At 36.8% G+C, this 121,896-nt stretch overlaps 6 protein-coding genes, 4 long non-coding RNA genes and 2 pseudogenes across 11 annotated transcripts; all 12 read right to left on the bottom strand.

Moving 5' to 3' along the window:
- Window positions 1-417: 417 nt before the first annotated feature.
- On the bottom strand, window positions 418-38,870 carry LOC125245629 (scavenger receptor cysteine-rich type 1 protein M130-like). The gene is made up of 17 exons (XM_048156296.1): window positions 38,759-38,870; window positions 37,806-38,120; window positions 37,346-37,660; window positions 36,930-37,244; window positions 36,737-36,820; window positions 36,343-36,660; window positions 6,878-7,180; window positions 5,439-5,510; window positions 4,248-4,562; window positions 3,926-4,123; window positions 3,738-3,833; window positions 3,466-3,525; window positions 1,514-1,579; window positions 1,344-1,412; window positions 1,165-1,227; window positions 980-1,042; window positions 418-790 (listed from the first exon to the last, which is right to left on the bottom strand). Exons 1-17 carry the CDS (start codon window positions 38,868-38,870, stop codon window positions 741-743), a joined length of 2,814 nt encoding a protein of 937 aa, XP_048012253.1. The 3' UTR covers window positions 418-740.
- Window positions 38,871-40,707: 1,837 nt separating this feature from the next.
- LOC125245457 (scavenger receptor cysteine-rich type 1 protein M130-like) lies at window positions 40,708-42,197 on the bottom strand. Its single transcript, XM_048156056.1, has 2 exons — window positions 41,853-42,197; window positions 40,708-41,708 (listed from the first exon to the last, which is right to left on the bottom strand). Exons 1-2 carry the CDS (start codon window positions 41,968-41,970, stop codon window positions 41,329-41,331), a joined length of 498 nt encoding a protein of 165 aa, XP_048012013.1. The 5' UTR covers window positions 41,971-42,197; the 3' UTR covers window positions 40,708-41,328.
- Window positions 42,114-44,047, bottom strand: LOC125245628 (scavenger receptor cysteine-rich type 1 protein M130-like). Its single transcript, XM_048156295.1, has 4 exons — window positions 43,655-44,047; window positions 43,056-43,358; window positions 42,816-42,967; window positions 42,114-42,155 (listed from the first exon to the last, which is right to left on the bottom strand). The coding sequence occupies exons 1-4, from the start codon at window positions 43,764-43,766 to the stop codon at window positions 42,114-42,116; spliced, it is 609 nt and encodes a 202-aa protein (XP_048012252.1). The 5' UTR covers window positions 43,767-44,047.
- Window positions 44,048-46,652: 2,605 nt separating this feature from the next.
- On the bottom strand, window positions 46,653-46,764 carry LOC125246489 (annotated as a pseudogene).
- A 2,346-nt stretch (window positions 46,765-49,110) lies between these two features.
- LOC125245471 lies at window positions 49,111-49,908 on the bottom strand. The gene is made up of 4 exons (XR_007179545.1): window positions 49,838-49,908; window positions 49,706-49,748; window positions 49,459-49,520; window positions 49,111-49,331 (listed from the first exon to the last, which is right to left on the bottom strand). It is a non-coding gene; the product is annotated as an uncharacterized LOC125245471 (long non-coding RNA).
- A 91-nt stretch (window positions 49,909-49,999) lies between these two features.
- Window positions 50,000-57,561, bottom strand: LOC125245627 (scavenger receptor cysteine-rich type 1 protein M130-like). The gene is made up of 6 exons (XM_048156294.1): window positions 57,525-57,561; window positions 56,228-56,297; window positions 51,067-51,170; window positions 50,776-50,973; window positions 50,600-50,677; window positions 50,000-50,070 (listed from the first exon to the last, which is right to left on the bottom strand). Exons 1-6 carry the CDS (start codon window positions 57,559-57,561, stop codon window positions 50,000-50,002), a joined length of 558 nt encoding a protein of 185 aa, XP_048012251.1.
- A 432-nt stretch (window positions 57,562-57,993) lies between these two features.
- LOC125245475 lies at window positions 57,994-58,829 on the bottom strand. 2 transcript variants are annotated; one of them, XR_007179549.1, is made up of 3 exons: window positions 58,765-58,829; window positions 58,589-58,666; window positions 57,994-58,400 (listed from the first exon to the last, which is right to left on the bottom strand). It is a non-coding gene; the product is annotated as an uncharacterized LOC125245475 (long non-coding RNA). The 2 variants fall into 2 exon arrangements; XR_007179550.1 differs by having other exon boundaries at window positions 58,589-58,651.
- A 74-nt stretch (window positions 58,830-58,903) lies between these two features.
- Window positions 58,904-74,897, bottom strand: LOC125245626 (scavenger receptor cysteine-rich type 1 protein M130-like). The gene is made up of 19 exons (XM_048156293.1): window positions 74,883-74,897; window positions 72,961-73,019; window positions 72,591-72,742; window positions 71,173-71,487; window positions 70,601-70,903; window positions 70,198-70,512; window positions 69,661-69,697; window positions 65,647-65,912; window positions 65,231-65,545; window positions 65,038-65,121; window positions 64,644-64,961; window positions 64,103-64,405; window positions 62,673-62,744; window positions 60,184-60,498; window positions 59,866-60,060; window positions 59,671-59,766; window positions 59,399-59,458; window positions 59,087-59,152; window positions 58,904-58,986 (listed from the first exon to the last, which is right to left on the bottom strand). Exons 1-19 carry the CDS (start codon window positions 74,895-74,897, stop codon window positions 58,904-58,906), a joined length of 3,369 nt encoding a protein of 1,122 aa, XP_048012250.1.
- Window positions 74,898-82,395: 7,498 nt separating this feature from the next.
- On the bottom strand, window positions 82,396-85,688 carry LOC125245469. The gene is made up of 7 exons (XR_007179542.1): window positions 85,493-85,688; window positions 85,209-85,268; window positions 84,644-84,697; window positions 83,733-83,801; window positions 83,532-83,582; window positions 83,365-83,427; window positions 82,396-83,175 (listed from the first exon to the last, which is right to left on the bottom strand). It is a non-coding gene; the product is annotated as an uncharacterized LOC125245469 (long non-coding RNA).
- Window positions 85,689-85,996: 308 nt separating this feature from the next.
- Window positions 85,997-102,859, bottom strand: LOC125245625 (annotated as a pseudogene).
- Window positions 95,967-96,620, bottom strand: LOC125245467. The gene is made up of 3 exons (XR_007179540.1): window positions 96,547-96,620; window positions 96,347-96,397; window positions 95,967-95,992 (listed from the first exon to the last, which is right to left on the bottom strand). It is a non-coding gene; the product is annotated as an uncharacterized LOC125245467 (long non-coding RNA).
- Window positions 102,860-104,982: 2,123 nt separating the features above from the next.
- Window positions 104,983-110,366, bottom strand: LOC125245624 (scavenger receptor cysteine-rich domain-containing group B protein-like). The gene is made up of 5 exons (XM_048156292.1): window positions 109,707-110,366; window positions 108,102-108,160; window positions 107,744-107,883; window positions 105,789-106,103; window positions 104,983-105,299 (listed from the first exon to the last, which is right to left on the bottom strand). The coding sequence occupies exons 1-5, from the start codon at window positions 110,364-110,366 to the stop codon at window positions 104,986-104,988; spliced, it is 1,488 nt and encodes a 495-aa protein (XP_048012249.1). The 3' UTR covers window positions 104,983-104,985.
- Between the last annotated feature and the right edge of the window lie 11,530 nt (window positions 110,367-121,896).

Below are 121,896 nucleotides of genomic sequence, written 5' to 3'. Positions count from 1 at the left end.
GTTCAGCAAACAAATTTGTGCAAGACATTGTAACTATCATGTTGGAAGACTCTCCTACATTTCTCAGAAAGACGAAATAAATGGTTAAGTGTAGAAACATTTAACCCTGACTCTGATTCATAACACTGAATTGTGGAAATCATGACAATAAACAATGTTTAGAAATAATAATGTTAGCAGTATTTCATTTATCAAGATTGTGTTAATGACCATATTTAAGTAGATTATCAAAAAATATTGAATAGAGAAAGGCAACTCTACAAGTATTGTGTCAAAATGTTGCCAAGTATTTAATTTTTGTTATGTATTCATGTATTAAGTATTTATGTTTTTTTTTTTTTTTTTTTAGAAAATGAGCGGTGGTTAGATAAGACCCTTATTTCTTGTCTGGGATCGCTGTAAACTGTAATTTTGACTTTCAACTCTTTGGGCTCAATTAAATTAAATTTTCATTTTGGGAACTAGTGAACTAATCCTTTAATATTTTATAATTTTATGATTTAAATTCCAACAATTTTTAAAATATAAAAGTCCACCAGTGGGTTTACATTCAAAAGGAACGCAAGTATATTTTTGTTAGCATGATCTACAAAAACATATGGAAAAATTAAAAGATTTCAATGCAAAGTGCAACATAAAACATTGCTGGACTGCAGGTAAAACAGTATGGGATCATAAATACTTTTCAGACCACTTATAAACTTTGATTTGAGGCGGTGTGTGTGTGTGTGTGGTTTGAGTTATACAGCGCTTCCATGTTTTTCTGGATCTTCCTCCACATCATCATAGTCTGTTATTAGAAAACAAGAGCAAATTCATATATCAACATGCTTTAAATGTATTATAATGAACACAATATTTTCAGTCCATTTAAATAATCTATTGTAACAACAGAACTTGATGATAAGATAAAGTGATAATATAAAGCTATTAAAAAGGCTAAACCAAAATTATTCATTAAAAGGTGTCAATAACATACCAAACATGTCACTCATATATTCCCTGACGTTCTTCACATCATCATACCCCTCCTGATCGTCCTCTGATATAAATGTGTCTAGTATTAATTACATGAAAAAAGTCTTCATAATTTATCTTACTATAATTTAATGAAAAATAAGAAAAAAAAAAAAAAAAAAACCCTGTTCTAATGTACAGGTGTACCTTTTTTATCATTGGAAATCTGCCGTACGATGACGACATCATCATAGTTTTCTGCTGAGTCATCTACAATAAAATAATGAAAATATAAAAGCATCAATTAATGGACAAAAGTTTAGATTTAGAAACTGTATATATATATATATATATATATATATATATATATATTTAAAGAAATAAACCTGTATCATGAGGTCTCCGTTCAGCAATGATTACATCATCATAATTCTCTGGTGTCTTTTGTTGCTCTACTAAATTATTTAACAGAAAAAGAGAATAAACAGAAACTAATTCACAGGCCAAATAGATATTTAGTTTAAGTGAATTTCTGTGATCAGTTAAAGTCACTGACCTGCTGGTCCTTCAGTGGTGATGACATCATCATAGTAATCAGTTTTCACTCCTACTGCAGAATTTGCTTTGAAAAAGAAAATACATGCATACATTTTATTAATAATAATAATAATAATAATAATAATAATAATAATAGTAATAATAATAATAAAACCGTATCTGAATTATGTGCTGAATGATTTATATAATTTATACTCTTCTAAGACAGCGGTTCCCAAACTTTTTTTCCTGCGCACCCCCTTCTATGTCCCAACCGGGTTGGCGCACCCCCTATCCCCACTTCAAAAAAAAAAAAAAAAAAAAAAACCGCAACAAAGCTTTGTTTTATCGCCATATAAAGACTCATGTTTAATCATGCGCAAATAACCAGAACACGCATGACAATAACAACATCAACAAAGTTTCAATATAATGCAACAAAGCTACGCACAAGCTTCCACTTTTAAGAGGACGAGTGACAGACACAGGCTCAGTAACAGAAAGGACGGTTATTTTCAGCCGCGTAAAAGAAACATTGCAGCAATAGGCTAGCCTGCAGTGCATAAAAGAAGAGCAGTGCGTAGAACAGTGGTTCTCAACCTTTTTCCCAGTGGGCCACACAATGGTCCAAGTGCAAGTCTCACGGGCCGCATATAATTTACATATGACGTCCCCAATGCAAACCAATCAGATTGAATGTTATGGTATTAGCAGATAATACTATTATTATACCTAGATGTTGCACACAATAAATAACAAATAAAAACTAACTTACTGACATTAGCTTTACAATAATAATCAGATAGTACTGCTCAATGAACACACAAACTGTGTATACAATCACTTTAAGTTGCTATTTAATTCTGTATGACTGTATGACTCTCTTCAACAGCATCGCAATAGCCACCAAACAATCACATAAACGCCTTAATAAGCAAATGTTACTCAGCTCTTTTTACAAATAACACTGAGCGCACTGTAATTACAATCTTTGACGATATCAAGCATTCTGTCACGTCCCCTCGCGCAGCATCGGATCCGCGAGCGCGCGGCGAGTTGGGCTCATTCCAGCCGCGGTGCGCTGATGCGGTTATTTTTACTGATTTAAAATACATCAGACAAACACATCGAATTCACAGTTCAGTCTTTTGAAATTGTAGGTTTTGCTTGTCAAGTTAGTACTTTACTACAGAGCAAACAGGAAGGCTGCCCATCTCGCTCATTAACAACTGATTCTTCCATTCTTCTTACCTTTACTGCTGATGCTGCGACTCTTCTTGTTTGCATGTGTTCCTTGTTTGTATGTTCCACATTTAGTTTTTCTCATCTAATAACAAATTTGAGCATTTTGAGGCTTAAATTTACAATAATAATGGCAACTGTTTGAATTCTTCCAAAGCGCGCACTTGTAAGTGTTCGTTTCGTTGAGTGATTTCGTCATTGCCTTATGTCTGAAAATAATAAATGCTCACCAAAATGATTTTATATGACAAATAAAGCATTATAGCTCATTTATATTTATTTAATTTACTTCAATTTAAATTTAAAAACAAAAATAAATTGTAATGCTATAATTTAATTTTTTTAATTGTGGTCGGCATATCGCGGGCCGCATTTACATTCGTGATGGACCGCAGGTTGAGAACCACTGGCGTAGAAGAAGACAGCAGCTGTCTTCTTCTACGTTTCTATCAAAAACTAATAAATTATAGTTTTTTATTTAAAATAAAAGCGATTACAAAGGAAATGTTTACTGTTCATGTTTTTTTTTTTCCCACTTAAAAAAACAGACCGCCATTACATTTTTCCTCTCGCGCACCCCCTGGCGGCAGCTCGCGTACCCCTGGGGGTGCGCGCACCACACTTTGGGAATCCCTGTTCTAAGATAACTTAAGTGAATGTTTTTAATTATTTAACACACATACTTTTCTGTATGTAGTACATAACATCATTCTATTTCAGTCCTCTAACCTGAAAGAAGCTTATCAGCATCTTCATACCCAGAATGCTGTTCGGTAGAAAGGACACTTCCTGTTATGGAGTAAAACCATCAGACATGTTCACAATCACAAACCAGCAAAAATCCCATATCATTTGGATCATATAGTACATACTAACCCAATATCATTACAAGTGACACAAACAAGCTACAAATTAATCTATGTGATTTACTCCACTCACCCTCTGAATGAACTGATTACCCTGTTGATCTTCATAAATCAGACACTATGACACTTACTCACCCCTCTGAGTGAAGAGACTGTGTCTGTTAGTGGGTCTGTGATGAATCTCCTCATAAACGGCCTCAGTCGTGCTCCTGTGTCTCCTCTTAGAGAGAGCTGTAGAGAGACAAACCTGCTGTCAGTTCACAACACATGACTGATCACACACTGAATAAGACACAATATGACAGTCTCTGGATCTCTCCTACCTCTCCTCATCACTCTGTTCTGCTGAATCAGTATAAGCAGTGGCACTAAGAGCAGTAAGAGCACAACTCCCAGTACAATCACAAGCACAGAGAGAGACGGAGGAGTTTGTGGATGAGAGACTGATGTTGAGCTCACTGTCTGAGAAACTGGAGGAGAAGATGATGTTGTTGTGGCAGGAGTAGTGGACACTGACAAATCTGGCAAAAAAAAAAAAACACATTCAGAATCATGATTGTCTTGATTCAAGGCTCTTGAATACACAAATATTATTAGCACTAAAATGATCTAAAATGAACGATATTGGTCAGTGTTTTCTGTGACCTGCACAGGTGAGTCCAGCGTGATCTTTGTTGGAGCAGTCAGTGTGGTTCTTCAGGGAGAGAGGACAGTCCCACAGGTGAATCTCATTCCCTCTGCACTCGACTCCGTTCAGCCACACAACACCTTCACCAGCACCAAAGCCTGAATTCTCATCAGCCCTCAGTGCTGCTCCACAACCCAGCTGCCTGCAGACCACCTGAGCATCGCTGATGTCCCACAGATCATCACAGACTGAGCCCCACACAGCGTTATGATACACCTCCAGCCTCCCAGAGCACCGGCCCTCCCCTCCACTCAGTCTGAGAGGAACATGATCTAAAATCCACCACAGACAAGACAACTTTATTACTGGCCAACAGAGTTCTGTCAGAACAGTGCCATCTACAGTGTGTGGTGTGATATAGAGTACCTCAGGGATGATGTGTTTTTGTAGGCAAAACCCAGAAGCGAGTTAGCATTTTAGGACTTCCGGGTTCCATTGCCCCAAAGTCAATGTTTTTTTTTGAATGGGTTTTTGCTAAATTGCCTGAAATAAGGTCTGTGGTTAACAAAGCCTCTAAATATTTTCATGTTTTGATCTATGACATAAAACACCAGTTATAACCCTCTTGTGAATTGTTTAAACCTTTATTGTGTCTTAAAAACGGCGGGGACTTTAGACGTCATCATGACGAACAGGACATTTGGACAGCATTTCTCATGAAAAAGTGGATAAGTATTCATACACAACGCAGATCATAATCAGCGAGCATGTTTTTAAATAAAGTTTGAGGAAGCTTGGTGGTGGTGACGTTGATCTGCGACCATGGTGTGCTGTAGTCCATTTATAGCCTATGTTAGCTTTTTATATCTGATGACTTTATTTAGGCTTAATATATATATATATATATATATATATATATATATATATATATATATATATGTTGTGTTAACGTGTTAACCCTTTCTTAAACACAGAGCTTATTTTTTGCGATTTTCCAAAAGTCTATGGGAAAAATGCATAGGCTTTCGATCGAGGGAACCTGTGACCCGCTAACTTCCGGGTTGGCCTACAATAACAAGTCATCCCTGAGATACTCTATTAAATCCTCTTGGTTCCCCCAAACAAAATTACATGCATTATTCACACATGGCTGTTATGTTTTTTTTTATTTGTTTTTTTTTGTGTTCTTCTATATCATATGAACTTACCTGAACACTGTCTCTGATGTGGAGATGTGGAGCATGACAAAGAGCTTCTAGGAGACTCATGACTCTCCTGTTCTGTAATCAGTTCATTCAATATTATATTTGGTGCTGTCAATCAATGATTAATTGCATCTAACTTTACAGTTTTTAATATATTTTTATAATGTAATAATTTCACATTTCATCTCAAAATAGTGTAGCAACATCATAAAGACAGTATATTTTACACATTTGATCTAACAGGAAGGAAATATACAGAAACTGAATAAAGTTTTCAAACACGTCACAGTTTTCACTGCATAAATTATAAATGAAATATATGTCCTGTCCAAATACCCACATTGCGGTCTTTGCATTTTGCACTTGACCACTTTTCTACGTATATGCTGTATTTGGCCCAAGTGTTTAAGTATGTGTGAAGACTGCAAGTGTGTATAGAACTTTTGATTACCCGATAGGACACACTTATAGTCTTGCAAAAAAAAAGTTTACAGTGATTTTCATCACTTTGCATTTTAAAATAAACTGTCTATTCAGTAGTCATGTAACTAACAGAAGTAACTAACAATTTTAAAATTGTGGTGCTTCTAATTAAGTGATAAAAAGCAGTTGAAAATGTTGTACAAAGACATACCCTACCCATATTTCCACCAATAAAATGTGCAACACTTTTGTGTTTTACTACCAAATTATATGTAATATATAATTAATTTTACTTACAGTGGAATGTTTTCCTCGGCATGTGAGTTCCCGAAAATAATGCATGATGGGATATGCTTAGCATTGAAAATCGCTATTCGAGATAGTGTGGGTTTAGTGTGCATTAAGGGCACTGGACTTTGGCATTTTTCAGACACTTACTTCCTGTCGTGTGCACAAGCTCTCAAGTGACCAAGATTGCAAGTATGAGTATTTGGACAGGGCACTAGATTAATCCTTAAAGCTATAAAAGTTATTCAGTCAAGAGTAGTGAGTGATTTTCTCTTTTTCTTTTGTTCTTTGATTAACATTAATGACAGACAGTAGAAGGTTTATTAGGCATTCTGGCATCATTTTGTGAGAAAGATAACTCAATGTGGCCGGCACGCTGTCTAAAGCAATTTCTGTGCGTGAGTTGTGTGTGTGACACACAGACAGGAGATTCACAGACAGTGTGCTAGTATTGCACTGAATTCTCTTTTGTCACATTAGAATGGTTTCAAAGCATTTGCATGAATAACAGCGCAATCATATAATGTAACACTAGCTAAAGGATGATGGTAAAAAAAATGGATGCTGTGTTAAATATTTTTAACATGTTAAACTGAATAAAATTACTTGCATGGGTTAACATGTTAAATTTGACAGCCCTAATTATATTATATATATATTTTGTTTATATGCTCAGAAATGTTAGTGGATTACTGTTGTATTTATAGAGATGGAAAATACATCAGTCTTACCCAAGCAGGTGATTTTGGCCACTTCATCTTCACCACAGTCATTCTGTCCCCAGGGTGAAGATGGACACTGCCACAGATTTGAATCATGTGGCCGACATTTCACTTTATCCAGCCAGTTACAAGCTGATTCAACTCTTGGTGTAGAAGCAGACAAAACACCAGATCTTCCACAGTTCAGCTCTTGACAGATCAGACTCGCTGTGTCTCTGTCCATCTTATTGTAACACACATTACCCCAGGATCCATTGTAGAAAACCTCCACATTCCCTTCACAGCCCTCAGTTAACCTGATCTCTTTAAACTCTAGATAGAAACATGAATGCTATATCAGCTCTCATCCAACCCCATTCATTTCAACCACTGGATGTTACATACATACAAATGACTAAAATAACCAAAAAAAGATTAGGTTAAAAATATTTTAAAAATAGATACAATTTAGATTTTAAAATGTAAAATCTAAATTGTATCTATTTTTTTTAAATATTTTTATTTTGTTTTGATGTTAATGATTAACAATTTTTTCACAGTCCTAATTTACCTGAACACACGACTCCTACATCCTCCTTGTGTTGACAGTCATGTTTTCCCCAGCCTGGTGAAGAGCAGCTCCACAGGGACGTCTCATTCCCCTCACACTCCACCTCATCCAGCCATATGGGTCCAGAACCAGGACCAAACCAGGCTGGTACCTGCTGGTTACTGAGGGCCACTCCACACTGCAGCTGTCTGCACACCACATGGGCATCTTTAATATCCCAGGAGTCATCACACACTGTCCCCCATGAGCCACTGTGAAAAACCTCCAGCCTCCCTGCACAGTCTCCCCCAGAACCCACCAGCCTGATGGACCCACGACCTGATATTCAGAGAAAGAGAAACACATTAGTGATCACTAACATCTGAAGAATCTGCCCAGATGTTGATTTTCTTACCAAAGTTTGTGATTGACAGCTGTTTTGTGGAGCTGCAGTTGAGAGTTTGTGGAGAGCTGCAGTTCCCCAGATGAGCTTCACTCTCTGTAGAGAGTATTTATTTGTCATTCAGTATCTAAAATATGCTACATTTATTAAAATGTGTAGTTTTAATCTGAAACCCATGACTTCATTACAGTATGATTTTGCTCACCAGAGCAGATGACTCCAATATCTCGTCTATGAGAACGTTCAGCTCGACTCCATGAAGAGATGGAACATTCTGAGAGTTTTGTTTCATTCCCGTCACAATCAAACACATCAGCCCAGATTTCACCACTTCCTTCACCAAACCAGTCTGATCCCACAACAGACACAGCAATCCCACAATTCAGCTGTCTACAGAGGACACTGGCAGCTCTCATATCCCAGCATGCATCACACACTGTGCCCCACTTATTGATGAACCGAAGCTCCACTCTTCCAGAACAAGAGTCTGAACCGTTCATCAGTTTGGCCTCTGTGTAACCTGGATAGGGCAAAGAAGTTAAAATTAAGTAAAATGCAACTGACAGAGAAGACATACTGTATCAAATACAAATTAAGAGACACTGAATATTTATAATTTACCAGAACAGATCAGGCCCACATTATTGTCACTGGTGCAGTTGTGTTTCTGTGATGATGATATTGAACAGAATGAAATCTGAGATTCATTTCCTCTGCACTGAATCTCTTGTGTCCACATCTGAGCGTCTCCTTTTCCAAAAGCATCTTCTCCCAGCACCTGTACAGGAGCCCCACAGTCCAGCTCTCTACACACAACCTCTGCATCCTGCTGGTCAAAGGCAGCAGCACACACTGAAACCCACGTCTGATCATCAAGTATCTCTAACCTCCCAGAGCAGAGATGAGATCCATTAATGAGTCTGGAAGCTTTATGACCTGTTCATATTACATGAATGACAGAGCACAGTAGACAAAAACAATTGCTTGATAGTTACATAGAATAACCATATAAACATTTACAGTTTTACAAACAATATTCTTTATGTCAACACAAATTCTTGGGCAATCAGTTAAATTACTCACCCGAACAGATGACACCGGCATCACGATTGTGAGTACATGAATGTATGCTCCATCCTGATGACCCACAGTTCTTCAGTGTAGACTCTGATCCAGTACAAAATGTACCACCTATCCAGATTGGTCCTGATCCTGATCCAAAATGAGCATCACCCAGAGCATCTACAGGTTCTCCACAGTCCAGCTCTCTACACACCACTGCAGCATCAGCCAAATCCCAACCATCATGACACACTGTTCCCCACTGACCTCTATGAAGAACCTCCACTGTACCAGCACAGCGACTGTGACCACCAACCAACCTCACATTCTTTTTATCTAAGTGACAGAAAAATACAGATAGAGACTATGCATGGATCTCCATAAGCACATTAGTTCACGTATCAGTATATTGTGTACACAAATTTGGGCATAGGTAAAGCACACTGGCTCACTACACATTAGGACACTGAATGCTCAATTTCTGGTGACATGACTTGGTGCTTGTGTTGTCACCACTGGTGTTTATTAACACCACACAGGACCAATATCTTTATTTTTTTTTATCCTGTTTAAAGTATGTCATGAAATATACTTTGATGTTTGTTATATATATGCAACATTATAGCCATTTTATAATACCTATCTACTGATGTTTATGCTGACTTTTCATTAAATAATGGTTTGACTTTTCAAATCTTCTATTGCATGTCATGATAATATTTTGTTGATATTGTGTTAGTTCATGTGATTTGTTTTGTGCTTAAGAATTTCCATTTAGGGAACATAGTGAGCATCAGGTTTTCAGAGTGCATTGTGGGATTTCTAGGGAGTTAACATTCAAAGGATTTTGTGACTGAAACAGCCCTTAAAATGACTGGCTTCCTGGTCAGTGTTCTGACTACTGAACTAGGGAGCTGACTGAGACACACCCTATGAGTAAAAGGTATATTACTCTCATATTCTTTTAACTCACCAGCACAGAACAGCCTCTGGTACTTATCATGTGAACAGCTGTTTTTGTGTGAGGATGTTGGACAGAGGTGAATCTGAGACTCGTTTCCTCTGCATTGAATCTCTTGTGTCCACATCTGAGCGTCTCCTTTTCCAAAAGCATCTTCTCCCAGCACCTGTACAGGAGCCCCACAGTCCAGCTCTCTACACACAACCTCTGCATCCTGCTGGTCAAAGGCAGCAGCACACACTGAAATCCATGTCTGATCATCAAGAACTTCAATTCTCCCAGAGCAAGTGGAGTTTCCAATAAGCCTGACACCTGAAGTAGCAAGAGATAAGAAACTTTCCAGTTCTGTTTGCTATCTATGTGTAATTCTTGTCATTAATGGTCAACCACAAAGCACAACTTATTAATGTGAAAGGAGTAAAATAATCAAATTACTCAATCTCATGTCAATCCAAACTCATTTTACATTCTTTCATGGAACATAAAAGGGAAATTTTCAAGATTCACCAACCAATAACCAAAACTATATAGGTCATTTGTCACTTCCCTGAAATACGACCCATAGGAGCGTTTACTAAAGTGGCGCCCCTATCGACAACAGGACACTTTCATTTTAATGCATTGTTCCCTTTTATCTGCGTCACATTTTGGATTTTGCGTAGCTCAACTGGTAGAGCATTGCAATATATAACAATATGCGATCATGCGATCCTGGGTTCGATCCCAAGGAGTGAATGTGCTCATTAAGTGTATATGCACTATAAATCACTAAGGGTAGGGGGTGGGTTTAGTCGTTAATAAAAAAAATGAGTTTTGCTAAATGGAAATAGGAAAAATGGTGTAAAAAGTCCACACATTGCATTTAAATGAACTCACATTTTGATAGGTAACGACATACAGGTGCTGGTCATATAATTAGAATATCGTGAAAAAGTTTCATTTTTTTATTGTAAATTATTTTTAAAAATGAAACTTTCATATATTCTAGATTCCTACATGTAAAGTAAAACATTTCAAAAGTTTTTTTTTTTTAATTTTGATGATTAGAGCGTACAGCTCATGAAAGTCCGAAATCCAGTATCTCAAAATATTAGAATATTTCCTAAGATCAATCAAAAAATGGATTTGCAAAACAGAAAAGTTCAAGTTCTTTAAAGTATGTTCATTTGTGCACTCAATACTTGGTCGGCAGCACATATTACAGCAAATGACTTGCTCCTAGCACAAATTACAGCATCAGTGAAGTGTGGCATGGAAGTGATCAGCCTGTGGCACTGCTGAGGCACTACTGAGCCTTCAGATTATCTGTATATTGTTGGATCGACTGTTTCTCATCTTTCTCTTGAAAATATCCCATAGATTCAGGGGTCAGGCATGTTGGCTGGCCAATAAAACACAGTAATATCATGGTCAGCAATCCACTTGGAAGTGGTTTTTGCACTGTGGGCAGGTGCTAAAGTCCTGCTGGAAAAGGAAATCAGCATCTCCATAAAGCTTGTCAGCAGATGGAAGCATAAAGTGCTCCAAAATCTCCTGGAAGATGGCTGCATTGACTTTGCACTTGATAAAACACAATGGACCAACACCAGCAGATGTCACGGCCCCCCAAATCATTACTAACTTCAGAAACTTCCCACTAGACTTCAAGCAGCTTGGATTCTGTGCCTCTCCAGTCTTCCTTCAGACTCTGGGACCATGATTTCAACATGAAATGCAAAATTTACTTTTATCTGAAAAGAGGACTTTCGACCACTGTTCACTGTCCAGTTCTTTTTCTCCTTAGCCCAGGTAAGATGCTTCTGACATTGTTTCTGTTTCAGAAGTGGCTTGGTAGTCCTTTTCCTGAAGATGTCTGAGTGTGGTGACTCTTGATGCACTGACTCCGGCTTCATTTGACTCATTGTGAAGCTCTCCCAAGTGTTTGAATCGGCTTTATTTGACAGTATTCTCAAGCTTGTGGTCATCCCTGTTGCTTGTGCACCTTTGCCTACCCAATTTCTTCCTTCTAGTCAACTTTGCATTTAATGTGCTTTGATACATCACTCTGTAAACAGCCACCACATTCAGTAATGACCATCTGTGACTTACTTTGTGGAGGGTGTCAATGATTGTCTCCTGGACCATTGCCAAGTCAGCAGTCTTCCCCATTAGTGTGGTTTCAAAGAACAAGAGATACCCGGAATTTATACTGTAGGGATGGTCATTTAATGAAACTCAAATGTAAATATTCTAATATTTTGAGATACTGGATTTTGGACTTTCATTAGCTGTACACTCTAATCAACAAATTTTCAAAAAAAAAAAAAAAAAAAAAAAAAAACTTTTGAAATGTTTTACTTTACATGTAGGGAATCTAGTATAAATGAAAGTTTCATTTTTTAAAATAATTTACAATAAAAAATATGAACTTTTTCACGATATTCTAATTATATGACCAGCACCTGTATACATACATCATTCCATGATGACAGACGTAACACGACTGTCATTATTTTTACACCAGCTAGAGGGCGCATGACTTTAAAACGTAAATATAGGTCGTAATAAAGTCTTTGAAAAATGACCTATAGGCAGGTATGGGCAGTATTTCTGATACATGTATTTCAAATACGTATTTCAAATACAAAATAGTATTTTGTATTTGTATTTGATAGGGTTGATGAAAATGGCTTAGAATTTTGTATCAAAATACTTTAGTGTTTTGTATTTTTGTATTTTTAAAATACTGTAAAATGTAAGAAGTCTACATGATGACATAAAAATGCGGCCTCTGACTGGTGCCTACTCAGGAGTTTTCCCAGATTTGTTGAGATCAGAACAGAAAATTGATCCATATGGAAGAAGGTGGTGAAGAAATGTGCAGGCTGTCAGCTTTCCATACATTTTTTGCTTAAATTGCTATCATTTTTAACAGTTCATGTTAAGTTTTGGTGTTCGTTTTGGTAGCCTAGGCTAGTTTACCAATTTACATAATGTTCTTGAAAACTATTATACCGAGCAGCATCCCCCTATATTTATGTTTAACAATCAATTGATTAATTAGTTAGAAACTTGCTATGAATACAGGTGCCATCAGTTATCTTCTTATGAATGACTTGTTTGTCATTCAAAACAAAGGCATAGCTTGATGACACCTTGATTTCATGGAATCATGGGAGGTGTTGTCTTCAAGTCTACAGCTGGTGGAAAAGAATTGGGATTGGACTCAGGCAGAAATCAAGTTCATGGATGAGATTATTAACGTTACTGTAGTATGAAGCAGAGCTGGCTGAATGCTGTGAGAGCTGTAACAAGGCCGCTGGAGCGATTGCTAATGAGAGACGAGTGTGACACACAGCTCAAGAGCAGTGGAACTTTTATTATGCCGCAGTCGCTGCTTCCACTTCTTCCGGTCATGTGCACGTAGGGTAAAGCAGTGTTGTTTATCGTATTAGATACATTTGTGTGTTGAAAGTTGTTATAGTGCTACTCTGCTTTCGCTCGGCGGCTATTATGAGACTCTTGTTGCACACTGCAGTAAGCTAGATCGATATTAGTCATGGAAAAACATGGTACTCATGGTAAATCAAGAAAACAAGAATTAAACAATAAGATGTACTGTGCTGAGCTACATAACAATGATTAGTTTTCTGTTGATGAATGTATTCAAACAGTTGCTCACCTGTCTAATGAAACACATAATATACTAAAGTGTCTTTGATGTTTCCACGGTTTCTACTAAATAAAACTGGAAATTGAGGGTATGATATCATTGATAGGCAACGCACAGACACATGCTTATTTATTAGAAACTGAATATTTCTCTGCATTTAAAAATTCTTGGGAACATTTGGGATAATGTAAGTACACAAGTCAACAAAATATATAACATTGTTCTAGTGGTTTCCGGATATTTTAATCCAAAAATCCTACATATTGTGATTTAACTGGTTACATATGCAAATGACCTGGGCAGAGAATAGCTGTTGCTATCAAACATTGTTTACTTAATCAACTGAGTCAGAGTAATGGTGAAGAGATAGATCAAATAGGCCAAATGATGGAAGGCTTGCGAAGAAATTTCATGCTCCCTTTTAAAATACAAAAATAGAGTAGTTTATTTTGATATATGCTGTATTTTGTAGTTTATTTTGATATACTTAAAATTAAGGCATTTTGTATTTTATTTTAAAATACATTTTGATGTATTTTTGCCAAAACCTGCCTATAGGGTCGTTTTTTTCTTCTTCTTTTTTTGGAGGATAGTCTCATATCTTTATAGTAGGTGGTTTATCAGTGACATAAAAATAGGTCAGGGTTTGGAGGAGTTTACCTGAGCAGATGACTCCTGCATCTTTTGTATGATCACAGTCATAAAAACCCCAATTTACTGATCCACAGTTCTTCAGTGTAGACTCTGATCCAGAACAGAACTTGCGATTTGTCCAGATTGGTCCTGATCCTGGTCCAAAGTGAGCACCGCCTACAGCATCTACAGGATCTCCACAGTCCAGCTCTCTACACACCACTGCAGCATCAGCCATATCCCACCCAAGATCACACACTGTTCCCCACTGACCTCTATGATGAACCTCCACTCTACCAGCACAGCTGAGACCACCAACCAACCTCACTCTCATAATGTCTATAAAATGAATAAAAAGGGAGTAAAAACATATGGACAAAGGGAAAGAATTAGGGAAAAGTATCACGCATAGAAAATGAAATTAATGAATATTTAGTGTAGTTTTTGGGAACATTAAATTTAAAAAAAATAAATAAAAATAGCTCAAACCTGCACACATCAAGCCAACATCACTTTCATATGAACAGGTGTCTTTGTTTGATGGTGATGTTGGACAGAGGTGAATCTGAGACTCATTTCCTCTGCACTGAATCTCTTGTGTCCACATCTGAGCGTCTCCTTTTCCAAAAGCATCTTCTCCCAGCACCTGTACAGGAGCCCCACAGTCCAGCTCTCGACACACAACCTCTGCATCCTGCTGGTCAAAGGCAGCAGCACACACTGAAACCCACGTCTGATCATCAAGTATCTCTAACCTCCCAGAGCAGCGAGAACCTCCAACCAGCCTGACTTCTAAATAAGACAACATGGATCAACAAAAGCATGACTTATTTATGGGGCTTCAAGGTGATGATTTGTATATATATATAAACATTTTATTGTTAGTATTTTAATCAATAAACATGCAAAAAAAACAAACAAAAGAAAAAAAAAAACACAAAAAAATAATATAAACATGAAATCTGTCATTGAAGTCAACATTTTCTTTAAAAATTAGAAGCCAATATGGAAGCACAAAAATATCTTACAAAGATATGAATTTGAATATGTAAAATACTCTACCTGAGCAGATGACTCCAGCATCTTTAGTATGATCACAGTTGCTTATACCCCATCCTCCTGACCCACAGTTCTTCAGTGTAGACTCTGATCCAGCACATATAACAAAACTCATCCAGATTGGTCCTGATCCTGGTCCAAAACGAGCATCAGCCAGAGCATCTACAGGTTCTCCACAGTCCAGCTCTCTACACACCACTGCAGCAGCAGCCAAATCCCAGTCATCATCACACACTGTTCCCCACTGACCTCTATGAAGAACCTCCACTCTACCAGCACAGCGACTGTGACCACCAACCAGCCTCACATTCACACCTCCTAAATATTAAGCAGTAACAATGAGAGAGGTGAAGGGATGAGAGTTTAATTCATAGCATTACAAAGTGGAACAACTGGCAAAATGGGACACATACATTTGAATATTTAAAAAAACATTCAGACTTCAATACTCTTTTTTATTAAAAACTTTTATTAAAACTTATAATTTTATAATAGCACTTAAATCAATTATCCTAAATTTTTTAAAACATTATTACAGGGTTTATACTATTACTTTGTCATGGAAACAAAGTTGTAAAACTGGATATAAATTTACACAGAAAAGGTTAGTAATTTTTTCCACACTAAAATCATGTTAACACACATATTGTTTACGTCTTGTGTCTAAATTATTGAGACGGTGAGTATTTTAAAGTTTACAGATTGGCCCCAAACTTCTTCTGCAGCTGAGCTCGGTATTGTGTAAGATTTAACATAGTAAGACCTTTAGGTTTTAGGTCTTGTTTCTCATGATGTTCTTTTTATTGAGATCTTGACATAATATAGCATTTAGGTTGCTGGATAGTGAATTAGCAAATAATTTTGGGGGGTTAATGTTTATGGGACTCACTCAAGCTAACATGTCTCAAGCTAATATTTCCAAATGAATGTCTATAAAATCAGAACTCCAAATGTGTGATCAAATTTACTTAACCGAGATGCCTGCATGATGTTTGAAACATGACGATTAAATCATTTGCAACCTGAGAAAAGGTGGGCAATGTATGGTTATTTTTTTTCTTTCTTCTATTTTGAGAAAACAGAACATTGAGACAAAATTTCCGATGTTTATATCACGTGAAAAATTAAATTGTGATCACAAAACAAGGCAAAAAATCTGTAAATATCAAATAATAACATTATTTTGATAATGATATTATAATGAATAAAAAAAGACCATCACGTAAAACTTATTTATAAATCTTTATAAATGGGAGAAACAGAAAGAGAAAGACAGAGAGCAAAAGAGAAAGAAAGAAAAAATTGCCTGTTAAACACAGGAGCACATTTAAAATATTGTGACAATGTGATTACACATTACAGTTTAATTTAAAGTGATTCAATAACAGTCTGACCCATTCATTCCTAAAAATAACTTAATCTCTTTACCTTCTTGTGTACTTACCAGCTGTGATGAGTTTTACAACTGTAGTCAGTAAAATGAGTGTCAGGCATCTCTCCATCTCTCTCTGCTTGATTAATTCAACATCCAGTTCAAGCTTCTCCGCACTGATGATACTAAAGTACAGACATCCTCTCACACCCCTTAATGAGAGAGAAAGAGGTCCAACACCCTCCAATCACACTCGCTGTTACCTTATTAGACACAACAGAGGAAATCATCAAACAACTTCAGTGACAAATCAAAGGAGGCTTTTATGACTTTCTCCATATATATATATCTAACTGTCAGTGCTGATGAACTCCTCCTTCCCACCCATCAAGATGCCTCACTGAGGGGATGCAGAAACACAAACACACACACGACACTTACAGGAGACAGGAAACTCTCCAGTTTATTTACAGCATCAAAGCCCAACACCTGCAGAGAAGAGATAAAAGCACTGATAACTAACTGTGAATGTCCTAAACACTGTCTGTTAGTGTATACATATGTTATGTTAGCATGATATTAACATGTAATAAACTCAACTTTGTAAAATAATTACTCATTTTAAAAAGCATTTAAGTAAATGTTTACCAAAAGCACAGCACACAGCACAAGTAAGCCCTTATTACACTAATTAGAGTTTTTTTTTCCAGTTTCCAGTTTTTTTTTTTTTTTTTAATAATTCCTAATTCCTAACTAATGTGAAATTTATTTAATTGCACAAAAGTGTTTTCTTTCAGGTGGCCCACAAAAAAAAAAAAAAAAAAAAAAAAAAAAAATCACTGAAGATGAGCATGTTGTTCACCCTGTCACCAGCAGAGGGAGCCAGTGAACTACATCTCTGCTAAATCACTGTTGTATTTCACATTCATACTTCAAGAGCAGAGACAAACTAACATTATATATTTGAAGAAATAAATAATAAATGACCCTCTGTAAATTTTAATATTAAAGAAACTTTTATTTTTTTTATAGCATTAGTTATATTTCACACATCGAAAACAGTGAGCAGTGAATAAAGATGAAGGAAGAAAATAACTTAACATAATGTTACATACAAAAAACAAACCTACCTGTTGTTGGTTTACATGTCAGTCATACAGTCTCTTCCTTCTACATTTTAGTGGTTCTTGTCCAGAATATTTGACAATGTGGACCAGATGCCATTTAACCTATCCACATGAGAGAATAAAGTACAAATACAATGTTTGCCAAACTTACATTATGAATGAGTGAAGCAATGTGGCCAAGTATGGTGACCCATACTCGGAATTTGTGCTAACCGATCCAAGTGCACACACACACCGTGAACACAGACCCGGATCAGTGGGCAGCCATTGCTGCGGCGCCCGGGGAGCACTCAGGGGTACGGTGCCTTGCTCAAGGGTCTCACCTCAGTCGTGGTATTGAGAGTGGGGAGAGCGCTGGACATTCACTCCCCTCACAATCCCTGCCAGACCTGAGACTCGAACCCAAGACCTTTGGGTTACAAGTCCAACTCTCTATTAATTAGGCCATGACTGCCCCTATTGAAACTATACTTGCTTCATTATTGGAATACCCATAAAGCTTTTGGTTCATCTTTGAAACAATATTTTTAATGAAACCTGAGAGGTGTCTGTCCCTCAGTTTAAAGTACAAGTAAATAAATCAATCAAAAAGGTCATAAACGCAACGTAAAATGAATCTAATTAATCAATTTGAGAGGTTTAATCTAAGTGTTTTGAGGGGAAAAAAGAAAGACAGAAAAAATAATATTAAAAAGTTTGGTTGGTGAAATAAAATGGTGACAAATCATAGCACCTAAAAAGTTACTCATAACAATAAGTAATAAAAATAAAATAATAAAAATAAAAAAATAAAAATATCAGTAGAAAAAAAAGATGGAAAAAAATAAAATAATATAAATATAAAGTCACTGATGGCACACACACAGGAATCTCCTTTTGTTAAATATTTAACTACTAATATTAAATATTTTGGTAACACTTGCCATTAGTTAACATTAGTTAATGCATTAACTATACTGTATTTAAGCGTTTTTGTTAATGTTAGTTCATAACAATACAACTGTTGTTAGTACATAGCTCAGGTCCATAATAATATTCTATTATACTAAATAATTACATACATTTTTTTATTTTAAAGATGTATTAATAAATGTCAAAATGAACATTAACTAAGACTGATAATGCTTTAGAGGTTTGAAACCTTATTGTAAAAGGTTACCAATATTTTAAAAGGAACTGTTTGAACCTTTAACTGAAGGTGCACTAACCTGCATTGGTGACATCTTTTCATCTTCCTCTGCTCTACACACAGTCCAAACTTCTCATCATCTCTCTCAGCAATTCAAAAGAAAAAGAGTCTTGTTTCCTCTCGTGAGAGAGAAAAGGAAAGAAGGAAGAGAGTGTGCTCAGCGTTAACTTTAATAGAGAAAATCACCAAACAGCTTCATTTACATCAGACAAGGTTTTTTCGGCTTTTCCACACACGCGCATGCACACACAAGCACACAAAAACACGCACACACACTCTCGCGCGCACGTAAACTATTTATATTATGAATTAAACCATTATGTATTTTTTTTATTTATGCATTTCAAATACAAATTAATTAAATAAGAATCAAGAAAAAAAATGTCTTGGTACATTATTGTCTAAATAAAAGATTTGAATAGTGTATGCAGATGATGTTAGAGTTTTATATTTTGCTATAATTTAGTTTTAGAAACACCTGAGTATGTGTGCAATATGTGTGCTTTCATTTTAACCCTCAGAAACTCACAGTATGCATATACTAAACTAAAAACTACAATGCTGATATAACAGAGCCATTTATAAGAGAGAAATGTGAGTATACAATAATATGTAAATGTGAGTTTTATTTATTCGTTATTTGTTTCCAATTTCTTTGGCATTTTGAAATTATGTCCATGTTTTGCACATACATATATAGTAATTAATTGTTCAAGTCAAAGGCCAGTGTTGGGAGTAACACGTTACAAATAATGCAAGTTAAGTAATCACATTACTTTTTTCAAGTAACTAGTAAAGTAACATTGCTTTTAAATTTACAACAAAATATCTGAGTTAGTACTTTTTCAAATAAGTAAAGCAATTTACTTGTTTTCCCATTTATTGACTGACAGCTCTCTTATCTCAGTGTTGAGAGAAATCAGGAGCAAGAGACAGAGGTGTTGTGTGTGCTGTGTGAACATGATCGTTATTGTAGTTAGACTAATGAGCAGGCATTTACTCATCTCACTTGCACAAAAAACTGATTCAGATATTAGACAAACATTCAATAATTAAATGTTAAATTAAATATATGTAAATATATTTATATGTATTTGATCTCTCTCTATTTACCAATGTATTTGCTGCTGTATCAGACACACAAAATTATATATCTCAAAACTTCAAGAGGAGTTTAATGAACGTTATACCAGGAAAAAAAAAAAAAAAAAAAAAAAAAATCACAACATGATGAAAAGAATCACAAAAAAACAAAACAAACAAACAAACAAACAAACAAAAAAAAAAAACAGAAATAATTTTTTAAAACATGAAATCATTTTTTAGGAAGCTACCCATACATAACTGTTGTCTAAATAAAATTTAGACAACAGTTTAGACAACAGGCTTCTGACCCTCAAAATCTTGATGCATGTGCAGAGCTTGAAACATTACTGATGATGATATGAGCGTTTTTTTTTTTTTAATAATCAGAAATGTGAGAATAATACAAGAACATGAAATACCCTGTCTGTTTTATTTATCTGTTCTATATATATATATTTCCAGTTTGTTTGCTGCATGTTTTGAATTGAAGTCCATGTTATCTATTAATGCTTCAACTGTAACAATAGTGGACTGAAACTAAAACTTAATAGTATGTATCATTTAAACTCATTGTTGAGACAATTAAAAGCTGTATAAGACTGTGGTGGTGGTGGGTGTGGTCACAAACTGAACATAGCCCCTCCCTGTTTTCTTGGCTCCTCCTTCAAATAATCATAGCCTGCTGTTTGAAAACAAGAACAAATTCTTGTATCAGTACATGCTTAATGTGCAAATCAACATTTGCATTGCAATTTCTACACTGATAAAAATTATATGCTTAATTTACTTAAAAAATATAATGAATTCTTTTGCATCATTTTATTACGTAGATTTAACAAGACTAGTCTTTGTACAAACTACTTAATTTTTCTGTTTGTTGAAATAAAATTTGCACATATAGTTAACTTAATTTCATGTCAGCATTCAAGACACATTGGACACATTCAAGAACCATTTTCACAACTTTTACAAAATCTTCACTCTGCAAAGTCTCTTTTTGTTAGGCGTTAGCCAGAAGATGGGTATATTCCCTTTATGGCATGCCCAAAACAGTTGTTTTTATTATTAAAACAACTTTAATTGTTGTTAGCAGGTTCTCAACCCAAGCACATGTTCTACACTTCACCACGATGGTAACCCCAAAACTATTAACATAACAGAAACTTTTAAATACCAACATAATAGAACAGTAAACATTAAAAAGTCTCTCCATTTTCTCATGTTGCTAAAAACTGCTTAAAATAACACTTTATTTCAACATTTACACTCCTAGATCAGCCCCTTTGCAAAGCATGATGGGTTGTGAAAGTCTTGTTTGATTGAGTCCTGGTTGAGTTTACTTGATTGAAACATGTTATTTTAATATGAAAACATCAAGTTAAGTCAAAAAGTAATTGTTTTAAGTCAAATTAACATGAAGCAATTAAATTTGAACCAGAAACCTAATACAACGGTGTTGAATCAAAATAAGTTGTTTACATAAAGTGAACAGCATCAAAAAATAATTTTTTTGAGTGTAGTTATAAAATCTAAACATATTGTGTGAGATAAACAGGTCACAATAACTTACCTAACAAGTCTCTCGCATCTTCACTGATATTTCTCTCATCATCTACTCCTTCAGACTGCATTCTGATATAAATGTATCAATCATTAAATACATGAACACAATCTCACACTGCACTTGAAAACACACTACAATATATAAAAAATATAATAAAAGTAGTATGAAGTATAATTTATATAATAATATAATTTGGAAAGAAAATTCACTGTATCAGACTATCTAAATCTAAAAGAGTAAAATGAAACCCACCGTCTTATGACGACAACATCATCATAGCTTTCTGATATGTCATCTGCAATAAAATAATGAAAAATGAAATGTTATAGGCCTAATCAAAGGACCATGCATATTCAAATAATATTAATAATTAAAGAAATAAACCTGTATCACGATGTCTCAATCCAACAGTGATTACATCATCATAATTCTCTGTTTTAAATTGTTGTTCTTCTAAATAAGTTAAAAGAAAGAGGGAAAAAAAAAATATTTCACTGTTTCCAGGCCCAATAAGTTTAACTTGAAGTGAAATTTTGTGATCAGTCACTGACCTGTTGGACCTATAATGGTGGTGACATCATTATAGTAGTCAGGTGTGACTCCTACTGCAGATTCTGATATTAAAAAAGTGCAATAAACATTTTCATAAAAACATAATTAACACTGTGCTCCATTCTGTTTTACAGTGAATTTTAAAAATAATTACTTTGCGTAAAAATTAAATGTGGATTATGTTATATTGGATTTTTATTTATTTAAGATATTTAACATTCAGTAATGTTAACTTGGTAAGTGGAAGATTTTGATTCATTTCACATGTTTCTATGTAGCATGTAATATTATTATATTTCAGTCCTCTAACCTGAAAGAAAATTATCAGCATCTCCATACCCAGAATACTGTTCTTCAGAAAGGACACTTCCTGTTATAAAGAAGTAGAACCATAAAAATATGTTTACAATCACAAACCAGCTAAAATCCCAACTTATTTTGGGTCATTCAGCACTAACCACACATCATTTGACATCAAATGACATAAAAAAGGTCCTACAAATAAATATATGCAATTTACTCCACTCACTCCCCTGAGTACAGTGATTACCCTGTTGATCTCCTAAATCAGACAACCTGACACTTACTCACCCCTGTGAGTGAAGAGATGGTGTCTATTAGTGGGTCTGTGAAGCTCCTCATAAACGGCCTCAGTCTTCTTAGAGAGAGCTGTGAGTGTAGAGAGACAAACCTGCTGTCAGTTCACAACACATGACTGATCACACACTGAATAAGACACAATATGACAGTCTCTGGATCTCTCCTACCTCTCCTCATCACTCTGTTCTGCTGAATCAGTATAAGCAGTGGCACTAAGAGCAGTAAGAGCACAACTCCCAGTACAATCACAAGCACAGAGAGAGACGGAGGAGTTTGTGGACGAGAGACTGATGTTGAGCTCACTGTCTGAGAAACTGGAGGAGAAGATGATGTTGTTGTGGCCGGAGTAGAGGACACTGACAAATCTGGCAAAACAGACACAACCACATTCAAAATCAGGCAAATACACAAATAATATCAGCAATGAATGAATCATTTTCATCAGTGTTTTGCTGTGACCTGCACAGGTGAGTCCAGCATGATCTTTGTTGGAGCAGTCAGTGTGGTTCTTCAGGGAGAGAGGACAGTCCCACAGGTGAATCTCATTCTCTCTGCACTCGACTCTGTTCAGCCACACAACATATGATGATTAAATCATTCGCAACCAGAGAAAAGATGAGCAATGTATGAACAGAATATTGAGACAAAATGTGCGATGTTGGTATCATGTGCAAAATTAAATTGCAATCACAAGACAACAAGGAAAAAACACAATAATAATAAATGGCCTTTTAGGGTTTCTCTAAATAACAAATAATAACATTATTTTGATAATGATATTATAAAGAATAAAAGAAGACAGCATGTAAAACTTATAGCTCTTTATAAATGGGAGAAACAGACAGAGAGCGAAAGAGAAAAAAAGGAAAAATTGCCTGTTAAACACAGGAGCACATTTAAAATATTGTGACAAAGCGATTACACAGACATAAAAAAAACACATTTCAGTATAATTTAAATTTAAGTGATTAAATCTGACACCTTCATTCCTAAAAATAACTTAATCTCTTTAATTTCATGTGTACTTACCAGCTGTGATGAGTTTTACAGTCAGTAAAATGAGTGTCAGGCAACTCTCCATCTCTCTCTGCTTGATAAACTCAACATCAAACTCTCCAGTTTATTTACAGCATCAAAGCCCAACACCTGCAGAGAAGAGATAAAAGCACTGATAACTAACTGTAAATGTCCTAAACACTGTCTATTAGTGTATACATATGTTAGCATGACATTAACATGTAATAAACTCAACTCTGTAAAATGACTCTTTTACAAAACCATTTAAGTAAATGTTTACCAAGAGCACAACGCACAAGTAAGCCCTCATTACTAATGACAGACAGAAAAAAATTATAATTTTGTGAAACATTTGATCTATATCTCAAAATAACTAATTTAAAATTTACTTAGTGGTATTTCTCACATTAAAATAGTGAACAGTGAAACAGATACTAAATAAAGATGAAGATGAAGAAGGCATAACATATGAGAAATGGCATAACATATTTCAAATAAACCCTCTCCTAAACATTATATATAAGTTCTTTCCTGAGAGTCTCAGTCCTGCAGAGTTTAGCTTCAACCCTGATAAAAACTCACCTGCCTGTAGCTTTCTAGCAACCTTCAGACCTTGAATATCTTGATCAGGTGTGTTTGAATGAAGCTGAACTCTGCAGGACTGTGGCTCTCCAGGACCAACGTCACCCACCACTGGTATAAACTAACTGTGGTTGGTTTTAAATAGCAGTCATGTGGTCTCTTCCTGTCTACACTTTAGTGGTTCTTGTCCAGAATGTGACACTATCCCCCAGTTTCACAGACAAGGTTTAAGCTAGTCCTAGACTAAAATGCATGTTTGAGCTGTTTTAACTGAAAGCAACTTAAACTGACATATCTCAAAATATGTCAGTGCCATTGTTTTGTCTGAAGATGCACACCAGGAATGTTTTTTTTCTAGTGTACATTTCTAAAAGCTACTGAAATATCTTATTCGAACTAAGGCTTAATTCTGGCTTAGGCTAAGTCTGTGAAACCAGGCCTATGTTGTCTAAACCTAATAAGAAGAACAATTACAATGTTTACCACACTTACATAAGTGATTTTTCTTCTAAAATCACAGATCACTTAAATGATTTAATGTAAAAAAAAAAAAAAAAAAAATATATATATATATATATATATATATATATATATATATAAATGAAAATATACTTATGTATATGTCTCTTTAACATATTTGCTTCTGTTTTTTCCTCAATCTTTCTCACTTTAAAATTATATATATATATATATATATAATTTTAAAGTGAGAAAGATTGAGGAAAAAACAGAAGCAAATATGTTAAAGAGACATATACATAAGTATATTTTCATTTATTTATTTAGCATACACGTTTAAGTGAGATACAGAGAAACAACAGTGAATGGGTGGTTTAAAGTTGAACAGTCATGATTTGAGACTTTATTTGAAACAACATTTATTTTACTCAAGAAGGACGCATTGTTTAAAATGACAGTAAAGTCATTTATAATGTTACAAAATATTTTGTTTCAAATAAACACTTTAAACTTTCTTTTCAAAGAATCCTGAAAAAAATACTTCATATTTAATTCATTATTCTGTTTGCTTCCAATTCCTCTCTCTCTCTCTCTCACACACACACACACACACACACACACACACACACCACTCGAACCTTCCATAAAATAATCTTTCAAAAAGTTTGGGAAGGTTGAAGCGATCGATGAGTGTGAGGTCTCATCCGCTGGTATTTTCCTTAAAAATGCTCTATTAATTTCAAATGCTCACCTGCTGTTTGTGAAGAGGACTCGTGCATGCGGCTGTTTGTGACTCTGTTTAAATGGTTAAATGTACTTGCATCTCAAAATGCTTTTATGATGTGAAATTAATGCAATCAGTCAATTATGTTTTAGATAATTGGGGATTAGACATGGCAAAACATCTTATATTTCAAAAGAGATCTGTGCATTAGTGTGAAAGCAGCCCATTGTCTGATGTCATCAGTAATAATCAAACAACAGTAAAGCTATAGAAACATCACTCACAGCTCTTGAATGGAAAACATTCAGATAAGCTACTCTTGAATATCGAAATCAGTCTTTGTTTATTGCTTGTAATATATTTCTTTATTAATCATTATTTATTATATGCACGATTTTATGTTTTGAAGCTATAGCCTATTAGTTTAGCATATATTTAAAATTCTTAACATGTTTTAATTTGTAAATCTTTTAAAAAGTACTTATAATTACATATGAACTAAACATTTTTTTTTTTAAACTTTCAAATCGGTAAACGAGTTAATTTAAAAAAATTGGATCGTGAGGTGCTTAAAGATTCCCACCCCTATGAGAGAGAGAAAGACAGAGGAGATCACAGGAATCAGGATGGAAACTCATCTGAAACAGATCTCAAACACAGCAGGCCAGAAGCTCACAGGTTGAACAGTCGAAGATCAAATAAGCAGAACAAGCAGCCACAAACACAGAGACGCTAAAGAAAAGAGAGCAAGAGTGGATGATGAAGGAGGACCTCTCCTGCTTCACTGTGGGATGTTTCTTTAAGTTTTAAATTACGTAAATTGTACATTGTTGGTGTATCGAGGCTTCAAGACTGACAAGATGAAAATTCTGTCATTAATTACTTACCCTCATGTCGTTCTACACCCGTAAGACCTTCATTCATCTTCAGAACACAAATGAAGATATTTTTGATAAAATCCAATGGCTCATTGAGGCCTCCATTGACAGTAAGCCATGATTTCAAATGCCCAAAAAGGTACTAAGACATATTTAAAACGGTTCATGTGACTGCAGTGATTCAACCTTAATGTTATGAAGTGACGAGAATACTTTTTGTGCGCCAAAAAAAAACAAAATAACTTTATTCAACAATATCTAGTGATGGGCGATTTCAAAACACTACTTCATGAAGCTTCGAAGCTTTACAGATCTTTTGTTTTCGAATCAGTGGTTCAGAGCATGTAGCATCCTGTGTTCCATTCGGAAGGGCTCATCCCTATGCCCTAATCCCTTTCAAAGGGTTTACCCTCCGGAGTGAACGCTGCGAAGGGATGAAGGGTGTAGGGTTAAAAAAAAAAACTCTTTTTTTGGAAAGCACTTAACGAGTCATCTTAACAAGACAATCAAGGATTTACCTTCGTTGCACATTTTGTACACTGGTTGACCCCTAACAAACACACTCTGAATGATGAGTAGATTGTGCAAGCTGCGCCTTTTGTTTAACATTAGTTTATTTTTAGTTTATTTTTATTTTACATTAGTTTATTTTTATTATTATTTATTATTGGTTTATCACACCATATTGTATATTGTGTCTATGTATTTGAAACATTTGAATAAAGTATTTTTGTTAAAGTACAATGTCATTTTGACCATAATAATGTACCAAATCTAACTCTATAATACAGAAAAATTATATACATATATTTATCGAACTCCGAGCCTCCTGTACCCATTTTGTCAAACAACTTCCCTGCAAAGGATCATGGGGGCCCGAAGTGTCCGGTTTTGAGCACTTTGGTTTGGAACGACCCTTCAATATGGCTGATTGTTTTCACTCCGAAGTGCCCTTTGGAGGGCGATATATCCTGTTTGAAATGCACCAATGAACTGCCAAAGTCACGTGATTTAGGTCAATGAGGCTTTGCTACGTCATAAGTGTTTTGAAAAGTTTCGAGATTTCAATGGTTCACCACTGGGGGGTGTGACTTTGGCAGTTTGATACAAGCTCATACACATTTTTTGTAATTTTAGTCATCTTTTTTGGGTGAGACAAGTAATTATTGCATCCTAAAATATAATGCAATTAAGTTTTTATTAGCACATTTCTTTTCTATTGGTGTAAATGTAGAACTTCACAGCCACTGAATAACATTTATGCAAACATCCTTCAACAATGTTTTCTAACATATATTTAACAAATGTTCAGCAAACAAGTTTGTGCAAGACATTGTAACTATCATGTTGGAAGACTCTCCTACATTTCTCAGAAAGACGAAATAAATGGTTAAGTGTAGAAACATTTAACCCTGACTCTGATTCATAACACTGAACTGTGGAAATCACGGCAATAAACAATGTTTAGAAATGATAATGTTAGCAGTATTTCATTTATCAAGATTGTGTTAATGACCATATTTAAGTAGATTATCAAAAAATATTGAATAGAGAAAGGCAACTCTACAAGTATTGTGTCAAAATGTTGCCAAGTATTTAATTTTTGTTATGTATTTATGTATTAAGTATTTATGTTTTTTTTTTTTGTTTTTTTTAGAAAATGAGCGGTGGTTAGATAAGACCCTTATTTCTCGTCTGGGATCGCTGTAAACTGTAATTTTGACTTTCAACTCTTTGGGCTCAATTAAATTAAATTTTCATTTTGGGAACTAGTGAACTAATCCTTTAATATTTTATAATTTTATGATTTAAATTCCAACAATTTTTAAAATATAAAAGTCCACCAGTGGGTTTACATTCAAAAGGAACGCAAGTACATTTTTGTTAGCATGATCTACAAAAACATATGGAAAAAAAATTAAAAATATAATAAAAAAAATATTCAAAAAAATGTTTGTTTTTTTTTCTCTCAGAAATTGTAGCTGAATTAAAAGATTTCAATGCAAAGTGCAACATAAAACATTGCTGGACTGCAGGTAAAACAGTATGGGATCATAAATACTTTTCAGACCACTTATAAACTTTGATTTGAGGCGGTGTGTGTGTGTGTGTGGTTTGAGTTATACAGCGCTTCCATGTTTTCCTGGATCTTCCTCCACATCATCATAGTCTGTTATTAGAAAACAAGAGCAAATTCATATATCAACATGCTTTAAAAAGTATTATAATGAACACAATATTTTCAGTCCATTTAAATAATCTATTGTAACAACAGAAGTTGATGATAAGATAAAGTGATAATATAAAGCTATTAAAAAGGCTAAACCAAAATTATTCATTAAAAGGTGTCAATAACATACCAAACATGTCACTCATATATTCCCTGACGTTCTTCACATCATCATACTCCTCCTGATCGTCCTCTGATATAAATGTGTCTAGTATTAATTACATGAAAAAAGTCTTCATAATTTATCTTACTATAATTTAATGAAAAATAAGAAAAAAAAAAAAAAAAAACCCTGTTCTAATGTACAAGTGTACCTTTTTTATCATTGGAAATCTGCCGTACGATGACGACATCATCATAGTTTTCTGCTGAGTCATCTACAATAAAATAATGAAAATATAAATGCATCAATTAATGGACAAAAGTTTAGATTTAGAAACTGTATATATATATATATATATATATATATATATATATATATATATATATATATTTAAAGAAATAAACCTGTATCATGAGGTCTCCGTTCAGCAATGATTACATCATCATAATTCTCTGGTGTCTTTTGTTGCTCTACTAAATTATTTAACAGAAAAAGAGAATAAACAGAAACTTATTCACTATCCCCACTTCAAAAAAAAAAAAAAAAACCCGCAACAAAGCTTTGTTTTATCGCCATATAAAGACTCATGTTTAATCATGCGCAAATAACCAGAACACGCATGACAATAACAACATCAACAAAGTTTCAATATAATGCAACAAAGCTACGCACAAGCTTCCACTTTTAAGAGGACGAGTGACAGACACAGGCTCAGTAACAGAAAGGACGGTTATTTTCAGCCGCGTAAAAGAAACATTGCAGCAATAGGCTAGCCTGCAGTGCATAAAAGAAGAGCAGTGCGTAGAACAGTGGTTCTCAACCTTTTTCCCAGTGGGCCACACAATGGTCCAAGTGCAAGTCTCACGGGCCGCATATAATTTACATATGACGTCCCCAATGCAAACCAATCAGATTGAATGTTATGGTATTAGCAGATAATACTATTATTATACCTAGATGTTGCACACAATAAATAACAAATAAAAACTAACTTACTGACATTAGCTTTACAATAATAATCAGTACTGCTCAATGAACACACAAACTGTGTATACAATCACTTTAAGTTGCTATTTAATTCTGTATGACTGTATGACTCTCTTCAACAGCATCGCAATAGCCACCAAACAATCACATAAACGCCTTAATAAGCAAATGTTACTCAGCTCTTTTTACAAATAACACTGAGCGCACTGTAATTACAATCTTTGACGATATCAAGCATTCTGTCACGTCCCCTCGCGCAGCATCGGATCCGCGAGCGCGCGGCGAGTTGGGCTCATTCCAGCCGCGGTGCGCTGATGCGGTTATTTTTACTGATTTAAAATACATCAAACAAACACATCGAATTCACAGTTCAGTCTTTTGAAATTGTAGGTTTTGCTTGTCAAGTTAGTACTTTACTACAGAGCAAACAGGAAGGCTGCCCATCTCGCTCATTAACAACTGATTCTTCCATTCTTCTTACCTTTACTGCTGATGCTGCGACTCTTCTTGTTTGCATGTGTTCCTTGTTTGTATGTTCCACATTTAGTTTTTCTCATCTAATAACAAATTTGAGCATTTTGAGGCTTAAATTTACAATAATAATGGCAACTGTTTGAATTCTTCCAAAGCGCGCACTTGTAAGTGTTCGTTTCGTTGAGTGATTTCGTCATTGCCTGATGTCTGAAAATAATAAATGCTCACCAAAATGATTTTATATGACAAATAAAGCATTATAGCTCATTTATATTTATTTAATTTACTTCAATTTAAATTTAAAAACAAAAATAAATTGTAATGCTATAATTTATTTTTTTAAATTGTGGTCGGCATATCGCGGGCCGCATTTACATTCGTGATGGACCGCAGGTTGAGAACCACTGGCGTAGAAGAAGACAGCAGCTGTCTTCTTCTACGTTTCTATCAAAAACTAATAAATTATAGTTTTTTATTTAAAATAAAAGCGATTACAAAGGAAATGTTTACTGTTCATGTTTTTTTTTTTTATTGTATGGAAAAATCCCACTTAAAAAAACAGACCGCCATTATATTTTTCCTCTCGCGCACCCCCTGGCGGCAGCTCGCGTACCCCTGGGGGTGCGCGCACCACACTTTGGGAATCCCTGTTCTAAGATAACTTAAGTGAATGTTTTTAATTATTTAACACACATACTTTTCTGTATGTAGTACATAACATCATTCTATTTCAGTCCTCTAACCTGAAAGAAGCTTATCAGCATCTTCATACCCAGAATGCTGTTCGGTAGAAAGGACACTTCCTGTTATGGAGTAAAACCATCAGACATGTTCACAATCACAAACCAGCAAAAATCCCATATCATTTGGATCATATAGTACAGGGGTACTCAACAGGCGGCCCGTCATCATTAAATTTGTGGCCCGCATCATGCTACATATAAATGTATTTTTATTATAATTTGTGTCCAAAATTAGCATGAATATTACTTCGTTTTTTTACACGTACACTAGGGCAGGCGTACAGTGCGCGTGACGCTGTAATCAGGGACGGATTATGGGTTGTGTGGGCCCCTGGGCAAAACGTTCGCGAGGGAGAAGCCAGGGGCCCCATGGTAGGGGCCCTTGTAATCAGATGGCCCTCTAAAGGTACACTACACCCTCCTCCCTAGCCTAGGGCCTCCTAGTAGGGCCCTCATAATCAGAGGGCCCTCTAAAAGCCCCCAAAGCCCCCATCCTCCCTATGGCCCCCTGGTAGCCAGAAGCCAGGACCATAATAGGAGGGCCTAAGAGGGCCTTCTAAAAGTAGGCTCCCATGCACCCATTTCCCTTTAAAGTTCCTATAGCAGGGCCGGGGGCCCCCTGAAAGCACCGAGCCCCCCCCACCCCACAAACACAAGCCGACCGTGTTGAAGAGCGCTCGTTTGAGGGGATTAAAAGATACCAGCAACTCTAATTTTAAACAAGTACAAATACATTTTATTGTAACTATTTGAGCGAAAAAGACTAGACAAGCATGAATCTCTCTAGTGCGCATGTGTCGAGCACTTGTGTTCGTGAACGCCATCAAAGGCTCGAGACTGCGCGCAAGTAAAAAACAAAGTAACCTTATTTTTCCATGATGAAATGCAGTTAACATTCCTCAAACTTTACAGTGTGCAAGTTGCCGAGCAGCATGAAAAACAAACCTTTAATTCTTAATGTCAATGTGTTATAAACAGAAAGCAAGCAGCGCTCCCATTACAGATCTGTCATCACATCATTGAGCTCACGGAGAATATCTTATTTATCATGTTTACAACGTTGGTTATAGTTAGATAATTCATGAGATTGTGATTGAACATTAAAAAAAAAAAAAAAAAGATTTGTATTTTGGATTCTGACCAAATTAAAAGGTAGGTAATAATAATAATACAAATAATAAAACGTTTATTCTCTGAGTATAAATAGGTTCCATAAAAAAGTGTTAAAAAGGTGCAATGGAGTATAGAAAGACTATAAAAAAAGTGCAATGTTTTCGTCTTATGGACAAACTCTCATCAGCCAGTAAACAACAGCCAGACCTTAAATTTCTTGTGAAAACAATGCAGACATTTCAAATGAATAAGGATTTCTTTTCATCAGTTCTTGTTTTTCTTTATACATTTGTACATTAAGAATACAGCAAGACAAGCTATTAATCATTTTTTTTAAATGCCATTTATCATGTTAAGTGACACTTTAAAAAGGACACCATACTATTAAGACTTAGCTAGATAATAAACTGCACTTTTAGTAAATAAACAGTAAAACTACAAATATTGTCTTAAGTAGGCCTAAAATAAAAGTCTTACGATCTAAGTTATAATTTGTGGCCCTTCGCGTTTCATTTGGTTAAAATGCGGCCCTCTTGGCCTCTGAACTTGAGTACCCCTGATATAGTACATATAGTACTAACCCAATATCATTACAAGTGACACAAACAAGCTACAAATTAATCTATGTGAGTTACTCCACTCACCCTCTGAATGAACTGATTACCCTGTTGATCTTCATAAATCAGACACTATGACACTTACTCACCCCTCTGAGTGAAGAGACTGTGTCTGTTAGTGGGTCTGTGATGAATCTCCTCATAAACAGCCTCAGTTGTGCTCCTGTGTCTCCTCTTAGAGAGAGCTGTAGAGAGACAAACCTGCTGTCAGTTCACAACACATGACTGATCACACACTGAATAAGACACAATATGACAGTCTCTGGATCTCTCCTACCTCTCCTCATCACTCTGTTCTGCTGAATCAGTATAAGCAGTGGCACTAAGAGCAGGAAGAGCACAACTCCCAGTACAATCACAAGCACAGAGAGAGATGGAGGAGTTTGTGAACGAGAGACTGATGTTGAGCTCACTGTCTGAGAAACTGGAGGAGAAGATGATGTTGTTGTGGCAGGAGTAGTGGACACTGACAAATCTGGCAAAAAAAAAACACATTCAGAATCATGATTGTCTTGATTCAAGGCTCTTGAATACACAAATATTATTAGCACTAAAATGATCTAAAATGAACGATATTGGTCAGTGTTTTCTGTGACCTGCACAGGTGAGTCCAGCGTGATCTTTGTTGGAGCAGTCAGTGTGGTTCTTCAGGGAGAGAGGACAGTCCCACAGGTGAATCTCATTCCCTCTGCACTCGACTCCGTTCAGCCACACAACACCTTCACCAGCACCAAAGACTGAATTCTCATCAGCCCTCAGTGCTGCTCCACAACCCAGCTGCCTACAGACCACCTGAGCATCGCTGATGTCCCACAGATCATCACAGACTGAGCCCCACACAGTGTTATGATACACCTCCAGCCTCCCAGAGCACCGGCCCTCCCCTCCACTCAGTCTGAGAGGAACATGATCTAAAATCCACCACAGACAAGACAACTTTATTACTGGCCAACAGAGTTCTGTCAGAACAGTGCCATCTACAGTGTGTGGTGTGATATAAAGTACCTCAGGGATGATGTGTTTTTGTAGGCAAAACCCAGAAGCGAGTTAGCATTTTAGGACTTCCGGTTCCATTGCCCCAAAGTCAATGGGTTTTTTTGAATGGGTTTTTGCTAAATTGCCTGAAATAAGGTCTGTGGTTAACAAAGCCTCTAAATATTTTCATGTTTTGATCTATGACATAAAACACCAGTTATAACCCTCTTGTGAATTGTTTAAACCTTTATTGTGTCTTAAAAACGGCGGGGACTTTAGACGTCATCATGACGAACAGGACATTTGGACAGCATTTCTCATGAAAAAGTGGATAAGTATTCATACACAACACAGATCATAATCAGCGAGCATGTTTTTAAATAAAGTTTGAGGAAGCTTGGTGGTGGTGACGTTGATCTGCGACCATGGTGTGCTGTAGTCCATTTATAGCCTATGTTAGCTTTTTATATCTGATGACTTTATTTAGGCTTAATATATATATATATATATATATATATATATATATATATATATATATATATATGTTGTGTTAACGTGTTAACCCTTTCTTAAACACAGAGCTTATTTTTTGCGATTTTCCAAAAGTCTATGGGAAAAATGCATAGGCTTTCGATCGAAGGAACCTGTGACCCGCTAACTTCCGGGTTGGCCTACAATAACAAGTCATCCCTGAGATACTCTATTAAATCCTCTTGGTTCCCCCAAACAAAATTACATGCATTATTCACACATGGCTGTTATGTTTTTTTTTATTTGTTTTTTTTTGTGTTCTTCTATATCATATGAACTTACCTGAACACTGTCTCTGATGTGGAGATGTGGAGCATGACAAAGAGCTTCTAGGAGACTCATGACTCTCCTGTTCTGTAATCAGTTCATTCAATATTATATTTGGTGCTGTCAATCAATGATTAATTGCATCTAACTTTACAGTTTTTAATATATTTTTATAATGTAATAATTTCACATTTCATCTCAAAATAGTGTAGCAACATCATAAAGACAGTATATTTTACACATTTGATCTAACAGGAAGGAAATATACAGAAACTGAATAAAGTTTTCAAACACGTCACAGTTTTCACTGCATAAATTATAAATGAAATATATGTCCTGTCCAAATACCCACATTGCGGTCTTTGCATTTTGCACTTGACCACTTTTCTACGTATATGCTGTATTTGGCCCAAGTGTTTAAGTATGTGTGAAGTATAGAACTTTTGATTACCCGATAGGACACACTTATAGTCTTGCAAAAAAAAAAGTTTACAGTGATTTTCATCACTTTGCATTTTAAAATAAACTGTCTATTCAGTAGTCATATAACTAACAGAAGTAACTAACAATTTTAAAATTGTGGTGCCTCTAATTAAGTGATAAAAAGCAGTTGAAAATGTTGTACAAAGACATACCCTACCCATATTTCCACCAATAAAATGTGCAACACTTTTGTGTTTTACTACCAAATTATATGTAATATATAATTAATTTTACTTACAGTGGAATGTTTTCCTCGGCATGTGAGTTCCCGAAAATAATGCATGATGGGATATGCTTAGCCTTGAAAATCGCTATTCGAGATAGTGTGGGTTTAGTGTGCATTAAGGGCACTGCACTTTGGCATTTTTCAGACACTTACTTCCTGTCGTGTGCACAAGCTCTCAAGTGACCAAGATTGCAAGTATGAGTATTTGGACAGGGCACAAGAATAATCCTTAAAGCTATAAAAGTTATTCAGTCAAGAGTAGTGAGTGATTTTCTCTTTTTCTTTTGTTCTTTGATTAACATTAATGACAGACAGTAGAAGGTTTATTAGGCATTCTGGCATCATTTTGTGAGAAAGATAACTCAATGTGGCCGGCACGCTGTCTAAAGCAATTTCTGTGCGTGAGTTGTGTGTGTGTCACACAGACAGGAGATCCACAGACAGTGTGCTAGTATTGCACTGAGTTCTCTTTTGTCACATTAGAATGGTTTAAAAGCATTTGCATGAATAACAGCACAATCATATAATGTAACACTAGCTAAAGGATGATGGTAAAAAAATGGATGCTGTGTTAAATATTTTTAACATGTTAAACTGAATAAAATTACTTGCATGGGTTAACATGTTAAATTTGACAGCCCTAATTATATTATATATATATTTTGTTTATATGCTCAGAAATGTTAGTGGATTACTGTTGTATTTATAGAGATGGAAAATACATCAGTCTTACCCAAGCAGGTGATTTTGGCCACTTCATCTTCACCACAGTCATTCTGTCCCCAGGGTGAAGATGGACACTGCCACAGATTTGAATCATGTGGGCGACATTTCACTTTATCCAGCCAGTTACAAGCTGATTCAACTCTTGGTGTAGAAGCAGACAAAACACCAGATCTTCCACAGTTCAGCTCTTGACAGATCAGACTCGCTGTGTCTCTGTCCATCTTATTGTAACACACATTACCCCAGGATCCATTGTAGAAAACCTCCACATTCCCTTCACAGCCCTCAGTTAACCTGATCTCTTTAAACTCTAGATAGAAACATGAATCCTATATCAGCTCTCATCCAACCCCATTCATTCCAACCACTGGATGTTACATACATACAAATGACTAAAATAACCAAAAAAAGATTAGGTTAAAAATATTTTAAAAATAGATACAATTTAGATTTTAAAATTTAAAATCTAAATTGTATCTATTTTTTTTTTAAATATTTTTATTTTGTTTTGATGTTAATGATTAACAATTTTTTCACAGTCCTAATTTACCTGAGCACACGACTCCTACATCCTCCTTGTGTTGACAGTCATGTTTTCCCCAGCCTGGAGAAGAGCAGCTCCACAGGGACGTCTCATTCCCCTCACACTCCACCTCATCCAGCCATATGGGTCCAGAACCAGGACCAAACCAGGCTGGTACCTGCTGGTTACTGAGGGCCACTCCACACTGCAGCTGTCTGCACACCACATGGGCATCTTTAATATCCCAGGAGTCATCACACACTGTCCCCCATGAGCCGCTGTGAAAAACCTCCAGCCTCCCTGCACAGTCTCCCCCAGAACCCACCAGCCTGATGGACCCACGACCTGATATTCAGAGAAAGAGAAACACATTAGTGATCACTAACATCTGAAGAATCTGCCCAGATGTTGATTTTCTTACCAAAGTTTGTGATTGACAGCTGTTTTGTGGAGCTGCATTTGAGAGTTTGTGGAGAGCTGCAGTTCCCCAGATGAGCTTCACTCTCTGTAGAGAGTATTTATTTGTCATTCAGTATCTAAAATATGCTACATTTATTAAAATGTGTAGTTTCAATCTGAAACCCATGACTTCATTACAGTATGATTTTGCTCACCAGAGCAGATGACTCCAACATCTCGTCTATGAGAACATTCAGCTCGACTCCATGAAGAGATGGAACATTCTGAGAGTTTTGATTCATTCCCGTCACAATCAAACACATCAGCCCAGATTTCACCACTTCCTTCGCCAAACCAGTCTGATCCCACAACAGACATAGCAATCCCACAATTCAGCTGTCTACAGAGGACACTGGCAGCTCTCATATCCCAGCATGCATCACACACTGTGCCCCACTTATTGATGAACCGAAGCTCCACTCTTCCAGAACAAGAGTCTGAACCATTCATCAGTTTGGCCTCTGTGTAACCTGGATAGAGCAAAGAAGTTAAAATTAAGTATAATGCAACTGACAGAGAAGACATACTGTATCAAATACAAATTAAGAGACACTGAATATTTATAATTTACCAGAACAGATCAGGCCCACATTATTGTCACTGGTGCAGTTGTGTTTCTGTGGCAATGATATTGAACAGAATGAAATCTGAGACTCATTTCCTCTGCACTGAATCTCTTGTGTCCACATCTGAGCATCTCCTTTTCCAAAAGCATCTTCTCCCAGCACCTGTACAGGAGCCCCACAGTCCAGCTCTCTACACACAACCTCTGCATCCTGCTGGTCAAAGGCAGCAGCACACACTGAAACCCACGACTGATCATCAAGTATCTCTAACCTCCCAGAGCAGAGGTGAGATCCATTAACAAGTCTGGAAGCTTTATGACCTGTTCATATTACATGAATGACAGAGCACAGTAGACAAAAACAATTGCTTGATAGTTACATAGAATAACCATATAAACATTTACAGTTTTATAAACAATATTCTTTGTCAACACAAATTCTTGGGCAATCAGTTAAATTACTCACCCGAACAGATGACACTGGCATCATAATTGTTAGTACATGTATGTATGCTCCATCCTCCTGACCCACAATTCTTCAGGGTAGACTCTGATCCAGCACATAATGTACCACCCATCCAGATTGGTCCTGATCCTGGTCCAAAATGAGCATCACCCAGAGCATCTACAGGTTCTCCACAGTCCAGCTCTCTACACACCACTGCAGCAGCAACCAAATCCCAGGCATAATGACATACTGTTCCCCACTGACCTCTATGATGAACCTCCACTCTACCAGCACAGCGACTGGGACCACCAACCAGCCTCACATTCTTTTTATCTAAGTGACAGAAAAATACAGATAGAGACTATGCATGGATCTCCATAAGCACACTAGTTCACGTATCAGTATATTGTGTACACAAATTTGGGCATAGGTAAAGCACACTGGCTCACTACACATTCGGACAATGAATGCTCAATTTCTGGTGACATGACTTGGTGCTTGTATTGTCACCACTGGTGTTTATTAACAACACAAAGGAAAAAAATCTTTCTTTTTTTATGCTGTTTAAAGTATGTCATGAAATATACTTTGATGTTATATATATGCAACATTATAGCCAAATTTTAATTTTATAATACCTATCTACTGATGTTTATGCTGACTTTTCATTAAATAATGGTTTGACTTTTCAAATCTTCTATTGCATGTCATGATAATATTTTGTTGATATTGTGTTGGTTCATGTGATTTGTTTTGTGCTTAAGAATTTCCATTTAGGGAACACAGTGAGCATCAGGTTTTCAGAGTGCATTGTGGGATTTCTAGGGAGTTAACATTCAAAGGATTTTGTGACTGAGACAGCCCTTAAAATGTCTGGCTTCCTGGTCAGTGTTCTGACTACTGAACTAGGGAGCTGACTGAGGCAGACCTATGAGTAAAAGGTATATTATTATCATATTCTTTTAACTCACCAGCACAGAACAGCCTCTGGTACTTATCATGTGAACAGCTTTCGTGTGAGGACGTTGGACAGAGGTGAATCTGAGACTCGTTTCCTCTGCATTGAATCTCTTGTGTCCACATCTGAGCGTCTCCTTTTCCAAAAGCATCTTCTCCCAGCACCTGTACAGGAGCCCCACAGTCCAGCTCTCTACACACAACCTCTGCATCCTGCTGGTCAAAGGCAGCAGCACACATTGTGTACCATGTTTTTCCATGAACCATCTCTAATCTCCCAGAGCAAGTGGAGTTTCCAATAAGTCTGACACCTGAAGTAGCAAGAGATAATAAACTTTTCAGTTCTGTTTGCTATCTATGTGTAATTCTTGTCATTAATGGTCAACCACGAAGCACAACTTATTAATGTGAAAGGAGTAAAATAATCAAATGACTCAATCTCATGTCAATCCAAACTCATCTTACATTCTTTCATGGAACATAAAAGGGAAATTTTCAACATTCACCAACCAATAACCAAAACTATATAGGTCATTTGTCACTTCCCTGAAATACGACCCATAGGAGCGTTTACTAAAGTGGCGCCCCTATCGACAACAAGACACTTTCATTTTAATGCATTTCGTATTTTGCGTAGCTCAACTGGTAGAGCATTGCAATATATAACAATATGCGATCATGCGATCCTGGGTTCGATCCCAAGGAGTGAATGTGCTCATTAAGTGTATATGCACTATAAATCACTAAGGGTAGGGGGTGGGTGTAGTCGTTAATAAAAAAAAAAAGAGTTTTGCTAAATGGAAATAGGAAAAATTGTGTAAAAAGTCCACACATTGCTTTTAAATGAACTCACATTTTAATAAGTAACGACATATACATACATCATTCCATGATGACAGACGTAACACGACTGTCATTTTTACACCAGCTAGAGGGCGCATGACTTTAAAACGTAAATACAGGTCGTAATAAAGTCTTTGAAAAATGACCTATAGGCAGGTATGGGCAGTATTTCTGATACATGTATTTCAAATAAGTATTTCAAATACAAAATAGTATTTTGTATTTGTATTTGATAGGGTTGATGAAAATGGCTTAGAATTTTGTATCAAAATATTTTAGTGTTTTGTATTTTTGTATTTTTAAAACTACTCAGTAGTTTTCCCAGATTTGTTGAGATCAGAACAGAAAATTGATCCATATGGAAGAAGGTGGTCAAGAAATGTGCAGGCTGTCAGCTTTCCATACATTTTTTGCTTAAATTGCTATCATTTTTAACAGTTCATGATAAGTTTTGGTGTTCGTTTTGGTAGCATAGGCTAGTTTACCAATTTACATAATGTTCTTGAAAAATATTATACCGAGCAGCATCCCCCTATATTTATGCTTAACAATCAATTGATTAATTAGTTAGAAACTAGTTGCTATGAATACAGGTGCCATCAGTTATCTTCTTATGAATGACTTGTTTGTCATTCAAAACAAAGGCATAGCTTGATGACACCTTGATTTCATGGAATCATGGGAGGTGTTGTCTTCAAGTCTACAGCTGGTGGAAAAGAATTGGGATAGGACTCAGGCAGAAATCAAGTTCATGGATGAGATTATTAACGTTACTGTAGTATGAAGCAGAGCTGGCTGAACGCTGTGAGAGCAGTAACAAGGCCGCTGGAGCGATTGCTAATGAGAGACGAGCGCGACACACAGCTCAAGAGCAGTGGAACTTTTATTATGCCGCAGTCGCTGCTTCCACTTCTTCCGGTCATGTGCACGTAGGGTAAAGCAGTGCTGTTTATCATATTAGATACATTTGTGTGTTGAAAGTTGTTATAGTGCTACTCTGCTTTCGCTCGGCGGCTATTATGAGACTCTTGTTGCACACTGCAGTAAGCTAGATCGATATTAGTCATGGAAAAACATGGTACTCATGGTAAATCAAGAAAATAAGATTTAAACAATAAGATGTACTGTGTTGAGCTACATAACAATGATTAGTTTTCTGTTGATGAATGTATCCAAACAGTTGCTCACCTGTCTAATGAAACACATAATATACTAAAGTGTCTTTGATGTTTCCACGGTTTCTACTAAATAAAAACGGAAATTGAGGGTATGATGTCATTGATAGGCAACGCATGGACATGTGATTATTTATTAGAAACTGAATATTTCTCTGCATTTAAAAATTCTTGGGAACATTTGGGATAATGTAAGTACACAAGTCAACAAAATATATAACATTGTTCTAGTGGTTTTTGGATATTTTAATCCAAAAATCCTACATATTGTGATTTAACTGGTTACATATGCAAATGTATTAACATGACTTGGGCAGAGAATAGCTGTTGCTATCAAACATTGTTTACTTAATCAACTGAGTCAGAATAATGGTGAAGAGATAGATCAAATAGGCCAATTGATGGAAGGCTTGCGAAGAAATTTCATGCTCCCTTTTAAAAAACAAAAATACAGTAGTTTATTTTGATATATGCTGTATTTTGTAGTTTATTTTGATATACATAAAATTAAGGTATTTTGTATTTTATTTAATTTATTTATTTATTTAGTTTGGAGGAGGATAGTCTCATATCTTTATAGTAGGTGGTTTATCAGTGACATAAAAATAGGTCAAGGTTTGGAGGAGTTTACCTGAGCAGATGACTCCTGCATCTTTTGTATGATCACAGTCATAAAAACCCCAATTTATTGTTCCACAGTTCTTCAGTGTAGACTCTGATCCAGAACAGAACTTGCGATCTGTCCAGATTGGTCCTGATCCTGGTCCAAAGTGAGCACCTCCTACAGCATCTACAGGTTCTCCACAGTCCAGCTCTCTACACACCACTGCAGCATCAGTCATATCCCAGAAAAGATCACACACTGTTCCCCACTGACCTCTATGAAGAACCTCCACTCTACCAGCACAGCGACTGAGACCACCAACCAACCTCACTCTCATAATGTCTATATAATGAATAAAAAGGGAGTAAAAACATATGGACAAAGGGAAAGAGTTAGGGAAAAGTATCATGCAAAGAAAATGAAATTAATGAATATTTAGTGTAGTTTTTGGGAACATTAAATTTGAAAAAAAAAAAAAGCTTAAACCTGCACACATCAAGCCAACATCACTTTCATATGAACAGGTGTTTTTGTGTGATGGTGATTTTTGACAGAGGTGAATCTGAGACTCATCTCCTCTGCACTGAATCTCTTGTGTCCACATCTGAGCATCTCCTTTTCCAAAAGCATCTTCTCCCAGCACCTGTACAGGAGCCCCACAGTCCAGCTCTCTACACACAACCTCTGCATCCTGCTGGTCAAAGGCAGCAGCACACACTGAAACCCACGTCTGATCATCAAGTATCTCTAACCTCCCAGAGCAGCGAGAACCTCCAACCAGCCTGACTTCTGAAAGAACAACACAGGAAAGAACAAAATTTGAAGTTCAATAATTTCAATAATGAGTTCAATAATGAGTCAGTCATATATTCACTATATTAGTAATATAATGATAAATCATATTTTCCTTTATCTTCTGAAATAAATATATTTACTATGAAAACATATTATTCATGTAAACTTTTTCCAGTCCAAAAAGGCCTTGAAAATAAGCTTCACAAACAGCTCATATAGAAAAAAAATGAATAGTTATAGTTTATGTAAAAATCTACCCACATGTATGTCAACAATATCTATGAATAAATTTATTCAGGGCATTACATTAAAATGTATTATTAGAAAAAAACTTCTAAAGTTTATTTTTAACAAGGTCCATGATTATTACAGCCTAATTGAAAAGTTTGTGTGGTCAAAAAGGTGGAAAATGGTAACAAAAAAATGAAATTATGACAGCTTTTGATGCAACTGCCTTATACATTAGGACTGGATTTTCAGCTTTAGCTTACCTGAACAAATGACTTGAGCGCTTTTATTAAGACACAAATCAGGTTCAGTTGGTTTTAAGAATCCACATTTCTTAAGTGTAGACTCTGAACCAGTACATATTGCATTTTTCATCCAAAACAGTTTTGATCCCAGTCCAAAATGAGCATCACCCAGAGCATCTACAGGTTCTCCACAGTCCAGCTCTCTACACACCACTGCAGCATCAGCCAAATCCCAGCCAACACCACACACTGTTCCCCACTGACCTCGATGAAGAACCTCCACTCTACCAGCACAGCGACTGTGACCACCAACCAACCTCACATTTATTATGTCTGTGAATGTAAGAAAAAAAGCTAGTGTAAATATGAAATGATATAATAAAATGAAGTTAATATGTTTTGTTGTACTTTAAACTCCTACCAGTACACTGCAAAGCAATGTTGTGCTCATGTGAACAGTTGTTTTCTTCTAATGGTGATGTTGGACAGAGATGAATCTGAGACTCATTTCCTCTGCACTGAATCTCTTGTGTCCACATCTGAGCGTCTCCTTTTCCAAAATCACCTTCTCCCAGCACCTGTACAGGATTCCCACAGTCCAGCTCTCTACACACAACCTCTGCATCCTGCTGGTCAAAGGCAGCAGCACACACTGAAACCCACGACTGATTATCAAGTATCTCTAACCTCCCAGAGCAGCGAGAACCTCCAACCAGTCTGACTTCTAAATAAGACAACACAGATCAACAAAAGCATGACTTGTTTATGGGGCTTCAAGATAATGATTTGTACATATAAAAAAAAAAAAAAAAAAAAAAAAAAAAACACAACAACAACATTTTATTGTTAGTATTTTAATCAATATATATGCAAAAAAAAAAAAAAAAAAAAAAAACTAATATAAATATGAAATCTATCATTGAAGTCAACATTTTAAAATCAACTTAAAAATTAGAAGCCAATATGGAAGCACAAAAAAATATTGCAAAGATATGAATTTGAATATGTAGAATACCTCACCTGAGCAGATGACTCCAGCATCTTTAGTATGATCACAGGTGCTTCTACCCCATCCTCCTGACCCACAGTTCTTCAGTGTAGATTCTGATCCAGTACACCTGACAAAACTCATCCAGATTGGTCCTGATCCTTGTCCAAAATGAGCATCACTCAGAGCATCTACAGGTTCTCCACAGTCCAGTTCTCTACACACCACTGCAGCATCAGCCAAATCCCAGTCACCATCACACACTGTTCCCCACTGACCTCTATGAAGAACCTCCACTCTACCAGCACAGCGACTGTGACCACCAACCAACCTCACATTCACACCGTCTAAATATTAAGCAGTAACAATGAGAGAGGTAAATATATGAGAGTTTAATTCATAGCATTACAAAGTGAAACAACTGGCAAAATGGGACACATACATTTGAATATTTAAAATAACATTCAGACTTCAACACACTTTTTAATAAAAACTTTTATTAAAACTTATAATTTTCCTAAATTTTCCCCAATTATCCTAAAATTTTTAAAACATTGTTACAGGGTTTATACCATTACTTTGTCATGGAAACAAAGTTGTAAAACTGGATATAAATTTACACAGAAAAGGCTAGTAATTTTTTCCACACTAAAATCATGTTAACACACATATTGTTTACGTCTTGTGTCTAAATTATTGAGACGGTGAGTATTTTAAAGTTTACAGATTGGCCCCAATCTTCTTCTGCAGCTGAGCTCTGTATTATGTAAGATTTAACACAGTAAGGCCTTTAGGTTTTAGGTCTTGTTTCTCATGATTCTTTTTATTGAGATCTTGACATAATATAGCATTTATGTTGCAGGATCGTGAATTAGCAAATAATTTTGGGGGGTTAATGTTTATGGGACTCACTCAAGCTAACATGTCTCAAACTAATATTTCCAAATGAATGTCTATAAAATCAGAACTCCAAATGTGTGATCAAATTTACTTAACCAAGATGCCTGCATGATGTTTGAAACATGACGATTAAATCATTTGCAACCTGAGAAAAGGTGGGCAATGTATGGTTATTTTTTCTTTCTTTCTTCTATTTTAAGAAAACAGAATATTGAGACAAAATTTCCGATGTTGATATCATGTGCAAAATTAAATTGTGATCACAAAACAAGGCAAAAAATCTGTTGATATCAAATAATAACATTATTTTGATAATTATAATGAATAAAAAAAGACCATCATGTTAAACTTATTTATAGATCTTTATAAATGGGAGAAACAGAGAGAGAAAGACAGAGAGCAAAAGAGAAAGAAAGAAAAAATTGCGTGTTAAACACAGGAGCACATTTAAAATATTGTGACAATGTGATTACCCAGACACAAAAAACACATTACGGTATAGTTTAATTTTAAGTGACTAAATAACAGTCTGACACCTTCATTCCTAAAAATAACTTAATTTCTTTAATTTCTTGTGCACTTACCAGCTGTGATGAGTTTTACAACTGTAGTCAGTAAAATGAGCATCAGGCATCTCTCCATCTCTCTCTGCTTGATTAATTCAACATCCAGTAAAGCTTCTCCGCACTGATGATACAGAAGTACAGGCATCCTCTCACACCCCTTAATGAGAGAGAAAGAGGTCCAACATCCTCCAATCACACTCGCTGTTACCTTATTAGACACAACAGAGGAAATCATCAAACAACTTCAGTGACAAATCAAAGGAGGCTTTTATGATTTTTTCCATATATATCTAACTGTCAGTGCTGATGAACTCCTCCTCCCCACCCATCAAGACACACACACACACACACACACACACACACACACACACACACACACACACACACGACACTTACAGGAGACAGGAAACTCTCCAGTTTATTTACAGCATCAAAGTCCACACCTGCAGAGAAGAGATAAAAGCACTGATAACTAACTGTGAATGTCCTAAACACTGTCTGTTAGTGTATACATATGTTATGTTAGCATGATATTAACATGTAATAAACTCAACTTTGTAAAATAAGTACTCATTTTATAAAGCATTTAAGTAAATGTTTACCAAGAGCACAGCACACAGCAAAAGTAAGCCCTTATTAAACTAATTAGAGTTTTTTTTTTTTTTTTTTTTTTTTTTTTTTAAATAATTCCTGTAACTAATGTGACATGTATTTAACTGCACAAAAGTGTTTTCTTTCAGGTGGCCCACAAAAAAAAAAAAAAAAAAAAAAAAAAAAAAATCACTGAAGATGAGCATGTTGTTCACCCTGTCACCAGCAGAGGGAGCCAGTGAATTACATCTCTGCTAAATTACTGGTGTATTTCACATTCATACTTCAAGAGCAGAGACAAACTAACATTATATATTTGAAGAAATAAATAATAAATGACCCTCTGTAAATTTTAATATTAAAGAAACTTTTATTTTTTTTATAGCATTAGTTATATTTCACACATCGAAAACAGTGAGCAGTGAATAAAGATGAAGGAAAAAAATAACTTAACATAATAACTTAACATAATGTTACATAAAACAAACCTACCTGTTGTTGGTTTACATGTCAGTCATACAGTCTCTTCCTTCTACATTTTAGTGGTTCTTGTCCAGAATATTTGACAATGTGGACCAGATGCCAGATGCCTGTCCACATGAGAGAATAAAGTACAAATACAATGTTTGCCAAACTTACATTATGAGTGAGTGAAGTGACCCATACTCGTGACCCATACTCGGAATATGTGCTCTGCATTTAACCCATCCAAGTGCACACACACAGCAGTGAACACACACACTGTGAACACAGACCCGGAGCAGTGGGCAGCCATTGCTGCGGCGCCCGGGGAGCACTTAGGGGTACGGTGCCTTGCTCAAGGGTCTCACCTCAGTCTTGGTATTGAGAGTGGGGAGAGCGCTGGACATTCACTCCCCTCACAATCCCTGCCGCACCTGAGACTCGAACCCAAGACCTTTGGGTTACAAGTCCAACTCTCTATTAATTAGGCCATGACTGCCCCTATTAAATCCAGGGGAGAGCGCAAACGCAGTCCCCCACTACCATAAATTATGCAGTCGAGATTCCCACATTTGGGGAATTTGCAGGGATCATGAATTAATTGGACTATGTCAGTAAAATTTGAAACTATACTTGCTTCATTATTGGAATACCCATAAAGCTTTTGGTTCATCTTTGAAACAATATTTTTAATGAAACCTGAGAGGTGTCTGTCCCTCAGTTTAAAGGACAGGTAAACAAAACAATCAAAAAGGTCATAAACGCAATGTAAAATGAATCTAAATAATCAATTTGAGAGGTTTAATCTAAGTGTTTTGAGGGGAAAAAAGAAAGACAGAAAAAATAATATTAAAAAGTTTGGTTGGTGAAATAAAATGGTGACAAATCATAGCACCTAAAAAGTTACTCATAACAATAAGTAATAAAAATAAAATAATAAAAATAAAAAAATAAAAATATCAGTAGAAAAAAAAAGATGGAAAAAAATAAAATAATATAAATATAAAGTCACTGATGGCACACACACAGGAATCTCCTTTTGTTAAATATTTAACTACTAATATTAAATATTTTGGTAACACTTCCCATTAGTTAACATTAGTTAATGCATTAACTATACTGTATTTAAGCATTTTTGTTAATGTTAGTTCATAACAATACAACTGTTGTTAGTACATAGCTCAGGTCCATAATAATATTCTATTATACTAAATAATTACATACATTTTTTTATTTTAAAGATGTATTAATAAATGTCAAAATGAACATTAACTAAGACTGATAATGCTTTAGAAGTTTGAAACCTTATTGTAAAAGGTTACCAATATTTTAAAAGGAACTGTTTGAACCTTTAACTGAAGGTGCACTAACCTGCATTGGTGACATCTTTTCATCTTCCTCTGCTCTACACACAGTCCAAACTTCTCATCATCTCTCTCAGCAATTCAAAAGAAAAAGAGTCTTGTTTCCTCTCGTGAGAGAGAAAAGGAAAGAAGGAAGAGAGTGTGCTCAGCGTTAACTTTAATAGAGAAAATCACCAAACAGCTTCATTTACATCAGACAAGGTTTTTTCGGCTTTTCCACACACGCGCATGCACACACAAGCACACAAAAACACGCACACACACTCTCGCGCGCACGTAAACTATTTATATTATGAATTAAACCATTATGTATTTTTTTTATTTATGCATTTCAAATACAAATTAATTAAATAAGAATCAAGAAAAAAAATGTCTTGGTACATTATTGTCTAAATAAAAGATTTGAATAGTGTATGCAGATGATGTTAGAGTTTTATATTTTGCTATAATTTAGTTTTAGAAACACCTGAGTATGTGTGCAATATTTGCAATATGTGTGCTTTCATTTTAACCCTCAGAAACTCACAGTATGCATATCCTAAACTAAAAACTGCAATGCTGATATAACAGAGCCATTTATAAGAGAGAAATGTGAGTATACAATAATATGTAAATGTGAGTTTTATTTATTCGTTATTTGTTTCCAATTTCTTTGGCATTTTGAAATTATGTCCATGTTTTGCACATACATATATAGTAATTAATTGTTCAAGTCAAAGGCCATTGTTGGGAGTAACACGTTACAAATCGTTAGCCTCATAGCATAATTGCCTAAGTCATTCATTTTCAAATGATACTTAGGCAATTATGCTATGAGGCTAACGAAATAATGCAAGTTAAGTAATCACATTACTTTTTTCAAGTAACTAGTAAAGTAACATTGCTTTTAAATTTACAACAAAATATCTGAGTTAGTACTTTTTCAAATAAGTAAAGCAATTTACTTGTTTTCCCATTTATTGACTGACAGCTCTCTTATCTCAGTGTTGAGAGAAATCAGGAGCAAGAGACAGAGGTGTTGTGTGTGCTGTGTGAACATGATCGTTATTGTAGTTAGACTAATGAGCAGGCATTTACTCATCTCACTTGCACAAAAAACTGATTCAGATATTAGACAAACATTCAATAATTAAATGTTAAATTAAATATATGTAAATATATGTATTTGATCTCTCTCTATTTACCAATGTATTTGCTGCTGTATCAGACACACAAAATTATATATCTCAAAACTTCAAGAGGAGTTTAATGAACGTTATACCAGGAAAAAAAAAAAAAAAAAAAAAAAAAATCACAACATGATGAAAAGAATCACAAAAAAACAAAACAAACAAACAAAAAAAAAACAGAAATAATTTTTTAAAACATGAAATCATTTTTTAGGAAGCTACCCATACATAACTGTTGTCTAAATAAAATTTAGACAACAGTTTAGACAACAGGCTTCTGACCCTCAAAATCTTGATGCATGTGCAGAGCTTGAAACATTACTGATGATGATATGAGCGTTTTTTTTTTTTTTAATAATCAGAAATGTGAGAATAATACAAGAACATGAAATACCCTGTCTGTTTTATTTATCTGTTCTATATATATATATTTCCAGTTTGTTTGCTGCATGTTTTGAATTGAAGTCCATGTTTTCTATTAATGCTTCAGCTGTAACAATAGTGGACTGAAACTAAAACTTAATAGTATGTATCATTTAAACTCATTGTTGAGACAATTAAAAGCTGTATAAGACTGTGGTGGTGGTGGGTGTGGTCACAAACTGAACATAGCCCCTCCCTGTTTTCTTGGCTCCTCCTTCAAATAATCATAGCCTGCTGTTTGAAAACAAGAACAAATTCTTGTATCAGTACATGCTTAATGTGCAAATCAACATTTGCATTGCAATTTCTAGTTATAAAATCTAAACATATTGTGTGAGATAAACGGGTCACAATATCTTACCTAACAAGTCTCTCGCATCTTCACTGATATTTCTCTCATCATCTACTCCTTCAGACTGCATTCTGATATAAATGTATCAATCATTAAATACATTAACACAATCTCACACTGCACTTGAAAACACACTACAATATATAAAAAATATAATAAAAGTAGTATGAAGTATAATTTATATAATAATATAATTTGGAAAGAAAAATCACTGTATCAGACTATCTTGATTCTAAAAGAGTAAAATGAAACCCACCGTCTTATGACGACAACATCATCATAGCTTTCTGATATGTCATCTGCAATAAAATAATGAAAAATGAAATGTTATAGGCCTAATCAAAGGACCATGCATATTCAAATAATATTAATAATTAAAGAAATAAACCTGTATCACGATGTCTCAATCCAACAGTGATTACATCATCATAATTCTCTGTTTTAAATTGTTGTTCTTCTAAATAAGTTAAAAGAAAGAGGGAAAAAAAAAAAAATATTTCACCGTTTCCAGGCCCAATAAGTTTAACTTGAAGTGAAATTTTGTGATCAATCACTGACCTGCTGGACCTTTAGAGTTGGTGACATCATTATAGTAGTCAGGTGTGACTCCTACTGCAGATTCTGATATTAAAAAAGTGCAATAAACATTTTCATAAAAACATAATTAACACTGTGCTCCATTCTGTTTTACAGTGAATTTTAAAAATAATTACTTTGCGTAAAAATTAAATGTGGATTATGTTATATTGGATTTTTATTTATTTAAGATATTTAACATTCAGTAATGTTAACTTGGTAAGTGGAAGATTTTGATTCATTTCACATGTTTCTATGTAGCATGTAATATTATTATATTTCAGTCCTCTAACCTGAAAGAAAATTATCAGCATCTCCATACCCAGAATACTGTTCTTCAGAAAGGACACTTCCTGTTATAAAGAAGTAGAACCATAAAAATATGTTTACAATCACAAACCAGCTAAAATCCCAACTTATTTTGGGTCATTCAGCACTAACCACACATCATTTGACATCAAATGACATAAAAAAGGTCCTACAAATAAATCTATGCAATTTGCTCCACTCACTCCCCTGAGTACAGTGATTACCCTGTTGATCTCCTAAATCAGACACTCTGACACTTACTCACCCCTATGAGTGAAGAGATGGTGTCTATTAGTGGGTCTGTGAAGCTCCTCATAAATGGCCTCAGTGTTCTTAGAGAGAGCTGTGAGTGTAGAGAGACAAACCTGCTGTCAGTTCACAACACATGACTGATCACACACTGAATAAGACACAATATGACAGTCTCTGGATCTCTCCTACCTCTCCTCATCACTCTGTTCTGCTGAATCAGTATAAGCAGTGGCACTAAGAGCAGTAAGAGCACAACTCCCAGTACAATCACAAGCACAGAGAGAGACGGAGGAGTTTGTGGACGAGAGACTGATGTTGAGCTCACTGTCTGAGAAACTGGAGGAGAAGATGATGTTGTTGTGGCCGGAGTAGTGGACACTGACAAATCTGGCAAAACAGACACAACCACATTCAAAATCAGGCAAATACACAAATATTATCAGCAATGAATGAATCATTTTCATCAGTGTTTTCTGTGACCTGCACAGGTGAGTCCAGCGTGATCTTTGTTGGAGCAGTCAGTGTGGTTCTTCAGGGAGAGAGGACAGTCCCACAGGTGAATCTCATTCTCTCTGCACTCGACTCTGTTCAGCCACACAACATATGATGATTAAATCATTTGCAACCAGAGAAAAGATGAGCAATGTATGAACAGAATATTGAGACAAAATGTGGGATGTTGGTATCATGTGCAAAATTAAATTGCAATCACAAGACAACAAGGAAAAAACACAATAATAATAAATGGCCTTTTAGGGTTTCTCTAAATAACAAATAATAACATTATTTTGATAATGATATTATAAAGAATAAAAGAAGACAGCATGTAAAACTTATAGCTCTTTATAAATGGGAGAAACAGACAGAGAGCGAAAGAGAAAAAAAAGGAAAAATTGCCTGTTAAACACAGGAGCACATTTAAAATATTGTGACAAAGCGATTACACAGACATAAAAAAACACATTTCAGTATAATTTAAATTTAAGTGATTAAATCTGACACCTTCATTCCTAAAAATAACTTAATCTCTTTAATTTCATGTGTACTTACCAGCTGTGATGAGTTTTACAGTCAGTAAAATGAGTGTCAGGCAACTCTCCATCTCTCTCTGCTTGATAAACTCAACATCAAACTCTCCAGTTTATTTACAGCATCAAAGCCCAACACCTGCAGAGAAGAGATAAAAGCACTGATAACTAACTGTAAATGTCCTAAACACTGTCTATTAGTGTATACATATGTTAGCATGACATTAACATGTAATAAACTCAACTCTGTAAAATGACTCTTTTACAAAACCATTTAAGTAAATGTTTACCAAGAGCACAACGCACAAGTAAGCCCTCATTACTAATGACAGACAGAAAAAAATTATAATTTTGTGAAACATTTGATCTATATAACTAATTTAAAATTTACTTAGTGGTATTTCTCACATTAAAATAGTGAACAGTGAAACAGATACTAAATAAAGATGAAGATGAAGAAGGCATAACATATGAGAAATGGCATAACATATTTCAAATAATCCCTCTACTAAACATTATATAAGTTCTTTCCTGAGAGTCTCAGTCCTGCAGAGTTTAGCTTCAACCCTGATAAAAACTCACCTGCCTGTAGCTTTCTAGCAACCTTCAGACCTTGAATATCTTGATCAGGTGTGTTTGAATGAAGCTGAACTCTGCAGGACTGTGGCTCTCCAGGACCAACGTCACCCACCACTGGTATAAACTAACTGTGGTTGGTTTTAAATAGCAGTCATGTGGTCTCTTCCTGTCTACACTTTAGTGGTTCTTGTCCAGAATGTGACACTATCCCCCAGTTTCACAGACAAGGTTTAAGCTAGTCCTAGACTAAAATGCATGTTTGAGCTGTTTTAACTGAAAGCAACTTAAACTGACATATCTCAAAATATGTCAGTGCCATTGTTTTGTCTGAAGATGCACACCAGGAATGTTTTTTTTCTAGTGTACATTTCTAAAAGCTACTGAAATATCTTATTCGAACTAAGGCTTAATTCTGGCTTAGGCTAAGTCTGTGAAACCAGGCCTATGTTGTCTAAACCTAATAAGAAGAACAATTACAATGTTTACCACACTTACATAAGTGATTTTTCTTCTAAAATCACAGATCACTTAAATGATTTAATGTTTATATATATATATATATATATATATATATATATATATATATATATATTTTTAAAGTGAGAAAGATTGAGGAAAAAACAGAAGCAAATATGTTAAAGAGACATATACATAAGTATATTTTCATTTATTTATTTAGCATACACGTTTAAGTGAGATACAGAGAAACAACAGTGAATGGGTGGTTTAAAGTTGAACAGTCATGATTTGAGACTTTATTTGAAACAACATTTATTTTACTCAAGAAGGACGCATTGTTTAAAATGACAGTAAAGTCATTTATAATGTTACAAAATATTTTGTTTCAAATAAACACTTTAAACTTTCTTTTCAAAGAATCCTGAAAAAAATACTTCATATTTAATTCATTATTCTGTTTGCTTCCAATTCCTCTCTCTCTCTCTCTCTCTCTCACACACACACACACACACACACACACACACACCACTCGAACCTTCCATAAAATAATCTTTCAAAAAGTTTGGGAAGGTTGAAGCGATCGATGAGTGTGAGGTCTCATCCGCTGGTATTTTCCTTAAAAATTCTCTATTAATTTCAAATGCTCACCTGCTGTTTGTGAAGAGGACTCGTGCATGCGGCTGTTTATGACTCTGTTTAAATGGTTAAATGTACTTGCATCTCAAAATGCTTTTATGATGCGAAATTAATGCAATCAGTCAATTATGTTTTAAGGGATTAGACATGGCAAAACATCTTATATTTCAAAAGAGATCTGTGCATTAGTGTGAAAGCAGCCCATTGTCTGATGTCATCAGTAATAATCAAACAACAGTAAAGCTATAGAAACATCACTCACAGCTCTTGAAAGGAAAACATTCAGATAAGCTACTCTTGAATATCGAAATCAGTCTTTGTTTATTGCTTGTAATATATTTCTTTATTAATCATTATTTATTATATGCACGATTTTATGTTTTGAAGCTCATCTGAAACAGATCTCAAACACAGCTGGCCAGAAGCTCACAGGTTGAACAGTCGAAGATCAAATAAGCAGAACAAGCAGCCAGAAACACAGAGACGCTAAAGAAAAGAGAGCAAGAGTGGATGATGAAGGAGGACCTCTCCTGCTTCACTGTGGGATGTTTCTTTAAGTTTTAAATTACGTAAATTGTACATTGTTGGTGTATCGAGGCTTCAAGACTGACAAGATGAAAATTCTGTCATTAATTACTTACCCTCATGTCGTTCTACACCCGTAAGACCTTCATTCATCTTCAGAACACAAATGAAGATATTTTTGATAAAATCCAATGGCTCATTGAGGCCTCCATTGACAGTAAGCCATGATTTCAAATGCCCAAAAAGGTACTAAGACATATTTAAAACGGTTCATGTGACTGCAGTGATTCAACCTTAATGTTATGAAGTGACGAGAATACTTTTTGTGCGCCAAAAAAAAACAAAATAACTTTATTCAACAATATCTAGTGATGGGCGATTTCAAAACACTACTTCATGAAGCTTCGAAGCTTTACAGATCTTTTGTTTTCGAATCAGTGGTTCAGAGCATGTAGCATCCTGTGTTCCATTCGGAAGGGCTCATCCCTATGCCCTAATCCCTTTCAAAGGGTTTACCCTCCGTGAGCGCTGCGAAGGGATGAAGGGTGTACACTGTAAAAAATGACCGTGATTTTAACAGTAAAAGACTGTAAAAATGCTGCGGTGAAAAACTGTTGATTGGTTTACAGAAAGTTTCCGTACTATATACGGTGAATAACTGTAATAGATCTAATGGTACATTTAATGTAATTTTACGGTAAAATACCGTTAAATTCACAGTTTTTGGAAGTGAAAAATAACAATTCATTGTAAAATTTACAGTGAAAAACCGTATATTGACATTCCCACAATTCCCTGCGTGATACTTCACATTTGATATATTTTCGTTGAAATAACTCTGTTTCTTCTTAGTTTTTCTCATTTTTCTCTAATCAGTTATGTACATTAGGGTTTTATGTTACATCTAATGTTGTTAAATTAATGTTTATTGCATTTTTAAAATTTCATGCATGTTACCATGATGGTGTTTAGTGTGTGTGTGAATGACACTGTGTGCACCTTCTATATATTAGTATTGTGCTTCTCAGCTTGTGGAAAAGCTGCTTGTGATGAACTTTGATTCATCATGTGACTCTCATCACCACTGTGTTTGGTGACTGTCAGTGTATTATAAAGGTACAAAACAGATATTAGTACTTCATTAGGTTGGTAAATTAACATTATATCAGTTAATGAAATACGTTATTTTACCGTAAATTTAACAGATTTAAAGTGTAAAATTCACATGTAACTCCGTAAGTATGTTTACGGTTTGATGTCATTTTTACAGTATTGTTCTGGTAACCACAGCTGCCGGTATTTTTCCGTAGAAACAACGGGATTTTTTTTACAGTGTAGGGTTAAAAAAAAAAAACTCTTTTTTTGGAAAGCACTTAACGAGTCATCTTAACAAGACAATCAAGGATTTGCCTTCGTTGCACATTTTGTACACTGGTTGACCCCTAACAAACACACTCTGAATGATGAGTAGATTGTGCAAGCTGCGCCTTTTTTAACATTAGTTTATTTTTTTATTATTATTTATTATTGGTTTATCACACCATATTGTGTCCATGTATTTAAAACATTTGAATAAAGTATTTTTATTATGTCATTTTGACTCATGACTCCGAGCCTCCTGTACCCATTCTGTGAGGTCAAACAACTTCTCCGCAATGTGCAAAGGATCATGGGGGCCCGAAGTGTCCAGTTTTGAGCACTTCGGTTTGGAATGACCCTTCAATATGGCGGCCATAATTGTTTTCACTCCGAAGTGCCCTTCAGAGGTCGATATACAGTATCCCGTTTGGAATGCACGGATAAACTGCCAAAGTCACGTGATTTCAGTCAACGAGGCTTTCGAAATTTCAATGGTTCACCACTGGGGGGTGTGACTGGCAGTTTGATACATGCTCATACACATTTTTTGTAATATTTAGTAATCTTTTTTTTAGGTGAGACAAGTAATTATTGCATCCTAAAATATAATGCAATTGAGTTCTTATTAGGACAGTTCTTTTCTATTGGTGTAAATGTACAACTTCACAGCCACTGAATAACATTTATGCAAACATCCTTCAACAATGTTTTCTAACATATATTTAACACATGTTCAGCAAAAATATTTGTGCAAGACATTGTAACTATCATGTTTTGTCACTGGAAGACTCTCCTACATTCCTCAGAAAGAGGAAATAAATGGTTAAGTGTAGAAACATTTAACCCTGTGTAGTGAACAACAGATGTGATGGCACCAGAGCTTCACAACAGACATTCTTTTGTCCCACTTTGATTAATCAAAAGAATGTGAAAGGACCCTCAACGACAAGTAAACGACTATTGTAATCAGGACTGCCAAAGGTGGAAGACAGGAAAGATGACATCAACGGCCCATTGATGATAGGCTAATCTCATCATGAGTTGCCTTTGTTCACCTCAGGCTTCCATGCCTGAGTTCAAGGTGTGAATGACCATGGACTCCTAGGGCTGACAAACTGGTTCTGGCTAGAGCACAGCAAGAACAAAGAAATGCTCAGAAAGGAAGACATTTTCTAAACATATTGGCTTGAAATCACCAAAAATGGACAGGAATACTGTAAGGAACATGTCCTATGTGTCCTTGTACTCATCCAGGAAACTGTGCACACACAGTAGAAACCACAACTGGAATAAAAGCAAATGCAACTACACCCACTGCGACAGAAGTGTGGTACCTCAACCAATTCACATCAAGTCTGGACTCTAGTCAAGTCAAAGGACTTTGCACACGGAAGGATACCAGTGGACAATGTTTCCCATTCCCGGACTGATCACCCGACCAAGTGAAACGTAAATATAAGCTAACCAAACCTTTTCCAAAAGCCTTGGCATTAGGTTGTTGCTAAATGAGATTGCTATTTGTGTAGAGACTGTTTATCTAGGGTCAGCGTACACAGATAGACACGTATCTATAATGTATCTATCTGCTTTTCCTAGTTTTCTGTTATTTATTTTTTGTTTTTTGCCTTCAGATTTGTTTGTTTAGTTTTTCTTTTACTTTTTATTTATTATTTTCTCTGGCTGCTGGATTGTGCTCATCTTTTGCCTTCTTCTGGCTTCCCCGCTCCACCTGCCATCTCAGCCCATTGCTCCCATCTCATTTTGCCATAATCTTTGACCTCCTGAGCTGCAGACTGCTCTTGGTTGGGGACTTAAAGGTGCTAAAGAGGATGTTTTGTTTTATACATTTTTGCAATATTACTTGAAACTGTCTTTACTAACTGAAAAAATTTATTAGGTGCACTGAAAGTAATAATATTAATATACATCATGCACGAGGTAGGGCCTTAAAAACATCAGCCAATCGTTTACGCGATCATCGCGTAAACGATTGGCCCTCTGGCTTGTCAATCACTGCCGTGACGTTCCTTGTGAGAGACGAGCGCGGCTGCGCGCTCCAGTAACTTTCCACACTCCACAGGCGCTGCATTGCAATGTTTTTGTCAGGAGACAGGAGTAACAGCTGCAGATTATGAGTTACCTGCGGTGAGTCCGACATAATGAATCCAAAAAACACGACACAGCGAATGCCGGTGGTAAACACTCGTGTTCAAATACTCGTGCACACGTTTTGGGAGGCGTTCCTTTGAAGTGAGCTGTGAAGGAGGGGGGCTGTTCTTACGCATGCGCTTATTTCAAAAACTCAGTAACAGTCTTTGGATTCTCAGTGGACGAAAAAATCCTCTCTATCACCTTTAAGTTCCATGGACTGTGTCTTGTTACCGGCCATCATTAACTGTGGACTTTATCCAGTCTAGCCCTTGCTGCTATTTCATTACTCCTTGAACTGTTCCCTAATAAACTGTGAATTACCCTGCAAATTGAATCCTCTTCTTTCTGAACCCTAACAAAGTGTATTACTGCCCACCAAAGATTAAAGTTTTAACTAATTGTTATATACTTGCACTAGCATTTATTGTTAAAACTTGATTTTTTTTTTTTTTTTTTTTTTTTTAGAAAATGAGCGGTGGTTAGATAAGACCCTTATTTCTCGTCTGGGATCGCTGTAAACTGTAATTTTGACTTTCAACTGTTTGGGCTCAGTTGAAGTGCATATGGAGAAAAATCCTGGAATGTTTTCATCAAAAACCTTAATTTCTTTTCGACTGAAAGAAGAAAAGAAAGACATGAACATCTTGGATGACATGGGGGTGAGTAAATTAAATTTTAATTTTGGGAACTAGTGAACTAATCCTTTAATATTTTATCATTTTATGATTTAAATTCCAACAATTTTTAGCAAAATATAGAAGTCCACAAGTGGGTTTACATTCAATAGGAACGCAAGTATATTTTTGTTAGCATGATCTACAAAAACATATGGAAAAAAAATCAATATTCAAATTTTTTTTTTTTTTTTTTTTTCTCTCAGAAATTGTAGCTGAATTAAAAGATTTCAATGCAAAGTGCAACATAAAACATTGCTGGACTGCAGGTAAAACAGTATGGGATCATAAATACTTTTCAGACCACTTAAAAACTTTGATTTGAGGCGGTGTGTGTGTGTGTGTGGTTTGAGTTATACAGCGCTTCCATGTTTTCCTGGATCTTCCTCCACATCATCATAGTCTGTTATCAGAAAACAAGAGCAAATTCATGTATCAACATGGTTTAAAAAGTATTATAATGAACACAATGTTTTCAGTCCATTTAAATAATCTATTGTAACAACAGAAGTTGATAAGATAAAGTGATAATATAAAGCTACTATAAAAGGCTAAACCAAAATTATTCATTAAAAGGTGTCAATAACATACCAAATATGTCACTCATATATTCCCTGACGTTCTTCACATCATCATACTCCTCCTGAACACCCTCTGATATAAATGTGTCTAGTATTAATTACATGAAAAAAGTCTTCATAATTTATCTTACTATAATTTAATGAAAAATAAGAAAAAAGAAACCCTGTTCTAATGTACAAGTGTACCTTTTTTATCATTGGAGAACTGCCGTACGATGATGACATCATCATAGTTTTCTGCTGAGTCATCTACAATAAAATAATGAAAAACTAAATGCATCAATTAATGGACAAAAGTTTAGATTTAGAAACTGTATATATATATTTAAAGAAATAAACCTGTATCATGATGTCTCTGTTCAGCAATGATTACATCATCATAATTCTCTGGTGTGTTTTGTTGCTCTACTAAATTATTTAACAGAAAAGAGAATAAACAGAAACTAATTCACAGGCCAAATATGTAATTAAATTAAGTGAATTTCTGTGATCAGTTAAAGTCACTGACCTGCTGGTCCTTCAGTGGTGATGACATCATCATAGTAGTCAGTATTCATTCCTACAGCAGATTTTGCTTTTGAAAAAGAAAATACATACATACATACTTATTATTATTATTATTATCATTATTATTATTATTATTATTATTTGTAGTAGTAGTAGTATTAATAATAATAATAAAACCTTATCTGAATTATGTGCTGAATGATTTATATAATTTATACTCTTCTAAGATAACTTAAGTGAATGTTTTTAATCATTTAACACACATACTTTTCTGTATGTAGTAGGTAACATAATTCTATTTCAGTCCTCTAACCTGAAAGAAGCTTATCAGCATCTTCATACCCAGAATGCTGTTCAGTAGAAAGGACACTTCCTGTTATGGAGTAGAACCATCAGACATGTTCACAATCACAAATCAGCCAAAATTCCCTTATCATTTGGATCATATAGTACTAACCCTATATCATTACAACAAGTGACACAAACAAGCTACAAATTAATCTATGTGAGTTACTCCACTCACCCTCTGAATGAACTGATTACCCTGTTGATCTCCACAAATCAGACACAATGACACTTACTCACCCCTCTGAGTGAAGAGACTATGTCTGTTAGTGGGTCTGTGATGAATCTCCTCATAAACGGCCTCAGTCGTGCTTCTGTGTCTCCTCTCAGAGAGAGCTGTGAGTGTAGAGAGACAAACCTGCTGTCAGTTCACAACACATGACTGATCACACACTGAATAAGACACAATATGACAGTCTTCTGGATCTCTCCTACCTCTCCTCATCACTCTGTTCTGCTGAATCAGTATAAGCAGTGGCACTAAGAGCAGTAAGAGCACAACTCCCAGTACAATCACAAGCACAGAGAGAGACGGAGGAGTTTGTGGACGAGTGACTGATGTTGAGCTCACTGTCTGAGAAACTGGAGAAGATGATGTTGTTGTGGCAGGAGTAGTGGACACTGACAAATCTGGCAAAATAGACAGACACATTCAGAATCATGATTGTCTTGATTCAAGGCTCTTGAATACACAAATATTATTAGCACTAAAATGATCTAAAATGAATGATATTGCTCAGTGTTTGCTGTGACCTGCACAGGTGAGTCCAGCGTGATCTTTGTTGGAGCAGTCAGTGTGGTTCTTCAGGGAGAGAGGACAGTCCCACAGGTGAATCTCATTCCCTCTGCACTCGACTCTGTTCAGCCACACAACACCTTCACCAGCACCAAAGACTGAATTCTCATCAGCCCTCAGTGCTGCTCCACAACCCAGCTGTCTGCAGACCACCTGAGCATCGCTGATGTCCCACAGATCATCACAGACTGAGCCCCACACAGCGTTATGATACACCTCCAGCCTCCCAGAGCACCGGCCCTCCCCTCCACTCAGTCTGAGAGGAACATGCTCTAAAATCCACAGACAAGACAACTTTATTATTGGCCAACAGAGTTCTGTCAGAACAGTGCCATCTGCAGTGTGTGGTGTGATATAAAGTACCTCAGGGATGATGTGTTTTTGTAGGCAAAACCCAGAAGCGAGTTAGCATTTTAGGACTTCTGGTTCCATTGCCCCAAAGTCAATGGGTTTTTTGAATGGGTTTTTGCTAAATTGCCTGAAGTAAGGTCTGTGGTTAACAAAGCCTCTAAATATTTTCATGTTTTGATCTATGACATAAAACACCAGTTATAACCCTCTTGTGAATTGTTGAAACCTTTATTGTGCGTGCCTTAAAAACGGCGGGGACTTTAGACGTCATCATGACGAACAGGACATTTGGACAGCATTTCTCATGAAAAAGTGGATAAGTATAACACAACGCAGATCATAATCAACGAGCATGTTTTTAAATAAAGTTTGAGGAAGCTTGGTGGTGGTGAGGTTGATCCGCGACCATGGTGTGCTGTAGTCCATTTATAGCCTATGTTAGTGTAACACGGTTAGTAGATGTGGGAAGAAGGAGGCGGAACCAGCGAACGTTCAACAAAAGTTTAATTCAAAATAAACAAAGAACAAAACGAAAGTAATGCCGGCAGACCCTCGCGGACGTCTGCCGGCCACACAAACATAATAAAACATAAAATAAAGTCCAGGCCTGGTCCTCTCTCCGACAGAATGTCCCTCCTTCCTCCCGGGTTTCGGCACCAATGTAACACGGTTAGTAGATGTGGGAAGAAGGAGGCGGGAACCGGCGAACGTTCAACAAAAGTTTAATCTCAAAATAAACAAACAAAAACGAAAGTAATGCCGGCAGACCCTCGCGGACGTCTGCCGGCCACACAAACATAATAAAACATAAAATAAAGTCCAGGCCTGGTCCTCTCTCCGACAGAATGTCCCTCCTTCCTCCCGGGTTATATATTATATATTATATATATATATATATACAGTACAGTCCAAAGGTTTGGAACCACTAAGATTTTTAATTTTTTTAAAAGAAGTTTCGTCTGCTCACCAAGGCTAAAAAACAGTAATATTGTGAAATATTATTACAATTTAAAATAACTGTGTACTATTTAAATATATTTGACAAAGTAATTTATTCCTGTGATGCAAAGCTGAATTTTCAGCATCGTTACTCCAGTCTTCAGTGTCACATGATCCTTCAGAAATCATTCTAATATGCTGATTTGCTGCTCAATAAACATTTATGATTATTTTCAATGTTGAAAACAGTTGTGTACTTTTTTTTTTTCAGGATTCCTTGATGAATAGAAAGTTCAAAAGAACAGCATTTATCTGAAATACAAAGCTTCTGTAGCATTATACACTACCGTTCAAAAGTTTGGGGTCAGTAAGAATTTTTATTTTTATTTTTTTGAAAAGAAATTAAAGAAATGAATACTTTTATTCAGCAAGGATGCATTAAATCAATCAAAAGTGGCAGTAAAGACATTTATAATGTTACAAAAGATTAGATTTCAGATAAACACTGTTCTTTTGAACTTTCTATTCATCAAATAATCCTGAAAAAAAATATTGTACACAAATATTTTGTACAATTGTACACATTAAATGTTTCTTGAGCAGCAGATCAGCATATTAGAATGATTTCTGAAGGATCATGTGACACTGAAGACTAGAGTAATGATGCTGAAAATTCAGCTTTGCATCACAGGAATAAATTACTTTGTGAAATATATTCAAATAGAAAACAGCTATTTTAAATTGTAATAATATTTCACAATATTACTGTTTTTACTGTATTTTTAATTAAATAAATGTAGCCTTGGTGAGCAGAAGAAACTTCTTTTAAAAACATTAAAAATCTTAGTGGTTCCAAACTTTTGGACTGTACTGTATATTTATATAAATGTTGTGTTAACGTGTTAACCCTTTCTTAAACACAGAGCTTATTTTTTGCGATTTTCCAAAAGTCTATGGGGAAAATGCATAGGCTTTCGATCGAGGGAACCTGTGACCCGCTAACTTCCGGGTTGGCCTACAATAACAAGTCATCCCTGAGATACTCTATTAAATCCTCTTGGTTCCCCCAAACAAAATTACATGCATTATTCACACATGGCTGTTATGTTTTGTTTTTTTTGTTTTTTTTATGTTCTTCTATATCATATGAACTTACCTGAACACTGTCTCTGATGTGGAGATGTGGAGCATGACAAAGAGCTTCTAGGAGACTCATGACTCTCCTGTTCTGTAATCAGTTCATTCAATATTATATTTGGTGCTGTCAATCAATGATTAATTGCATCTAACTTTACAGTTTTTAATATATTTTTATAATAATAATTTCACATTTCATCTCAAAATAGTGTAGAAACATCATAAAGACAGTATATTTTACACATTTGATCTAACAGGAAGGAAATATACAGAAACTGAATAAAGTTTTCAAACACGTCACAGTTTTCACTGCATAAATTATAAATGAAATATATGTCCTGTCCAAATACCCACACTTGCGGTCTTTGCATTTTGCACTTGAACACTTTTCTATGTATATGCTGTATTTGGCCCAAGTGTTTAAGTATGTGTGAAGTATAGAACTTTTGATTACCCGATAGGACACACTTATAGTCTTGCAAAAAAGTTTACAGTGCTTTTTCTTATTTTCATGACTTTGCATTTTAAAATAAACTGTCTATTCAGTAGTCATGTAACTAACAGAAGTAACTAACAATTTTAAAATTGTGGTGCTTCTAATTAAGTGATAAAAAGCAGTTGAAAATGTTGTACAAAGACATACCCTACCCATATTTCCACCAATAAAATGTGCAACACTTTATGTTTTACTACCAAATTATATGTAATATATAATAAATTTTACTTACAGTGGAATGTTTTCCTCAGCATGTGAGTTCCCTAAAATAATGCATGATGGGATATGCTTAGCCTTGAATATCGCTATTCGAGATAGTGTGGGTTTAGTGTGCATTAAGGGCACTGCACTTTGGCATTTTTCAGACACTTACTTCCTGTCGCGTGCACAAGCTCTAAAGTGACCAAGATTGCAAGTGTGAGTATTTGGACAGGGCACAAGAATAATCTTTAAAGCTATAAAAGTTATTCAGTCAAGAGTAGTGAGTGATTTTCTCTTTTTCTTTTGTTCTTTGATTAACATTAATGACAGACAGTAGAAGGTTTATTAGGCATTCTGGCATCATTTTGTGAGAAAGAGAACTCAATGTGGCCGGCACGCTGTCTAAAGCAATTTCTGTGCGTGAGTTGTGTGTGTGTCACACAGACAGGAGATTCACAGACAGTGTGCTAGTATTTCACTGAGTTCTCTTTTGTCACGTTAGAATGGTTTAAAAGCATTTGCATGAATAACAGCGCAATCATATAATGTAACACTAGCTAAAGGATGATGGTAAAAAAATGGATGCTGTGTTAAATATTTTTAACATGTTAAACTGAATAAAATTACTTGCATGGGTTAACATGTTAAATTTGACAGCCCTAATTATATTATATATATATTTTGTTCATATGCTCAGAAATGTTAGTGGATTACTGCTGTATTTATAGAGATGGAAAATACATCAGTCTTACCCAAGCAGGTGATTTTGGCCACTTCATCTTCACCACAGTCATTCTGTCCCCAGGGTGAAGATGGACACTGCCACAGATTTGAATCATGTGGGCGACATTTCACTTTATCCAGCCAGTTACAAGCTGATTCAACTCTTGGTGTAGAAGCAGACAAAACACCAGATCTTCCACAGTTCAGCTCTTGACAGATCAGACTCACTGTGTCTCTGTCCATCTTATTATAACACACATTTCCCCAGGATCCATTGTAGAAAATCTCCACATTCCCTTCACAGCCCTCAGTTAACCTGATCTCTTTAAACTCTAGATGAAAACATGAATGCTATATCAGCTCTCATCCAACCCCATTCATTCCAACCACTGGATGTTACATACATACAAATGACTAAAATAACCAAAAAAAGATTAGGTTAAAAATATTTTAAAAATAGATACAATTTAGATTTTAAAATTTAAAATCTAAATTGTATCTATTTTTTTAAATATTTTTATTTTGTTTTGATGTTACTGATTAACAATTTTTTTCACAGTCCTAATTTACCTGAACACACGACTCCTACATCCTCCTTGTGTTGACAGTCATGTTTTCCCCAGCCTGGAGATGAGCAGCTCCACAGGGACGTCTCATTCCCCTCACACTCCACCTCATCCAGCCATATGGGTCCAGAACCAGGACCAAACCAGGCTGGTACCTGCTGGTTACTGAGAGCCACTCCACACTGCAGCTGTCTGCACACCACATGGGCATCTTTAATATCCCAGGAGTCATCACACACTGTCCCCCATGAGCCACTGTGAAAAACCTCCAGCCTCCCTGCACAGTCTCCCCCAGAACCCACCAGCCTGATGGACCCACGACCTGATATTCAGAGAAAGAGAAACACATTAGTGATCACTAACAACTGAAGAATCTGCCCAGATGTTGATTTTCTTACCAAAGTTTGTGATTGACAGCTGTTGTGTGGAGCTGCAGTTGAGAGTTTGTGGAGAGCTGCAGTTCCCCAGATGAGCTTCACTCTCTGTAGAGAGTATTTATTTGTCATTCAGTATCTAAAATATGCTACATTTATTAAAATGTGTAGTTTCAATCTGAAACCCATGACTTCATTACAGTATGATTTTGCTCACCAGAGCAGATGACTCCAACATCTCGTCTATGAGAACGTTCAGCTCGACTCCATGAAGAGATGGAACATTCTGAGAGTTTTGTTTCATTCCCGTCACAATCAAACACATCAGCCCAGATTTCACCACTTCCCTCTCCAAACCAGTCTGATCCCACAACAGACACAGCAATCCCACAATTCAGCTGTCTACAGAGGACACTGGCAGCTCTCATATCCCAGCATGCATCACACACTGTGCCCCACTTATTGATGAACCGAAGCTCCACTCTTCCAGAACAAGAGTCTGAACCATTCATCAGTTTGGCCTCTGTGTAACCTGGATGGAGCAAAGAAGTTAAAATTAAGTATAATGCAACTGACAGAGAAGACATACTGTATCAAATACAAATTAAGAGACACTGAATATTTATAATTTACCAGAACAGATCAGTCCCACATTATTGTCACTGGTGCAGTTGTGTTTCTGTGGCAATGATATTGAACAGAATGAAATCTGAGACTCATTTCCTCTGCACTGAATCTCTTGTGTCCACATCTGAGCATCTCCTTTTCCAAAAGCATCTTCTCCCAGCACCTGTACAGGAGCCCCACAGTCCAGCTCTCTACACACAACCTCTGCATCCTGCTGGTCAAAGGCAGCAGCACACACTGAAACCCACGTCTGATCATCAAGTATCTCTAACCTCCCAGAGCAGAGGTGAGATCCATTAACAAGTCTGGAAGCTTTATGACCTGTTCATATTACATGAATGACAGAGCACAGTAGACAAAAACAATTGCTTGATAGTTACATAGAATAACCATATAAACATTTACAGTTTTATAAACAATATTCTTTGTCAACACAAATTCTTGGGCAATCAGTTAAATTACTCACCCGAACAGATGACACTGGCATCATGATTGTGAGTACATGAATGTATGCTCCATCCTCCTGACCCACAATTCTTCAGGGTAGACTCTGATCCAGTACACAAAACAAAACTCATCCAGACTGGTCCTGATCCTGGTCCAAAATGAGCATCACCCAGAGCATCTACAGGTTCTCCACAGTCCAGCTCTCTACACACCACTGCAGCATCAGCCAAATCCCAGCCATCACCACACACTGTTCCCCACTGACCTCTATGAAGAACCTCCACTCTACCAGCGCAGCGACTGGGACCACCAACCAACCTCACATTCTTTTTATCTAAGTGACAGAAAAATACAGATAGAGACTATGCATGGATCTCCATAAGCACACTAGTTCACGTATCAGTATATTGTGTACACAAATTTGGGCATAGGTAAAGCACACTGGCTCACTACACATTCAGACAATGAATGCTCAATTTCTGGTGACATGACTTGGTGCTTGTATTGTCACCACTGGAACACAAAGGAAAAAAATCTTTCTTTTTTTATGCTGTTTAAAGTATGTCATGAAATATACTTTGATGTTATATATATGCAACATTATAGCCAAATTTTAATTTTATAATACCTATCTACTGATGTTTAGGCTGACTTTTCATTAAATAATGGTTTGACTTTTCAAATCTTCTATTGCATGTCATGATAATATTTTGTTGATATTGTGTTGGTTCATGTGATTTGTTTTGTGCTTAAGAATTTCCATTTAGGGAACACAGTGAGCATCAGGTTTTCAGAGTGCATTGTGGGATTTCTAGGGAGTTAACATTCAAAGGATTTTGTGACTGAGACAGCCCTTAAAATGTCTGGCTTCCTGGTCAGTGTTCTGACTACTGAACTAGGGAGCTGACTGAGACACACCCTATGAGTAAAAGGTATATTATTATCATATTCTTTTAACTCACCAGCACAGAACAGCCTCTGGTACTTATCATGTGAACAGCTTTCGTGTGAGGATGTTGGACAGAGGTGAATCTGAGACTCGTTTCCTCTGCATTGAATCTCTTGTGTCCACATCTGAGCGTCTCCTTTTCCAAAAGCATCTTCTCCCAGCACCTGTACAGGAGCCCCACAGTCCAGCTCTCTACACACAACCTCTGCATCCTGCTGGTCAAAGGCAGCAGCACACATTGTGTACCATGTTTTTCCATGAACCATCTCTAATCTCCCAGAGCAAGTGGAGTTTCCAATAAGTCTGACACCTGAAGAAGCAAGAGATAAGAAACTTTCCAGTTCTGTTTGCTATCTATGTGTAATTCTTGTCATTAATGGTCAACCACAAAGCACAACTTATTAATGTGAAAGGAGTAAAATAATCAAATGACTCAATCTCATGTCAATCCAAACTCATCTTACATTCTTTCATGGAACATAAAAGGGAAATTTTCAACATTCACCAACCAATAACCAAAACTATATAGGTCATTTGTCACTTCCCTGAAATACGAACCATAGGAGCGTTTACTAAAGTGGCGCCCCTATCGACAACAAGACACTTTCATTTTAATGCATTGTTCCCTTTTATCTGCGTCACATTTCGGATTTTGCGTAGCTCAACTGGTAGAGCATTGCAATATATAACAATATGCGATCATGCGATCCTGGGTTCGATCCCAAGGAGTGAATGTGCTCATTAAGTGTATATGCACTATAAATCACTAAGGGTAGGGGGTGGGTGTAGTCGTTAATAAAAAAAAAAGAGTTTTGCTAAATGGAAATAGGAAAAATTGTGTAAAAAGTCCACACATTGCATTTAAATGAACTCACATTTTAATAAGTAACTACATATACATACGTCATTCCATGATGACAGACGTAACACGACTGTCATTTTTACACCAGCTAGAGGGCGCATGACTTTAAAACGTAAATATAGGTCATAATAAAGTCTTTGAAAAATGTGAGCAGTGGAACTTCTATTATGCCGCAGTCGCAGAGTGCCACTCTGCTTTCGCTCGGCGGCTATTATGAGACTCTTGTTGCACACTGCAGTAAGCTAGATTGATATTAGTCATGGAAAAACATGGTACTCATGGTAAATCAAGAAAACAAGAATTAAACAATAAGATGTACTGTGCTGAGCTATATAACAATGATTAGTTTTCTGTTGATGAATGTATCCAAACAGTTGCTCACCTGTCTAATGAAACACATAATATACTAAAGTGTCTTTGATGTTTCCACGGTTTCTACTAAATAAAACTGGAAATTGAGGGTATGATGTCATTGATAGGGAATGCACAGACACGTGCTTATTAGAAACTGAATATTTCTCTGGATTTAAAAATTCTTGGGAACATTTGGGATAATGTAAGTACACAAGTCAACAAAATATATAACATTGTTCTAGTGGTTTCCGGATATTTTAATCCAAAAATCCTACATATTGTGATTTAACTGGTTACATATGCAAATGACCTGGGCAGAGAATAGCTGTTGCTATCAAACATTGTTTACTTAATCAACTGAGTCAGAGTAATGGTGAAGAGATAGATCAAATTAGGCCAAATGATGGAAGGCTTGCGACGAAATTTCATGCTCCCTTTTAAAATACAAAAATAGAGTAGTTTATTTTGATATATGCTGTATTTTGTAGTTTATTTTGATATACTTAAAATTAAGGCATTTTGTATTTTATTTTAAAATACATTTTGATGTATTTTTGCCAAAACCTGCCTATAGGGTAGTTTTTTTCTTCTTCTTTTTTTTTGGAGGATAGTCTCATATCTTTATAGTAGGTGGTTTATCAGTGACATAAAAATAGGTCAGGGTTTGGAGGAGTTTACCTGAGCAGATGACTCCTGCATCTTTTGTATGATCACAGTCATAAAAACCCCAATTTACTGTTCCACAGTTCTTCGATGTAGATTCTGATCCAGAACATAAACTGCGATTTGTCCAGATTGGTCCTGATCCTGGTCCAAAGTGAGCACCGCCTACAGCATCTACAGGTTCTCCACAGTCCAGCTCTCTACACACCACTGCAGCATCAGCCATATCCCAGAAAATATCACACACTGTTCCCCACTGACCTCTATGAAGAACCTCCACTGTACCAGCACAGCTGAGACCACCAACCAACCTCACTCTCATAATGTCTATATAATGAATAAAAAGGGAGTAAAAACATATGGACAAAGGGAAAGAATTATGGAAAAGTATCACGCATAGAAAATGAAATTAATTAATATTTAGTGTAGTTTTTGGGAACATTAAATTTGTAAAAAAAAAAAAAAAAAAAAGCTCAAACCTGCACACATCAAGCCAACATCACTTTCATATGAACAGGTGTTTTTGTGTGATGGTGATGTTGGGCAGAGGTGAATCTGAGACTCATTTCCTCTGCACTGAATCTCTTGTGTCCACATCTGAGCGTCTCCTTTTCCAAAAGCATCTTCTCCCAGCACCTGTACAGGAGCCCCACAGTCCAGCTCTCTACACACAACCTCTGCATCCTGCTGGTCAAAGGCAGCAGCACACACTGAAACCCACGTCTGATCATCAAGTATCTCTAACCTCCCAGAGCAGCGAGAACCTCCAACCAGCCTGACTTCTGAAAGAACAACACAGGAAAGAACAAAATTTGAAGTTCAATAATTTCAATAATGAGTTCAATAATGAGTCAGTCATATAATCAATATATTAGTAATATAATGAGAAATCATATTTTCTTTTATCTTCTGAAATAAAATATATTTACTATGAAAACATATTATTCATGTCAACTTTTTCCAGTCCAAAAAGGCCTTGAAAATAAGCTTCACAAACAGCTCATATAGAAAAAAATTAATAGTTATAGTTTATGTAAAAATCTACCCACATTTCCATGTCAACAAAATCTATGAATACATTTATTCAGGGCATTACTATAAAATGTATTATTAGAAAAAAGCTTCTAAAGTTTATTTTTAACAAGATCCATGATTATTACAGCCTAATGTAACAGTTTGTGTGGTCAAAAAGAAGGTGGGAAATGGTGACAAAAATGAAATTATGGCTGCTTTTGATGCAATTGCTTTATACATTAGGACTGGATTTTTAGCTTTAGCTTACCTGAACAAATGACTTGAGCGCTTTTATCAAGACACACATCAGGATCAGTTGGTTTTAAGAATCCACATTTCTTAAGTGTAGACTCTGAACCAGTACACATTGCATTTTTCATCCTAAACAGTTTTGATCCCAGTCCAAGATGGGCATCACCCAGAGCATCTACAGGTTCTCCACAGTCCAGCTCTCTACACACCACTGCAGCATCAGCCAAATCCCAGCCAGCACCACACACTGTTCCCCACTGACCTCTATGAAGAACCTCCACTCTACCAGCACAGCGACTGTGACCACCAACCAACCTCACATTTATTATGTCTGTGAATGTAAGAAAAAAAGCTAGTGTAAATATGAAATGATATAATAAAATGAAGTTAATATGTTTTGTTGTAATTTAAACTCCTACCAGTACACTGCAAAGCAATGCTGTGTTCATGTGAACAGTTGTTTTCTTCTAATGGTGATGTTGGGCAGAGGTGAATCTGAGACTCATTTCCTCTGCACTGAATCTCTTGTGTCCACATCTGAGCGTCTCCTTTTCCAAAAGCATCTTCTCCCAGCACCTGTACAGGAGCCCCACAGTCCAGCTCTCTACACACAACCTCTGCATCCTGCTGGTCAAAGGCAGCAGCACACACTGAAACCCACGTCTGATCATCAAGTATCTCTAACCTCCCAGAGCAGCGAGAACCTCCAACCAGCCTGACTTCTAAATAAGACAACATGGATCAACAAAAGCATGACTTATTTATGGGGCTTCAAGGTGATGATTTGTATATATATATAAACATTTTATTGTTAGTATTTTAATCAATAAACATGCAAAAAAACAAACAAAAGAAAAAAAAAAACACAAAAAAATAATATAAACATGAAATCTGTCATTGAAGTCAACATTTTCTTTAAAAATTAGAAGCCAATATGGAAGCACAAAAATATCTTACAAAGATATGAATTTGAATATGTAAAATACTCTACCTGAGCAGATGACTCCAGCATCTTTAGTATGATCACAGTTGCTTATACCCCATCCTCCTGACCCACAGTTCTTCAGTGTAGACTCTGATCCAGCACATATAACAAAACTCATCCAGATTGGTCCTGATCCTGGTCCAAAACGAGCATCAGCCAGAGCATCTACAGGTTCTCCACAGTCCAGCTCTCTACACACCACTGCAGCAGCAGCCAAATCCCAGTCATCATCACACACTGTTCCCCACTGACCTCTATGATGAGCCTCCACTCTACCAGCACAGCGACTGTGACCACCAACCAGCCTCACATTCACACCTCCTAAATATTAAGCAGTAACAATGAGAGAGGTAAATATATGAGAGTTTAATTCATAGCATTACAAAGTGGAACAACTGGCAAAATGGGACACATACATTTGAATATTTAAAAAAACATTCAGACTTCAATACTCTTTTTTATTAAAAACTTTTATTAAAACTTATAATTTTATAATAGCACTTAAATCAATTATCCTAAAATTTTTAAAACATTATTACAGGGTTTATACTATTACTTTGTCATGGAAACAAAGTTGTAAAACTGGATATAAATTTACACAGAAAAGGTTAGTAATTTTTTCCACACTAAAATCATGTTAACACACATATTGTTTACGTCTTGTGTCTAAATTATTGAGATGGTGAGTATTTTAAAGTTTACAGATTGGCCCCAAACTTCTTCTGCAGCTGAGCTCGGTATTGTGTAAGATTTAAGACCTTTAGGTTTTAGGTCTTGTTTCTCATGATTCTTTTTATTGAGATCTTGACATAATATAGCATTTATGTTGCTGGATAGTGAATTAGCAAATAATTTTGGGGGGTTAATGTTTATGGGACTCACTCAAGCTAACATGTCTCAAACTAATATTTCCAAATGAATGTCTATAAAATCAGAACTCCAAATGTGTGATCAAATTTACTTAACCGAGATGCCTGCATGATGTTTGAAACATGACGATTAAATCATTTGCAACCTGAGAAAAGGTGGGCAATGTATGGTTATTTTTTTTTTCTTTCTTCTATTTTGAGAAAACAGAACATTGAGACAAAATTTCCGATGTTTATATCACGTGAAAAATTAAATTGTGATCACAAAACAAGGCAAAAAATCTGTAAATATCAAATAATAACATTATTTTGATAATGATATTATAATGAATAAAAAAAAGACCATCACGTAAAACTTATTTATAGATCTTTATAAATGGGAGAAACAGAAAGAGAAAGACAGAGAGCAAAAGAGAAAGAAAGAAAAAATTGCCTGTTAAACACAGGAGCACATTTAAAATATTGTGACAATGTGATTACACATTACAGTTTAATTTAAAGTGATTCAATAACAGTCTGATCCATTCATTCCTAAAAATAACTTAATCTCTTTACCTTCTTGTGTACCAGCTGTGATGAGTTTTACAACTGTAGTCAGTAAAATGAGTGTCAGGCATCTCTCCATCTCTCTCTGCTTGATTAATTCAACATCCAGTTCAAGCTTCTCCGCACTGATGATACTGAAGTACAGACATCCTCTCACACCCCTTAATGAGAGAGAAAGAGGTCCAACACCCTCCAATCACACTCGCTGTTACCTTATTAGACACAACAGAGGAAATCATCAAACAACTTCAGTGACAAATCAAAGGAGGCTTTTATGACTTTCTCCATATATATATATCTAACTGTCAGTGCTGATGAACTCCTCCTTCCCACCCATCAAGATGCCTCACTGAGGGGATGCAGAAACACAAACACACACACGACACTTACAGGAGACAGGAAACTCTCCAGTTTATTTACAGCATCAAAGCCCAACACCTGCAGAGAAGAGATAAAAGCACTGATAACTAACTGTGAATGTCCTAAACACTGTCTGTTAGTGTATACATATGTTATGTTAGCATGATATTAACATGTAATAAACTCAACTTTGTAAAATAATTACTCATTTTAAAAAGCATTTAAGTAAATGTTTACCAAAAGCACAGCACACAGCACAAGTAAGCCCTTATTACACTAATTAGAGTTTTTTTTTCCAGTTTCCAGTTTTTTTTTTTTTTTTTTTAAATAATTCCTAATTCCTAACTAATGTGAAATTTATTTAATTGCACAAAAGTGTTTTCTTTCAGGTGGCCCACAAAAAAAAAAAAAAAAAAAAAAAAATCACTGAAGATGAGCATGTTGTTCACCCTGTCACCAGCAGAGGGAGCCAGTGAACTACATCTCTGCTAAATCACTGTTGTATTTCACATTCATACTTCAAGAGCAGAGACAAACTAACATTATATATTTGAAGAAATAAATAATAAATGACCCTCTGTAAATTTTAATATTAAAGAAACTTTTATTTTTTTTATAGCATTAGTTATATTTCACACATCGAAAACAGTGAGCAGTGAATAAAGATGAAGGAAGAAAATAACTTAACATAATGTTACATACAAAAAACAAACCTACCTGTTGTTGGTTTACATGTCAGTCATACAGTCTCTTCCTTCTACATTTTAGTGGTTCTTGTCCAGAATATTTGACAATGTGGACCAGATGCCATTTAACCTATCCACATGAGAGAATAAAGTACAAATACAATGTTTGCCAAACTTACATTATGAATGAGTGAAGCAATGTGGCCAAGTATGGTGACCCATACTCGGAATTTGTGCTAACCGATCCAAGTGCACACACACAGCAGTGAACACACACACCGTGAACACAGACCCGGATCAGTGGGCAGCCATTGCTGCGGCGCCCGGGGAGCACTTAGGGGTACGGTGCCTTGCTCAAGGGTCTCACCTCAGTCGTGGTATTGAGAGTGGGGAGAGCACTGGACATTCACTCCCCTCACAATCCCTGCCAGACCTGAGACTCGAACCCAAGACCTTTGGGTTACAAGTCCAACTCTCTATTAATTAGGCCATGACTGCCCCTATTGAAACTATACTTGCTTCATTATTGGAATACCCATAAAGCTTTTGGTTCATCTTTGAAACAATATTTTTAATGAAACCTGAGAGGTGTCTGTCCCTCAGTTTAAAGTACAAGTAAATAAATCAATCAAAAAGGTCATAAACGCAACGTAAAATGAATCTAATTAATCAATTTGAGAGGTTTAATCTAAGTGTTTTGAGGGGAAAAAAGAAAGACAGAAAAAATAATATTAAAAAGTTTGGTTGGTGAAATAAAATGGTGACAAATCATAGCACCTAAAAAGTTACTTATAACAATAAGTAATAAAAATAAAATAATAACAATAAAAAAATAAAAATATCAGTAGAAAAAAAAAAAGATGGAAAAAAATAAAATAATATAAATATAAAGTCACTGATAGCACACACACAGGAATCTCCTTTTGTTAAATATTTAACTACTAATATTAAATATTTTGGTAACACTTCCCATTAGTTAACATTAGTTAATGCATTAACTATACTGTATTTAAGCATTTTTGTTAATGTTAGTTCATTACAATACAACTGTTGTTAGTACATAGCTCAGGTCCATAATAATATTCTATTATACTAAATAATTACATACATTTTTTTATTTTAAAGATGTATTAATAAATGTCAAAATGAACATTAACTAAGACTGATAATGCTTTAGAAGTTTGAAACCTTATTGTAAAAGGTTACCAATATTTTAAAAGGAACTGTTTGAACCTTTAACTGAAGGTGCACTTACCTGCATTGGTGACATCTTTTCATCTTCCTCTGCTCTACACACAGTCCAAACTTCTCATCATCTCTCTCAGCAATTCAAAAGAAAAAGAGTCTTGTTTCCTCTCGTGAGAGAGAAAAGGAAAGAAGGAAGAGAGTGTGCTCAGCGTTAACTTTAATAGAGAAAATCACCAAACAGCTTCATTTACATCAGACAAGGTTTTTTCGGCTTTTCCACACACGCGCATGCACACACAAGCACACAAAAACACGCACACACACTCTCGCGCGCACGTAAACTATTTATATTATGAATTAAACCATTATGTATTTTTTTTATTTATGCATTTCAAATACAAATTAATTAAATAAGAATCAAGAAAAAAAAATGTCTTGGTACATTATTGTCTAAATAAAAGATTTGAATAGTGTATGCAGATGATGTTAGAGTTTTATATTTTGCTATAATTTAGTTTTAGAAACACCTGAGTATGTGTGCAATATGTGTGCTTTCATTTTAACCCTCAGAAACTCACAGTATGCATATCCTAAACTAAAAACTGCAATGCTGATATAACAGAGCCATTTATAAGAGAGAAATGTGAGTATACAATAATATGTAAATGTGAGTTTTATTTATTCGTTATTTGTTTCCAATTTCTTTGGCATTTTGAAATTATGTCCATGTTTTGCACATACATATATAGTAATTAATTGTTCAAGTCAAAGGCCAGTGTTGGGAGTAACACGTTACAAATAATGCAAGTTAAGTAATCACATTACTTTTTTCAAGTAACTAGTAAAGTAACATTGCTTTTAAATTTACAACAAAATATCTGAGTTAGTACTTTTTCAAATAAGTAAAGCAATTTACTTGTTTTCCCATTTATTGACTGACAGCTCTCTTATCTCAGTGTTGAGAGAAATCAGGAGCAAGAGACAGAGGTGTTGTGTGTGCTGTGTGAACATGATCGTTATTGTAGTTAGACTAATGAGCAGGCATTTACTCATCTCACTTGCACAAAAAACTGATTCAGATATTAGACAAACATTCAATAATTAAATGTTAAATTAAATATATGTAAATATATGTATTTGATCTCTCTCTATTTACCAATGTATTTGCTGCTGTATCACACACACAATATATATATAGGGAGGAGTTTAATGAACGTTATACCAGGAAAAAAAAACAGAAATAATTTATTAAAACATGAAATCATTTTTTAGGAAGTTACCCATACATTACTGTTGTCTAAATAAAATGTTAAATATTTGAAGAACTCCTAATTTCAGAAAAGATGAAATCACTTTTATTTATTTGCTAAAAGCCCTTATTAGTTCAAAATACATTTACAAAAAAATAGCCATGTGCAATAATCTTTCCTTTCAATAGAATAACTGTTTTCATTAAGCAGAAGTACATGTTGGTCATTTTGTCTTGTATGGGCTTCTGTCCCTCAAAAACTTGATGCATGTACAGAGCTTGAAACGTTATTGATGATGATATGAGCGTTTTTTTTTTTTTTTTTTTTAATAATCAGAAATGTGAGAATAAGACAAGAACATAAAATACCCTGTTTTATTTATTTGTTCTATATATATTTCCAGTTTGTTTGCTGCATGTTTTGAATTGAAGTCCATGTTTTCTATTAATGCTTCAACTTGTAACAATGGTGGACTGAAACTAAAACTTAATAGTATGTATCATTTAAACTCATTGTTGAGACAATTAAAAGCTGTATAAGACTGTGGTGGTGGGTGTGGTCACAAACTGAACATAGCCCCTCCCTGTTTTCTTGGCTCCTCACTCATATAATCATAGCCTGCTGTTTGAAAACAAGAACAAATTCTTGTATCAGTACATGCTTAATGTGCAAATCAACAGTTGCACTGCAATTTCTAATTATAAAATCTAAACATATTGTGTGAGATAAACAGGTCACAATAACTTACCTAACAAGTCTCTCGCATCTTCACTGATGTTTCTCTCATCATCTACTACTTCAGACTGCATACTGATATAAATGTATCAATCATTAAATACATGAACACAATCTCACACTGCACTTGAAAACACACTACAATATATAAAAATTATAATAAAATAAGTATAAAGTATAATTTATATAATAATGTAATTTGGAAAGAAAAATCACTGTATCAGACTATCTAGATTCTAAAAGAGTAAAATGAAACCCACCGTCTTATGATGACAACATCATCATAGCTTTCTGATATGTCATCTGCAATAAAATAATGAAAAATGAAATGTGATAGGCAATGTTCCCTCTAATTTTTTTTTCTCGCTGAGCAAAACTTTTCTCTGTTGAGCGCACATTTTGGCCACCTGAGCAAAAACATTCTTTATATCAGACCAGTACCGTGTACGTAAACACGCAAAAAAAAAAAAAAAAAAAAAAAAAAAGGTTTTATCATGCGACTGTAACTTTTAAAGGTCCCGTTTTTCGTGGTTTTTTTGAAGCTTTGATTGTGTTTATAGTGTGCAATATAACATGTGTTCATGTTTCGCGTGTAAAAAAACACAGTATTTTTCACATAATTTACTTATCTGTATACCGCTGTTTCCACTGTCACACTGTAAAAACGACAACTCAAAATTGTTCACCTTACTAAGATTTTTGCATTCACTGACAATAAAATTGCTAGTTGGATCTTGAACTATCTGTTGTAAGCCACTTGAACTCACTTTCAGACGTTTCTGAGGAAAAGTTCATCTTATTTTATAAATTGAGTTGATTTTATTTTGAAGTTGTAGTTGACACCCAGTTAGAGTGAGTTCAACTTATCTGCGCATGCTCATTTGAAATTTGTCATGGCAACCGGCTGCGACGGTGTTTCCAAGGATTTTCCCAGGAGCTCCCTGCGAAAGTTTGAAAGTTTGCATCCGCCATCTTGTCACGATGCCAGCGGTAACTTTCCCTGACGTCTTTGTCGAAGAGAAACATTCCTAATTTCAAAGTTCAGAAAGTTCAGATAATTTGGCTTTTTCAGCTGGGGATTTACACATTTCTGTTCTTAGGCACTATACAACTGTTTATCGGTAATCTTTGTCAATATTGCATTATTTGTAAGGTCTCAACAAGAGTCGGAAAGTAAAAAATAAAACTGCCCATATTATAGTACTGAAACCTGATGTATTTGCTTTGGGTGTAAGATTACTTGTTTACATTGTGGAATTGTAAAGCAGTTTGTGCCAAAGTCGTTCAAATAAACATGCATAAATTAACTGGTTTACTGTCAGTGGATGATTTAATGTGTGTGTGTGTGTGTGGGGGGGGGGGTAATTGAGTAATTTAAACTCAAAATAGTAAGTTATTACAGGGGATGGTAATCTGAACTCAAAATAGTAAGCTTTTACAGACTTGAAAGTTCCAGTAACTTGAATTTAAAAAACTTAGTTGTCAGAACTTGAAAAACTTAGCTGACGCAACTTAATAATTGTAGTTCTTCAAAACTTAAAAAATTAAGTTGATATCTTCAACTCAAAAATTCTGTGCAGTTGGTTGCCTTGAAAATTTGAGTTGAACTAACTTTTTCTTTTTTACAGTGCATAAAAACGGGCTGATGACTTCCTTGTTCTATGAAGTCCCTCCTGCAGAAATACGTAACGAGTTCTGATTGTGCCAGCGGTTCCTGTGTTGCGATTCGACAGCAGCTTAGCGTACACAGAGCCATAGAGATGGCTCTGAGCGCACCTTGCCACGCCTCTTACCATAACGTGTGCTGCACATAGTTTTACATGTGGATTATTGTGGTGTTGTGCCGAATGAACACAAAAGACAATAATTCCCGAGAGACTGAACTCTTCAATCTCCACAAGCAGCGACAGAAAATGTACAACGTTAGCACTCACTCAGAAGAGTACCTCATACGGAAAACAGCCATAAACATAGTCCCCTCTTGTGGCCATTATGTGCACTGCAGTCCAACATTAACTATTGCAGTAAGGATACCACAATTATAATTTTCGGGAACCGAGTTAAACATAAATTGTAACCATTGATCTCTAAGTACAGCGTCCCTGGGAAGGCCAAACAAAGGTGATTGGACTGCGGGATGAAAATAACACCGTTTCGACGACATGGCGACAAACACACTCTACAAACGCAACTCTTGCTCTGATATACAGTTAGGGCTGTCAAACGATTAATCACGATTAATCACATACAAAATAAAAGTTTGAGTTTGCCTAATATATGTGGGTGTACTGTGTGTAATTATGTATATATAAAAACAAACACATCCATGTATATAATTGAGAAGTATTTACAAGTATATGTATTTATTTATATTTTTATATAATTTATATTATATATAAATACATTTTTTGTACATAACATATTTCTCTTAAATATATACATTAATTTGTGTGTATTTATATATACATATTAATTACACACAGTACTCACACATATATTAGGCAAACTCAAACTTTTATTTTGTATGCGATTAATCGCGATTAATCGTTTGACAGCCCTATATACAGTATTTTATCAGTTTAAATGCTTCAATTTGTTTTAATATATTATAATAAGAAAACTGAAGCATTTAAACAGATCTGATAGCTAAATATTAATAGAAAAGTGAACATGTTAACTCTTTAATAGTTATCTAAACATTCCACACCACCAGGGGCGGATCTACCGGGGTGGCACGGTAGCTGCCACCCTAAGAAAAAGCTTTGCCACCCCATCTGCCACCCCAAAATTATCAGAGAATAAAATATAAATGTTAGCAGTGTTTCAAGTACTACTGCTTTTCAGCAGCGGCGCTTCAATGTGATGACATAAAAAAGACAGCGTATTGCAAAATAATGGCAAGAAAACACCTCTTTCAATAAACTGCATGACGGGTGCACACGCACGCAGCACGCCCAGTGTAGTCAGCTTCTTTAACAAATGACTCTTATGAACCGGTTCTTTGGGAGTCAAAAACACAGCGCAGCCAAGTTCACTTACGAATTGTTTTCCATTTGTTCGTGAATCAGAAAATTAGCTACTGCTTCTCGGCTAACTCAGAAGTCCTTGAAATCCCGATCACAGAAACTAGTTAGGTAAGAATCTAAATGTATTTTAGCTTTTCTCGATTGCTAACACATTATAAATGATTCAGTTGGCCCAGTTTCCCAAACCATTCGTTCAGTTCTCAAAGCAAAGACACGTTTCTCAAAACGTTTAACAATGACAACATTAGGTAGCAAAACTGATGACACAAATCTGAGAGAGAGAGCTGAATGAATAATTTACAGGGGTTTTAAACTTACACAGAACCAGTACTTTAGATGAGGGAAATTTCACTATGTACAGTAAACTGTAGCACGCTGTACACCCTCAAACTTGTGATTGTCAACTTTCTCTGTATAGCCAGAGATTGTTATACTGTATTTTGCAGAACTGAGAAATGACTGTCTTGTGTCAGAAGACCAATACACTGCTATAGTACCTTATATACTGTAATAAAATTTGGCCAAATGTGCAGAGGATGCTGAATTTAGTTTTACTGTAATTGACAGTATACTGTATTGTGGTGCATACCAAGTTTATACATATCTACTGTCAGATCAATTTACAATAGTAAAATGAAAATAGAAAGAAAAAAAAAAATCATTGCTGTATTTTACTGTATCTGTAAATTTATTTTTGTGTATTGTAGTAGACAGTGAGCTGCAAAATAATTCCTGAATCCCAGTAAGAGGTATTTTTGTCACAGTGTTACATGAATTGATCTCACTAGTGTTCACTGGGCAATGCAATAGTCTGTGTATTTGTTAAGTTTTGTGTGTCATCTGATGCCAAAGTTTAATTTTGTCAGACAAGAATAAGTTATTGACTAAAACATTTTATTTTGACCTGGAAGTTTGAGGTTTGTACAAGTTGGTGCATAGTTTTGAGATTGTGTTTATAGTTGTGAGAAAATGTTGAATTGTTTCATTTCAACTAGATTAAAATGTTCGAAAGACAAATTTATGCTGGCTTGTCATAAAGCCAACTTAAATTCTTGTTTAAAAAACATAAATAGTTTGGTCAGTTAGGCCAGAATATAGATGTTCTGGGTGATTGCTAAAGTGTTGCTAGGTGGTTGCTAGGAGATTCTGGGTGGTTGCTAGGCTCTTGCTGCAATTGCTGGGGTGTTGCTAGAGTATATAGTACATAGGGTGTTCTGGGTGAACACACACAGACATTCCCACCTCTGTTAATAACAGAAACTCAAAAATTGTTTGCAAAAAACAAGTTTTTATTGTTCTTTAACTTGCACTAAAACATGTGATTTATGCCATCGAAGTAACCTGTGTAATATTAATAAAACTGCTCATCTCCTTTAGTGATACAAGGTCAGACTCATTTTAAATATGTTGATGTTTTTCATATAGTGCCTTTACTTGGTGCCATGATGGATATTGAAATCTTGTTATTTATTTTGGTAATGCAATGTTTGTGAACACAGTTGTGTATGTCAGGCCATAAATCTCCAAAAACTATGCATGGGCGCTTGCTTTGGTGTTGCCACCCCTCATAGACCTCATGCCACCCCTTTGCCACCCTATAAATAATTTTCTAGATCCGCCCCTGCACACCACCACACACAATAATCTATTTAAACTGAGGTATATAACTGATGTATTTTGAGTTTGCAAGCTACACCTGTGGTAGGTGTGTATTTGTAATATCTCAAGAGTTTTGTTAGCATTCTGTGCCCATCATCCGTTATTTCCACTTTTCATTAAAACGACGTTTTATTTCACATTTCTTTTCGTTTCGCGTTGCCTCTCGTATTGAAGTATTTAGTCAGCAAACATTACAGTATTCTTACCGCAACTGATTTGGCTCAGGGCCAGTCAGCTCACACGCGCTCAATGTCACGGTTCATGGATTCATTTACTCGCCTTCGTGTGTTTGTTGTGTGTGTATGTGTGTGAGTGAATGATTGTGTGGGCGTCACCCATTATGGTCTGATTGTGATCTGTTGCCAGCCGTATCTTGTTAGTGCGTGTCTACATGTCGTCTTTGTCAGTTCGTCGCAGGTTCTCGGATCTCTGGACTGTCGTTGTGTGCCTTGCTTTCTGGGCTGGATTATCCTTGGTCTCTGATACCCGTTGCAGCCTTATGCCACCCAGCTCGTCACCACTCTGCACACCACCGTCTCTGCATGTCTCAGTCTCTGCATGTCTCAGTCTCTGCATCGTCTGTCCATTTGGAGTGAAGTTATAGTACAGCGTATTCTGTCAATAAATATTGTTATACCTGCACTTGGATCCTCTGTGTTCATTTCCTGACACTCAATCGTTCTCTTTCTATGAAACTTGTAAACCGCATTCACCGGTTCTAACTCTATTGCGGTTGACTAGAGCACTGCAATTATTTCTCATTTAAACTAAAATCAAATGGATTTCCCCACACATGATTTCATGTCTAATATCCTCTGCACGGCAATTATTCTTTCCGCGCGCGCAGCTTAGAGGGAACATTGCTTCAGAGTACATACAGCACCAAAATCAGACACAAGCACTGATAACTGCTGATGAAAAACACTAAGACAGAGAGCCATATCAAACTACTGAATAACAGAATACAATATTCCATAGACTTTTATTGAATTTTGCATTGTGTGTGCAAAAAAAAAAATAAAAAAAAAATAAAAATGCTGCAACATTTCTCAGTTTCACAATAATTATAATAATGACATAATATCCATGCACATAGTTAGTCTGATTTTAAATGCTAAACGGAAAACATTTAAATCAATTCAAACCAGCAATCAAATTGGAAACAAATATAAAACTAGTACATAAAACAAACATATGAATGCCATGTATCAATGTCTGACTGTCACAAAACCCTCTGCAGGACATAAAGTGAACAACAAGCTCTTCTGCTCAGTTCAAAGAGTCATTACATTATTTTGAGGTAAAGATCCTTGACCACAGCTGCTGTTTATAAACTTATTTCCCAAAGTACATTCCAATGATCTTTAGTAAAATATTGTGTACACTATCAGTGGGTCTACATTCAAAAGAAATATAATATTTTTATGTTGATATTTTTTAAGTATAATATTTTTAAGTTGCTGTAAAACGTTAAAGACGGTAAATGGTGAAGCATCTGAAATCATAACAGTTATATACAAACTGATTAAAAGGTTTTTTGTTTTGTTTTTTTGTTCTCAAATTGCCAAATCTACATCATAGAAATGTTTCGGATCACTTAAAAGCTTTGAAAGGATTTGAGGCAGTAGGTGTGGTTTGAGTTACACAGTCCCTCCCTGTTTTTCTGGCTCATCCTCCACATCATCATAGTCTGTTATTAGAAAACAAGAGCAAATTAATTTATCAATATATGCTTTTTAAAAAGTATTATGAACACATCAATATTGGAAGTCAAGTTAAATGAGCTATCATGATCACAGAAATTGATGTTATCGGCATAAAGCGATTATAAAAACTAAACGAAAATTCAGTGTAAGGTAAAAAGGTGTCAGTAACATACCAATCACGTCACTCATATACTCCCTGACATTCTTCACATCCGCATAATCCTCCTGAACACCATCTAATATAAATGTTTCTATTATTAATTACTTGAGTTTATGTGACACTATAATTTGAAGACAAACAAAAAATGTGTAATTTGAGAGAGTAATGTGAAACCCACACCTGCTTTATCATTGGAGAATTGTAGTGCAATTATGACATCATCATAGTTTTCTGGCAAATCAAAATAGACAAAAGTACTGTAAAATTGAATGCAACCATTAAATGTACAAAATTTGGGATTTTGAAACAGTGCATATGTATAATTAAAATGCATATACATCTATATTGTTAAACCTGTAGAAATGATTATAAGAAATAAACCTGTATCACGAGGTCTCAGTCCAACAGTGATTACATCATCATAATTTTCAGGTGTGACTTGCTGCTCTTCTAAATGAGTTAATAGGCATGTTTGAGTTGAGCAAATTCTGCGCAGAACCGATCACCGGTAATCACCGCGAGATGCATGCCGGTTAGAAATGTGTCCGAGGGTGGGCCGCCTTGCTCTGATGTCATGCCGACGTGTGTCAAAAGCCTCTCGCGAGGGCGAGGCGGACGTGTCGGATTCTGCAGTCGAGCGCAGTTCCTCTCCACCGACTGCGCTGACCAAAAGCACGATGGGAAACGACTTGCTGACGACACAGCTTAAAACTTATTGGTTTAAACAACCGTGATGTATTGATCTCTTTTAAAATGTTTGATTTTAAAACTCTAATACCATTATTTTATGTGTATAAATTATGTGTGAATATTCCTAAAGTCTCTGACACTGCGATCTCTCTATGGGTTATGTGATTGTTGTCAGATTTATAAAAATATAGGCCTATAAAAACATGTCTATAATTAAAGTAAAAATGAGTGATACACACATCTTTTGAATGGAAATAAATAAGTACTTTGGGTGTATTGTTCATTATGTTTATTTTCATATGAAAGCAACAGAACTTAGATTACATACAGTTTATGAGCAAAAAAGCGCGAGTGTGAATCCCGCGATATCCGCCTTTGATCTCGTAGGTGTCTGATCCACTACGAGAACAGAGAACTGTCCGACTTGCCTGCACTTTTTTCACTCCTCCCCTCACTGCAGCCGCCTACTCTCGGCTGAACTTCAGGCGAGGATAGGTGCATCTCAAACAAGCCTAGTAAAGAGGAAATAAACAGAAACTGATTTTACTATTCTAAGGCCTAATAGTTCATTTAATTTAGTGAAATCAGTTAAAGTCACTGACCTTTTGGCCCTTCAGTGGTGATGACATCATTACAGTAGTCAGGAGCGGCTCCTACTGCAGAATTTGTAGATGAAAGAAAAAAGTGTGGCGACCAGGGCGGGCGAGAGCCGTGAGGGAACGGCGCGAGGCCGGTGGCGCGAGAGTTAACGAGCTACACCTGGGAGGCGCACCGGCCTTGAGTCTCTCACGGAGGAGCTCCGGGAGCATAAAAGGAGGAGCGACGACCGTGGAGGACGAGAGAGGACCAGGCCTGGACTTTATGTTATGTTTTATTATGTTTGTGTGGCCGGCAGACGTCCGCGAGGGTCTGTCGGCATTACTTTCGTTTTGTTCTTTGCTTATTTTGAATTAAACTTTTGTTGAACGTTCGCCGGTTCCCGCCTCCTTCTTCCCACATCTACTGACCTCGTTACAAAAAGATTCAATAAATTAATGTTTTGAGCTTTATATAACTTAAACTCAGTAAATAAAAACATTAACTTAGCAGGTTAATTAAACATCCATTCATTTCTGTATGTAGCAGATAAGATTTAAGTTATATTGGTTTATATTTGAGTCGTCTAACCTGAAAGAAGCTCATCAGCATCTTCATACCCAGAATGCTGTTCTTCAGGAAAGACACTTCCTGTTATAGAGAAGTAGATCCATCCGACATGTTAACAATTGTAAATCAGCCAAAAGCCCCACGTCCTTTGAATAACAACACTAACCCTGTATCATTTCAGATAACACACAAAAGTCCCACAAATGGATCTATGTGATTTTATTTATTTATTATTTATTTTAATCTAATCTAAAATAAAGTGATTACCTTATTGATCTCCACAAATCACTATGATACTTACTCACCCCCAATGAAGAGACTCTGTCTATGAGTGGGTCTGTGATGAAGCTCCTCATAAACGGCCTCAGTCGTGCTCCTGTGTCTCCTCTTGGAGAGAGCTGTGAGTGTAGAGAGACAAACCTGCTGTCAGTTCACAACACATGACTGATCACACACTGAATAAGACACAATATGACAGTCTCTGGATCTCTCCTACCTCTCCTCATCATTCTGTTCTGCTGAATCAGTATAAGCAGTGGCACTAAGAGCAGTAAGAGCACAACTCCCAGTACAATCACAAGCACAGAGAGAGACGGAGGAGTTTGTGAACGAGAGACTGATGTTGAGCTCACTGTCTGAGAAACTGCAGGAGAAGATGATGTTGAGCTCACTTTTTGAGAAACTGGAGAAGATGATGTTGTTGTGGCAGGAGTAAAGGACACTGACAAATCTGGCAAAACAGACAATTAAAAAATAACGCAAATACACAAATATTATTAGCACTAAAATGTTGTAAAAATAACTGTGGCTCAGTGTTTTCTGTGACCTGCACAGGTGAGTCCAGCGTGCTCTTTGTTGGAGCAGTCAGTGTGGTTCTTCAGGGAGAGAGGACAGTCTCACAGGTGAATCTCATTCCCTCTGCACTTGACTCTGTTCAGCCACACAACACCTTCACCAGCACCAAAGACTGAATTCCCATCAGCCCTCAGTGCTGCTCCACAACCCAGCTGTCTGCAGACCACCTGAGCATCGCTGATGTCCCACAGATCATCACAGACTGAGCCCCACACAGCGTTATGATACACCTCCAGCCTCCCAGAGCACCGGCCCTCCCCTCCACTCAGTCTGAGAGGAAGATGATCTAAATCACAGACAAGTAGAAATTATTATTGGCCAACAGAGTTCTGTCAGAACAGCGACACCTACAGGTATGTGTGTGGTGTGATATTAGATCCTGTTGGTGTACCTAGAACAAAATCACATACATACACACATCCCATATTGCTGATTTTTTGTTCTTCTACATCAAATGAACTTACTGTTCACCACAGTAGGAGTCATACACTGTCTCTGATGTGGAGATGTGGAGCAAAACAAATGAGGGGACTCATGAGTCTCCTGTTCTGTAATCACAATATAATATACACAATTCATATAAAGGATTACTGCTGTTTTTAGTGATGGAAATTGCATCAGTCTTACATGAGCAGGTGATTTTGGCCACTTCAACTCTGTCACAGTCATTGTGTCCCCAGGGTAAAGATGGACACTGCCACAGATTTGAATCATGTGGTCGACATTTCATTTCATCCAGCCAGTTAGGAGCTGATTCAACTCTTGGTGTAGAAGCAGACAAAACACCAGATCTTCCACAGTTCAGCTGACAGATCAGACTTACTGTGTCTCTGTCCATCTTATGGTAACAAACATTACCCCAGGATCCATTGTAGAAAACCTCCACATTCCCTTCACAGCCATCGGTTAACCTGATCTCTTTAAACTCTGTACAGAAAGTGTGCATTTTAAAAATGTAGGCATTATGGGCATATAAATGTGTTGAAGTTTCTAAAAAATTTAAGTTTAATTTAAAAGCACTCTATATATAGCAGCATGTTTACCTGAGCACACAACTCCTACATCCGCCCTGTGTCGACAGTCAGAAGAGCAGCTCCACAGGGACGTCTCATTCCCCTCACACTCCACCTCATCCAGCCATATGGGTCCAGAACCAGGACCAAACCAGGCTGGTACCTGCTGGTTACTGAGGGCCACTCCACACTGCAGCTGTCTGCACACCACATGGGCATCTTTAATATCCCAGGAGTCATCACACACTGTCCCCCATGAGCCGCTGTGAAAAACCTCCAGCCTCCCTGCACAGTCTCCCCCAGAACCCACCAGCCTGATGGACCCGCGACCTGATATTCAGAGAAAGAGAAACACATTATTGATCACTAACAACTGAAGAATCTGCCCAGATGTTGTTCTTCTCACCAAGGCAGGTGATTGACAGCTGTTGTGTGGAGCTGCAGTTGAGAGTTTGTGGAGAGCTGCAGTTCCCCAGATGAGCTTCACTCCCAGAGCACTGGAAGCCCGTCACACACTCATGACTGTGTTCAGGACTGGATGAAGAGGAGCCGGAGAAGTTCAGCACAGAGCCACAGCCCAGCTGTCTGCAGACCACAGAGGATTCAGTGAGACTCCAGGAGTCCAGCAGAACTCTCCTCCAGACCTGATGGATGGAAACTTCCACCTCCCCCTCACACTGTCTCTCTCCAGACAACCACACCAGACCATCATGAACAGCCAGAGAGGAATCTGGAAAGAAGATCTCATGTTTTGCTAAAATAAGAATTACTTTAGAACATGAAACAGTTTAAATATTACATAAAGTTTTTAATTAGCATAATGCTCTCATTGTCAGATAAGTTTACCAGAGCAGATGACTCCAACATCTCGTCTATGAGAACATTCAGCTCGGCTCCATGAAGAGATGGAACATTCTGAGAGTTTTGTTTCATTGTTTCAATGAATTTGTTTCATCCCACAATCCAGCTCTCTACACACAACCTCTGCATCCTGTTGGTCAAAGGCAGCAGCACACACTGAAACCCACGACTGATTATCAAGTATCTCCACTCTCCCAGAGCAAAGATGAGAGCCAGCAGCAAGTCTTGAAGGTTTATGACCTGTTTATATTACATGAATCACAGCACATGGTAGACAAAAACACAAATAATACGTAATGCAGATGTAATGCAGACAAAACATGTAATAAAACAGGTATGTTAGTACACAAACCCCCGGTTTCACAGACAAGGCTTAAACTAGTCCTATAGACTAAAATGCATGTTTGAACTGTTTTAACTGAAAGCAACTTGCACTGACATACCTTAACATATGTCATATTCATGCTTTGCGTAAACATAAATCCATTGGCAACAAGTAGAAAAAACAAGAGTTAAGTTTAGCATTATTTACCTGAACAGATGACACCGGCATTTGAATTGGGAGCACAGACGTGTATGCTCCATCCTGATGCCCCACAATTCTTTAGTGTAGACTCTGTCCCAATACATAACACGTTACTCATCCAGATTGGTTCTGATCCTTGTCCAAACTGAGCATTAACCAGAGTATCTACAGGTTCTCCACAGTCCAGCTCTCTACACACCACTGCAGCATCAGTCATATCCCAAAAATCACCACACACTTTTCCCCACTGACCTCTATGAAGAACCTCCACTCTACCAGCACAGCGACTGGGACCACCAACCAACCTCACATGCTTTTTATCTAAGTGACAGAAGAATAAAGAGAGAGACTAGGCATAAAAGGTAAAATAATAAAAAGAATAGCAATCTCATATTTTATTTCTTACCAGCACAGAACAGCCCCTGGTATTTATCATGTGAACAGCTCTTTTTGTGTAAGGATGTTGGACAGAGGTGAATCTGAGACTCATTTCCTCTGCACTGAAACTCTGTCCACATCCGAGTGTCTCCTTTGCCAAAAGCATCTTCTCCCAGCACCTGTACAGGAGCCCCACAGTCCAGCTCTCTACACACAACCTCTGCATCCTGCTGGTCAAAGGCAGCAGCACACACTGAAACCCACGTCTGATTATCAAGAATCTCCAACCTCCCAGTGCAGCTGGAGTTTCCAATAAGCCTGACACCTGAAGTTGCAAGAGATAAATGTTTTTTTTATTGTTTAATGTTTATCTAAATGTATACATGTCATTCATTTTTACCACATACCATGTATTAATGTGAAAAGGAATCGATGGAAAATGATTAAATGCTTTATGAAAGGTTAATTTAAATGGATTGTTGAGTCAAAAATTAAAACTCTGTCATCATTTACTCATCCATCCATTCTTCCCCCAAACTGCTTGTCCTATGTATGGTTGTAGAGGTTGTATGTATTGTTGCATCTCAAGGTGAATGTAGGAAAATACCCATGATGAATGGCCAGTCCATCGCAGGACTAACACAAACGGACATGTACATTCACATGCTTACTAATACCTACAGACAATTTACAGTCTCCAGTTCTATCATGCATGTCAATCCAAATTCATATGACTTTCTTTTCTGTCATACAACACAAAAGGCTAATTTTTAACCCTCAGGGGTCTGAGGTTTTTTGGGGCCCTGGAGAAGGTTTGACATGCCCTGACATTTTTGCTTTTTGCAGTTGTTCATAAACATATTAATGGAAAAAGTTTCATTACACTGTATTCAGCACAAACTAGGCTACAATAATATGTGAGGAACATGTAAGTACATGTTTGTATTTTTGAAGGAATAACATTTATGCATGGTTATTGAAAAAACAAAAAACTTAAGTCACTGAAATAAAGCCAAAAAATATATATTAAATTTGTGTTCACAGGATTTCTGGTTATTGGAGGTTGTAGGCTAGAGTTTTTGCTTCAAAATGAGGTAAAATTATGCTGCCTGCTTGTTCATATAAAACAATAGAGAGATTTAAATTTAATAAAACATCTTTGGTCAAGAAACACAGTATGCGTGGAGGCGTGAATCATCATGAATAATGGGTGATTCTCACCTGAGAAGACAAAAGAATCGCATAAAGAGCTCTAATGACCTGCATAAATAATGAGCTCTTTTAGTCAGGTAAGCTGTGAAAAAAATCATGTCTCAGCTCATCATGGTGTAAATCAAACATACAGAAAAAACTGCAATACTGTGAAATATTATTACAATTTAAAATAATGGTATTCTATTATATTCTTTAAAATGTAATGCATTTATGTGATGCAAAGTGTCTGAACAGTTATGTTACCTCTATGGCATTTCATATAGGCTTTTAGCTTAAAAGCATGCGCATTTGGAGAAATATCGATGGATTCTCATGTTTGTCAATTTTCTATACAGAGGAGTAATATTTATTCAATATTTATTGTCTTCACTATGAACACTGGATACTGTTTTCAATTCATACTTGCAGCCGGAGGGCGCTCTGTACACCTTTAGTCCACAAATCCATATAAAGAAGAAGAAGAACCAGGAACTAACTGCATGTCTTCTAGAGCTTGCTAACCATGGCTTAAACATCCAGATAAACACTTTTCAAGACAATAAATACACTATTGAGACGATGAATGCATGCATTGCCTCTGAATTTGCCTCTGAATAGCGCTAACTCAGTGGGCGTGGCCGCATTAGCGGATAATGAGCTGAATCACCGGCATCTGACATGGCTCTCTTTTCATACAGATTACATAAACACAGAATTTTTGTTTTCGATTTGACGATTTAAAACCTGACATTTCAACGTTTTTTTTAGACAGAAGTCTCATTTTTTTGTGATTAGTATTCACTAAGTTACAGTTAATTTTCTGAGAACTATCAGATTGGACTTCGTTCAGAGGGAGACGAGAGATCACGCATCATGTTAGTTTTCTTTATTTTGCAAAAAGCACAATATTTTGTTTTTACTCTGAGTGTACACAAATAAAAGAAGATATTCCACAGATTAAAATGGTGTATAGCTCTTAATTGTATGTGCAACATTGACAGAGTATTTTGAGTCTCTTTCACAATGGTTAGAAAAAAAATGTATATGTTAAATTGACAGCCCTAGTGAAAACATCAGAATGTGGCAAAAACTATGCACATGTCTACCCTGTCATGGAAGGCATGATGACAGGGTGGACATTTTTGGCAAAATTTAGCATTTAATGAACACATGGTGTACCTTCAGTTAGCAAAGCGATTCATTGTTGAAGCTGACAGTGTACTGTTTAAAATATATATAAGTTCTTATATTAATTAATATTTCACTATCACATGGTGGACATGCTAAGCTTGACAACATCCAACTACAAACACAATATGATGAAAATAAGGAAATATAAGTATAGATACTCAGTGTATTGCAGCAGAAGTTTTAACCTCCATTGAAGAAAGACCAAATAGGGGAGGGGATGTCACTGACTACATCAGTTGGTTTCTTAAAGGGGCGTTTACCCCAAAATGACAGGGTGGAAAGCAATTTCAAGGACACATGCAAAATGCTGAATATTATTATGAAAATAGAATATAAATGATGAAAATGACTTGTTTTATCAAATAACTTGTTTAGCACAATAAGAACATTCAAAACGTTTTTGAATTTGATGTCATTTATTCACTTTTTATACTCACCGAAGTTATCTGAGCAGTGTCTTGGACATGCAATAATCACATACATCCAATCAAAGAAAATGGTATAAAATGAGAAAAACACATTTCAAGAGACTTATCAATGTACTTGTATGTGTGTAAATGTTTGGCCATTTATAATAAAACCTTAGAATTTTATTATTTTGCATTATATTCATGATGACTGAGCGATTCTGATGAGGACACCAAAGGCACTTTATAGTGATATTGACCCAAATGCTTGCAAGAGCATAATGCAAAAATTAGCCCTAATTACAGAGGGGTGGAAAACATCACAAAATTAATTTAGTGAAACCTTCCTTTCATGTGTGTCAAATAATTGCTTTGACAAATGTGAAACAAAAATGGTGTCAGGTGGCCCACAAAAACCATAACTCTCATTCAGTGAAGATACAGTAAGCATGTTGTTCACCTTGTGACCAGCAGAGAGAGCCAGTCCTACTGTATATATCTGCCAAAGCACCCTGTACTGCATCTTCATATTTACAGTGTGGACGAGAGCTTTCTAAGTGATTTTTCTTAAAATGGCAAGTAAAATATGTCCTTCCTTCCTGACTTTCAGGGCACAGAAAAAAAAAAATAATAAAATAAATAAATAAATAAAATTAAATATTACAAGGCCACATTACAAGACTTAATTCATCTGAAAATATGTGGCAGTAATGGACAATTTTCACTTGAAGGGTTAGTTCAATCAAAAATGAAATTTCTGTCATTAATTACTCACCCTCATGTCATTCCAAACCAATAAGACTTTTGTTCATCTTCGGAACACAAATGGAGATCTTTTGGATGAAATCTGAGAGCTTTTTGTCCCTCCATGGACGGCTATGCAACTGACACTTTGACACTTCAAAAAATTCATAAAGAGACTGTAAAACTAATCTATATGAATTGAGTGGTTTGGTTCAAATTTTCTGAAGCGACTCAATCGCTTTATATGGTGAACAGATTTAAAGGCACATTATGTACATTTTCGCCGCTAGAGGTCACCTATTCTAAAGGCCTAGCTTGATGACGCGAGATTGCGAGAATCATGGGAGATGCTGTCTTTACCTCACAGCCGGTGGAGAAGAATTGGGACGGGACTCGGGCAGAAATCATGTTCATGTATGAGATTATTAATGTCACCGAGTGCTGTGGGAGCAGAAATGACGCCGCTGGAGCGATGGCTAATGAGAGACGAGTGCGACACATGGCTCGTGAGCAGTGGAGCTTTTATTATGCTGCAGTCGCTGCTTCCACTTCTTCCAGTCAAGCGTATGTGGGGTAACGCAGTACTGTTTATCATATTAGATACATTTGAGTGTGTTGAAAATTATGTTATAAAAGTTACTCTGTGCGTTCGCTCTGCGGCTGCTAAGAGACACTTGTTGCACACTGCAGTAGGCTCGATATTAGAATATCATATTAATAAATGATGGATGGCTTGCATTGTTAATTGGCATGCAATTAATTTTAAAACATATTGTATGATGGAGAGAATGCTGTATTTACTGTTACTAAAACTGAAGCTGCATCTGATTATGCTATGCTAGTCACTTGACAAAACAGTGTCGTCTCTGAGGCATGATAAAAACATGGTACTCACACACACAAACACACAAACACACACACACACACACACACACACACACACACACACACACACACACACACACACACACACACACACACACACAAAAGCGTTCACAATGCCGTTATTCAGATTTGCTTTAATGGGCTATACAGTAGCCTGCAAACCTTTGTTTTAGAAATTTATATTACTGCAGTTTTTCTGTATCCACTTGATGGCAGTGAAAGATTGTAAAATATGACTGAAATTACAAAACTGAAACGTTCTGGATGAGTCTGAACTGCCATTAGGGACTACCATGGTTATTTTGTCTGTCTATATGCCTAGGCTATATAAACTCTAACATTGCAGGTGGTTTGAACAGCTTGAAACTGAAATTATAGCAAAGCATCAAGCATCAAAACTGCTTTAACAAACCTATGACAGTAATGACTTAAAAATAAATAAGAAGTTCTCAAACCTGTAAGATACTGTATATTCATATCTGGAGCACTTTCCTTCAGAGACAATATTTGTGCTGAAATAGTGCAAAAAAGGCAATCATAACAATAATATTCACAAACAAACTCTAAAATCTTAGGCTAGGCAAGTATTTACCTCAATACCTCTTACCTCTTGTTTAATCTGTAGGGTAAAAAAAGAGCAAAACACACTTATGATTGGATTTCTTGATTGATGAGTTATAATATCAGTGTGGTCACAGTCATATATTGAGGTCATTTTGCCTCATCAACTCTTAAAACATTTTGTGTTTAGACAGAATATATATATATATATATATATATATATATATATATATATATATATATATATATATATACAGTACAGTCCAAAAGTTTGGAACCACTAAGATTTTTAATGTTTTTAAAAGAAGTTTCGTTTGCTCACCAAGGCTACATTTATTTAATTAAAAATACAGTAAAAAACAGTAATACTGTGAAATATTATTACAATTTAAAATAACTGTGTACTATTTAAATATATTTCACAAAGTAATTTATTCCTGTGATGCAAGGCTGAATTTTCAGCATTGTTACTCCAGTCTTCAGTGTCACATGATCCTTCAGAAATCATTCTAATATGCTGATTTGCTGCTCAATAAACATTTATGATTATTTTCAATGTTGAAAACAGTTGTGTACTTTTTTTTCAGGATTCCTTGATGAATAGAAAGTTCAAAAGAACAGCATTTATCTGAAATAAAAAGCTTCTGTAGCATTATACACTACCGTTCAAAAGTTTGGGGTCAGTAAGAATTTTTATTTTTATTTTTTTGAAAAGAAATTAAAGAAATGAATACTTTTATTAAGCAAGGATGCATTAAATCAATCAAAAGTGTCAGTAAAGACATTTATAATGTTACAAAAGATTAGATTTCAGATAAACACTGTTCTTTTGAACTTTCTATTCATCAAATAATCCTGAAAAAAAATATTGTACACAAATATTTTGTAGAATTGTACACATTAAATGTTTCTTGAGCAGCAGATCAGCATATTAGAATGATTTCTGAAGGATCATGTGACACTGAAGACTGGAGTAATGATGCTGAAAATTCAGCTTTGCCATCACAGGAATAAATTACGAATATATTTTCTTGTAATGAACATACATGTGATAAATCGTACAAATATTTTTATTTCGTAAAACAGCTCCTGCTTTCTGTTGTCTGCTGCAGCACCACACATTTCCTACACAGTTGCTCTGTCAGAGGCCAAACTGATTGTCAGACAGTTCTTCGTCTCCCTCTGCTCCGCACTTTAGTACAAACTTTTCATCAACTCTCTTAGCAATTCTGAAGAAAACAGAGTGAATGTGGGAAACACTTCAGAGTACATACAGCACCAAAGTCAGACACAAGCACTGATAACTGCTGACGAAAAACACAAAGACAGAGAGGCACATCAAACTACTCCTGAATAACATAATATTTCTTAGACTTTTATTGAATTTTGCATTTTGTGTGCAAAAAAAGTTTGAAAAAAATGTTGCAACATTCCCCAGTTTCACAATAATGATAATAATAATGACATAATATCCATGTGTACCTGTTGTATCTTACTGTTTGGCTGTTACCATGGCCAGGTCTCTCTTGTAAAAGAGATTTTAAATCTCAATGAGACTTCCTGGTTAAATAAAGGTAAAATAAAAAAATAAATCCATGCACATAGTCAGTCAGATTTTAAATGCTAAACAGAAAACATTCAAATCAATTCAAAACACAATCAAATTGGACACAAATATAAAACAAAAATATGAATGCCATGTATCAATGTCTGAATGTCAAAACCCTCTGCAGGACATAAAATGTACAACAAGCTCTTCTGTTCAGTTCAAAGTGTCACATTATTTTGAGGTAAAGATCCTTGACCACAGCTGCTGTTTATAAACTTATTTCCCAAAGTACATTCCAATGATCTTTAGCAAAATATTGTGTACACTATCAGTGGGTCTACATTCAAAAGAAATATAATGTTTGTAAGTTGTTGTAAAATGTTAAAGACTGGGGCAGTGGAAGTTAAATGGTGAAGCATCTGAAATCATAACAATTATATACAAACTGATTAACTGTTAGGGAAAAAAAGTTTATGTTTGTTTGTTTGTTTGTTTGTTTGTTTTCTCTCAAATTGCCAAATCTACATTATAGAAATGTTTCAGATAATTTAAAAGCTTTGAAAGGATTTGAGGCAGTGGGTGTGGTTTGAGTTATACAGTCCCTCCCTGTTTTTCTGGCTCCTCCCCCACATCATCATAGTCTGTTTTTAGAAAACAAGAGAAAATTAATTTATTAATATATACTTTGCCAATATTGATGTGTTTATAATACTTTTTAGTTAAGTTAAATGAGCTAATAAGGTCACAGAAATTGATATTATAACACGATTATAAAAACTAAACGTAAATTCAGTGTAAGGTAAAAAGGTGTCATAACGTACCAAACACATCACTCATATACTCCCTGACATTCTTCACATCATCATAATCCTCCTTAACGCCATCTAATAAAAATGTTTCTATTATTAATTACTTTGTTTATCTGACAATATAATTTGAAGACAAACAAACAAACAAAAAACGTGTAATTTGAGAGAGTAATGTGAAACCCACACCTGCTTTATCATTGGAGAATTGTCGTACAATGATGACATCATCATAGTTTTCTGGCAAATCAAAATAGACAAAATAATGAAAAATGTAATGCATCCATTAAATGTACAAGATTTGGGATTTTGAAACAGTGCATATGTATAATTAAAATGCATATAAATCTATATTGTTAAACCTGTAGAAATGATTATAAAAAATAAACCTGTATCACGAGGTCTCAGTCCAACAGTGATTACATCATCATAATTTTCAGGTGTGACTTGCTGCTCTTCTGAATGAGTTAATAGTTAAGAGCAAATAAACAAAAACTGCTTTTACTATTCAGAGGCCCAAAAGGTCATTTAATTTAGTGAAATCAGTTAAATTCACTGACCTTTTGGCCCTTCAGCAGTGATGATATCATTATTGTAGTCAGGAGTGGCTCCTACTGCAGAATTTGCTTTAAAAAGTGTAGATGAAAGAAAAAAAGGATTAAGTAAATTTTGGCTTTTAGATTTATATCATTTAAACTCAGTTAATACAAAAATTCACTTAGCAGGTTAATTAAACATCCATTCATTTCTGTATGTAGCAGATAAGATTTGAGTTATATTGCTTTATATTTCAGTCCTCTAACCTGAAAGAAGCTCATCAGCATCTGCATACCCAGAATGCTGTTCTTCAGAAAGGACAATCCCTGTTATGGAGGAGTAGATCCATCAGACACATGTTCACAATCATAAATCAGCCAAAATCCCCACTTCCTTTGAAACACAACACTAACGCTGCATCATTTCAGGTAACACACAAAAGTCGCACAAAAGGATCAATGTGATTGAATCTACTCACATCTATGAATAAAGTGATTACCTTATTGATTTCCACAAATCAGACACTCTAACACTTACTCACCCCTCTGAGTGAAGAGATGGTGTCTGTTAGTGGGTCTGTGATGAAGCTCCTCATAAACAGCCTCAGTCGTGCTCCTGTGTCTCCTCTTAGAGAGAGCTGTGAGTGTAGAGAGACAAACCTGCTGTCAGTTCACAACACATGACTGATCACACACTGAATAAGACACAATATGACAGTCTCTGGATCTCTCCTACCTCTCCTCATCACTCTGTTCTGCTGAATCAGTATAAGCAGTGGCACTAAGAGCAGTAAGAGCACAACTCCCAGTACAATCACAAGCACAGAGAGAGACGGAGGAGTTTGTGAACGAGAGACTGATGTTGAGCTCACTGTCTGAGAAACTGGAGGAGAAGATGATGTTGTTGTGGTAGGAATAGTGGACACTGACAAATCTGGAAAAACAGACACAAACACATTCAATATCGTGCAAATACACAAATATTATTTATTATACAATTATCTAAAATTGATTTTATGTGACCTGCACAGGTGAGTCCAGCGTGATCTTTGTTGGAGCAGTCAGTGTGGTTCTTCAGGGAGAGAGGACAGTCCCACAGGTGAATCTCATTCCCTCTGCACTTGACTCTGTTCAGCCACACAACACCTTCACCAGCACCAAAGACTGAATTCCCATCAGCCCTCAGTGCTGCTCCACAACCCAGCTGCCTGCAGACCACCTGAGCATCGCTGATGTCCCACAGATCATCACAGACTGAGCCCCACACAGCGTTATGATACACCTCCAGCCTCCCAGAGCACTGACCCTCCCCTCCACTCAGTCTGAGAGGAACATGTTCTAAAAGAAACACATCAAACATAAGGAGAGACATTGTCCAGTAGAGCACTCAGAAGAGAACAGACATACTTCCTGGAGGTATGCGTGTAGATAAGTGCATACCTTGAGATAAAATTGTGTTGGTGCCCCATGTAAGAACACTATTACCTTACATTGCATACAGCTCTCGTGATTTTTATGTTGTTTTCCATCACATTAACTTACCTGAACACTGTCTTTGATGTGAAGATGTGGAGCATGTAAAGTAGCTTCGATGACTCTCCTGCTCTATAATTATGTTAATTCAATAAATTGTATTTATATATATTTATTTTTCCTCTATTACTGTCATAGAAATTTGTCTGCATCAGTCTTACCGGAGCAGGCGATTTTGGCCACTTCATCTTTATCACAGTCATTCTGTCCCCAGGGTGAAGATGGACACTGCCACAAATTTGAATCATGTAGTCGACATTTCACTTTATCTAGCCAGTTTGGAGCTGAATGCAGTCGTGGTGTAGAATCAGACAAAACACCAGATCTTCCACAGTTCAGCTCTTGACAGATCAGACTCACTGCGTCTCTGTTCATCTGGTTCCAGCACACATTACCCCAGGATCCATTGTAGAAAACCTCCACATTCCCTTCACAGCCCTCAGTTAACCTGATCTCTTTAAACTCTAGATGGAAAAATCCCAAAATTGGACATTATGGAGATGTAAATCTGTTGTTGAAATTTCTAAAAATCTATTAATTTTAAGCTTAATGAAACAAACACAAATATGTACTATTTACCTGAGCACACGACTCCTACATCCTCCTTGTGTTGACAGTCATGTTTTCCCCAGCCTGGAGAAGAGCAGCTCCACAGGGACATCTCATTCCCCTCACACTCCACCTCATCCAGCCATATGGGTCCAGAACCAGGACCAAACCAGGCTGGTACCTGCTGGTTACTGAGGGCCACTCCACACTGCAGCTGTCTGCACACCACATGGGCATCTTCAATATCCCAGGAGTCATCACACACTGTCCCCCATGAGCCGCTGTGAAAAACCTCCAGCCTCCCTGCACAGTCTCCCCCAGAACCCACCAGCCTGATGGACCCGTGACCTGATATTCAGAGAAAGAGAAACACATTAGTGATCACTAACAACTGAAGAATCTGCCCAAATGTTGCTCTTCTCACCAAGGCAGGTGATTGACAGCTGTTGTGTGGAGCTGCAGTTGAGAGTTTGTGGAGAGCTGCAGTTCCCCAGATGAGCTTCACTCCCAGAGCACTGGAAGCCCGTCACACACTCATGACTGTGTTCAGGACTGGATGAAGAGGAGCCGGAGAAGTTCAGCACAGAGCCACAGCCCAGCTGTCTGCAGACCACAGAGGATTCAGTGAGACTCCAGGAGTCCAGCAGAACTCTCCTCCAGACCTGATGGATGGAAACTTCTACCTCCCCCTCACACTGTCTTTCTCCAGACAACCGCACCAGACCATCATGAACAGCCAGAGAGGAATCTGGAAAGAAGATCTCAAGTTTTACTAAAATGTTGCAATTTTGAGAATATGATTTACATTAATAATGCATTTTACATAACAGTAAATTAATTCAAAAATAAATGACAAGGGCATTAATCTTTCAGTCTGAAATCAACATGTGAAACAGTAAAGGAAGAGAACTGAAATATTGTATTTACACTTTTTAATCTTTCAGCAGCACAATATCAGTGAATCTTCCTATAATATGAACTCACTAGAGCAGATGACTCCAACATCTCGTCTATGAGAACATTCAGCTCGACTCCATGAAGAGATGGAACATTCTGAGAGTTTTGCTTCATTCCCGTCACAATCAAACACATCAGCCCAGATTTCACCACTTCCCTCTCCAAACCAGTCTGATCCCACAACAGACACAGCAATCCCACAATTCAGCTGTCTACAGAGGACACTGGCAGCTCTCATATCCCAGCATGCATCACACACTGTGCCCCATTTACTGAAGTACTGATGCTCAACTCGACCAGAACAAGAGTCTGAACCTTTCATCAGTTTGGCCTCTGTGTAACCTGAATAAAGAAAAGAGAATAATCTATTAAAATATTGTATATTGCAACTGACAGAGAAGATACTTTATCAAATAGAAATGAAGAGACACTGAATATTGATAATTTACAAGAACAGATCAGTCCCACACTATTGTCACTGGAGCAGTTGTGTTGGTGTGATGGTGATAGTGAACAAAATGAAATCTGAGATTCATTTCCTCTGCACTGAATCTCTTGTGTCCACATCTGAGCGTCTCCTTTTCCAAAAGCATCTTCTCCCAGCACCTGTACAGGAGCCCCACAGTCCAGCTCTCTACACACAACCTCTGCATCCTTCTGGTCAAAGGCAGCAGCACACACTGAAACCCACGACTGATCATCAAGTATCTCTAACCTCCCAGAGCAGAGGTGAGATCCATTAATGAGTCTGGAAGCTTTATGACCTGTTCATATTATAGAAATGACAGTGCACAGTAAACAAAAACAAATGCTTGACAGTTAAATACAATAACCATTCAAACATTTACAGTTTTCCAAACAAAATATTCTTTATGTCACAACAAATTCATAGGCAATCAGTTAAATTATTCACCTGAACAGATGACACCGGCATCATAATTGTGAATACAGTCATGTATTCTCCATCCTGATGACCCACAGTTCTTCAGTGTAGTCTCTGATCCAATACATAAAACACCACTCATCCAGATTGGTCCTAATCCTGGTCCAAAATGAGCATCACCCAGAGCATCTACAGGTTCTCCACAGTCCAGCTCTCTACACACCACTGCAGCATCAGCCAAATCCCAGGATTTATGACACACTGTTCCCCACTGACCTCTATGAAGAACCTCCACTCTACCAGCACAGCGACTGTGACCACCAACCAACCTCACATTATTTTTATCTAAGTGACAGAAAAATACAGACAGAGACTATGGGTGCAGCTCCATGCATATCAGTATATTGTGTACACAAATTCGAGCACCGGTAAAGCACATTGGCTCTTCCCCACTGGTATTTATTAACAACACACAGGATCAATATCTTTCTAACCTTTTTTAAGCTGTTTAAAGTATGTTATGAAATATACTTTGATTTTTTATATATATATATATCTCTGCAACATTTTAGCTAAATTTTAATTATAAATATTAACTAGACTGTTCACTACCTATCTACTGATGTTTATGCTGACATTTCATTAAATAACAATTTTCTATCACATCATGATGATATTGTGTTAATATTGTGTTGGTTTGTGCGATTTGTTTTGCACTTCAGAATTTCCATTAAGGGAACATAGTTTTTGGACTGCATTGTGGGATTTTTATGGAGCAAACATTCCAGTGCACTCAAAGGATTTTGTAATTGAGACAGCTCTTAAAGGGATAGTTCACCCAAAAATGAAAATTCTGTCATCATTTACTCACCCTCTTCTGGTTGTTCCAAACCTGTATACATTTCTTTGTTCTGTTGAACACAACGGAAGATATTTTGAAGAATGTGGGAAACTGAACAGTTCTGGGGCACCATTTACTTCCATTTTTTTTTTTCCTACTATGGAAGTCAATGGTGCCCCAAAGTGGCCTGGTTACAAACTGTTTACAAAATATCTTCCTTTGTGTCCAGCAGAACAAATAAATTTATACAGGTTTGGAACAACTTTAGGGTGAATAAATGATGACGGAATTTTAATTTTTGGGTGAACTATCCCTTTAAAATGGCTGGCTCCCATGTCAGTGTTCTGACTACTGAACTAGGGAGCTGACTGAGACACACCCTATGAGTAAAAGGTATGATATTACTTTCATATTATTTTAACTCACAAGCACAGAACAGCCCCTGGTATTTATCATGTGAACAGCCATTTTTGTATAAGGATGTTGGACAGAGGTGAATCTGAGACTCATTTCCTCTGCATTGAATCTCTTGTGTCCACATCTGAGCATCTCCTTTTCCAAAAGCATCTTCTCCCAGCACCTGTACAGGAGCCCCACAGTCCAGCTCTCTACACACAACCTCTGCATCCTGCTGGTCAAAGGCAGCAGCACACACTGAAACCCACGACTGATTATCAAGAACTTCAATTCTCCCAGAGCAACTGGAGTTTCCAATAAGCCTGACACCTGAAGTAGCAAGAGATAAGAAACATTTCAATTCTGTTTGTTATCTAAATGTGTAATTCTTGTCATTACTGGTCTACTACAAAGCATCACTTATTAATGTGAAACGAGTAAAATAATCAAATTATTGTCAATCCAAACTCATCTGACTTCCTTTCATGTAACATAAAATGTTAATTTTACAGAATATCCTGGTGCTCTTTTCAAAATAATGAAAGTAAAATAAGAAAAAAAGAATTGTGTTCCACAGAACAAAGTCATAGTGGTACCAAAGTAAATGATGACTGAATTTTCATTTTTTGGTGAACTATCCCTTTGAAGCAGTTGGTTATCAGTGATATAAAATAGGTCAGGGTTTGGAGCAGTTTACCTGAGCAGATGACTCCGGCATCTTTTGTATGATCACACTTATAAACACCCCAATGTACTGATCCACAGTTCTTCAGTGTAGATTCTGATCCAGTACATAACTTGCGAATTGTCCAAATTGGTTCTGATCCTGGTCCAAAGTGAGCATCATGCAGAGCATCTACAGGTTCTCCACAGTCCAGCTCTCTACACACCACTGCAGCATCAGCCATATCAAAGTCAACACCACACACTGTTCCCCACTGACCTCTATGATGAACCTCCACTCTACCAGCACAGCGACTGTGACCTCCAACCAACCTCACTCTCATGATGTCTATAAAATGAATAAAAAGGGAGTAAAGACATATGGACAAAGGGAAAGAATGAAGAAAAATATATATCAGAAACTATGGTAAAATTAACTAAAATTTAGTGTAGATTTTGGAAACATTCAATTTGCATTCAGTTTATTAAAAAAAGTGCTCAAACCTGCACACACCAAGCCAACATCATTTTCATTTGAACAGTTGTTTTTATGAGATGGTGATGTTGGACAGAGGTGAATCTGAGACTCATTTCCTCTGCACTGAATCTCTTGTGTCCACATCTGAGCGTCTCCTTTTCCAAAAGCATCTTCTCCCAGCACCTGTACAGGAGCCCCACAGTCCAGCTCTCTACACACAACCTCTGCATCCCGCTGGTCAAAGGCAGCAGCACACACTGAAACCCACGACTGATCATCAAGTATCTCTAACCTCCCAGAGCAGCGAGAACCTCCAACAAACCTGACTTCTGAAAGAACAAAATTTAAAGTTATAGAACTTAAATTATCAATCATATGAGAAATCATATTTTCCTTTATCTTGTGAAATAAAAGATATTTATGATAACATATCCTATATGTCAGCAAATGTTTTTCCAAGTCCAAAAAGGCCTTAAAAATAAGATACAAAAATGGCTCATATAGAAAACAGTGTATAGTTATTGTTATTGTAAAAATATGCCCACCTTTTCATGTCAACAATGTCTATGAATGAATCCTTTCAGGGAATTAAATTAAAATGTATAGTTAAAAACAAGCTTCTAAAGTTTATTTTTAACAAGGTCCATGATTATTACAGTCTGAACTTAACAGTTCATGTGGTCAAAAAGAAGGTGCAAAATGCACTCAAAAAAATAACTTGTTGGTCTAACTTAATTCAATTATGACACCTATTTCCACACAGCTGAACTGATTTATTTGAACTTAAGCTAGGTTAATTGTACTGATGAGTAAAATTCATCCTAACTGAACGAGATCACACCAGTTTCATTTGACGTATTCTGTGAATGTTTCCTGAACATAATTCACTCTTGTTGATCCAACCAGTGCTATTGCAATTCAGACTGGTGCCCTTGTGCAGAGTTGCTTAAGTTTTCTGCAAAACATCTGTAGCATGCATGTAATGATCAGGTAAAGAACTTGTCATCACTGCTTCGCATCAGTGCTTCATCATCGCTTTAGCACGGTTAAAGCTTGTTGAGAACAACATAGATTTATTTCATGTAGCCACCCATAGCCTAACCACAAGGTCTACACTTCAGCATAATGGTAACCTCATAAAAATCGACATAACAGAAACTCTTTTAAATGTCAAATATAACTGAACATCAAACTTTAAAAGGTATTTCCCTTTCCTAAAAAACACATTAAACAGCACTTAATTTCAACATTTACTGTCCCAATCTATCCCTACGCAAAGCATGCTGGGAACTAAAAATCCACTGCCCAGTTTCAATCAATGCAACATAAATGATTTGTGTAGTCTCAACACAAATGGTTTAGGTTAACCTAACATTTTGCAAATTTAATTTCATTTAACATAATACAATTGAGTGCAAATGCCAATTAAGTAAAAAACTAAAGATTTGTGTTGGTTCAGCTTATTTTATTTAAATAAACTGAGCAAGCAGCTAGAATCATTTTTTTGAGTGTGGTCATTAAAAATTAAATTATGACTGCTTTTGACGCAATTGTTTTGTACATTATGACAGGATTTTTAGCTTTAGCTTACCTGAACAAATGACCATAGCGCTTTTATCAAGACACACATCAGGATCAGTCGGTTGCATGAATCCACATTTCTTAAGTGTAGACTCTGAACCAGCACATATCACATGTTTCATCCTAAAAATTGGTTTTGATCCCAGTTCAAAATGAGCATCACTCAGAGCATCTACAGGTTCTCCACAGTCCAGCTCTCTACACACCACTGCAGCATCAGCCAAATCCCAACCAGCACCACACACTGTTCCCCACTGACCTCTATGATGAACCTCCACTCTACCAGCACAGCGACTGTGACCACCAACCAACCTCACATTTACTATGTCTGTGAATGTAAGAAAAAAAAGCTACTGTAAATTTAAAATGTTATAATAAAATGAATAAAATTAAATGTGTTTTGTTGTACTTTTAACTGTTACCGGTACACAGCAAACTAATGTTGTGTTCATGTAAACAGTGGTTTTCATGTGATGGTGATGTTGGACAGAGGTGAATCTGAGACTCATTTCCTCTGCACTGAATCTCTTGTGTCCACATCTGAGCGTCTCCTTTGCCAAAAACATCTTCTCCCAGCACCTGTACAGGAGCCCCACAGTCCAGCTCTCGACACACAACCTCTGCATCCTGCTGGTCAAAGGCAGCAGCACACACTGAAACCCACGTCTGATTATCAAGTATCTCTAACCTCCCAGAGCAGCGAGAACCTCCAACCAGCCTGACTTCTAAATAACACAACACAGATCAACAAAAGCATGACTTATTTATGGAGCTTCAAGATAATGATTTGTACATAAAAGCCATTTTATTTTTAGTGTTATAACAAATAAATACTGTAATGAAATCTATTTATTATTTAAGTTAACATTTTAAAATCGACTTCTTAAAAAAATAGAAGCCATTAGGGAAACTTACAAAGATATTATTTTGAATATGTATCATGGGCGTAGGTTTAGGGGGGGACGCTAGGTACTAGTCCCTATCAATATTTTGAGATGACAAATTTGTCCCCAGTCAATATTTAGCAAGCTCCTTTGAACTGCTATTTGGATCTTTGCACTGCTATTTGGATCGATTCTAACGGCCAGGACGAGGACAGTACAAGAAACGCCGTAATTTGGCGGCGGGGTATCTGACAGGCTACACGCGCGGGCCGGTGTGTCCCCACCAAAGCTGAGACCAAACCTACGCCCATGATATGTATAATACTTTACCTGAGCAGATGACTCCAGCATCTTCAGTATGATCACAGTTGCTTCTACCCCATCCTCCTGACCCACAGTTCTTCAGTGTGGACTCTGATCCATTACACATAACAAAACTCATCCAGACTGATCCTGATCCTGGTCCAAAATGAGCATCACCCAGAGCATCTACAGGTTCTCCACAGTCCAGCTCTCTACACACCACTGCAGCATCAGCCAAATCCCAGAGATCACCACACACTGTTCCCCACTGACCTCTATGATGAACCTCCACTCTACCAGCACAGCGACTGTGACCACCAACCAACCTCACATTCACACCGTCTAAATATTAAGCAGTAATAATGAAAGAGATGAAGGGATGAGAGTTTAATTCATAGCATTACAAAGTAGGACAAGTGGCAAAATGGGACACATACATCTGAATATTTAAAAGAATATTCAGAGTTCAATTCAAGTTGAGCTTAATCAACACAATAGGTAAGTTGATTAATGAAAAAATGAATGCTGACTCCCTCCTTTTTATTAAAAAACTGAGGGTTAAAAGACAGAAATGTGAAACTTATAATTTTATAAAAGCACTTAAATAAATTATCCTAAAATGCATGTATTATTTTAGCTGTAGGTTTAAAACATTATTACAGGGTTTATATCATTACATTATTGTCATGGAAACAAATTTGTAAAAATGGATATAACTTTGCACAGAAGAAGTTAGTAAGCATTTTTTTCCATTCTAAAATCATGTTAACACACATATTATTTACATCTTGTTTTTATATTATTGAGAGAGCGAGTATTTCAAAGTTTACGTATTGGCCCCATTCTCTGGCCCCATGTAAATGTCTCTGTAACCCAGTTTTTGTTTCTTTAAAAAAAGGAAGGAAAAGTAGACATTTATTTTTGTGGTTAACAAAATTATGCCACAAATGATGTTGATTAAACTTAAACTATATTAAACCTGGTGTATTTCCCAGGATAGTTCTTCTGCAGCTGAGCTCTTGGTACTGTGTAACATGGTAACCTTAAAAGGCCTTTAGGGTTTTTTTTTTTTTTTTTTTTTTCTGTCTTGTTTGTCATGATCTTCATTTTCTTGTGATCTTGACATAACACAATATAGCATTTATGCTGCTGGATCAGGAATGAGTCATTTTTTCAACAAATTCATGTTCATGGGATTTGTTCAAGCTTTTTTTTTTTTTTTGAGACTACAAAAGATTGAGATAACATTTACAACGTTTCACGAGTTCGTTTCCTCATAAAATCTTTAAGCTAATAAGGTTAAGCGTATTTGGCTTGCTGTCCGCTGTGGAGGGGCTCGAGGAAGCAGCTTCAACTCGAGCTTGGATATACCCCCCCAGGGACTACTATTGCATGAAAGAGGAGTACGATAGATGAGATGCTTAATTTATGTGGTGGAGTTGGGGAGGTGGAGGGATATCGAAACAACTGATGCCAGAGCAGGGTGAGTAGCTGCTTATATGCTCTGGATGTAATTGAAAGATTAGGGTTCCCTCCTCTTGAGATTATGTTTGAGTTTCACTAATTTAAAGATTAGATGGGTTCACTCCTCCCGAAATTACATTGTGAACTTCACTTAAATTGTGATCACAGACAAAAAACAAAACAAAAAAACAATAATAATAAATGCCCTCTTTGGGTTTTTTGAAAATAACAAATATTAACATTATTTTGATAATGATATATTATAATGAATAAAAAGAAGACCATCATGTAAAACATATTAAAGCTCTTTATAAATTGGAGAGATAGAGAGAGAGAGAAAGAGAAAAATTGCCTGTTGAACGCAGGAGCACATTCAAAATATTGTGACAATGCGATTACGCAAATATCTAAAAAAAACAAAAAACAAAAAAACATTATAGTTTAATTTTAAGTGATTAAATAACAGTCTGACACCTTCATTCCTAAAAATAACTTAATCTCTTTACCTTCTTGTGTACCAGCTGTGATGAGTTTTACAACTGTAGTCAGTAAAATGAGTGTCAGGCATCTCTCCATCTCTCTCTGCTTGATTAATTCAACATCCAGTACAAGCTTCTCCACACTGATGATACAGAAGTACAGGCATCCTCTCACACCCCTTAATGAGAGAGAAAGAGGTCCAACTCCCTCCAATCACACTCGCTGTTACCTTATTAGACACAATCATCAAACAACTTCAGTGACAAATCAGAGGAGGCTTTTATGACTTTCTCCATATATATCTAACTGTCAGCGCTGATGAACTCCTCCTCCCCACCCATCAAGACTGAGGGGATGTATACACACTCTCTCTCTCACACACACAGACACACACACATTTGACTTACAGGAGACAGGAAACTCTCCAGTTTATTTACAGCATCAAAGCCCAACACCTGCAGAGAAGAGATAAAAGCTCAGATAACTAACTGTGAATGTCCTAAACACTGTCTATTAGTGTATACATATGTTAACATGACATTTACATTTATTAAGCTTAACTTAATAAATACTCTTTTTAAAAAAGCATTTAAGTAAATGTTTACCAAGAGCACAGCGCACAAGTAAGCCCTTATTACACTAATTAGAGGGAGAAAAAACATTTTTGTGAAACATTTTATCTATATCTCAAAATACTTCCTGTAACTAATGTGAAATTTTCCTAATTGGTTTCTTTCAGGTGGCCCACAAAAACGTCTCGGTTACGTATGTAACCTTAGTTCCCTGAATAGGAAACGAGACGCTGCGTAATCGCCATGGGAACGCCTCTGCGTGATTGCGCCATGAAGCACTTATGAAATCAGTCCAATGGGGTGACGGAACGTCATAGGCGGGTGACGTCACTGACCAGGAACTATAAAGCCTACCCGTAAACACTCTCATTCAGCTTCTGAATCCTGAAGCAAGGCGCTTACAGGCATGCTAGGAATATGGCAAGGCGACGCAGCGTCTCATTCCCTATTCAGGGAACTAAGGTTACATACGTAACCGAGACGTTCCCTTTCAAGGGAATTCGCACTGCGTAATCGCTATGGGAACGACAATCCCAATGTCGCCATATGAGCAAGTGACCGTTCGTGTGAAGCCGAGGCGCACAACTCACAGTAACACCTGTGCCCCTGGAGTGGAGCCGAGGTCTAGTTCATAAAACCCCATAAATGTGTGCGGTGAGGACCAGCCTGCCGTATCACAAACATTTTGCCATATTCCTCGTAGAGTGGGCTAACAGCCAAAGGTGAAGGCTGACCAGCCGACTCATAAGCCAGTGAGATGGCCTCGACCACCCACTTGCTCATTCTCTGCTTGGATGCAGGGTACCCTTTTAGGTGACCCAAACATACAAAGATTTGATCAGACTTTCTCCACATGGCATTAGCTCTGTGGACATACGCATCCAGTGCTCTAACTGGGCACGGCAGATAAGCTTTTCCTGGTCCGACGTCATAAATGGAGGAGGACAGAAGGCCTGCAGTACAATAGGTCTCACAGTATTAGTGAGGACCTTAGGAATGTATCCGGGTCAGGGATGCCAGGCATAAATTTGAGGCACGATGGAGATACCGACAGGGCTTGAATGTCTCCAATTCACTTGATAGATGTCATAGCAAGGAGGAACACTGTCTTAGTGTGAGAAATTTCTCTGGAACCTCTTTGATAGGCTCAAAGGGGGCCATAGAAAGGCCTTCTAACACAATGGCCAAATCCCAAGCCGGTACTCTCGTGCGAACTGCAGGTCTAAGCCTCAAAATTCCACAGAGGAAACGAGTTATGAATGGGTGTCTCCTCAAAGATACCCCACTTAAAGGAGCGTGGTAAGCAGCTAAGGCCACCACATATACCTTTAGTGTGGAGGGGGATAACCCTGTAGAAAATCTTTCCTGCAGTAACTCCAGCACCACACCAACGGGGCAGTTAACTGGGTCCCACTGGTGATTTTCACACCATGAAGTGAAAAATCTCCACTTCAGGGAGTTTCCTCGTGGAGAGAGCTCTGGATTGGTGAATGGTCTCAACAACCTCAGTTGAGAGACCGGAGCTTATGAGCTGGGCCCCTTCAGAGGCCAAGCCCACAGCTTCCATAACTCCGGGCGGGGGTGAAGGATCGACCTGCTCGCCTGAGAGAAAAGGTCCTTCCTGATCAGAATCTCCATCGGAGAGCCGTCTAGCAAGGACATCAGGTCCGAGAACCATACTCGGGCCGGCCAGAACGGGGCTACTAATAACAGATGGGCCCCGTCTCGGCAAACTCTCTCCAGAACTCCCGGGAGCAGCACAATTGGGGGAAATGTGTACAGCTGTAGCCTCGGCCACGGCTGCACCATAGCATCCAGCCCGAGAGGTGCTGGGTTTGTCATAGAGAACCACAGTGGACAGTGAGTCGTCTCTCAAGACGCAAACAGATCCACTTGGGCTTCGCCGTAGTTCTCCCATAGGAGCTTCACCACCTCTGGGTGAAGTCTCCACTCCCCAGGCCTCTGCCCCTGCCTCGACAGGATGTCTGCTCCCACATTGAGGTACCCAGGGATGTACACTGCTCTGATGGAGAGCAGTTTCCCTTGGGACCACAGGAGGATCTGATGCGCCAGTTTGTATAACGGGCATGATGTCAGACCCCCCTGGTGATTTATATATGAGACAACCGATGTGTTGTCTGATCGAACTAGCACATGATGATCCCTGAGGTCTGGAAGGAAGTGTTTCAGTACTAGAAACACCGCCAACATCTCCAGGCAGTTTATGTGCCAAGAGAGATGATGGTCCTGCCGTAGACCCCAAGTCGAGTGACCATTCATGATCGTCCCCCAGCCCGTGAGGGATGCATCTGTCGTTAGTGTGACGCGACGACCAAGAGCTCCCAACACAGGTCCCTGGGACAGAAACCAAGGTTGCTTCCATATAACTAGAGCACAAAAGCATAGCCGCGTGACTCTGATTATACGAAAAAGTTTCCCCCTCGGTGAGAACCCCTTGGTTTTGAGCCACCACTGCAGTGGTCACATGTTCAGCAGGCCAAAAAGGTATCACGTTGGACGCTGCTGCCATAAGACCTAACAGTCTCTGGAACTTTTAGATCTATCGTGACAAACCAGTCCTCGGACCTGATTTGTGACACAATATATATTATTGTCAGCATTTCGCACTTGAGCTTTGCTACTGTTCGATTAGCTGATGCAGATCTAAAATCGGACACAATCCCCTGTCTTTCCTTGGCACAATGAAATAGCGGCTGTAAAACCCTGACTCCCTGCTGGGAGGAGGAACCCTTTCTATAGCCTCAAGAGTCTCTACCTCTTGTGCCATCACCAGAGCCTGCTCGGGACCCAGCACTGTGGGTAGGACCCCGTTGAATCGGGGCGCTGAACTGCATACCCCTTTTCTATTGTGCGTAGGACCCACTGTAGATATATATGACAGACTTCACTTTGTCAGAAAATCTACTAAGGGTACCAGCCTCTCGAGGCTGGCCTCCGGTAAAATATCGGCAGCCAGCACAGTGCCCTGAAGCAAAACTCCAGCAGGGAACAACTGGCTTGGCTGCACTAGAGGGCACGCGACACCCTCAGGTGACAAGCGGGGAACCACTGCGCCCCGGCATTGCGGCAGGGTTTTCAGAGCGCCCCCCTGAGAGCACCGAAGACAGACGGGCACCGTTGAGAGAGGTGAACATCATTTGACTCCGGAGGGGACCACCATCAGTTTTTTTCAGGGAACCAGCCTCTCGAGGCTCCTGGTGTGTTTTGGGCAGCCAGAACAATGCCCTGAATCGGCGCGCCAGCAGGGAACAACTGGCTTGGCTGCCTCGGAGAGTGCAAGCCAGCCTTGGGTGACGCACGGGGAACTACTGTGCCCCGGCGTTGCGGTGGGGTGCAAAAAGTCAGATGGGCACCATATAATGAGGTGAGCGCCGTCTGGCTTTTTGGAGGGAAAAACCTACTCAGGGAACCAGCCTCTCGCGGCTTGGGCCCTGGTGTGTTTTGTGCAGCCAGCACAATGCCCTGAATCGGTGAACCGGCAGGGAACAACTGGCTTGGCTGCCTCAGAGAGCGTGAGCCAGACTAGGGTGACTTGTGGGAAATTACTGCGCCCCGGCGTTGCGGTGGGGTTGGCAGAGCAACCCCCTGAGGGCACCAAAAGCAGACAGGCACCATATAATGAGGTGAGCAACGTCTGGCTTTGGAGAGGAAAAAAAAAAAAACTACTCAGGGAACCAGCCTCTCGAGGCTGGGCCCTGGTGTGTTTTGTGCAGCCATTACAATGCCCTGTGGGGGCACCGAAAGGCAGGCAGGCACCGTATAATGAGGTAAACGCTGTCTGGCTTCGGATTCGACAAAGCTCTTAGCAGCAATGATGGTCCTCAGATCCGTCTTGCCCTTCGAGGACTTCGCCTGCGTGCGTTGCCCCGCCTCCCAGCTCCTTGGAGGGGGAGTACGGTAAGCAACGCTCTGTTGTCTGCGTGTGGAGTTCGTGCTTTAAGGTATGATACAGACTGAGGGGAGAGATGGCTCGCAAGCGTCTCTTCCACTCTTGGCATCACCCTATAACTGTGCCTTCTCATACCCAACACATTACTGTATAATGTAAATATATGGTATGAGACACCTCAGTGTGGAGGTCGGGAAAAAACGTTAAGCCGTGAACTCAATAAGCAGGAAAACTGAAGTGGTGAGTCTTCAGCTTTCCCTGATTCCACAGCTTTTCCTGATAACAACATCCAACTCCTCATAACTGGGTGTCATCAGTGCAGCTGCCTCAACTGGAACAGAAGAAACTGCAGAACGTGCTTCCTGTCTCCGAATAGAGACATTAATTCCAACAGATGAGGGCTGAGTTAAATAAATTTTCGAACCCCATGATATCAGGCTCCGGTCTGCCTCGGCAGAAGTGGAACACAAGCAGCAAGGAACGTGAGCCGAGCCACCCTCCTCAAAGAGGGCTCGGCGGGAGCGCAGCCTCATGAAGAAGATCACAATGTTCAAATTAATAGATGGTAGTCAGACAACAATAAATATGACAAATGATTTCACATGTAGCGCTTTGCTGAAGGCACAGAAGCTGAATGAGAGTGTTTTCGGGTAGGCTTTATATTTCCCTTGAAAGGGAACCATAATTTTCAGTGAAGATGAGCTTGTTGTTCACCTTGTGAACAGCAGAGAGAGCCAGTTAACTATATTTCTGCTAAAGCACCTTGTTTTGCACATTCATACTTCAAGAGCAGGGACAAATTAACATTGTATATTTAAACAAATTAAATAATAAATTACACTTGCACATTCATACTTCAAGAGCAGGGACAAATTAACATTGTATATTTAAAAAAAATAAATAATAAATTACACTTAAATTTTTTTATACGAAAGAAACTTTTGACCCTCAGAAACGTACTGCATGTGCAAAGTTTCGAACTTTTAGTGATGATATGAAAGAGTTTTTTAAAACAATCATAGGAATGTGAGAATACAAGACAACCAAATGAAACACCATCTTTGTTTTCTTTATCAGTTCTATATTCCGTAACAGCAAAACTATACTTATTCTAAAGAGAGGCAAATAAGGCGTATTTTGTACTGCAATGTGTTTATCCTCCAAAAGAGGGCAGCAAAACACATATTCCCCAAACAAGCTGATTAGCATGCTTCCTGTTCTCTCACATAATTCTGAATGACAATTTTATAGTGGTGAGATGTTTTGGTAAAAAGTCTGATATTAAATAAAAGTCTTTCAACAGTCACCCAACATAACGGTGCTTAGCTGAGAATTTACGTTCCATTAGCAACCATTATAAGTGACAAACCATTGATTTATCAACAATAAATTAAGAGGCATTTTAAATATCTACACAATGACAATTTAGACTAAATATAAAAAAAAATAAAATAAAATAAAATAAAATAAATAAATAAATAAATAAATAAATAAAAAACTTCAGCTGGTATGAGTTACCATTAACATGTTTAGCTTTCTGCATAGTCTATGTTTGTAGAAGAGTTTATATTAGGGGGAGGAGTAATGAAATGCATCCTGGTCAGTGATTGTGTGTGAGAATAATAATTCAGAGGCTATTACACATTTCCAGTGCACTTTACTGTTCTCTTACACTATTTACTCTTCAATACAGAACTTCACAGAGGATCCATCTTCACTCCCAACCACTAGACCAGTTAAAGTTTTAACCAGTTCCACCAACATAATATATACAAGTAAGGGATGAATAATCACAGAAATCCATTTCAAATTAAAGGTCAGATGTCCATAGATGAATATCTGCAGAGGTTACAGCAACAGATCGAGTTCTGGCAGCTCGTAGACCCCGTTTTTGCATGATATTTCAGAGTTTGTGGAGGTTGGACTGAGTGATGAGGTCATCTGGTTTGAGCTGCAGCACATGGAGGTAGTTGCTCAGCTTCCTGAGAGTTTGGCCTAAATTAAATCCGTTCATCATATAAAGCAATCATGAATTTTCTTTTCAGAATATTTGGACTAAACTGCTCAATTCATATGGATTAGTTTTACGATGTCTTTATGAACTTTTTGAGGCACCAAAGTGATAGTTGTGTAGCTGTCAACGGAGGGGCAAAAATCGCTCAGTTTCCATTAAAAAGATCTTCATTTGTGTTCCGAAGATAATTGAAAGTCTTATGGGTTTGGAATGACATGAGGGTGAGTAAATGATGACAGAATTTTCATTTTTGGGTGAACTAAACCTTTATGATTGGTTAATCATTGCATTAAGGGGTCTAATTTTGAACCAGGCAAATAGTTTCCTATACTAGTATTTTAATTTCTCTCATATCCCTCGTCTCACATCAACACAAGTTAGAATAATTAAAAGGTTGGTTGTTAAAAAAAGTTAGGCTATTTAAAGTAAAATCAACAGGCCTATGTCCATGTTTGGCAAGCAACTGTGGAATAAGCAGAATAATGTACAGTCAGTTGGTCATTATCACAAAATATACCCCTAGAGGGTGATCAGCGATGATGAAACAAGTAGAGTCCACCTGCAATCCACCTGAAACAAGTGTGCAAATGTAACCATGTGAATATTTGAATGTTGTCATGTGAATGTTTGACAAACACACACACACCTGAGCATATAAGCAGTGGCAAAACATTAAGGATAACTAGAAATTATCAAATCTGAAACATAAAGAACCAAATAACACATATATGAACTGAATACTGTTTAAAATTAAAACAATACAAAGACATAATTAGAGTGAAAAAGCAACACCATCTGACCAAACATTTACAGGACATAGAACATTAAATAATTCATAACCAGTTCTGGGATATGTGGAATAATCTGAGCACAACAAAACCACAAGACCTACCAATACAAGATGGAGAAATTTGGACAAAGCATTTTGAAAATGTATATAAAGAAATCTCACCAAAACAGCTCAATGACAATATAATCAGATCAACCAAAATCTACAAACTAATGAAGACACAATTAAAAATAATCAAAATCCACTTGACTTCCAATTACACATGAAGAATTGACAAACTCAAAAGCCAAAAATGTAAGAAATCTTGTGGACCTGACAGCATTCTAGGTGAAATTCTGAAACACAGCACACCTGAGCTGCAGACAGCTGAGCTCAAATTATTCAATATTGTACTTAGTTCGGGCTGTTTTCCTGACATCTGGAGCCAAGGACTTGTTACCCCAATTCATAAGGGTGGAAATAAATTGGACCCTAATAATTCATCAGAGTCGTCTGTGTGAGCAATAGAACAATAGAACTGTAAACTTACTTACCAAACACAATGTCAGAAAAACAAATATTCACATGCTTTGTCAATTTCAAAAAAGCATTTGATTCAATTTGGCACAACAGATTATATTACAAACTTTTACAAAGTGGTGTAGGGGGTAAAGTTTATGACATTATAAAATCAATGTATTCGAACAACAAATGTGCAATAGAAATTGGCAACATACAGAATTCTTCACCCAGAAGAGAGGAGTTTGCAGGGCTGTAGCCTGAGTCCAACACTGTTCAACATTTACATGAATGAATTAGCGGTGCAGTAGGAACAGTCTACAGGCCCTGGACTCACTCTACAAGACAAGAACATCAAGCTCTTGCTGTATGCAGATGACCTGGTGCTGCTGTCACCCATTGCACAGGTAGTACAGCAGCACCTGGACCTGCTGGAGAACTACTGCTAGAACTGGTCCTTGACAGTAAACCTCAAGAAGACCAACCTTATGGTCTTCATATGGCCAGCATCACACACTGTTCTCCAGTGACCTCTGTGAAGAACCTCCACTCGACCAGCACAGCCTGTATGAGGGAACAAGTCTTTACCTTACTCATTTATAGGTATTTTATGCTCTAAAAACCTATTAAAATGATTTCCATCTTTTGATCTTCATCTTCCTCTGCTCTACAACTTCACTTCAGGGTTCTCTCACTCAGGGTTAAAGGGTTAGTTCACCCAAAAATGAAAATAATGTAATTTATTACTCACGCTCATGTCGTTCTACACCCGTAAGACCTTCGTTCATCTTCGGAACACAAATTATATGATATTTTTGATTAAATCCGATGGCTCAGCGAGGCCTGCATAGACAGCATTGGTACTTCCTCTCTCAAGATCCATAAAAGGTACTAAAAACATATTTAAATCAGTTCATGTGACGAGAATATTTTCATTTTTGGGTGAACCCTTTAACTTTTAAGAGTAGAGGAAATCACCTAACAGCTTCAGTGACACATCAGACAAAAGCATTTTTTGAAAAAGCGCTGACAAAGCCACCCAGCAGTCAAGAGAGTGAATATGGGAAACACAAAGTGTGATACCTGTCTGACAATCTGTGAATAACACCACCAAAAAAAATAAATAAATAAAATAATAAAAACACATTTCCATGCACATAGTCTAATTTTAACTCTTTAAAAGAAAACATGGACATCAGTTCACCTATTAAATTAGAAGCAAATCTAAAACAAATGTATGAAACAAACAGGGTCTCTATTTTAAAAAGCTCTGTTATAAAAACTGAAGGTTTTTATAACAGAGAAAAAAAATCTGCAAAAACATCTGGAAAAAATTCAAACATTTTTAAAGAAATGCATTTTTTTTTCTCAGAAATTGTCGCTGAATTAGACGATTTGTGCAACATAAAACATTGCTGGACTGCAGGTAAAACATACAGTATAGGATCTTAAACACTTTTCAGACCACTTATAAACTTTGATTTGAGGTGGTGTGTGTGTGTGTGTGTGTGTGTGGTTTGAGTTATACAGCGCTTCCATGTTTTCCTGGATCTTCCTCCACATCGTCATAGTCTGTTATTAGAAAACAAGAGCAAATTCATGTTTCAACATGCTTTAAAAAGTATTATGATGAACACAATGTTTGCATTTAAATTATCTATTGTGACAAAAGACCAAGAGAAAGTGATTATTTAAAGCTATTATAAAGGCTAAAACAAAATTATTCAGTAAAAAAGGCATCCCATACCAAACATGCCAAACACGTAACTCATATTTTCCCCGATGTTCTTCACATCATCGTATTCCTCCTGAACACCCTCTGATATAAATGTGTCTAGTATTAATTACATGAAAAAGTCTTCATACTCGATTCATATTTGATGAGAAATAAGGGGGAAAAAAAGTTCTAATGTAGAAGTGTATCATTTGAAACCCACACCTTTTTTATCATTGGAGAACTGACGTACAATGACGACATCATCATAGTTCTCTGCTAAGTCATCTACAATAAAATAATGAAAAATTATATGCATCCATTAATGAACAAAATTTTGGATTTTGAAAATGTACATATGTAAAATTAAAATGCATATAAATATATATAGTGTGTTAAAACCTGTCGAAGTAATTAAAATAAATAAACCTGTATCATGAGGTCTCCGTTCAGGAATGATTACATCATCATAATTCTCTGGTGCGTTTTGTTGCTCTACTAAATTATTTAACAGAAAAAGAGAATAAACAGAAACTAATTCACAGGCCAAATAGGTAATTAAATTAAGTGAATTTCTGTGATCAGTTAAAGTCACTGACCTGTTGGTCCTTCAGTGACAGTGACGTCATCATAGTCAGGTGTGGCTCCTACTGCAGAATTTGCTTTGAAAAAGAAAATGCATACATAATAATAAAAATAATAATAATAAAACCTTATCTGAATTATGAGCTGAATGATTTTTATAATTTATACTCTAACTGAATGTTTTTAATCATTTAACACAGATACTTTTCTGTATGTAGTAGGTAACATAATTCTATTTCAGTCCACTAACCTGAAAGAAGCTTATCAGCATCTTCATACCCAGAATGCTGTTCAGTAGAAAGGACACTTCCTGTTATGGAGTAAAACCATCAGACATGTTCAAAATTACAAATAAGCCAAAATACCATATCATTTGGATCATATAGCACTAACCCTATATCATTACAAGTGACTCAAATAAGGACCTATGTGATTTACTCCACTCACACTCTGAATAAACTGATTACCCTGTTGATCTTCACAAAAAAAAACAACAACAGACACTTACTCACCCCTATGAGTGAAGAGACTGTGTCTGTTAGAAGGTCTGTGATGAAGCTCCTCATAAATGCCCTCAGTCGTGCTCCTGTGTCTCCTCTTAGAGAGAGCTGTGAGTGTAGAGAGACAAACCTGCTGTCAGTTCACAACACATGACTGATCACACACTGAATAAGACACAATATGACAGTCTCTGGATCTCTCCTACCTCTCCTCATCACTCTGTTCTGCTGAATCAGTATAAGCAGTGGCACTAAGAGCAGGAAGAGCACAACTCCCAGTACAATCACAAGCACAGAGAGAGACGTTTGGAGAGGAGTTTGTGAAGGAGTGACTGATGTTGAGCTCACTGTCTGAGAAACTGGAGGAGAAGATGATGTTGTTGTGGCAGGAGTAGTGGACACTGACAAATCTGGAAAAACAGACACAAACAAATTCAAAATCATGATCATCTTCAATTCACAAATATTATTAGCACTGAAATTATCTAAAAGTGAATAATATTGGTCAGTGTTTTCTGTGACCTGCACAGGTGAGTCCAGCATGATCTTTGTTGGAGCAGTCGGTGTGGTTCTTCAGGGAGAGAGGACAGTCCCACAGGTGAATCTCATTCCCTCTGCACTCGACACTGTTCAGCCACACAACACCTTCACCAGCACCAAAGACTGAATTCCCATCAGCCCTCAGTGCTGCTCCACAACCCAGCTGTCTGCAGACCACCTGAGCATCGCTGATGTCCCACAGATCATCACAGACTGAGCCCCACACAGCGTTATGATACACCTCCAGCCTCCCAGAGCACCGGCCCTCCCCTCCACTCAGTCTGAGAGGAACATGATCTAAAATCCACAGACAAGTAGACATTATTACTGGCCAACAGAGTTCTGTCAGAACAGAGACACCTACAGTGGTTTGTGAGATTAAATCCTCTTAGTTCTCCACAACAAAATTACATACATACATTACATATGGCTGTTATGATTTTTATGTTCTGCTATATCAGAATAACTTACCTGAACACTGTCTCTGACGTGGAGATGTGGAGCATGACAAAGAGCTTCTAGGGGACTCATGACTCTCCTGTTCTGTAATCACAAATTAATTCAATATTATATTTAGTGCTGTAAATCGATTAAAAAAAAAAAAAAAAAAAAAAAAAAAAAACATTTTTTTTAAATTAATCATGATTAATCAGACCTAACATTAAAGTTTTTAATATATTTTTATATTGTAATAATTTTACATTTCATCTACAAATTAATTTAGAAACAACATAGACAGTATATTTTAAACATTTGATGTAACAGGTAGGAAATATACAGAAATTAAAGTTCTATCAAAAACTTCACATTCTTCACTGAATAAATTATAAATGAAATATAGATTAATCCTTATTAAAGCTATAAAAGTTATTCAGTCAAGAGCAGTTCTTTGATTAACATTAATGACAAACAGCAGCAGGTTTATCAGGCAATTTGGCATAATTTTGTGAAAGTTGCAAAGTGTAAGTGCAAAGGAAGACTCAATGCGGATGGCATTTTTCAGTAGATTTCTGTCTTGTGAGTCACGTGTGTGTGTCATACAGACAGGAGATTCAGTGACAGTGTGCCAGTACCGCACAATGAGTTCTCTTTTGTCACACTTGAATGGTTTAAAAGCATTTGCATGAGTAAGAGTGTGATCATATAATGTAATGCTAGCTAATAGATGATGGTAAAAATGTATGCTACGTTAAATATTTTTAACATGTTAAACTAAAAAAATGAATTGCATGAGTTAATGTGTTAATTATTTTTTTTTTATACTCAGTTAGAGATGGAAAATAAATCAGTCTTACCCAAACAGGTGATTTTGGCCACTTCATATTCACCACAGTCATTCTGTCCCCAGGGTAAAGATGGACACTGCCACACATTTGAATCATGTGGTCGACATTTCACTTCATCCAGCCAGTTATGAGATGATTCCACTCTTGGTGTAGAACTGGAAAAAGCTCCAGATCTTCCACAGTTCAGCTCTTGACAGATCAGACTCACTGTGTCTCTGTCCATCTGGTTCCAGCACACATTACCCCAGGATCCATTGTAGAAAACCTCCACATTCCCTTCACAGCCTTCAGTTAACCTGATCTCTTTAAACTCTAGATGAAAACATGGAAGCTATCAGCTCTTATCCAACCCCATTCATTTCAACCATGAAATGTTTTAACTAATCATCTTGTAATGAATGTCATTTCAGTTCTACTTTCTGAGTATGAATTATCATATGTGTAGCAGTTCTGTCTACCTCTGACATAATCCATGAATAAGAGGAGTGCCTTTTAATTACGCTCTTTTAGTGGTGTATAAAAGTGCCCGTATTGTCGCTATGTGTGTGTGTCTTCTCTGCCTCAGGTAGCAAGTCACCTTACTTCCGGTTGGGTTTGTGAGGTAGGAGCTGTTGGCAGTGATTGCGGTCTGTTTGTGGGTTTATTATACAGGGTATCATGGGTTTATTTTTTTGTTAAAGGGTGGACTGAGGAGCTTTGTTGGATGCCATGATCTGTTTTTTTTTTTACAGAAATGCATTTAGCACGCAACAGTTTATGTGCATGTGAGTCGCATTACAAGTATGTTTTGATTTTGAGCATATAACCATATGATCGTTAGCGGCCTGGCTGGTTAAATTTATGTTTTGTGTGTTGAATTTTACTTTAAGGTGCGGGCCAACATGCAAGTGACGTTACAGTGGGCTTTGTGTCTCGTTTAAATCTCCGTTTGGATGCCTGTCATGCTGGCTGCTTTGCTTTACTTCTTCTACTTCTTCGTGTCATCAGACCTTTGTCACTGTGATCATCATACTGTTCCTGTGAATCAAGGGAGACTGGATCACAGCCTACGGTTCTGCTGGATTGGACTGATCTCTCCGCACTGTAAACTAGTTTTAGCTTGTGTCGTGTGTCATCACACAGTGTCTAATTTTGCTAGCCATTTATATATGGAGCATCTAACACCCGCTGAATCAGCTGGACTGTGGTTTGGGCTTGTGGCGTGGTGCCTTTACCTTCAATTGTAATTGTAATTGCAATCTCTTGTTGCTGTGGTGGTGGGTCTTTTGCCTGAATGCAGTGTTCACAGTGAGGTGCGGCGTGCTGTGGTGTGAGTGTAATTCTGAATTTGGTAAACTGTGTGAGAGCGACTGGTTTTATTGAATAGAGTGCCTCAGGGATGACACATTTTTGTAGGCAAAACCCGGAAGCGAGTTAGCATTTTAGGGCTTCTGGTTCCTACACCAAAAAGTCTATGGGTTTTTTGAATGGGTTTTTGCTAAATCGCCTGAAATAAGGTCTGTGGTTAACAAAGCCTCTAAATATTTTCACGTTTTGATCTATGACATAAAACACACCAGTTATAACCCGCTTGTGATTTGGTTCAGCAAGGTCTGCAACTGGAGAGAATAGCGGGAGATGCTTGGTAAGTGAGTGGGTTGAATACAAATCACGAACACCTGTTTCTCGTTCTAGTGATTGGCGTGGAGACAGGATAAGTCGCCGTGAGAAGCATGAGTGTGGGAGAGAGAGGGGAACTGCTGACTGAGGCACAGCGCATTGCTTGGAGTGAAGCCCTTGTGG

Source organism: Megalobrama amblycephala, linkage group LG14 (assembly GCF_018812025.1).
Source record: "Megalobrama amblycephala isolate DHTTF-2021 linkage group LG14, ASM1881202v1, whole genome shotgun sequence".
Lineage (NCBI taxonomy): Eukaryota > Metazoa > Chordata > Actinopteri > Cypriniformes > Xenocyprididae > Megalobrama > Megalobrama amblycephala.
The sequence above is the reverse complement of the archived record's forward strand: the minus strand, read 5'-3'. Positions and strand labels throughout refer to the sequence as shown.

Bases quoted from the DNA above. Each gene is read 5' to 3' on its own strand.
- LOC125245629 (XM_048156296.1), bottom strand. From the start codon at position 38,870: ATGTGGACACAAGAGATTCAATGCAGAGGAAACGAGTCTCAGATTCAC. The intron at 1,413-1,513 runs GTCAGTGACTTT...TAAATAATTTAG, and splicing joins CACCACTGAAGGACCAGCAG to TAGAGCAACAAAAGACACCA. The intron at 1,228-1,343 runs GTTTATTTCTTT...ATTTTATTGTAG, and splicing joins ACGGAGACCTCATGATACAG to ATGACTCAGCAGAAAACTAT.
- LOC125245457 (XM_048156056.1), bottom strand. From the start codon at position 41,970: ATGTGGACACAAGAGATTCAGTGCAGAGGAGATGAGTCTCAGATTCAC. The intron at 41,709-41,852 runs GTTTAAGCTTTT...TTCATTATATAG, and splicing joins TGTTGGCTTGATGTGTGCAG to ACATTATGAGAGTGAGGTTG.
- LOC125245628 (XM_048156295.1), bottom strand. From the start codon at position 43,766: ATGAGTTTTGTCAGGTGTACTGGATCAGAATCTACACTGAAGAACTGT. The intron at 43,359-43,654 runs GTGAGGTATTCT...TGTCTTATTTAG, and splicing joins TGCTGGAGTCATCTGCTCAG to AAGTCAGACTGGTTGGAGGT. The intron at 42,156-42,815 runs GTAGATGCTCTG...TTGTTCTTTCAG, and splicing joins AGCTGGACTGTGGAGAACCT to AAGTCAGGCTGGTTGGAGGT.
- LOC125245627 (XM_048156294.1), bottom strand. From the start codon at position 57,561: ATGGCCGGTAACAAGACACAGTCCATGGAACTTAAAG. The intron at 50,678-50,775 runs GTAGGAGAGATC...CTACACTCACAG, and splicing joins GAACAGAGTGATGAGGAGAG to CTCTCTCTAAGAACACTGAG. The intron at 50,071-50,599 runs GTGAGTAAGTGT...TTTTAATATCAG, and splicing joins CCATCTCTTCACTCATAGGG to AATCTGCAGTAGGAGTCACA.
- LOC125245626 (XM_048156293.1), bottom strand. The intron at 71,488-72,590 runs GTAAAGAGATTA...CTTAATATTTAG, and splicing joins CACAGCTGGTACACAAGAAG to GAGGTGTGAATGTGAGGCTG. The intron at 59,153-59,398 runs GTTAGAGGACTG...CTTTTTCAAAAG, and splicing joins TGCTGATAAGCTTCTTTCAG to CAAAATCTGCTGTAGGAATG.
- LOC125245624 (XM_048156292.1), bottom strand. From the start codon at position 110,366: ATGCCCGTTATACAAACTGGCGCATCAGATCCTCCTGTGGTCCCAAGG. The intron at 107,884-108,101 runs GTGTGTGTGTCT...TCTCTCATTAAG, and splicing joins CTGTCTCCTGTAAGTCAAAT to GGGTGTGAGAGGATGCCTGT. The intron at 105,300-105,788 runs GTAAAGTATTAT...TGTGTTATTTAG, and splicing joins TGCTGGAGTCATCTGCTCAG to AAGTCAGGCTGGTTGGAGGT.